Below are 141559 nucleotides of genomic sequence, written 5' to 3' on the forward strand. Positions count from 1 at the left end.
TCTTGCGTATATTGAAGCGCCCTTGAAACCCGCGTAGGAATCGTACCAGCATCGGTCTTCATGCGATACATCGGTAAGATGCACACCGACTTGGGTCGTTGCTTGATCGGCCACACAGAATGTCCAGTCCTTGATGCTATGCTACTCGATGTATTTTGTATTGCAGCTAAATATAATTCAGTAGACTCCATCGACAGTAGCTCACTTCGTTCTTCTCAACAGCCAAATTCCATCGCGATATCGGCGTGCAATAATTCGTTGTCAAATAGTCGTGTCGTCTGGATCATCGATTATACCGTTATACTAAAGAAAGCCACAGTGTTCATAGGTGTTTCAATGAAGTCCTGTGCGGGGAAAATTAAGTTCTTCTCGAATCTTTACAAGAGTCATTTACACCAAACATCACAAGTATGTTGTTCGATCGTTTATGCAGTAAAATATCCCCAGGTGAAATAACAGACTGACTTCATGACACGACTCCATTGTCACTACAATTGTCTTGCAATTTTTCACATGACTGGTTGCCAAGGGAAACTACAATAAGTAATCAATCATGGATACCTTCTTTACCAAGGATACCGAGCTTGTTCATATCTCAGGGATTCGTCTAAACACAGAGCAATAAAGTAATTGGGAGAAGTTTTCTGATTTTCAGGGGAAAATAATTTTGCTCATCATTTTCTGATCATGAGGATTCTAGCCTTTAATAGGGTTGTAACATGTCGGTTCTTGACACTTTTCTCTGAAGCAACAGACCATGTAATTTTAATTACAAGACTGAGAGTGTAAAAAGAGTGTACTTAGCGCCTCTACAAAGAGCTCAAGTTTTAATTAGCGCCCGCTAGTAGTAAGCGCTCTCGACTGGAATCGCTAGCCCCGTCCCGTTTTCTACATAGTCGAAAGTGCGGATTCTTTTATAGCATTCACAAGCAGATTCTGACCTAAGATTGGACGAGAGACCCGAGATTTTGCGAAAAGAAAGAAATCATGTCAAAGAAAAGAAACTACAGGCTACCTAGGTAACTCATCAGTCATCAACGTCATCAAAAGAGGATGAGGGTAAGAGAGTTAATACCTCTCTAGGCCAATCCATCAGGAGGAGAGAAGTATAGGCTGGTTTTCACTAGAGCATAAGCACAAGCACAAGCATAAGCATAAGCACAAGTGAAAACAGCCGCGAAATAAACATGAGCATAAGCAGAAACATAAGAAGAACGAACCCACTTATTTGTCTTGTGCAGTTTTCACTAGTAACGAGCTCAGCATAAGCATAAGCATAAGCACAAGAAAAACGGACAGTTCCGTTTTTCTTGTGCTTATGCTTATGTTTATGTCGAGCGTGTTGCTGGTGAAAACTGCACAAGACAAATAAGTGGGTTTGTTCTTCTTATGCTTCTGCTTCTGCTTACGTTTATGTCGCGACTGTTTTCACTTGTGCTTATGCTTATGCTTGTGCTTGTGCTTATATATGCTCTAGTGAAAACCAGCCTTATAGAAATGGCAGGACAGGCCTAGCCGGTTTACACTTATCTTCGCCCCTAAGGAAAATATCTGCGCGTGCGCAACAGACGAGGTAACATATCCAAGGGCGGAGTGGATACCAGGTCTAAAAATAACTTGAAAGAACTACCTCCCCTGCCTCACGGTCTGTTAGGGGATTCAGTCTATTGCCCTTCATTCTTTCCTAGTTTTGAGACATTGAAATAGTTATGCTCGATCTTCTTCGCTTTCTCGAGTCCGGTCTTCCCTCACTGAGAATTCCAGTAGCATGTTAGTCTTTCCAGTGTTAGATTTGTCCAGTAAGGTGATCTTTTTGTTAGGCAATGTTCCAAACCCTATTTAGGCTGATGGTCGCGCAACTAGCTTTAACTGTTTCTTTTGTTTCTCTTGCTCGTTTGCTCATGTTAACATTGGGGCGGAACATTGCTACGCCGATGAAACAAATCTTTGCCGACGTCTTACAACCTTGCCAACCAAGATTTTAAACCGGCACATTGGTGCTACCTCTTAAATTTCGTTTCGTTTTATTTGGAGCTCTGTCGTGCACTGTCGTGAACACGTTAAGTTGTTTTAACAGTTGTCGTGAATCGTACCAACTGTCCTAAATTGATCTGAGTAACAGCTATCACGTTTTGTCGGGCAATAATTAATTACCCGTATACCTATCGCAAATTGTAATAATTAATAATGACACGCCTTCGCAATTTTTAATAATCCGATATGTCGAAAGTTGTATGACCCCACATGTAATGTCGTACCCTTAAAACGGCGTGTGTCAAATAAGTAGTCATCATATTTTCTCTTGTCTCTCAACTCTTAAAATCCGTCACAAATGTCGTAGTTTTAAAAAAGCTCATGTCAGAGTCAGCATCATTTCATCTTTAAAGTCTTATTAAATTCCGGTACAAATGTTCCAATAGTGGTAAGCGAAAGGAATACACACCAAAAGAATGCGCGAGCCTTCACACTTTCGATAATTACGAAAAAAAATTCTCCGCTTCTCATGATTCTGACTGCAACAACATGTTACCTAACCCTAACCCTACTGCCTAAGCATAACATAGAATTAGAGGCCATTACTGCTTAGATCACAAAATCTTAATTTACCTGTTATTTGCCAAAAAAGAAAAAAAAAAAAAAACACTTTAATAGCTGACACAATTACTGGTAACCCAGTAGTTTACATTGTGGGCTATATAAAAAAATATATATTTAGTTAAAAAATGTTGAAATATTGAAGAAGTTAAAATATAATACAGCATGCACATAAAATGTATTCGAATATATTACAAGACATTTTCAAAACGTTCTAGAGACGGTAAAATGTTTACGGTCTGAATTACTTTGTAAAAAGTTGTTCACGAAAAAACGAAATTTGTGGATAACTGCTCATTCTCATTTGAAAGACTTTCCACAAAACAGGATAATATGTTATTCATATTTGCGATAGGTGCACCCGTTATTACAAACGATGGCAACTTAGGATAGATATCAACACAAGTACACTCAGTACTCAAAGGAGCAATTTCGCCTAATTAATTTTTTTGGAATCCAATATAAATAAACAAAAGCAGTTTTCTATTGGTTTTTCTACGTTTAAGAAATGCCAGCAATTTTTTTTCTCGCTACACAATTGCTCGTTAAAAATTACCTCGAATGATAGTTAAGTCATAAATTTGTGTTTCAACTATGCCTCTGGAACAGCGTTCGAGGCAAGTTACCCTTGTGTCAAACGTACTGCCAAGGGGTTCTCCCGAGAGCGAGAAACTTGCGCTTTGCTGCAAAACGTCCCCCAGAGGGCCCAAGCGAAACACAGCAGTCTTGTCGAACCGGCTTGACAACGTGAAGTGGACAATGAATTTAAAGCATATATTTTTTACTTGCGCAGGCTCGTTTTCTGTATTTTTCCTTCCGATGCCTTCAGGCTTGCTGTATTTCAAGGAGTATCATTAGTTAGAGAGAGTTGATTTTACAAAGAAAAATTCATGTCCAGGAAGCAGAAGCAACAAGGAGGACCAAGGAGAAGAGTTTGTCGTATATATACAGAAGAACATGTTCAGCCTAGCTTAGATTTTACATTGGTCTACATTCTCTGTAGTTGCTACTTCCAAGTGCTGGACGACGCTCTTTTTGTTTGAAAACTTATAAAAGTTTTGGGATGCGCGTTCAGTATAACTTTTCCGGGTAGCAAAACTGATTGGATCTGTACAGTCTTGTTTTGGCATATTAGCAACTATTAAGCACAAGAGACCATGATTTCTTGTCAAGCACTAGTACCGTTGCATTCCTCTCGTGAATTTTCACCCAGTATTACATGTAATTATAAAAAGCGTCAAAACAACGATTCGGAAGCTCTTTCAAACAATGATCTAATACTTTCTTTATCTTCTCTCTCTGCTCTTTCACCAACCAGTGGTCGCGAATTTGAATTATCAGATCTTCAAAGCTCTGAACTGTAGCAATGATGCGAGTGTTCAAGGAAAAACAAAATATTTGAAATATTTGTTTTGAGAACTTCTCCTTGCCCTAGGCGATATAGATTAGGGAAAACGCGCAAGTCGTAAACATGCCGCTTACATGATTCAGTTTGGCGGTTTAGAGTCAGCATGCATGGCGTTAAACTGAATTTCATTTGATCATGACAGCTATAAATTGGTGAGGTATTTTGAACCATTTCTTTTATAATCTTGAAGCTTATGGTGTCTTTCTGTGTGGTAGGCCACGATCAGCGTGCAACGATTGCGTAAACTAACAATGATCAAACTTAAGATAATTTAAAATTGGCTTTTAATGCCACCGTGTGATAGTAAAAAAAAGAAACAGAAACATAACCTGCTTTTATAAATAAAATTCTCTTGTTTTCCCAGTGTGCTTGCATAAGGTTATCGTTTCCCAGTTGGTGCCAGGAAATTACATGATAGAATTTTCAGATTGCTTGATTTGTTGTTGATTTTTAATAGTGAAGACAACTTGACTGAAAATCCATGCCTCCATTTTGTGCATTTTCTTACATCAAGGGGTTAAAAATAGGTTTTCATGGAGGCACCTGCCACCAAAATCTTTTGCGTTAAAAGCAAATCAGTTTTTTTTTCTTATGACGCAAATTTTTACCATGGTTACCGATCAGAGCGGACCACTAAAATCATGCACTTTATTATCGTTGTCAAATAAACACCCCTTTCTGCTTGTCGATTTCATTGTTAGAGGGCCAAACACATCCACAGAATACTGACAACATACGCATTAAAATTTAAAGAAAAGAATCTGCCCCCACAGCCCATGTAAATCCCGGTCTTCTTACGTGGTCCAGATTTTCACTTCGACCAGAAATTTTCAGTCGTTCTGCTTGTAATTCAATTATCTATTTCGTGATCTTTTGCCTTCAGACCGAAACATTTCCTTGTCTTACGTTTCGTTTTAATTAATTTTTACTAAATACTTTTCTAGGGAAGTGGAGAGATTTCTCGAAACGAGTTTTCTTGAAGAAGATTTTCTTGGGTATGTTTTTTTTTTGTCTTAGAGAAAATGAATTATTGAAAATCGAACGAATGCGCAAATTGAAGATCAATTATTCCTAGCTAAACCAACTGTTCCCCTACGCGCGATCTGATTGGTTGGCGCGAATCACTGACAGAAGGATTCTCCCTCGCATTTTCCATCGCCATGTTGTGGAGTTGACGGGTTTCCGAAAATGTCATTGCTTCTTCTTCTAAAAACCTGTTCAAATCTTCGAGGAAGATCTGACCGAATAGCCAGGGTCACTTTCAGAGGTATGTAGTTTAGAAATATTCTAGAATTAGCGGTTGTCAAAGGCTTGAATGATCTGAACAAGTTTTCTTGTCGAACGCGGTGAAGTTTGTTGGCGGGCTTCGACTGCCGCTTTTTGTCTTATCTACCTTTCTCGCTATTTTAAGTGATTTTATACAGTTGTAGTTTCGAAATTGCTATTTCTATCGATTTGAAATTATTCCGAAGAATTTGCTGCTTTTTCCTGGACTGGTTTATCTGTTTTGGCTGGTGAATTTTCCTTAATTATTCAAGTTTTGTAGTTCTGCTTAATTCTGCGTTTGGCTTTTATACGCGGATGCGCTCGTTGGAGGTACCCTCCTTTCTGTCGATTTTTTATTCATCACAGTGAAGAACTCCGCTAAAACTCGATTCAGTCGCTTTATATTTATTAAAAAAGTTTGGTTTGACGGTGAAAACACATATGTATACGTCTGTTTATATTCTGGCATTGATATTTATCGAGTTGACATCAATTTTATATTCGGCGGATTTTTTTTTCAAATTAACTTAGACAAGTACTATTCAATTTGGTGGAAAATCTGGCAGTCATTTTTTGATACGAAACTTTCGTATTATAAATATACGAAGGATCTTCGGAGTTTTCCTCGCTAGTTTCTCAAGTATTCTTTCCTTCCGTAAACTGATCGCATTCGACGATCGTTCAAGCGTGCAGTTCAACATAGTTTGGATTTCTTTGACGTTTCGCGGAAATTTTCATATTTCAGAAAAAAAAAATGTTTCACCGGTTTGACATAAGTGAAAATTTTCGTCATTCATCAAGGCCTCATAAGCTCATTTCGTAATTGTTTTTGTGACAAAGATTGTGATTGTTGGTCAGTCGAGAAAATGTCCTCGAACGCTTCCGGAATAAATATGGCGGTTGTCTTCACTTGCGATTATATCTGATGTTTCAGCGTTGAACCTATTTTGTACAAGGCGACGTGGTCTGATTCTGTTGTAATAAAAAATAGTTTTCCTGTTTATAAAAAGGTGTCTTACTTGATTCTGTCGGCAGGAAGTATAGATCGTGAGAATTTCTTAGAGTGTATCATAATTCCTATCGTGTAAACAGATTGCAAATTTAATTTTCTCTTTGTGTCAAACTTTTTAGCAAGCCTGAGAAAGCGCACGATCTAGCGAAAAACGAATAATTATTTCAGTTACTTTTTGTTATAGGGGTATCATAAGCTAGTTTTAAGGTGTAGAGTATATTATTTGAGGCTGTAATAATTCTAGATTTTATAAAATTTGGAAATATACGAAAATTACATCCTTATCCTCTCTTAAGTTATTTCTCATGGTGATAAATTTATAGACTGCAGTGCTATACAAGAAAGACAATACACAATGTCTCAGATTACATTATTTGTTGTTCATCATCTTGTGAACATAAAGGGGCTTATCTTTGTTGATACTGATTGCGCTATGTGTACTTTGAATTTAAAACAGTGAATCTTTAGCAAGTGATGTCTTTTCAAAGGCTTTCCAAGAAATCAAAATGACATATATTACTTAACAAAAAAAAAATTGTGGTAGTTTTGAATGATTGATGAGATTGAAATTCCAAGTGCTGATTACAGATCAGTAATGCTCAGTAGTTTTGTGTGCTGTGCTAATCATAATGCCGCAGATTAATTTATTCAAGGCATTTAATTGCGAGAAGTGGTGAGTAATCAGCTAAAACTCTCTAGTTGTTTAATGGATACTTATCAATTCCAGTCTACATAGATCACTTCCTCTGAAATTTTTTAATGCTACTAATATACAAACAAAGACTTGCCAATTGAAATCTTTTAATGAAGTGTGACATTCTTGTCTATTTCTAAGCAACTACAGTGACTCTTCTGGGGTAAATTGTAAAATTTAAGTGGAATGGAAGTAACAATGTATATATAGGTTATTGACCAGGCATGAGGTCAAAATGGCTGGATGTTGGCCAAGATCTTTTTTTTTGCGTGTTTATGACCGAAACATAGTTGAGGTCAATAAACTCGCAAAAACAGAACAAGGCTGATATCAAGCCATCTTGACTGAACAAGCTTGGTCAATAATGGATTTATTATATGGCTTTCGGGGAATTTTTTCTTGCTGGACACAGTGGGTGGTCCCAAGAAGGTAAGATAGTTCTAGCTTTCCCACTCGGATAGCCAATCACAGGGCAGGATTTGGTTCATCCTGCCCACTTAGAGAGCTGGCCATGTAATAAATATGACTTATTGACCAAGCTTGAGGTCAAGATAACTGGATAATGGCCAAGTTCCTTTTGCATAGATCCAAGTCCATAAACACGCAACAAAATGAAGCCAGCATCAGTGATCTTCACCAAGCAAACTTGGTCCACGAAGTGTTTATTATATGCACATTAGAACATGATTGGTCTATTGAGTGGGCAAGATAACCCTAACTTGCCTGCTTGGGTTGTCAATCACAGTGCAGGATTCAGTTCACTTTGCTGAACTAACCATATAATAACGTACAAGGTTCAAGCTATATCATGTTTAAGACGAAGTCTTGAATTTTGACCTAACACAGACAGCAGATTGTTCCTTGGAAGCATTTACAGTTTTCAAAGAGAATATAAGTCAGTTAACATACTAGGCCATATTAGCAGGATATTATATTCATAGTATCTGCACTACTCTAAAGCCAGTTTATATTTTGCTTGTTTCCTTACAGGAGTGACTTACCAGACAAGTGTCATTGAAAACTGCTCTGAAGCTGATTGGGATGAGGTTGGTTGATTCACTATCTTAATCTGATGCTCAATAGACTAATTCTCTGTACTGATTACATGTCAAACATTTTTTGATTGTTAGTTCGGAGAATTTCCCAGTATATCAAGACAATACATGTTTATTACCTAGTTGATAAGTTTCTTTGATCTGCTTAGCAGTGTACATAATTATTAACATCTGAAAAATCGATTTACATGAATTTTTCTTTTAATTATGACATGTGACAGCATGCTTGTGACTTGTATTGTTTTTGTCTAAAAGGCTGACAACTTACTTGCAATACTTATTGGTGCAACAAGCTTGTGACCCAGCTTGTTGTAAACTGTTGTTTGTGACAATCATGAGAAAATTGAAAAAAAAAACCAAACAACAACTTACAACAACTTACAACAACAGCAACAACAAAAGCATTGCAACATTTAGTTTAGTCCTAAAAAGGAATTTGATGCAGGTGAAACCTCTAAGATTATCCCTGTATAGTAGTGTTTATGAGGCTAGACCTGAGCAAACTTTGTTCTCATATAATTTGTCAAACAGGACTTTGAGTGGCCCTTGGAAAGTCCGCTGGACCCCAGCGAGTTCATCGAAATTGAAGTTTATAACTTCAACAAAATCTTCAACAACAGGTGGGTTGATTATTTAAGGTCTTCTGGATCATGTGATGTTGAATGCATGTGTTAACAATAACAATTTTTATTGCATTTCCTGACATATGAATACCACGCTTCTAAATTATCTATACTTCTGATGACACATACCGTTGAAAGTTACCATGTCATGATATTTTAATTTTCAGACTGGTTGGAGTATTCCGCATGGTACTCCAAAAACTCATACAGGATGGCCACCTAGAGGTTAGGGAAAGTCTCATAGACATGAATAACACAGTGCTAAAGGTGAGACTGGAGTCTAGAAAAAAAAAAAAGAAAATGGGAAAAATAACTTAAAACGAAAAAAAAGTGGAATAATATCAATTACAGGTTTTACATGTAGGAATACAATGTGCACAGAAAGTCAAAGGTTTGACTCCTGCCCCCAGAGGATCTCAGAATAGCTTGACTAGTTAATATCTTTCTTATATGAAACTTATAATAAGCAAATACCATGATATTTCTTTCCTAGCTTATATTATTACCTATTGACATATTCAATTCCAGCATTGCACAGGATGTGTGTCAAATTTGAAACTACGTTGTACTTATATGGCCTAGATCCCATAGGTCTTCAGCCAGTAGCTCAGTAGTAGAGTACTGCACCAATGTATGAATGGTCATACAGACATAGTTTTGTCTCTTCCTGGAAGAACTCGCAAATTTTTTCCTGAGTAGTTCGTGTCACTGACAAATTATAGACCACATTCATGAAATTCCATCTACATAACATTTACTTTATCTGACAAATAGCTCTTGCCACAAATATCATTTTTGCCAAAATTCAAGATTTAGTTAAGGTCAGATTCTTCCCCATCACAGGGTTAGCCCCCCTTTTTCCATGGCTTTCTGCCCTTGCAAGGAAATAACAATTTGCATTATGCTAGGCAAATGCTTACCTTGCTTATAATTAATTTATACAAATTCCAATCTCAGGCAACTGTTGATCTGGAGTTACAGTACAATCCCCCAGAAGGAAATGTGTCCCAGTGGGTGAACAATATAAACGACACCCTTGATGCCCCGCCCCAAGTGGGTTACATGCCGGACAATCAGTATCAAATGGATCCGTACAGTCACCAGTACAGCGTTAACAGGGACACAGAAAGAAGGGGTTCATTCATGGGTAGCACATTCGGCAGTAAGGCATCTAAGAGCCAATCAATGACAAGCCTTACTTCCAGTAGTCATCGACAGCCACGCAAGGAGTCAATGCCTGCTTCCATTGGAGGGGGTGGACGGTTTATTTCCCCTGGAGATTCACCATTTGACGCAATGTTGAAGGGAAGCGAAGGGCTTGGAAGTCGCAGAGGATCACAGATCAGTATGCACAGTGACAGGAGCATGAGTATGAAGTGGTAAGTTCCTTATCCTAGTTACTGAGCACGAGGGCTGTACTAGGGAGTATTGGCTCAAGGTCATGGCAGTATGGACCCCTTAGCACAGTGAGGTCTATACAAAAATGACCAAGGGCCACTATTCCCCAATGCGGCTTAGGCAAGCTAGGTTAGTAAGAAGTTTATTACATGGCACAAAATAAAAAATACATGGTTTATGACGGCTTCCATGGAAGCAGTCGGTATCGAAAAATCCTGACCAAGAAACAACCAATCAGAATGCTCAGATTTACCTCAAGGCTACCTTGTTGTACAACAAAAGGGCTTATTACTAAACGGGGGAGGAGAGCCACCAGTGGGGTGGTTTTCCTTAGATTGTTACATGCTTTACATATTTTATGGGATGATGACACCCTAAGGAGTGTGAAGATCTGGTTGAAATGTCACTTTGAGAGGGAGTCAGGTAGGTATACCACATGTCCTCCAATCCCTGACTGAGGTAATGATACACTGTACCAAAATTGTTTTGGAAAGAAAACCATTTGCTGTTATGCTAAAAAAATTGATGTATACACTGTACACTAGGCATTGAGTACATGGGCTGATTTTCTGGCTTTCTTACACTAAATAAAATGTCCTCTGTCTTTTTTCCTTACAGCAGCCACGCCCATCCTAGAGTGCGAGCTGAAAAGAAAATGTCTGTGAGAGAACAAGACTATCAGGTTAGACTTACATTGAGGGGTTTTATTATTACTGTACTCTATACCTACTGTTGAAAAGAACTAATAGTATGTATATTTTGTGACTTAAAAAAATAATTAAAATAATAAAAACAATCTTTAAAGAGGAAGCGCCCGTCACGTAAATATGTGGTTTTCAGGGAGGTCCTCTATAAAATGGTGTACATCTAACTATGCACACAACAAGGTCTTATGTATTTAATGACATCTTTTTACAGTTTTCAGTGGCTCCTTGTGAATTGGCAAGTTTTCAATTTCTAGACAGCAGCTTGTTTTCGTGCCAGCATTCTTTTTCCTGACTTGAACATTCAAAGGTTAAATTCACTCTTAGTTTTGTGCCAGATTTGTTGGTAATTTCTCATGTTCCATTATGCACTAGATACAAATTCGTATCCTGGAGGGACGTCAACTTGCAGGTACCCAGATTGATCCTGTGTGCACTGTAAATGTTGGAAATCAAAAGAAGAGTACAACAATAAAGGAACAGACCAATTGTCCCTTCTGGGATGAGGTAAGACACATTCTCTGAACATTTGGTATAACAGTGCATGTTTGTGTTCATTTTAATTCCTTAATTTAATTTTTATTTTGTACCTATTTTCTTTTCAGTTTTTTGTCTTTGACTTCAAGATGCCTCCTATGGTGCTTTTTGATAAGATCATCAACTTCCAGGTAACTCATCTACTGCTTATTTTGTATAAGATGCTATGAAAACAGAGTGAGAGCATAAGGGGTGGGGTCTCTGCCAATGTTGCAGCAGAGTTTGCACAAGAACTGTGTTATCCACACCAAAAAGGCCAGAAAATCAGACCTACATGTAGGTTGCAAACTGAGGGAATGTCAGTACAATAGTACCTGTCTTTTATTTCCTCTCAAAAACAAACTCTCAGTTTACATAGTGCTTAAGTTCAAAAGGCACGTCAACTGCACGGCCTCTGCTGACACACAATATCACAACAACATGAATGTAACTCTTCGCTTCCATCGCTAGTGTGTGGTTTTCTGAAAATTGCAAAAAACGCATAGAGATCCACATGTTCTTCTTGAACAGCAAAACGCAAGATCTTAACTTAGAGATTGTTTACTTTGAGCCAAGAGAATGGTGTAATTCACAAATTTCCAACTGAGTCAACAGACTCATGCAATGAACACTAGCTTACGGTAGTTTGAGCACATGGTGACTAAAGCTCATGGTCACATCACATTATCCCAAGGGTATTCGGGAGTGACAGGGCGGAGAACTCAAAATCTGGAGATCATACAAAGACACCCCTGAAGTTGAAACTCTGTGACAAATACATGTAACTAGGAGATTGCAAAAAAACTAACTTAAAACCAATATATACATTCACAGTGCTGGAAATAATTTTTCTTCTTTAACAGGACATGTGTCCTTTCAAATCTTCATTTTGGTCGGACATCTTATCAATTTGGCCGGACATTAATTTGCATAATTGATTAGCATAATTAATTAGCATAATAAAATTTATAGGCATACTGTAAAGATTTTCAATACAAATCGTTCAAAACTGCATTTCAATTTGATTTATTTATCATTTATGATTGGCTAGATGAATTTATCAACTAGATGACTGCACCGGTCTCTCCTGGTTATCTCCTGGTTATATGTTCTTCAAGCAAACCTAGCTAGTTTTCTATTGAATGCTACCATTAAAGGGACACAGTCACCTTTAGGACTGCGCTGACTTCGACACTAGTTTTTTTTTTCAACCTGAAATCAAAATACATCTAGAAATCCACTTTGATCTTCGCAGTGTTTTTCTTGATTTTCAATTGTTCACTGAAAAACCTGTTTTTGAGTTTGCTTTTGCTCATCCTATGATATTATTTTTATCATATTTGGTTAAAAACAGTATGGATCGCGTCTCTGTGATATGCAAATAAGCAGTGAAATGGTATGTAATGCGCATATGCAGTGGCTGACTGTGTCCCTTTAAAGCAGGAGCCCATCACTAAGAGTGTGCAACTACCCCAATTATTCCTGTCCCGGCGTTTTCACAGTCTGATCTATTTTAAGTTTGAATTTACCGCAAATTCAGACCCCCCAGGAACCTCCGTGACCAATCACAAGTGCAGACTTCATAATTTCACCACAAGATTAGGTTGACATGTCCACCTGAGACTGCCATTTTTCTCCTTACTGATTCGTGCTCATATAAACTGGAACTGACCTTTTCAGTGGAAAAAGAAGCCTAAAAATAGACCGGTTTTTTAAAAATACCATGACACAGGCTTAGTATGGGAGTTGCAGGCTCCTAGTGATGGGCTCATGACCAAAGGTGACTCTAGGTTACAAACATAAAGTGCTAACAGCATATCGCAATGCACGTAGTACATAATAGGGTGATTTCTGAATAGTATTTTATTTGGCAAGTACAGGAAAGATGAACACTTCTGCTTTATGATATGGCAGAAGTCCATGATGGGCTCCTGGATATGGCTCAAACTGTCAGTTTCAAGGGCCCAAAATTAAAAAAAAATGTTTAGTTGCCATTTGGTGACTAAGTGATAACAATCAAGTAGGAACTTTACTCAGAAAAGAACTCAATGCATAAAATCTGTGAAGAAAAAATTTCCAAGACTTTTTTGGCTGCTAATTTTGTGTACATAGCTAATGTAATGTCTGAAAGATTCATGCAGTTCAAGAGACACAATCGGTAGGTATACATGACATACTCAATGCTCAAGGGTTTGCAGTGCATTATAGGGCGATTTCAAACACGATCAAACAAGATTTTCATTTGTTTTCCGATGTGAGGGAATCCTTTACAGCAAAGCAAAAGGATAGATTGCTTTCTTTTCTTATGTTGAATGTTATAGAAGCAAAGTTCTTTCACTATGTAGTACTGAAAGGACATAATGTCTGGGAAAATAATCGTTATTGATCGTCAACACAGAGAAATGTAGTTGCCATTATGGTAGCCTTTGAATGCCGACGTATTTTCGGCTGTCGACCAGAATTTTTGGCTGCCAAAGATTAAAATTTTAACCACATTGGTGACCGTACCGGTCACAATTTTGAACCTTTTAACAATGTATCTAACCAAATTTTATGGATGGACAATAACTTGGTGTTGGTAAAATGTTCGGACATCATGTCCGATCATAATGTGAAATTGGCCGGACATATTCAAAATTTGTTCGGACAATGTCCAATGACGGACTGTTATTTCCAGCCCTGCATTCATGTAAATGTTATCAAATCAAATCAAGTTGCCTTGAGCATGACAAATTGCCATAAGAAGTCATCACGTTTTGTTAGCGTACTTTGCTGGAGACTGACAGAGATTTCATTAAGGGCCGGGTATCGGGCAAATTGACTGGAACCCCTGGAGTGAACAATGAGTGCTTCTGGTGCAGGCATCAGATGTGCTGGGTATTAAATATAATTATTTAAAAATAACATTGTTGATAATGATTACTTCAGGCCTAGGCTTTTGAACTAGCTGACAACAATTTGTTTTAATAAATGTAAAGATTTCTGTGGTATAATGTTTTCAGGTTTTCACAGGGAGGAATCTTGTCAGTCAGGGAAATCTGATTGGGGCATTCAAGGTAAGCTTAAACTGTTCTGAACTTTTGTGGTAAAGTCGTGAAAACCAGGAAAATAAAGTTGATGGTAATAGTTCAACAGAAGCAGGATGTTGTGTGAAATTCATGTACCAGTACTAGTAGCAACCTTACCCAACCTGCCATTTCTCTTCCGTAGCAAAAGTTGGTAGAAAAGTCTATCATTAAAATGGTGCATCTTTTGTTTAATAACAGCTGGATGTAGGGACTGTGTATGCTCAACCAGATCACAGATTCTGCCGCCGATGGGCAGTAATGACAGATCCAGAGGAAACACTGGGTGCTTCTGGTGCAGGCATCAAGGTAGGTAGATTTGCTGATTTTGTTGCTTTCTACTAATGATAGGGGTTGATTCAGTCAGTCATTTTATCTTTGAGAAAGTGCATAGCCAAATTTTGATATACTTTATAACAATTTCTTTCCTCAGGGCTACCTAAAAGTTGATATTACTGTGTTAGGTAAAGGTGATCCTGCCAAGGTGAGGTGTTGTTGTTTAGTAAAACACCCAGCTTAACTTCTTTATACTGTTGTTATGGAATTGTTCTGTGGTCACACCAATAATATATTGGTACTCCTCATGTAGGTTTATTATTAGACTAAGTTTAGCTATTTTGTTGCATTTGTCCAGAAAGTACAATATTGCACCCAAGGCAATATAAATGGCATTATCTCCTCTATAAGTAGCTGTTAGTAATAAATTCTCCTCGAGTCCCCAGTTTCAAGCCCCCTTCTATTACCCACCTTTCCTCTTAGCAATACAGATAGAAAGAACTAACCTGACCCTTCCAGGACTCTCAATTGAAAATCGTAAAATGAATGTCTCTGATTCTCTGTGTATGCAGGAACCTCCAGGTATCAAGGACAGTGATGATGATATTGAAGGGTAAGGAAGTTTCTTTTGCTTTTGGCTTTTTTTCCCTTCGATTAACCTTAGGTTCAATTGGTTATTAGCCCTCCCTGGTGAAAAATCCTGTTTGATGGCTTAAGGATTTTTCTACCCAAGCCCTACTGAGTATTAAGGGACTGACTGGATGACTTTTACAGCAGACAGAAGTCCACCAACAGGCCCAAGTAAAAGCTCTTTTGAACTGAGACATTTGATGTGAGAACAAGGCAATGAGACAATTCAGAACGTATTTCACAAAGTTATGAAAATGAGTATGTTGTGGTTCTGTTTTTGTGAGAAATTGAACTGGTAACACTTTGTAACAACACGTCTTCTTGGTGGAAGGTTACTTCTTAAGGTGGCTTAAAAAGATCAATATAGTTTCCATTGTTTATTAGTTAGAAAGTTATACAGGAATGTCATATTCAAAGTAGAACACATTGCCCTCCACAGGAATCTTCTCTTACCTGAAGGAGTTCCTGCAGAAAGACCAAAAGCCAAGATTATTGTGAAAATTTACAGAGCTGAAGGCCTGCCAAAGAGTAAGTAATTTAATGACACAGGGATCATGGTAGACCATGTTCATCAGGAAATATGCTGAAGTTCTTTTCTAGAATCATTAGAGTCAGATTCTGAATGAAATCAGGAATCATGGCACATTTAAAGTACAGATGTTTACCAACACTTGGTTGGGAATATTACACTTAATGCAATGGCAACTTCATGCATGTACAGTACTGTTGTAATCTTATATGATATCATTGTTTTACTTTCTAGTGAATAGTGGTCTCATGGCCAATGTTAAGAAAGCGTTCACAGGAGAGGTATAAATTTTTATTTTCCTGTTATTTACCTTGTGACTGTGATAACTAATTAAATGCTAATTTGAATCTTTTCCTCTCAGTAACCAAATTCGTAATGATAAAACCATACCTCTATCTTATTCAGGTATGTTATATAGCCACCTTCTCTGGTTTTGAATCCCAATTTTTTTTTTACATCATTGGCTAAATGGGGAGCAGGGATGGTGTAGTGGTTGGAACTCTCACCTCCCACCAGTGTGGCCTGGGTTCAAATTCTGGATCCGGCATCATAAGTGGGTTGAGCTTGTTGTTTGAACTTCTCATGCTCACTCTGAGGGTTTTTCTCCAGGTTCTTGGGTTGTCCTCCCCCCATAAAAATCAATACTGGAAACAGTGGACGAAGAGCCTCTCTGTGGGATGTGCCACTACAAATTCCTATTTATTTAATATATATTTTGTTCTATTTATAAATAAATGGGTTTTGATTAATCTGCTATAGATGTACTGGTGCAGGTGACTTGTGTCTCTGGATGCTTGCTGTGCCTCTTTCTACAGACCTCTGTGCTGATCTGTTCTTATAATGTACTCAAAACTCAGCTGTCTTATTCCTAAGTTGGGTTTCATGAAGTAATTTCTGTTACTCTTTCAGGTGCGAGATCTTGTGGACCCTTACGTGGAAGTCTGTTTTGCGGGGCATAAGGTGAGTTTGTTATACATTGGCCTGATGGTTACCTTAATTTCTTACATATCGGTAACATTAAATGCATCACTTTTGCATACATACTTGCTGAATACTCTAATTTTACTGATCAATTCTTAATTTCTCTTTGAATAACAGGCTAGAACAACAGTGAAAAAGAACACATATGAACCAAAGTGGAATGAGCAGATTGTTTTCTCAGAATTGGTAATTTTAGGATGCTTGTTTGGTTGTATTCAGATCTGGTTTGACGTGCTGTTGTATTTGATATGTTAAAATTAATATGACCTAATAATAATGTAATAATTGTTATTCCTTAGTTTCCTCCACTTTGCAGACGAATGAAGGTTCAACTGAAGGACAGGTAATCAACATGCTATTCGAATACAGTGGAACCCTGTTAATACGGTCATTAATAGGTAAAGTCTATACAAGCCAAGGGGCCCATCACGCCGGAGCTTATCCCGCTTTCTCTATAATGAAGTGACTACGAGTATTTCTACTCCCCCTGGATGGGATGTTAGTCCATTACAGGGTTACCCCCAGCAGTAATATCGCCAGTACCTATTTATACACGTGGGTGGAGAGAGGCACTGTGAAAGTAAAGTATCTTGCCTGAGAACACAATGCAATGTCCCCGGCCAGGGCTCGAACCCGGACCACTTGATCCATGAGGTCACCATGCCTCTCACACTATCACCAATGGGCCGTAACAGTTTGGCCATATTAACAGGATAGGGTCTATTTTAAGTGATGTTTTGTCAAATATACATGTATATACGTATCACAATTGCAATTACTAAACAACTGAATAAGCATCCACAATGCCAATACGATTTTAAAAATTTAGAATTCCAATCAGTACATGCAATGTTAACCATGGAAAAATGTCAAATTGGCATGACATGGTACTGGCGCTTTGAATAAGAGAGTATTTCTCAATAGTGTTCCTCAATATTTGTTTTGTTTGGTCAATTGTGAATGCGTATTTGACGGTTTGAGTGGCAGTATTAATGTGGTAAAATTATACAGCTTGGGATTTCAGAATGTGACTGTTGGACGTATTAATGGGGTGGCTGCATTAACAGGGTTTTCTTATAAGAAAATTACATGTATGGGTGTTTTGCTGGGACAAAGAAGGGTGGCCATTATAACGAGGTGACTATAAGGCGGGGTTCCACTGTAAACATTTGCAATCTGTTGGTCTTTCCACTTGTTTGTGTGCATGCCTGTGTTTCCTGACTGTCTGTCTGTTTGTCTGTCTGTCTGTCTGTGTGTTTGTCTTGGTTTGCCTGTCTGTCTGCCTGCTTGCCTGCCTGTCTGCCTTTCTGTCCATGTGTTTCTGTCTGTCTGCCCCCTGTGTGTTAGTTTGTCTGTATCTGACTGTGTTTGTCTGCCTGCCAGTCTGTTTGCCTGTCTGTCTGTCTGTCTGTCTGCCTGTATCTGACTGTGTGTGTCTGTCTGTTTGTCTGTCTGCCTGTCTGGCTGCTCGTGTTGGACTGTGTGCCTGCCTGCCTGTCTGTATTTCCTTGTTTTCATAATTAATAATTAGTGTGTAGACAAAGAAACACAGACAGACATACAATGATCCATTTGGGTTTTTGTTAGTCACTACAGTTATTAAATCCATCCTTCTGTCGAACTGTAAATTTCTCCTGAATAGAGAAACTTTTCTTGCAGTGATTCTGTTTCTGACGAAGTTATTGGAACACATTTTATTGACCTGTCCAGGATATCCAATGATGGAGCTAATGGTATGCGATGTTACACATATAACTTTTAGTAGACAGCTTTTTTTTATTTGAATCTTAGGATTGTTTACACTAAATGAAATTTACTGACAAAGACATCAACAACTATTAATGATTTAAGCAACCTCTCATTAGTAATATGATTTAACACTGCAACATTTTACTTCATTTTCTTTGTTGATCCCTTCACTTTTCTGGACACCTGTCACAGCAACATAATAACAATATTTTAATTAACAATAACCCTGATCAATGGTTACCATAATAAATTGTAAAACAAAAATTGTTCTGTAAGTATGTGAATAAAAAACAACGTTCATCTGGTGAAATGTTAAAATGTTACTGAACTTTGTCAGGATTCTTGGCTGCAAATGCAGATGATTATAGCTTTAAATTTGGAAAGGGTAAATAATAATAAAAAAATAAATTAAAATAAACAGTTGAATTAGCATAAAAAGGCAAATTGTTGGTTTTAAGGAACTGGTTATTTTCCACCAGGTTTACTTTCCTGATATTGTTTTGTCAACAGCTTTCACATATTGAATTTGTTTTTCAACATTTTGCCAGAGGTTTTTATAGTCTTTTTAATCAAGCTAATTCAATTATATAGAAGCATGGTTGCATGGTTCCATTTATACCCTTTCTGTAAGTTACTTCTTTAGAATTAACACCAATAACTATCAACATGGAATTATACACTTTTTGTGTTGATGTCTTTGTCAAATGTCTACCCATTCATATACATGCTGTTGAGATGCAGTTGTGAACATCTTAACATTCGTGTTATTAAAATTTCCCAAATTTTTTTGTGGATGTCATCTCCTCCCTGTAAAGAAAATCAAAAATATAGAAAACTTGTTTCTCTTTAATTAATGATTGGTACCCAGAAATTATCAAATTACCCATGGCCAGTTGTTTCTTGGCCTTTTGCCTATTTTTGCAATCATGAAATGTCCCTTATTCAACCTAGAAATTGTTTATAATGACTGGTCTGAGGAGTTTAACCAAATAAAAGTTTTCATCTGGCATTTCCATGCCAACCATTTGAAAGAATGGGTGGAGCTTGTGATAAGTTGTTTTTGTTAACTTTAGGTACTGGTTATGTCTATTATATTTGGACCTCTGTGCATGTCTTTGTAAAACATCTAATGCTTTTTCACATGCTCATCACTAACTTAACATGCTCAGTTGTTGGATTTCATGTTTTTCTGTTCTGTTCTATTTATCCATTGCTATAACAGCAAAAATAACACTGACAATTCCTTTATTTGTGATTTAATTTCTTTTTATTATTTCTTTTGCTTCAATGACCAGTTGCCCTTTTCTCTTAGTTGTGCCTTGGTTTTTTTTGTTCTTTGCTGGTCTATATATTGTTTCTAGCTGTTTTTGTCACTCTGTTCTATAACGGATCAATTTTATGGTCCTGTTTGTTGCTCTCTCTTCTTCTGTAATGTGAAGCTGACTTCTCTAGAAGTAGAGGAAACAATATCTGACTTCAAATACTGATTTTTGTAACTTCTCTTTAAACTTTTCTGACAAGTCAGCCAGTTCTAACTCAGTCAAATACATTACTTGCCTGTCTTTTTGTTTGCTTGTGAATGCCATTCAATTCTCCTTTTTGTTGCATGTTTTTAAACTTTGCGTTGGTAGTTTGATTAAGCTTGCAGCTATGTTTATTCAATAAGCATGTTAAAGAAATTACCATTAACAAATTGAATCTGGAACTAAACCTAATTAAGAAATACTGTCATTTGAGGGTTCAAGCAGAACCCAAAATTCACATGCACAACAAATATTTGAACTGCAGACCTCCACACAAAAACAAATGCATTAAAGATGCATAAATTTTCCCAACAGAATCACAAGGTTACTTCTTCAAGCCCCCTTTTGGTGCCACATCGAGCATTTCAGCATATATGCATGACAACTAATGGAACACTGTTTGATCAGATCATTCCATTATCTTTATTGTCATATTTATTCCAAGGTAGTTCCTGATTCATAGCGTTTGGCAACATAATTTGGTAGTAAAAGTCATATTTATACATTATGTGAGGCAATTCTGTTTACAGATATTTAAGAACTTTAAAAAATGAATGAAAGAAAGAGAGGAAAACAGGTTTTTCAAGATAAGTAGGAGGTGGTCATGCAGTTCAACAATTTAGCTTCAAAAATTGAAATATGCTTTGTAAGTAGTGGAAAGCAACTGAATACACATTGCAAGAGAAAACATAACTTCTGTACTCTGCCTTTGGATCATGAACTACTACCAGTGCATGCAAAGTAAGATGAATTTTTTATTGCAGAGTAGAAACACAGCTTTGCATGACATTGTATGACAAGCCAGAAATGATATTACTAAGTGTAAATTCAAGTTGCAACCTTTTGTTAGCAAGATAAAGTTTATCTGCAGGGCAATAACACGACACTTCTTGAAGGAATAAATATGGCATTTTAAAGTATTGCAACATGGAATGCAAATTTCAATCCAAGGCAAAGGCCTGCAACACACATTTTAGAAACTTGTTTGTCTGAACAGTTCAAGTTCCAATTTGTTGAAGGAGAAAAGAAAAGCAGTTATAGCTTGTTTTACTTCCTTCTCTTGCATTTTATTTTTCTGTGGTTCTATATTTTGTTTGAACGTGAATGTGAAATAAATATGTTCCCTAACAGCATTTTAACCAGTAAACAGTGCTAATTTAGATGGAAAAAAACGTTTATCTATAATACCATGGCTTGACTGTACAAGAGAAAAATGAAAACAATGCACAAGTCCAAATTGAAACTCACTTTGTTTGTATGAGAAGATAACTCGGCAACTTATTTCAATTCCCAGCTGTTAACGATGAAATGCATGCGATAACTGTTGTTGTTAGTATTGCTTACTCACACAGTTTGCACAGTGTAGCGTTTCCAAGTATCTCCTTCACCCTGTAAGTGTGGTGGTGAATTGGGTGTGTCTATGCTTGTGCCTCTGCATGTCTAACTTAAGCTGGCTGACTATACAGGGTGGCTCTCAGAGGTCTATATTCCTGGCTCAGGCATAAAAGTCCCTGGCTCAATTCAGGCTCCTGGTGTGTATGGCTGCTGGCTGCTTCTCTAGATCTTAATCTATCCTTAGTTTACTCCTACATACGTGTGTGTACCTGCACTTTAAAGTAGTACAAGTGACATGCAATCTATTCTATATTGTTGATATAAATTTATGTAGAGTTTGTGTCACAGTAGTTCTTTCTTTGTGTAAAACATGCAGTCTGTGTCTTATTGTAATCAAGATCCCAAATGTTTACTTGGATTAAATTAAAAAAAAAAAAACCGAACTGACGTAATAATGTTATGATAGTTTCAAATGGTTTCTAAAGTTTTTACCCCAAACTATAAATTTAACACTAAAACTAGGTCATTATAATTCCTTATCAGTGACATTTTAAAAGTGAGAAATGTTGATAATAAATGTTGGAATAATCATGTTTTTCAAATACAGATAATTTTAACAAAAGTAAAATGAAACAGTTAATTCACTCAACTGGTTTTTTTTTTTCACTTGCACGGATTTCCTAAGCAAGTAATGTTCAGCATGAAAACATGTAAATCCTTTCTCACAAATTAATGTATTATTATCACAAGCACTCAATTATTATTCTGTAGTGAAAAACAACTTGTAACCTGTTAAATTTTGTGTTAAATTATGCACTATGTTTAAAGTGGTAAATTGTAAAGGTGCTTGCACACTTTCCTCCCAACTGGTCATCTATCATTCTACTTCTCCAACTTCTCCCTATCAACTTGAAGGCTTGGCTTATTTTTCCCACAATGTCTATTCTTGGGTCAGTCTGAATGATCAATCTAATATGCTTTCCTTTTTCATCTTAACTGAATTTCTTTCACTAACTGGTCAACTGAAAAAGTGATCTTGCATGTCTGAAATAACAACCAGTAATTAAGGGCCCTCTCTACACTAATCTGTATAAATTTGAAAACATATCTTTTTTTCACGGGTTTGGCCCTCCATTGTCTCTAAAATGGCCCCTGAATGCTGAAATGAATGGTAAACTATGTACACATTACTGGCACCCATATTAAATTAATATTTGTGGTGTTAGCAATTTCAGAAGGGCACTGTCTTCACCATTCATGCTACACCAACTACCTGGTGATTTCAAATTTTGTTCCCGAAAGCGTTCATAAAAAGTTCACTTTTGGTAGCGATAAAGCTGTTTAATTTGGATGGAAGGCCAAACTGGTGAAAGCAAGGTGTATTTTTAAATTTATGCACATTAGTGCCAAGGAGGCGTAAAAAGTGATTTGGTGTACATTTTTGTAAACTCCAGTCCCAGGTGAGAATGATGGGGTGACTGTGTATTTTTCACATGAAAGTGTGCCTGCAGCTTTACCACAGGGGAGCGAGCCAATGGAATGGATCCATTGTATGTTAGTTGCATGGGGATTATGTAGCATGCATCCCTCCAGCCAGGTTCCCAGGTGTTCATTGAGAGGGAGAACATATTTTAACTATTTTTGGCAAGTGGGAGTCCTGAGAGAATGTCACTTTAAGTCAAAACCTGATAAGATTCCTAGGAACTAGGCTAGTGTTCTTTCATCAATCATTGTCATGCATTGCAGTTTTGAGAAAATTTGGAAAATAAATTGAAAAAAAATTGTCCCACAGATTCAGACTTTTGTTCCTCTGTAACCTTGCATAAAATTTGTTACAAAGCAAATATTTTGTGATGTTTTGATGTTACAATCCCCATGCTTCTAGACCAGTCCTGTAAGTAACAGTTTTTCTCAAAACTATAATGAGTGAGGTACAACATTTTTTACAGTTTACATGAGTGATAATTGAAGTTTGAATTTCAAGCTTGAACTGCACCTGTTTGCAAGCCAATACTGTCTCAAGAAAGTGATATGCAGTGCAATCCCAATTTTTCGAACCTCAAAGGGAAGTGAAAATTGGTTCAAAAAATTGGATAGTTTGAGAAATCAGGGGTAAAATTAGTGTTCGACTGAGGAGAGGGAAACCACTTTTGGTTTGAGTTATAAGGAGGTTCAAGAAACTGAGGTTTCAAGAAATCGGGATTCCACTGTGTACAATAACGTAAACTTGTAGCTGTACTTGAAGAAACCCATGAAATAACACCCCTGGATGCAATTGTGTGATTTTATAGTTCAAGCTTGAATAATTGTTTCCTAAATACTTTACTTGCTAAATGTATTTTGTCCATTTTGTTTTCTTTTGCTTTTTTCGTTAATTTGCTGGTGGTCACTATGCAACATGTCGGGGTGACATCGGCCTCTGAAGTTCATAAGTATCCTGCTGATATTGGTAAATATGTTGTTAGTTTTATAACTGATGCCTAGGTGCTTGCCATTGTGTTTCCATGCCACACTTTAAAATGCTTTTTTCCGGCAAATAGGTTTTTTTTTTAAATTTGGTAAATCAGACTTTCCCTTGATATATAAAGCATTGTTACTATAATCACAAAAAGATACTTATAATAGTTATAACAATCATACCACTACTAGTACTAATACTAATAATAATACTAATACTAATGATACTAAAAATGATAATGATGATGATAATAATAATAATAATAATAATAATAATACATGTAATAAAAATAATAATGAGATGTAAGGTGTGGCATGAGTAAAACACAGTGGCAGGCAGAACGGATAACCATTCATCAGTGTTAGAACAAACCTGGCACAATTAGCTCGCACTTTCGATACTGCTTACATTTTATACAAGAAACTTTATTATTATTCTGGATTCAAACAGTGCTTAGCTTGAAAATTAGCCTGACTCCTTATTGGAAATGGTCTACACAGAATTATGTCATTGAGCTCTCAAGCTTGGAATTTGTTGCTGGGCAAGGGCTAATCTTACATTAGAACATTGTGAATTCTGAGCAATCTTCACCATCATGTTGAAGAAATCATAACGTTATGAAATCATGGGATGCCAACGTCATGCTCTTTAAACTGCAAATTTGAGACCTTGTATTGTGGAACATGCACTGAAGATTTCTCATTTTCATGAAGGAAATGCCCATGCTATTCAAACTTTTGTAAACACACATTAATAGCAATGGAGATCATTTAGAGCGGTTTTCAATTGAGTGTCGTAAAACCAAAACCAAACCAATTACTTACCAATTAGAATACTCTCCCAGTCTCAAATGGTAGTTAAATGGAAACCAAAACCAAAACCAAAGTAATAATTACCTGATAATTTTTGATGCTCAATTGAAAACTACTCTATGCACATTAAGCTATGACAATGGTATGTACAAATGCATGTTGTAGTTCTTCCAGGAGAGGAGTTCACTGCTGGAAGTCTCATAAGTTCACCACATTTTACATGGTACAAAGTTCACCAGGATTATTTACATTAAGGTTGCTTTTTAATGCATCTTTTTTGCATGAACCTAGCAGCATGAGCTTGTTAGAACTGGCTGGCTAAGAGACAGAGCAAAATGCAATCTCCTTCCCCCTTTTTTGTTATCCGGTTTTGTTATTATTCTAGCAGATGGACTTGGCTTTGGATAGAGTTCAGCATGCATAAATGAATTGGGTACAGGGCTATTTACAACTTGAGCGCTTCATTCCCATTATTACTTGGCTTCTGAATGGAGAACGTAAAATGTTTGGAAACTGTCAATTTCAATACTGTACATGATTTGATTATCACCTGGGTGCTCTCTGGAGATAGGGTACCTTAATTTTGAAAACAAACATCTCGTAGCTTTTAACAAACTTGTCAGGCGTTTGTCAGGGAAGTTCTATCTCTTCGTTTACTCACTGCTAAACACTTGATAAAAGAGATTTAAACACAGACTTGAATGCCCGTAAAGCTTTAGAGTGAAGAGTGAGTGAGTCAGCCCACTCAAAATCACATGAGATGTTGGGTGAGGCCGTTAGAAGATGTCTAGTGAATCAAACAGACCTGTCCATTAAATGCACGGTTAATGTCAGCAGATTTCTTGTTGCCAAAAATTTAGTTGGAACTTTTGATGATTAGAGGTTTTCACTAAAGTAGGAAGAAGGGTGTTAAATCAAGTCATTACAGTATTGGGAAAAAAGAAAAGTCTAAATCGTGGCTATGAAGTTTTCTTGGCCAAGGAAAATGTGAATGAAACAGTGTTCAATTTCTGTGGGGCTATGGAGAGTGTTGTCTTTTGTACCACAATTTCAATACTTTGTACTATTGGAATTTCAAATGTATCTGATAATTCAGTTCCATAACCATGTCTTTCTGAGGAGTGCCCTATAATTGATGTTTACAGGTTTTATGCCAACATTTGGCCCATGCTGGGTGAACCTTTATGGATCAACAAGGGACTACTCATTGTTTGATGAACACAATGATCTTAATAACGGACTGGTAGGTGTCTTTGTTATAGGAAAAGCAATAGTTAATGGGCAAAAGCATAACATGTCAAGTGTGCATAACATCAATGTATTTTTTATGGTGATTAGAGATGAAAGGGTTGGGGTTTAATATAACAGTACTTAGTTGTATTATTTTCACAATGCTAGTCTAACCTTGCATGAATCTTGCATGATTTTGCTGTACAGAAAACATACAAAGTAATAATCAAAACAAATGATTGTTTCCAGTTGATTAGGCCAAGGTTGTCTGCTGCAACTCTAGTTATTTTCCAGGAGAGATTTAGACAAAAGCCTGTTCTAGCTTTCATCCACCATGTTGCGAGCTATCAGTGGTGCTATTTTGAACATGGTTGTGAATTTTAATTAACAGCTTGAGTTTTTCCACTCTTGTGCGTTTTTCCCTTCTGTTTCTAGGGAGAAGGTGTGGCATACAGAGGTCGGCTGCTGATGGCAGTACAAGCAGAGTTTGGTGAATCTGCATCTGAGGCAGGTATCCGTCAGGTGGAGGTGGAGCCAACAGCACCCATCTCTGATGTAAGTATAAATGTGTCTGGCAAACATGACTTTTTCAATTCACTTGAAAATTTTTTGTCAATTCTCATGCTTTTGGGGTAATACGATGAAATGTTTTGCCTTAGAATCGAAGCGTGAGGGTTGGGACAAGTCTTGGCTTGTTATGTATGCACATATTTCATCATAAGTACCAAATGCAACACAAAAGCAAACATTACAATTTTATAGTTCTTATAATTATTAAGGCATGGTATGTCACTGATTCTCGTAGCCAGTGCATGGTCATAATTTAAATTCTTGTCTTCTCAGACTGCAGCAGGCAAAGAGGACCAGTTCCAGTTATTTGCTTGTTTCTATGAAGCAAGCATGATAGAGAGGAAAGTTGGAGACAAGATGATACAATTTGAAATGAGTATCGGTAGGTGTAAAATTTATTGTCCTCAACACAAATTTTACTACTTTCAAATACACTGCACCCTTAACGTAACACTGCATTTTCCAAAAAAATCTTCTTTTTAGGTAACTATGGTAACACAATTGATGGACAAGCTCTGCCAGGTGAGGTAGTGGATGAGGTTCGTAAGAATGGCGAGAACCCATTCATCCACCCGTTGACCCCGCCTGTCAGACCAGTGACGAATGACAGACAGTATTACCACATACCATGGGAGGATTCCAAACCCTGCACACACATCAAGTTGACATGGCAGGATCATCGCAGACGATTGTACAACTCCAATGTTCTGCTGAAGATTTGCGAGAGACTGGTGAGTTGTTATTCTGTGAGCAGGGTCTGATCTCGGCTGTAAGGGCTGGCTGACAGTGAAGAGGCTGAGGAGGGAATGGGTAGGGTGGGAGTGGTTGGGGCGTCTCTCTCCTCTCTCGTCTCTCGTCTCTCTTCTTTCTTCCTCCTTTCTCTTCGCCCCATCTTCAGGCTAAAAAGTTATAAACTCATATTAGTTAATGCCACAAGAAGAACTTCGGCACATGTTTTTTCACCCTTTTAGTCGTTTTTCTTGCAATGTCAAGCATACAGATGTCAGTAAAGGATGTGATCTACCAGTGTCCCTAAACTAGGAATATAGAGGAAGTATTGAAACCGGTTGGGGTAGTTTATTATCGTATTATCAGGACTAGAAAGGAAACTTGATAGTCACCTGACCTATCTCTTTTTTGTCTCAATAGGAGGATGGATTAACGGATTGTCTTGAGAGAGTGAAGATGGACTTGCCAAACACTTACAGATGGCTAAGTCGAGTCCTTGCAGAACTTATCAATGGATGCAAGTAAGAGATCTAGCACTTCATTTTAGTCAGTGTTTCAAGGTGACGCAGTGAACTCGATTGAGTAAAATCCCCCTCAGTATTCCTGAAGTTTTCTGTTCCCTATCTCAAAGTTTAAGTCCTTTGTTTCGCTACTGTCATCTACAGAAAGTCGATGCCGTTTTAAACAGAGTGTTAAGATGGACAAATCAACTGAGAGAATTTGCCCTTCTTAAGACTGATTTTGTCAAGACTTCGGGTTGTTCGAAAGTCGGTTAACGCTAATTCCTGATTAAAAGTTAATTGAAGTATCACTTTTTCTGGTATAAAAATGTTTTTCACTCCGTATGTTTTGTGTTGTTTGAGATTACTCAAGCTCAGAACTAAACGACAAACAATATAAACAGAAAACGTCACCGAAAAGTCAGTTATAAATAAACTGTAATCAAAATTCTCGCTAATCCTGGGTTAGCTTAATCGCGCTTTGAGCAACCCGGCCCTGCACTGCAACATCGACAAAGCTCCTCAGCTGAACACATAACTACTTTAAATTTCTTTTGTGCAACAGCCAGTACCTCAACCTGGTCAAGTCAATGCCAACTGCTTCTCATGTGGGACGCACCAAGCTGGACAAGGAACGGCTGAAGCTGTGTCAGTATGAAGTAGAATCGGTGTGTCAATCAGCTCAGGAGCTGAAGGGTAGCACTAAGGATGATGGCCACATCAAGGACAATCTCAAGGCTGCCAATGCCTTGCTTCAGAGGCTGCTTAACATTGCAATTGAGGTGTGCTTTCTTCTATTGCGTATAGAAAGGTTTTGTGGCTTTCTGTTTTCCGCTCTTCATCTTCTCTTTCTGCTAACTTAGCGGACTAAGGACTAACGAAGATTTACCTAGAGCCAGTCTTGTACAAGTACTTTAGTGAAGTAACCAACGTTGGAATTTTTTTTTGGTAATCGTGTCTCGACAAGGTTATAAACAAATATCAAACAGTCACCTTTTGTGTGTAATGACATTGGCTTTCAGATTCTTTAATATTATCGCATTGTTTGTTGCACTTATGCTATGGCGTTTTCATCAATAATAACGTGTGATTACTGCAGTAAAATTGCGCAGCTATTGGCATAGGCTGAGTATCAGGTTTTCTAAGGGGAGGGAAGGGGAGAGGCGACAAGTCAACAAGTCACAACATAAGCGACATAACTGAAAACAGTGCAGCTCACTGTGAACAGAATTACAAAACCCAGTTTATGACGAGAATATGGCCCTGTTGGTTAACCTGCTCTTTTCTGTTTAGCCACAAGAAACAATCCCTGATGTTTTCATCTGGATGCTGTGTGGGGGCAAGAGAGTTGCTTACACTCGTCTTCCTAGCCAGCACGTTATTTACTCACTGGTGGAAGAGGAAAGAGGAAAGGATGCTGGCAGAATGCAGACCGTGTTTCTCAGGGTAAACTTATGTAACTTTAAATAAAGCATATAGTGCAGGAAATGTTGCTAATTGGAGAATTGACACCTTCTCTCAGCGTCCAATCGAACTCAATTCGAGCCAAACTATTTGTGTGAAATTGCATAATTAATCGAACTATTTGTGACAGTTTATTTTACTCATTCCGAACTTGATAATAGTGACATGACGACTCCGAAACGTTGGTCCATTTTATCGCTTAATTTTACGTTCTTTAATGTGGCATTAGTGATTATATGTCTTGATAACTATATAAGGGTGTAGAACCTTGGGGAAGTGCCTTGATTGAGTGCCTTAGTGCCCTAAATGCAGTACAGTAAACAAATCTGAAATATCGTGACAGGGCTAAATCATGATACATAGGAAGTCAATAAGCATAACAAATTGTTCTTCACATCCAAACATAAAGAAAGGTGATTTTATTAGCCGGAATGGGGGTTTCTCAGAAGGAATAGAAAAACAATTTCCTAAAACTCTCTAATTAAGATTTCGAGCAGAAAGTGGTCAAGTTTCAGCGTTAGGTGATTGCTCAAACAAAAAGACTTACATACATGGACAATGGCGACCAAACGCTACACATTTCAGCTACTGACAATTGCCCTTGAAGAAGATAAGAGTAGGAAATTCTAAACATAATGCCTGTGCATGGCAATCAGTGAGCACAATTCATATTGTTGTTATGTATTTCAGCTTCCAGGAAAGCGTGGTGATGGTCCCAAAGGCTGGGCGATTCAAGCCAAGCTGAACGTCATGATCTGGCTTGGTCTCCACAAACATAAGAAAGACTATCTCAAAGACGCTCCCAAAGGATATCAAACGGTACAGTAGTCTTGATTTCGATTAAAACCTTAGAAAACTAAGCAGAATTGGTAAAAAACATCGCAATGGCAGATTTCTGAGGTCAGTCGTTTTAATTTAATTTCGTTGGAAGGGCAATTTCGCTTCAGTGAAGATTTCGTGCAAATCACCTTGCCATGTCAAGATCCTTTGGCTTCAAGAGTACCCAAGTTTCGGCGAGAAATAATAGCAAAACGATTTCTGAACAAAACGAAGGGTTTGTACCTGTAAGTTGTCCATGTGAGATCGAGAATCAACTTATGGTAAGATTATCCTATCTTTTACAGCCAAAGAATGCTCACAAGTTGATGGCACCTCCTCCAAACCATCTTATCTACACAGGTAAGGAAGGTTACAAACCGTTATGTCAACAAGTCGTTATTCATTTTTTTTTTTCATCAAATGACATTCCAGATAATCTAGAAAAGCCCTAGAGATGTTAGCAGACCTTGTACAAGTTTTCGTTTCTGATAAACTGAAAATTAACAGCATTTTCTTCCAACCCATTTTAGAAAAACAAAAGTTCATTCTCCGTGCCCACACATACCAGGCAAGAAGTTTGATAGGCAGTGACGCCTCAGGGCTTTCAGGTGAGAAATAAGTTTGATATCAAAAATTTGTGATCAGCAAAGGATGTTGGGAATTTGCGTGTGCAAATGTTTCTTCGGCTTGTAGTGACTTGCCTTACTATGTCATTGTGCGGTTCTCATGGCATGAAAGAGGCGCGGTGGCCTCATGGTTAGTGCGCTTAACTCTGGCTCGAGCGGTCCGGGTTCGAGCCCTGGCAGGGGATATTGTGTTGTGTTCTTGGGCAAGACACTTTACTCTCACAGTGCCTCTCTCCACCCAGGTGTACAAATGAATACCGGCGAACTTAACGCCGTGGGGTAACCGTGCCATGGACAAGCATCCCATCCGGGGTTGGGGGGGGGGGGGGGGGAGGGAAGAGTAGAAATACTCCTAGTCGCTTCATGCTACAGAAACTGGGATAAGCTCCAGCCTGATGGGTCACATGGCTCATGTGCAGACTTTACCTTTACCTTTACTACAGTTCTCATGGCATGACCTTGTTTTGATCACAGATGCCTTTGGTCGTGTCATCTTCACACACCTAGTTGCTGACACTCGTGTGATCTGGGAGACCAGGAGTCCTACCTGGGATCAGATGTTGGTCTTCAAAGACTTGATTCTGTGGGGAGACGTCAATGAAATCGCTGTCAATCCTCCCACCATCGTCATTGAAGTGTTCGACAAGGATATCGGGGTAAATAAACGCTTTTTTCCCTTCTCCCGCATGTGTAAGCAAGTGGTATTGAAAAGAGCTGCTACATGTAATAAATTGCAAACAAACATTTAGATATTCAGGCAATTTTACTCACCCCAGAAGGTTTTCTCGCGTTCCTTCTTTTAACCAAAGTATACTACTATGCACGAAATATGAAAAGCAATTTCTTGGAGAAAATGCTATAGAAAATATTTAGATTTAGTGATTTGTACTGGTGGTTTTAGTTGAGCTGCAAGTGATCATTTTGGTCAGTATTTTTGGTAGTCTGGTCCTTAGCAGAGTACATACATGAAGATCTTTTATCGTTTGACGCTTTCTTCAGTTGTAGCTAACTCATCTAATGCGCATTGTTTCTTCTGTTTAGGGTGACTCGGAGTTCATCGGCCGTGCTCTGGCCAGACCCATTGTCAAGATGGCCTGTGAACCTTATGAAAAACCGTTCTTTCCGCCAGCACTAGAGTGGTTCCAGATTTTCAGAGGGGAAGAGAAAGCAGGTGAACTGCTTGCCGCCTTTGAGCTTCTTCAGGTGAGTAGGGTTAACGAGTTCAGTCTCTGTAAACCATTACAACAACCTTTTCTCTCTCAGTTTTCTTTTTCGGTCAGAGTGCTGCCTCTAGGGTGGTTTTCTGTAGGAGCTTTGCTGAGAAACACCTGGACCAAACGTGACTAGAAGTTGCCAAGAGACGCGCTCGAATTTTCTCCATGTCACAACAAGCGTGGAGCAAACGTGAAAAATTAACGACTGAAGAAAATTCGGGAAGGTTCAAACTTATTTTGACCACACAAGAATCGCTGACAGTAGATTATGTAAACATTTAAGGTCAAAGAGCGAGAGTTTGAATTCTTGTTTAGCTTCGTGTCTCTGCTTAGCATGACTTTAAACTTGGACTAAGCCGGGAAAAAATACCCCCGTCTCCTAAAATAGTGTTGACACAGCAGCATGTTCTTGGAACTGATATCGAAGAGATGAGGAGGAGGGGGGAATTTAAGTCCAGTGTTTTATGATGTCTGATGTTTTGTTTCTGTAGTTGTCTGAAGGCACGTGCTTCCTTCCCACTGAAAATGAGCCTGTTAACACACCTGATGGACCAATAACACCTGTACCGGACGGCATCAGACCCGTGATGAGGAAACACAGAATTGAGGTATTGATACTATAACAGTACAGTCGAACCCCTATTAAACGGCCACCCTCGGGGAAATGGACTGGGGCAGCTTAAAAGGGGTTGGCCGCTTAATAGACGTAGAAACAGTAGGAAAGCCGTCATTGGGACTTTGATTGCTGGCCGCCTAATAAGGGTGGCCGCTTAATAGGTGGCCGCTTAATAGGGGTTCGACTGTATTTACAAAACAACACGATACAACAAAACAAAACAAAACAAAACACAAGAAAACGCAACAAAACACAGCAAACATAACAAAACACTGCGCAACAGTACAACACAAGAAAACGCTACAAAACACAACTAAACGCAACAATAAAACAAAGCGCAACAAAACAGCAAAACACTCCGTCTCGGTCCATAAACGGGCAAAAAAAGAATTCAACCAATATCCAGCCATCTTGACCTCGCGCTTGGTCAATAACTCATATTTCATAACTTTAATTGTATACTTGTATTATTTGCCAGGTGTTGTTCTGGGGTGTCAGAGAGATGAAGAGGATAAACCTCACTACAGTGGACCGACCTCAAGTGGATATAGACCTTGCTGGACATGTTATACAATCAACTGTCATCACAAATGCTAAGAAAAACCCGAATTTCCAGAATCCAGTCATCTTCTTTGATGTGGTAAGATAGTGTTACTGTTAACTGTTGTATTCTTTACAACGGATACGTTTTGATATCCAGTAGACGATAGTGAATAAAACCTGCCACGCTTTCTGCTGGATGGTCATTTATTTGATGAATACTGAGCTTTATCCACCCTTAAAACAGGACCAAGGGCCCGTTTCTCGAAAGCCCCGGAAACGTTTCAGGCCCGTAAAGCCATAGCAAAATCTCGAACCTTACGATTACAGAGCTGTTTTATTCACATATTCTTAATATGAAGAGAAGTTCCTGCTTACAAGAAGTTTCAGGCATATACACTTCTCCGTTTTTAGATACAGATGGACTAAAAATGGCTTTACGGGCCCGGAAGGTTTCCGGTACTTTCGAGAAACGGGCCCCAGGAGTCGAACTTAGAACGGAGAATGATCTCCAACTTAACTTGGAAAGATTAGCGGTGTTTTTAAGCATGTCCATTTTGTGGGGTCCTGGCATTGTTTCCGTTGCGTTCTACAACGCCAAACGGTGATAGCTGAGTTTCCTGTGGTCATTGTAGTAATATATCAAACACTCAAGACCACGTTTGACCACATTTCCAAACACCGAGATGAGATCTGAAAACACGACGTGCAGCGGAGTATTTTTGACGAACTTCGAGGTGTTTGGAATTGTGGTCAAACACTGTCTTGAGTGTTTGATATACCTTGTTAATCGAAACTAAAACCAAGGAGAAAATGGAGACTTAAAATTGTAAACATCTATGATAATTAAGATCAGGTTTCCAAACACCGTCACGGTCTTAAAGAATTGACTGATTACACTTTACAAAACACACACAGGAACTTCCCGAGAATGAGCGTTACTGCCCTCCGCTGACCATCCGTGTCAGGGACTGCCGTACATTTGGTCGGTTCACACTGGTTGGCACTCATGTGTTGAACTCGCTTCACCGCTATCTGCAGACGGGAGAGAAAGAAAAGGAAAAACTGGAGAAAGCAGGTCAGACAAACACACATAATCTTACAACAAAGCTATTGTAATGGTCCTTCACAAGAAAGACGAACAATGCAATTTTTCAGTGATCACACGAAGGAAGTACACAGCCATGCGCGCGAAAATGCAGTTGACCAACTGAGTTGACCAACTGCTTTTGGCTTTGTTTCCCATCTGATTGGTGGATGAGTGGCATCTGAACTGACCAATCACTGAGCGTAGCAATGCAAAACCGAAACAGTTTCGGATTACTTCTGACACTCAATTTAAAACCACTCTAGTAACTGTTACTGCAGTTGAATCTGCTCTCAAATATTCTTTTGTCTAAAAAGGCATGCGAACAGGGCGAAAGGTTTAATACAAAGCCGCAGAATTGACCCTTTCGTCTCGTTTGTATGTCATTCTGTTGATAAGTGCTATAACAGCTATTAGACAAATTAGAGACGTACGGCAAAACTTGTTTTTGTTTTTCACCCCATCACAGAAGCTGTAGCAGGAGGAGCCGTGGGAGCAGCATCACGTCCTACATCACCTGTTCCTAACACGCCCGCTGATGTGGCTATCGAGATTGATGAAGATCCTCCTGACGCAGCGGATTCTGAACCTCTGGTATGCCAACGTACAATCTTAATTTTCTTCACTGCATTAATCTTGCATTTTAATCGCAGTATTTTTCTAGCTGCTTGGCAATGTTTTGATACGTGATCTCACAATTCTTCATATTAGTCTTTTCCCTGACCAAGCTTTCTTTTGAAGTGCCAACCTTATTTTCCTTGTGGTGCACTCTTTCTCAGTCTTGAAACATTCTGTTAATTTGCTCAGATTAGATGTTCTGCGTAATAGTAACACCCCTTACCCTCTTCCTCTCTGACTGGGTTCAATACTTGTTCTGTCTTCTCTGACTGTTCATCCTGGTTGTTCTACCTTAAAGGCCCAAAGAAACCTTTACGACACAACGTTACCTTTTTGCCTTTCTCAATTTAGCAGGAAGGTGTTAACGGTTTGTGAGCAGTTATTCAAACAGCTTAGAGTAAAACCTCAGTGGAGAAGTGTCATTTAGCATTTACAATTCTCTGTTTGTGGCCGTGCTCATGACTAAAGCATAAATGTCATGCTGCTAAATGTTATTCTACAGCTTTCATGTTTATCGTTTTTTATTGTTTCTGACTTCTCGAAAATGGAGGAATTGCACACCTTTCATATTTTCTTTCAAAGGCAGCCATCTTCCCCATTTTATCTATCTTTCTTTGACTACAATATGTTTTGTGGATATTGTGGTGGCGATCTCATATTCACTTCTGCTAAATTGGACAATGATTCATGTTCAGAGTGAACTTAAAGTCTTAAAGCGTAGCTGTCATCACATTGTGAGAACCCTAATTCTTCTATCTGTTCCTCTCCTGGGGAGATTCCGCCAACTCTTGCGATAGAAAAATTCCCATATCACCTCTCAGAGTCCTGTAAACCATTACTAGCAGAGGAGTGCGTTAAGCTTGTTGCTGTTACTTTGTATTTATACTCGTTTGTGATCTTTTCTCATCTTTCATTCATGTTGTTCATGTCGTATCTCTTCTTTCTTACAATGCTTTCGTCGCCATCACCACAGCTCTATGCCTACACACTAAAGGTGAGCTCATTGTACAGTAGATCACTCTTTATACACATCGTGCGTGACTCACTGTACTTCATTTGGGGTGCGTCAAGGTGATGTAACATTTTTAAAGGAAGCAGCTTGATTGCTCATGCTGATGTGGCGCCACTCTCTGCATATTGTTGTATTGTTTCACCTGTTCTTTTCTGTTGGGATGAAAAAAGCGCCTTGCATTTTTGCACTTCTGTGTCTAATTCTGTTCCAAAGGCGAGATTTGTGAGTCAGGCACTTATAGTTTTCTTCTTCTGTGGTTTTAAATGTGTTCTTAACACTAGTTCATACTCATTTGCATTTGGAATTCGGGTTCAGATCTGTCAAACAGATGCTTAAAAGTACATTGCTATGCGTATTCTCACTACTGTGGCAGTATCTAGAGCTTTTCCTCTAAGATAAAAGAACCTGTAGACATCTTCGTTATGCTACCAAAAACTTAGAATTGTGCGTTTTGTTATCTGAGTTGCAGGAGAAAAAGAAGAAGGGAGAGGGAAGTGGAGGCGAAGGAAAAGGCGAGAAGGGGAAAGGTAAGGAAGAGGAAGACGGTGAAGATGCGCTAGACTGGTGGTCACGCTATTACGAGACACTGAAGGACAAAGAACGAAATGAGAGAAAGGAAGAGCAACAGCAGTTAGCACGAGCTTCAAAGAAGAAAGAAAAGAGAACTGAGGAGGAGACCGAAGAGGAGAAGATGAAAAAGAAAATTCCCAGACTGACGGTGAGAGCGTAATTGAAAATGAAGCTGGTTAGGTTGATGTGCCATTGATAGACCATTTCCAAAGTACCTTTAGCCTCTTTCTCAAAGCGAGTATTGGTGCCCATCCTTTCATATGAAAATGAGATTTCATTCACATGCAAATCAAACTCATTTTCATATGAATGGTTGTGACTAGGCCTCGCTCTGATAGAGAGGCTTAAGACTGACGGGGTGTGTCACGAAATAACTCACACAGTGTGTGAGTCACACGTAATGACCTACCAAATGTGTGAGTCACGCAGTGAGTGATGCACTCGCTTAATTTTGTTTTTCACTGGAGTTACTGGATTGGGTTGGTATCGTAATACTTTCTTGTGGGCTTTTTTTATGTTGACAGATTTTTGATTCAGAGCTGGAATTCTTACTGGAGTACAATGGTTTCAATGATTGGCTTCATTCGTTCCCACTCTACCGCGGCAAGAAAACCAGTGAAGATGATGATGACGATCACAGGATTGTGGGAAAATTTAAGGTATTTTTACAACCCAGGAATTGCTGAAGTTTTAGCATGTCTTTGAAAAGAACTTGACCTACAAGCTAACTTTTTTGTGGTCCATTTTAGGGCTCTTTGAAAGTGTGGAAGTACCCTCTGCCTGAACACGTGGAAATGGACCCAATCGTTGGTACATTCCTCAAGTTACCCAGCAATGAGCCTGTCAATGTACTCGCACGAGTTTACGTCATCAAGGTACGTCATGATGACGAATAACCTGATGGCTTAATTCATCCGTGGCCTTAAAAGTTATTCAGTTGACAATATTTTTGATCCATCTTAGTCTTTCCCAATCTTAACCATCGGCGGGCCGGGTTGTTCAAAGTCCGATTAAGCTAACCCAGGGTTAGCAAGAATTTCTACTTCAGTATTGTAGCTTTTTGGAGAGGTTTTCTGTTTATATTGCTTGTCCTTCAGTTTTGAGTTTGAATAATCTCAACTGTACAAAATATGAAGAGTGAAAAACACTTTTATACAAGAAAAATTAATACTTTGGTTGACTTTAAATTCTGAGTTAGCGTTATCAGGCTTTTGAACAACCCGGCCCTGATTTGTGATTTAGCTTAGTGTTCTCTCGTTGGGATTTTTATGTTAGAAATTTTTCATTTCGGGTCGCTCAAAATGGGTTCTGGTTTGATTGTCGTCATGTGCTTACTCTCTTACTGCTCTCGTTGTGTTTTTAGGCCATCAATTTGCATCCTTCGGATGTCAACGGAAAGGTAAATTGTAATTTCTCTTACTATAAATAAACGAATAATCTTTTAGGAAAGCCATACTGAGAAAGAACCCTTTATCGGCCAGACTTTGTTTTAACTTGGTGTCGTTTATCGTTGTAATCTTTAGGCTGACCCATATCTTGTGGTAACACTTGGTAAACACAAAGTGAGGGACCGAGACAACTACGTGTCAAAACAGCTCAACCCCGTGTTTGGAAGGTAAGGGTGGCTATCTGAATGACTTTTTAAGTGATTGCTATGTTGGGTGTCATCAAGTCTTTTTTAGGACCACCGTGTACCTGTCCGAATAAAGCCTGCTCTAACTGGTTCTCTAAATAGTTTTTTCGTGTCTGAAACTGACTCTATCCATAAGAACAATTGTAGCTAGGGAGAATGGAGGTCTAGCATAGCTTCGGGGCTACTGATTTTGTTTTAGAGTCTTCCATATTTCTGCGCAGATTTTTATTCCAATTGATTTTAGTTTCTTTCAGCCTGCCTACCACACAATGCTGCAGATATTAGAGTTTTTAACTACACCGAGTCCTCCAAATTTTTTTACGTTTATTTGTGCATATTTTTTGCTTATGACCTACAAGCCACTGACCTTGTATATGACTTGAAATGTTTGCAGGTGCTTTGAATTCGAGGCAATCATCCCCATGGACTCCGTATTAACTGTTGGTGTGTATGATTGGGATTTGGTGGGAAGTGATGATCTTATCGGCGAAACTAAAGTTGATCTTGAGAACAGGTTCTACAGCAAACATCGGCCCACCTGTGGTCTGCAGGAGAGCTATGCCACGTGAGTGTCAAACGTTCTTTCTGATTCGCTAAGCCACGGCTACAAGCTTCTTTAATCACATTATCTTTTCATTATAGACGTTTGCATCTGTAGGATACGATATATTTCCTTGCTTGAAAGGAAAAAAGTTATTGAGTCCGTTCCAATACCCTAGGAATCAGAGAAGTCTTATCGATATACCTCTTTGTTGCCGGCACGTACACTGTACTAGGAGGATTGCTCCCCACCCGGGATGGGATGCTAGTTTATTACTTATGTACGGGTTATCACCAAGTGAATTTATCAGGCTGTTTCTCAGAGCGAAATTCACGTTTTACTCGAAAATGAAATATTTCTACGAAATAAGATGATCGGTGTCAGTGTTACCTAGAACATGTGAGAGATCACCTATTCAGAAGTAGTAGTTTTAAATTAAGAATTTTAATTACTTGACATGTAAGTCAGAGGAATATGTATTATTCAGTACTCAAGCTGTTTTGAGGTAAGATCTTTCCTATCCAAGCCTAGGGATTTTTCAGGGACTTGTACCTCCGATTAGCCGTCGCTAGGTGGATGGAATAAAATCTACTTTAGTAGTTTGTGATTAGCTAATTTTAATGTGCTCCTCCTTACAGATTTGGATTCAACAAGTGGCGCGACCCAATGCGCCCGACCCAGATCCTCGCCAAGATCTGTAAAGAGGAGGGCCTGGACGGACCGCATTATTCCACGGGAAGAGTTCGAATTGACAACAAAGTGTTTGGTGCTACGTCACAAGTTCTAGAGGAGAGTGGTGAGTCTGATATATTTTATCCTCATTCAGTCTTCATTATAGTGGAGTTTAGGATGGAAGAGAGTCATCGATTGAATTGTTGGTGGAATATTGAAACCTTGCGCCAATTACAGTTTTCTTCGCGGTGTTATGTAGCTAGGTTGCCACGCGGCACTAGGAGAAGAGGCGCGTGACAGCCTACTTGACGAAGGACCATTCCGTGATCGCCCAATTCACGTCATTGGAGGGAACTTTATAAGTCAGCTTCGTGCGGCGTGGTTTAATAAGTACTGATTTCGCTTTGCAGGTCATTTCAGGCAGTCAGATGAACCCGTCGCTCTTAAAGCTCTTCGGGGTTTTCACACACTGAAGAGAGGATTCTCACTGGTGCCTGAACATGTGGAGACCAGATCACTGTACAACCCGGAAAAACCTGGAGTGGAGCAGGTTTGTATAGTCATTTAATGTTATGCGGTAATACAGTCAAACCTGAAAGTGGACATCTTTGGACCCTGCAAAAACTGTCCGCAAGGAAAACGTGTCTGCTTTTGGATGGTTTAAATTGTAGTCTTTAGTATGTTTACCACTGGCATATAAATAAGCCTTCTGGAGCCTTTCATTTCAAATGGTATTGACAGAACAAGGTTATGTATGCTAGTGACAAGTCATGAAGTAACGAAGAAGTCTCTTTTTGGCTACACTTGATCGTTGATTTTACAGTGAACTGATGTCTGTGTCTGTGTCTACAGGGTAAAATTGAGATGTGGGTCGACATGTTTCCTATGGATATGCCTTCTCCTGGTGCTCCTGTAGACATCACTCCCAGGAAACCCACAAGGTAAGGATTATCCACAAACAAGCTGAAACCTTTTATTTGTTAACGCCATTTAGAAAAACGCGAAAGTATGGCGTGAAATACCCAACAATTACCAAGACGTTTATTTAGCATTGAGCTTCTATAGTATAGTTCGTTCGCACTTCGTCTCCTATGGTATACTTAGTTCGTACTTTGTCTTCTGTTCCGATACCTTAACCTATAACTTAAGAGTTAGTGACTGTTCGCTTGCCATTCCACAGCCCCTCACTAATTATTGTAAAAGAAGTCTGTCCTACAGCGGAGCTGTACTGTGGAATAATTTACACGTATATATTCGTCAGTCACCCTCTCTTGATGAATTTAAATCTAAGTTGAAGAATTATGATTTTGATGGTAGTCTTATGTAAGTTTTATTTTGCTTTTATACACGGCTTCCTTGTAAAGCAGTTTTTTGTTTTTTTTTTATCATTATCATTTAAGATTTTACCTTTACCTATACCTTTAAACCCTTATACCCCTTATACCCTTATACCCTTATACCCCTTATACCCTTACACCCCTTATACCCCTCATACCCCTTATACCCCTTATACCCCTTATACCCCTTATACCCCTCATACCCCTCATACCCCTTATACCCCTTATACCCCTTATACCCCTTATACCCCTTATACCCCTTATACCCTTATACCTCTTATACCCCTTATACCCCTCATACCCCTCATACCCCTTATACCCCTTATACCCCTTATACCCCTTATACCCCTTATACCCCTTATACCCCTTATACCCCTTATACCCCTTATACCCCTTATACCCCTCATACCCCTTATACCATTATACCCCTTATACCCCTCATACCCCTCATACCCCTCATACCCCTCATACCCCTCATACCCCTCATACCCCTCATACCCCTCATACCCCTCATACCCCTCATACCCCTCATACCCCTCATACCCCTCATACCCCTCATACCCCTCATACCCCTCATACCCCTCATACCCCTTATACCCCTTATACCCTTATACCCTTATACCCTTGGTATTTGGGGTCACTCACATTTTTCTCCATAATTTACGTGGTCTTGCTCGTTGGACTCCGTGAAGACATTTTCAAGTTACTTATTTGATGCTGGCGGAATCAGTCATCTGGATTGTAAATGGCTACTGATCAACTCCCTTAGCATAACTTGACAAAATCCTAAGGACTGTAATCTGTAATGGACAAGTATCCTATCGTGGATGGGGAGGGGGAAGTGTAGCAATACTCTCTTAGCTTTATGCTAGGTTGTGTGGGTCATACAAACTTTACCCTAATACTGAGTAATTATAAATAACCGGTGATGTTTCTTTTAGCTATGAGCTGCGAGTGGTTATCTGGAACACTGAAGACGTTCTCCTCGAGGAATCAAATATCCTGACCGGAGAGAAGTGCAGTGATATTTTTGTCAAAGGGTGAGTATTTTGTATATCCTTTTTCGTACATTTTAGGTCTCGAAGACGTGTTTGTTGATGGCATTACTGTTTGCTATTTATATGAGCTACAGTTGTGGGCAAAAGTCCTTGGGACATTTATGTAATGTAACGAATTATCTGTGTTTTAGTACTGAAGTTTGAAAAAAACGCTGCTATATCCTTTAAAAACGCGTTGCTGTCCCCCTTCCCCACCCAACACAATGTTCAAAATCAGGTGAAATTGCAGGTAGTAGTTTTCAACATTGTATGGGGGGTGGGGGGCGAAGTTAGGCAGGTGAAGTTTATTCGCTTCTGGCGTTAGCGCAAAAGTGCAAATTTGTCCCAAGACTTTTGTCTATGATTGTAGACAGGGAGTTACGTAAAGTTTAACAGTAACGTTTGATATTGTGGTAACTTCTGTTTTCTCTGTTTTAGCTGGCTGGAGGGAATGAAAGAGGACAGGCAACAGACCGATGTGCATTACAGGTACACTTCCAAAGTTTAACATGTGAATTCTCTTTACTAACTACCACCCATTTCATGTAATGTTGGTTCTACGAATTGGGTCCTTCATAAAGACAAACTCTCCTTACTAATGTTGTATTTTATCCCTAACCTGTCAGGTCGCTTACTGGAGAGGGAAACTTCAACTGGAGATTCATCTTCCCATTCCAATACCAGAAGGCCGAAGAAAGAATTGTCATCACTCGGAAGGTGCGCTCATTGGTGTAACATCGATGTTGCCTGGCTCTTTTTCTTGAATGAACGTTTTCCTTTATCCTAAGTATTTTAAAACGGTTCTGAAGATTGTAATCCCATCCAGCTCTCAGACTTCGCAGACTGATACTGTAGCCTTTGTTGTTTGGTACTAATTCGCCTTCAATTCACGTAAGAAATCTTGCAATGAAATACTAAACATGTGGAAAAACACGAAAGAAAGAAAGGGTTGGAAACAAAGAAAAAAGAAGATGAATTTTCAAAACTAGATGCGATTGAAACGGATTCCGTTGGGTTAAACTTCATTTCTGAGAATATGTCAGATTGATCACTCTTGATAGTACAAAAAAAATGCGTTTCGATCATTAGATGTTATTGGCGGTCAGTTGCTTTTGTGGTGCTGTTTTACGTATATTTCCACTGTGCCACGCGTTGATAATCGAGTCCCTACACGTGTTGTTCAACGTTGCTTGTAAGCGTAACATTTAGCACTTATGTTTTGTCGTGTTACAGGCAAGTTTCTTCTCATGGGACGAGTCTGAAGAGAAAGTTCCTGCCAGACTGCACCTGCAGGTCTGGGATGCTGACGCATTCTCCGCTGACGACTTCATTGGTGAGATAACGTTTTAGAAATAAATTTTGTATGTGACACTTTTACTACAACAACAACGGAAATTTGGATAATGAAAAGAGACTCATTTAAAAGAATAATATACTGTCTTAGCAGTGGTTTAGAATTATTGTCCGCTCTTGTTTCAATTAAATTCGATTGTTAAGACCACGACAGTGCTAGAGTTTGGGCAAAGTGTTTCTAGTCACCCACTCTGCAGGTCCCAGTTGTCTGTTTTTGAGAATTCCAAGTGATTTCAAGCATGTCCGTCATCATGACAACTCATCTAACTGTTACCTTATGTTTATCAGGTGATCTGACGCTTGATCTAACGCGCATGCCCCGTGGTGCGAAGTCCGCTAAGACTTGTACTCTGGACTTGATGAAGCAGGACGGCAGTGTGCCCCAGATCTCTTTCTTCAAGATCAAACACATCAAGGGATTCTGGCCGTTTGTGGTCAACACTGACGAAGAAGTTCCTGAACTGGCTGTAAGTTGGTCATTTTTGTCGAGTACATATCAATACCTGGTTATTAAAAGAGTTTCTTTCATAACCTTGCTTTGCCTCTCCTGCTGTGTTGCAATTCTGAAACCGTCGCTTTTCTAGAACGCTTAAAGAAATTTGGAAAGCAGAAAGGGGGTGTTTTTTATAACAACTGCGTGAAACAAAATGTTAGTTGAGGGGCAATGATTTGTAAAGCGAGAGAGAAATAGCTGGTAACATCTCGGACATGTTAAACGAGTATGGCTTTAGATTGTATCGATTTGAAACTGATGTGAAGTCGTAATACCCTGAAATTTCATGTGGAATAAAGTAATTCCTTGAAATCACCCCGTAATAGCTAATCTTATTGGTAACTGATTTACGTGTTATTTTTCTCTTCATTATGACCCTGTTACTCGTCGTGGAGATTGCAATATCGTGAAACATTCCCTTTTTTGTTGCGATCCTAACACAGGGCAAAGTGGAAGCTGAACTTGAATTACTGACCCAAGAAGAGGCCGAGAAGAAGCCCGCTGGACGGGCGCGAGAGGATCCGCAGGCTCTGGAGAAACCTAAGTAAGATACTGTGTTCAATCTGGACAACACCTCATTCTTGATCTCTCATGTAACATTTAACATGGAAGTCAAAAACTGCCTGTTCTGTTTCTTACTTGTTCGAATTAACTTGTTCTTGTAGCCGTCCTGATTCAACGTTCACGTGGTTCATGAACCCGTTCAAGTCCCTGAAGTACCTGCTGTGGAATAACTACAAAATGTGCCTGATCAAGTTCCTGGTCATTGGACTCCTGGTGGCTCTTATGGGCCTGTTCTTCTACTCCATGCCTGTAAGAGCCCTTCTTAAATATGAGCATTGCAAAATAAGATCCCTTTGTTCCAGAGTGCACCAACATTGGTTGGTGATAATTGTCTCGGTTTTGCATCGTTATATCTGAGCGAATTCATTGAAAATGTCCTGAGAAGGAAAATGAAGAATGAAATTATTACAATCTGCGCACATACTAGCCTCCTGTCAAACCGATGTTATTGGAAAATGTAAATAACTTTCCGACAGTTGAGGACAAGTCACCAAAAGCCGAGGTGAAGATAAAAGCGCGCGAAAAGTAGAGTGTACCAGCCAGTGTCTGGTTTTAGTTTCTTCTGATTGGCCTAGGGAAGTCAAGTGACTCTGTCCTGGTTAGCCAGCAAGGGACGCAACTTGGTCACCGTAAAACCCCACCAATGGAAAACTGCCTAATGCGTCACGCGGGCCCCGTTTGCCACGTTCCAAGAAGAAATGTTTGTGACCGACCTTTTTTCTCCTCTCCACCTCCCCCTAAAACCAACTACTATACACCTTTCCCACCCGTTAAGTCTTTCCAATTTTTAACCACAAGGTTTTCTCTCTCTTGTCTCCAGGGTTACACAGTGAAAAAGATCTTTGGAGCATAAACTGCAGCCCCTGTCAAAGAAATCAATCAGGACCCTCTGTGGGTCACTATTTATTAATTTATTCATAAAGCTTCTTGCTTAACTTATTAAGAGTTATTTAATAGGCCATTATAGTCGCTGTTAGATGATAGCCTGTCGTCATCATAGACGTGTTTATTTTGTTACAAAGTAAAATGTACATTTACAAGATTCAATCATTGGAAGTTATTTTTCTTAAATGAAATTCAGTTTTTTAAGTTTTATATTGTATTTGCTTTATTTCAAACTTACTGTTACGCGCTTTAGATGCTTTCGAAAAAGACATATTTATTGTTGTTGTGATCATTTGTGATTTGATGGCAGTTGTTTTTTAAGTCGAAAACCTTGAAACGGGTTGTATGTGATAAAGTAATAGATAAACCCGGAACAAACATTTGAGGTTTGAACTGTTTTTTTCAACTATTTAACAGGATCTTGATTTATCATTTTCTCTAATCTTTTTTTTTTTTTTGGAATTAAGGAGAAAAGTCGTAAATTCTAAGTTTGTTAAAAAACTCACTCTCTCAAGTGTGTCGAATGCTCAACTTAAACGTCATGTAAAATGCATAATCAGTCAGTTGAGCATTCTTGTCTTCTATCAGCTTTGATTATAGGTTAACTGGATGCTAGCTTAGGACAAGTTAAGGACTTTTAGGGGCGTGCTGGCCAAATAGGCACAGGCCTTTCTTAAGAATAGCTCGCAAAGTTAAGTTTCTTTGTCCGCTCTGAGTTTGAACGCAGGTCGTTGTGTTAAATTTAATTAGTTGTAGTTTGTTTCTTTTAGGAATGTAGGAATTTAGAATCAAGCGGAAAATATCGATCCGAGATTAGAATAGAAGAGCTGTAACTATTTATATCTTTGCTTTTTATGTCTGTTATTTAGCCTGCGGAATTGATTTCTAGCTGCTAAATGCTTCTAATTTTCGTTGCAAACTGTTTTTTGGAACGTCACGCAGTTTAATCCTTCGTTCTGAGAAAGATTGCGTGACGAGCCAAGAGGACATCTGCATCGGTACCCAGGAAGTCAATGAGCTCCTTATGGGAGAGAATTTTATTTAAGTGGCTCGCAGCCATTGGAGAGTGGAATTTGTACAGAATGACTTGGTGAGCCGTAAAACTGTGTTGTAAATATTATGAAGGTGACAAGAACCAGGTGATGCCAGAACGTACATAATATCGTAACGTAATAATAAGTAGGATATTTAACCGTGGTACAAATGTCGGGATACAGTTACTCTGGGTCAAGATATTTATCAGTAGTTCAGTGTGTAGTTATCGTACGTCAGGGTAACGGAATATCCAAAGTAATAAAGATGAACATCGAGAAGTGTCCTTGACTTTTGTGTATGAATGAGTTTGAAAATCGGCTTTTCTGTATTCTGTCCACTAACGTTTGTGTTTTTTTTGTTATGAGTTCATCAGTTCAAGTTCTTTGCGCGCGCGCGAGCGGCCACGAAGCGCGAGCCAAAAAAATATTTTTGTCTTTCCCCAGCCTTTGCTCGTTCATATCCCACGTGCCGGGTTAATATTTTGCTGAACTCAAGAGAAAATAGAGGGTCTTTGGACAGACTAGCTTTCCTGCAGTATTCGTTGGTCAGTGGTGTTGCTAAGCAACATGACTTTCTGCAAAGATTCTGCGGCGCTTAGGGGATGCTCGTCATACCTCTAAAGGGGTTAAAAATGGGTGTTTTTATAACAGGTCTAGATATCCACAGGTGTAGTCCCTTCACTGAACGTATTTCATTAAGTGAACTGGAAACACATCATTATTCATGGCAGTGCTTGTGAAAACACTTGAGTAAGAGAATGTTCAATTTTACCAGCCGTTTTTTGGTGTGAAAAAATTCAGTATTGACTGATTTAGGGGTTCAATGAATTTGATTCACACCCACCAAACGTTTGCCAGCCCCCGTCCCTACTCCTGGGGTGGAGGGAGACAGGATGGTTTGAAGGGGAGGATTGACTATTAAACGTCTAGGTCCTCAGGTTGCGGCAGACAGTAAAATGTTCTGATTTGTCTTCATGATGAAGAATGCTTGTGTGACCAGAGGATTTATGAGATTATTTGCCAAAGGCTGACAATCTTGCCTACAGACCTTTAGATAAATGCCTTTCATTTGCTGACTAGCAATAAATAGATCATAGTGCAAAATTGGTATATGGTCTTAAAACATTCAAAATATATATAAACTCTGACTGTTGCCAGCATGGCAATTTTTTAATTTTAGTAGTGGGAATATCTGTAAAACTAGCCGTACGGCGAAGCATATTGCCACTTAAAAAGTATCCTATCCTATCCTATCCTATCCTATATTATGGCTGGCATGGGTTCACACTCAACTGATTTAGATCTCAGGTTGGTGATCTCCATTTGTGATAATGGCTTTGTCATTTTGACTCTGTTGTCAAAACAAAGGGCTTTGCAAGAAATGCCACCAGCTACATAGGCTCACTAATTAGCTCACATCAATGCAAGTGACTCAGTACGAGGTCCTTCTATTCCAATATGTAAGGACAAGTTACGATGTATCAACACTAGACTTTCATTTATTGGCTATTACACTGGAATTGAGAGGAGCCTGGAACTAATATCATACCCAGGTCTCCCATGGTTAGACAGGGTTCGTTGGCTTATGCATGGAGACAAATAGCAGCCTTCTACTTAGAACGAATGATGGCTTGGGCCTACAGTACCTGTGAAACCACCCCTGAGATTATTTAAAGAGATAATATAAGATAACATGGTGGGACGGAATGCTGAGAGGAATGCCAAATATCATGGTTATTTCACTGTTGACTAATTACAATTCAAGAGAAAGCTGATATGGCTCCCTAACTGCTCCATTACCATTGCCTAGTGCTTCTTTTAGCATTTCACCTCAGTTATTTACTGTTAGTAGTTTCCCTTCAAATAACCCTGTAAATCCTCCATCTGATCATAGTTAATAGTAGTCTCCTCTTCTAACTATGATCTGATACTCTTGATGCTGGGACCTTTCTTGAAAGTCTTAGTAACTTTACAGACCCAAAGCCATATTTTAAAATCTAAATTTAGGGAATAATAGAGCATGTTTTAGCTCAAAAACTAGTCCATTCTTAAAAAGAAAAGCTTTTAAGGACTGGTAACTCCCAGGACTTCTGAGAAAGGGCCCCACATCATCATCCTTTCTGAACTAAGGGCATTTGATATTGCCAGTCACTAGGTTCCCAACTGTCTTGTAAACAAGTCAATCACTAAGCTGCAAATACTGTAAGCCAATAAACAGAAATACTGTAAACATCAGGGCTTTTATTTCACAAACAGGAACATATCACAACATAGAAAAAAAAAGTTAAAGTTCAATGGATCTAAATCACTTTGTTCTATTCTGTCGGACCTAATAGGCCATTTCTGAGTTCCCTACAGCCGCTGTTTAGTACAAAAGTTTAGAAAACAGCACTAAGAATATACGTGCACTGATTGGTTAAAAATCGTGTTTCTAGAACTCGATAGAAACACAGATCTAGCACGAGCTGTTGATGTAACGATGCCTCAAGCAAAGAAAACTTACATTTTGATAATCAAAGTTAACAAGTGTTTTCCTTTTTTTGGCACGGTATTTTCTAAAAGAAATAGAAAACATGTTCTCTGTGTTTCTATCTAGTTTTAGTAGAATTCCACCTGAACAGTAATGCAAATGCTGCAATCTGATTGGCTGAGCCATTGCACGCTATCATCCATTAGTGTGCAGTGGCTGGAGGTTGTCTTCAAAAGAGTGACATGTTTTTCGTTTTCCCAAAGTTTTGGAGGAATATTTTGATGCAAATGGCTAACTAAAATTCCTGAGATGACTAAAAGAAGGACATTTATGGTTTCCAGACTTTAAAAACTTGGAATTACTGAAAAAATGATGCACGTGCACACAACTGTGAGTTCAAATGACAATTCAATCCAAGCGATCTTTCTAAGGCACAAAGTTTAATAATATGTCAAGAAAAAACTGGAAACTGTTATTTGAAATAAAGTTCAGCTAGAATTCCACTAAAACAATTTGATTATTCGCTCTCGATTTCTATGACGTGATAATTGATTCGGCCTTCGGCCTCATGATCTATCACCTCATGGAAATCTTGAGCTCATATCCTTATTGTTAAATAGAAACACTCATGAAAGTTTGGGAGAACTTAAAAAAGCTGTGGAAACACTTGCCTTCGGCTTGTGTTCCCACAGCATTTCTCATTCTCCCAAACTTCCACTCGTGTTTCTATAACTTGATAAAAACATGGTATGACAAAAGACCACTCAGAAAGGTCATAGCATTCCTCATAAAATATTAAAAAATTATGAAACAAGCACAATTAAAAAAAAACAACACTAAATTTTAAAAAACCCATTAAATTTAAATTTATAAATCATAATAACAGTATTTTCATTGATTTTAATAAATTAAAAATAGGGAAAGAAAAATGAATAGGTAAACAAAGTTGAAAAAAACAGGAAAAAACCCTGCCAGTAGGAGAATCTCTCTTTACAGGGAAAGTGGAGCAGGAAGAAGGAGGGAGTGCTAACACAGTTCAATGCTGTTTGTTTGAGTAGTACCATGCACATAAAATAAGTTTTGAACATTCTATCATTCATTTTTTTTTTTTTTAAGAAAATACCCCCCCCCCCCCCCCTCCAAAAATCCCAGTTCAGCTTTACTTATCGTAGCATTTAAGAACTCCATTCCCCTTGCAAATTTAAATGATCTTCAGTTAGGTTCACAGGTATTCTGGAACCACTGTACTAAAAACTAATTATGATGCTTTTTTTCCCACTGAACTAAACAATGTCTTCTCTCTCGTTTCCCAGTTTCCAGACTTTGGCCGCATTTCTAAGACGTCACATCTCATTGATTGAAGCTGCCATCTTGTTGTAATTTTCAGTTATTTCATCTATATTTCTGTGAGGTAATGAGTGTTACAATTTATTTTAAAAGCTTAGCTAGTGTCACTGTAAGCCTTTCACATTTAACTACTACTACACTGTGTTTCTGCATACACCTCAAAATTAATATCTGTCTTACGTAGGCTTAGGCTCGTAGGCGAGGTTACAATTAATCCGTTTGCACATACTTCCAAGCAATAAGTTGTGTGTGGCAAAAACAATAATATTGTAACCTCCAAAATGAATACTCACCCAGTCTGAATTGGGTGGCAACAAGGATATAAACTACCTAGCTAGCTACCTAGCTACCCTATTACTGTCAACCTCCCTCCTAGGGTCTCTCTCTACTCTCCAACCCTTCCCCTGAATTAAGACAGATGAGGATATGAGGTTCGCATTCACCACAATTCACATTGCTGGTTTACAGAAACTGCAGTGCATTCTAACTTCTGTAAAGAATTTAACTACGGCTATTATCAATTATTTTACATCAGTTTGTTTCGTAGTTAGGGTCTGGCACCCACAACCACCAAACAGGGTCAAAAATCAGTGTGATCACTCTAAAGAGTCCAAATGCAGATGCTAAAGTGACCGTGGCAATGTTGACAGCATTCCACTCCGACATACTATGAACAAAAGCTGCTTGGATGGCGATGAGCAAAATGTCCCCAGTTAACAGTCCCCAGTAGATGATCTTTCTGGTTATGGTATTGCCCCAACCAATACCGGCAATCAGCAGGACAATCTGGAACAAAGTTCAAGAACCAACAGTTACTTAAAATTTCTATCATTCAGTAACTCAGAACAGAACACTTGGGAGGGTGGGAGAATTCTTGAAAGTTAAGCAACACCTCAACAGTTTGCATAACTGTCTCGAATTTTTCCAACCCCCCTCGTGTTTAGATGAGGCTATGTAAAGTAGAAAAAGTCCCCTATTGCTTAAATGTTACAGGCTGGTTTTATTTTAATCCCAGCTGTGAGGTTACCCATCAGTTTTACCTCTTGAAACACTTCTACAATGGTGTGGGTGGGGGTAATTTCTCTCTCCAGGCAAGTCATAGATCAAGGGGTACCACCCTTTATCATATCTATAACAAAAGTCTTGATAGTGATTGCTTCTCCACATGCCTATTTGTCATATAATCAATGTAAGATCATGTGGGTGTCCAATTACAACTTTTTGTAATTGGATACCTATGCCATTCTCATGTCAATTGTGCCCATTTTAATGGCTTCTTTCTTAATGATTCCTACTGTGTTAGCAACTTGAGGAAAACACTTTTTACAATGGGCAATTCCAGAAAATATCTATACCCTACCATGGGCAGCATCTTGGAATTCTGAGGGAGAGGGGGGGTTTCATGTATTGGAAGTCTGAAGGCATGGGGGGTACCTCAGTTTGGAATTCCAAACGTATGGGGGGGGGGGGGGGGGAAGATGAGTTTCAGCTCTGAGTTTCCAGAGAGGGAAGATGGCAAACGCTTTGCTTGAAACTGCTGAGCTGATAACTTTTTCAGTTTCTTTATCAAGGACAAAGCGACTGCAGAAGCAGGATGAAGATCGATCTGGCAGGTGTTGGCCATCGCGTGGATGAGTGAGTGGATGGGTTGTACAGCGACCTCCACATCAAAGAGCCCTTAAAGTTGATGAATTAGTCTCCCGTTTCCAAAGGGAATGCCTGACAGATTTTTAGGCTGCATTAATAGCAGTTACTCAATAAACAAAATTTTCAATATGGCAGGTAACAGTGACAGCACATCATTAACTTTACTTTTGTCTCCCACTGGTATCAATATGATCTACTCTCCTGAAAACATGAAGCTAATGAACTGAAAACAAAAAGTTATATTTGGTGGTAAGCAACTTGATGATAACACTTCGAAGGGAAAGCTATGGTGTACTTTACTGAATGTTGACAAACTTGAGTCGCCTGTTTGCTTGACCAAAAATTGTGAGCAGAATTTTCTTGGAGGAGGGGAAAAGCGCAAGTTTCCCATTCGATAGAAATTTTAGGCAGAAAACAGGAATTTCAAAGGGTCTGAAAAAGCAAATCGGAAATTCTGGAGGGAAGGAGGGTTTAACAACTTTGGAATTCAGAGGGCATAGGGGGTAGAGCATTTTGGAATTTATGAAGGCAAGGGGGGAGGGGTTAAAATGTTCATGCTGCCTGTGGTAGGGTATGGATATTTTCTGGAATCACCCAATAATTGCAGAAATCCTCGTGTGCTCATTGGCTAATTTTCATTATCAATAAGAGGACAGACGCATGAATTTATCATTTATGCAATGTTGATGTGACTAGCGAGAGTGGACAATTTGACAATTTGTTATTGTAAAAAACAAATTGATGTCAGTTTTCATGAGTCTCTCCTGACAATGCTATGATGAAATTCATGATCAATAACAGGACAGATGCATGAAACTGGCATCAATTTGTTAAATTAATGTTTTCACTCAAAAGAAGTTCTCAAAAGACTTATTAATCTCAAAATTTGTTAATGATACAATTAATTAGTAATTGGACCTTGTGCTGTACAATTCTTATTATACATTGTAGTCACCATCTGTCTTCTTATTGGCTAAAAGACTACAGTTAATTCTGGGAATTAACTGTAACCTACAGTTAATTCTCATTGGCTAAAAGCCTACAGTTAATTCTGGGAAATTTTGGCAACCTACAGATTATTCACTAATCTGCTAGCAGATTAGTGAATAATCCATAGGTTGCACACGCAATGCATGATTTCCAAGAGCAATGTCAAGTTCACGTAAGAACATAGCTTGTTGAAAATAAACTGTGTTCAGTGTAATAATGCTTTTGCTGTTATTTTCTTTAAAACAATGTATAATAAAACAATTATGAGATTCGGTTTTTGTGATATTCGGCTGATAACACCTACCTTGACCTTGACTATTCCAGATATCACAAAAACCTCATCCAATAATTGTTAGGAAGTAATACTGTGCTCGTAATTTCAAATCAACCTCACGCTATGTACCAGTCCGATATTTTTGAAATTACTCGCTCAATTACTCCATGAATTGTACTCCACTCAGTCCAATCACTGTTACTAATTGTGAAAATTATAGACCACCCAAAATGCAGTATGTTAGAAGAATATGTCAAAAATTCATCATCACTAGACAAAACTATGGATATCATTATACCGTTACAACAGCCAACGGCTATTGACTTGTCGGACAAGCCATTATTTTCATGTTTTTATCCCGTGAAATAGACAAGGTCGCAGGAAGTTCAATTTTCTTGAATTCCAAGAATTCCCTTCTCCGAAACACGGCAATTGAATTTTATCAATGCAGAATAGGCTTTTAAATCATTATTTGCATTTTGGGAGTTCTGGATGTAAGTCTAGATTAAAATAATCATTTATCACCAATTAAGTGCGATGCGTGATGCAGTTCGAAACAGAAAATCAGAGACTGTTTCCTATTCAATTACGAAAGAAAACCTTCGAGATCTCGAGATTCGAGAGTGAAAACGTCGTGATAAAATCTTCGGGAACCCGTCACCCCTTGGAGTTTAAACGTGTCGTAAACTGCTAAGCTTAAATATTAACAACTTAAAATATTCAAATCATGAAGGTACAATGATAGCTGCTGAGCCCCTTAGCACCTTTTTGCTGTTTGCTCATTTAAAGTATTGTAACCTTGGAACACACTTTATGTAAGGTTAATAAATGTTCATGCTGACCTGTACACATATCATGCTCCCCACCATTCGCAACATCCACTCCGATAACGGTGTCACTTGTTCGTCCTTCACCGTGCCAGCTGGTAGCATGCGTTTCAGAATGGTTTTGGTGAAGAAGAAGTAGAGCACAACAGTCAAAAGTTCCAGTGCGATCTCCACAACGCTCACAGCAGACCATGATAAACGCCAGCGACAGCAGAAACAACGCGAGCCACGGCTTTCACGAGTAGATGGCAAAGTCGGCCATGTATCATATGACGCAGTCGGATCTACAGCATCAACAGATCTTGGGGTGCCATATCCGGGATCCATACTGAAGACAGTCCTCTGTTTTACAGTCACTCGCAGTTGTCAGTTCTGCAAGGTGAAAAAAAAAAGACAGCTCCAAGAACTACACCAATATGTACGAGCACAGTCTACACCCACTTCGAGAAACAGCATTTACCACGTGACTTTGATCACTTGATGAGGAGGTATATTCTCTTATGCCTCGACAAAGCCTAAGGAGAAATGATATTTTAATTAGAAGTGTTGTCTGACCAAGATGGCGGCGACTGAAGAAGGGCCGATCTTCATTTTTGCAGCTCTGAGCGCTTCTTTTTCTCGTAATTCTTTATTAGCATAAGCTAGAAGTGGCATATATGTATACAGAATGTTACGAGAAGTTTAAAATAGGTAAACGCTAGAAAACAAAAGTATTGAAATGTCCTAGACACTGTGACAGAAGTCTGTAAAGATAAGATTATATTTTTTGGACTGCGAAAACCACTGAGATGTCTGGCCATTATGTTCAACTTTGCCCTAATCCTCTTCGGTTTGAACCCGTCACCAAAGAAAACAGCGTCTTTTTTGACGAGGCAAACCGACAGGTGAGAGATAACTGAGAAAATTCAACTTTAGTACACACTTTGCGTTAAGATGACAAGCTTAATATTGTTTATGCTTAGTTAAGTTTAAGTTTTTGAACGGTCATGGATATTGTTTCAGGTCTTTTCTGTGACTTCTGTTGAGGGAAAAACTCGTGTTGTTGTCAGAGGGCCTGATGTCAAATCTTTCATCAGTTTCAAGTAGGTGATAAAACACAATAAGCTCTTCCTTTGAACACCTTTGATGAGAGGACTGAGTCCCATTCACATACACTCAAACCTTGTTAACAGAATAATGTTTGCGACCACAGGCAGAACCCCTCCTCTTCCCCCATCCCCCTCCCCCCAAAGTAGACACCTTGTATTGGTCACAGTTGCAATGATGAGTGCTACATTCTGCCCTTCCAAAGGTGGATACAATTTAAATACCTTAATTATTCTTAATTTTTTATTGTATGGACTATTTTCCTGGCCCAAAGAGTTTTCCTCTTACAGGTGGTTTGACTATACAAATGCTATATAGGGCACATTGAACTAAAACAGCACGATTTACAATGTAGTACCACAGTAAGTATGGCTTGAGCTAGGCTTCATTGTCGTTGTGGAAGGAACAGGTTACCTTTTGTAAGATGGCACCTCCTATTAGTGGAGACAGGATTGCCTCATGGTTAGTGCGCTTAACTCCAGACCAAGCGATCCGTGTTCAAGCCCTGGCAGGGTTGTGTTGTTGGGCAAGACACTTAACTCTTATAGTGCCCCCTCTCTTCTCCCGGGTGTACAAATGGGTACCAGCAAATTTAATGCAGGGAGTAGCCTTGCAATGGACTAACATCCCATCCAGGGGTGGGAGGGGAGGGTTCAGAAATATTCCTAGTCACTTCATGCTACAGAAACTGGGATAAGCTTCAGCCTAATGGCCACTTAGCTCGTATGCAGACTTTGCCTTACCTTACATCCTATAAGTGCACAATAAGTCATATGACATTTCAGCCACATACACTTCATTTTGAAAGCTGGAGAAAGCAATTCCTTGGAATGTTATTTGAAAGTTATGACTCATTGTTTCATCCACACTAGCTCAAGTAAATATCTGTACTGTCCCATAACGGGGGGAGGGGGGGATACCTCTCATGAGTAGTCATACATGGTATTTACTGTACATTTTTTAACTTACACTTCTTTGTTGTCAGCATACCAGCAGTGGGCCATGTGCAGTCTATAAAATTCTCCTATGACCGGAAGATACTAGCAGTTCAAAGATCCTTAAAAATTGTGGTAAGGGGGACCTGTCCTCAGGACAGTTTTGAAATGTTAATAAGATTGCCTTTGTATTTGTGTATCCCAGAGCAACAGTAAGTTGTCTTGTCATAGTTCATCTTAGCCTACCTGCTACTGTCCCCACCTTTCTCCAAGGAAAAATGGGAGGTGGGTATATACAGGGGGTGGATACAGCAACACTAAGTTCATTGTATCCTTGGTGATGTCATCAAACATGCCATAGGCTGTTTGCTTAAATTAAATATTACTTTTTACAGGTTTATCTCCCATATCTGTCTCTTGGATAGATCTAGTATGTATTTTCAAGAATAGTAATAATAATTATAGAGACAGGTCAACAAAAGACTTCTGGATGCCAATGATAATAACTAGGTAGCAATGTGCAGTGAATGACTTTGGTTGGACTTGTGTGGGTCAGAGTAATGTAAAGTGACATGAGTTGCTTTAAAACCACTTAATATTGATTTTGGCAACTACCTTATAGGACTGAGCTTGGAACATAGCAGATTTACAAAGCACACATTTAAGTCCTTCTGGCACCCATTAACTTGGGCTGGCTAAGAAATGTTGCACCATGTTATGTCAACTGATTTTCTTTGCTTGTGTAATATCAAAGTATGTGCAACTGCATTTTTACCACATTTATGCACAACTTTTTGGGATGAACATCAAGGTGTAACATGCTAACATGGTAAATATATAGTAACATAGTTATGTATTCTTTTCAAAGTTAAACTTAACATCAAATATTGATCACAAAATTATTCAATTGTTAAGATAATTTACCACACCTTTCAATAACATGTGAATTCTGAAGTTCAAAAACAGACTAACCATTTCTTTTTAGTTTTTGGCTAAAAAAAAATTATTGTGATTGTAACAAAAACAACCAACATTAGTCTTGAAATAAAGAGACAGAAAAAATGGATAGAAATCTACCAATCACAACCCCACCTACATGAACTTTTGAACTCTTTCAAGTAACCTGTTTCTTAAGAGGTCCACTAATATGCCTGATATAGTAGATGTAGCAGCTAAACATGAAACTGTTGAACTGTTCATGTTATTGAAAAGTACTGACAGTTAAATGTCCAGTACATATTCATCTGTAGTAAAATAGTTTTCTTGATAGGTGAACCTAAATTAAAACTTCTTTTTGATTCAATCTTGTAATTCAGTGTTGTTTATCACTGTGTGCTTTCCTTTGCTTAGGAGTTTATAAATTTTGCTGATGGAATTGACAGCCAACAGTATAGCCAGACGTGCAAGGTGAGCTGATATTTTATTACAAGCTGTCTAAACACTGCTCATAAATATTATGGGTGGCGAGTGGTCCTTCAAATTAACCATCATGATGGGTCTTGCAGTCTTGGGTTTTTGGTAGTTATGTATGTCTCTCAGTCTTGATTTTTTTCACAAACTGTCTTGCAGTCTTGATTTTTTGCAAGGATAAGAAAGTCTCAAAGTATGGATTTGCTTTTTTTACAAATGACATCTGAATGTCTTAGAATCTGAATGTCTGGAGCTTGAATTTACATAGCTCACAAACTTATTTTGATATAAAAAATATTGTTTTCCTGTTCTGGAATCATGATTTTAAAAAATATAAAAAGACTAATTTCTGTACTCAGAGCACAATATTAAAAATCTCAAAAGTGGGATATTTCGTTCGGATCTACTGAACTTTGTCAGCCACAATACAAATTTAAATGTGTTGTGTATTGAATGTATTTGTATTGTTGCTGATGATGTTCAGTGGATCTGAACAAAATATCTCACTTTTAAGATTTTTAATTGTGCTCAGAGTACAGAAATTATTCCATTTAATTTTTAAGACCAACCGACAGCTGTTTATTAGTTAGTTTCCCAGCCACATATATTGTGGAATATGCATATCCTCCGAATGCTACTCTAAATGAACCTTTTTACAGACACCACATTTTTCTGAATTTTTCATTAAAAAATAAAGGAAAAAAAAAGCCTCACCACTCAATTTGTCATGCCAAACTTAACAAAAAAAGTTTATTAAAAATCTGTTCCAAATTCATAAAAATATGGAACCAAAAACTTGCCAATTTTTACAAAGAAATGTTTACCAGGGGGAATTGTTGCCCCCCTGGTGGTATACATTTCTTTGTAAAAACTGGCAATTTTGCAGTGTCTGATCTAGGATTTCACTTTAGAGCGACATTCTGTCCCAGTCAACAATTTTCTAGGGGACATTCCAGTTTTTTGGGGGACACACTGTTTTTTGCTTGTGAGAAATTAGAAAAAAAGTCAAGTCAGCATAATAACTTTCTGCGTGGCAAGTCAGTGTTGAAGTTCTAAAATTAATGCAGCCAGAAGTGAAGGGATTTGCTTTGCTAGACCCAATGCAAATTGAACGCAACAAACTCTTTGTGTTGTCGTATCGTAACCACTTGAATTTTTCCAACCACGTAGATTGAAAGTTTCTCCTTGCTGCTTTGGCTTTCTGTTCGACAAAAGGTTCACGTTCATAAGTATCACTCAATTTATCTTCGTCAACGTTGTCGGTTCTGCTGGTTTCTGTTTGCGGACTGTGTTCTTCTCTTTTGTTCTCTCGACCAAAGAATGATAATACTCTTCTGCTTTGACGTGACAATAATATAGCAGAATGACAAAGAAAACAACCGAAATAACACGTCGTGTTTCATCAATCAAGCGTTAAAAGTAAGAGGTTCGCAAAGAGCATGTGCATTTTTATAAATTGACCCCTCTATAAGAATTATTCTACTTGTTCCCAGGAATCTCATCTCAGCCTCTGCCAGCCATTTTTATTTGGCCATGTCGTAAACATTCGTAAAATGCATGCTGTTTTATATTGTCAATTCTATGAAACTTTAAATCACACAATGTTTTCGCAAAACTTAGGAAAGGAAGGAAAATTACAAGTCAGTAGCTGCTGCGCCAAAATGACCCAGAAGACGAACATTTGGGGGACATCTTCTATCGAACTGCACCAATCCTGCAATGGCGCACTCTAGATCAGACACTGTTTTGGGGCGCCATTATGATAGTTTCATGAGTTTGCAACAGATTCTTGTTTAACTTGGCATATTTACAAAATACAGTGTGGTTATTTGAAAAATATGAAAAACTGTAACCGTTGGTGTTGCATATGACACTGGTAAAAAGGTCCATAATTTGGTGGGTAAACTACTCTGACATAGATGTTATTACAGGTCATGGTCAGTAATTTTGTGGCTTAAATTGTTTTCTGTCTTGTACACAGAGCAAATCTGCCCATGTTATTGGATTTAACTGGACCAATTTAAATGAAATTGTTTTCATCACAAACCAAGGGCTGGAATTTTATCAGGTATGAAATAAGGGCTCAAACGTAGACTCAAAGGCAATTCTTTAAATGTGAATGATTGCCCTCACAACTCATAGTGGACATATAATGTGGTATTTCATGTTTTTTGCTGAAAATAGTTGTTCTTGTTTTGTTTAAATTCTGTTTTAAGGTTCTGCCAGAAAAACACAGTCTGAAAATGATCAAGAACTACAGTGTTCAAGTGAACTGGTTTGTTTTTTTGGTAAGATTTTCATGTCACTGTTTTGTAATCAAAATACCACATGTGATTTTACATTGTTGGTCAATAACTGCAATAAATAATGAGTATTAAGTAACTCCTTGATGGCAACTAAATAAGTGTGTTTTTGTTCCAGGAATATGAATTTTTTTATGTATATATACGCTCCTCACCAAAGGGTTTTTCATTTAAGTCCTTCACCCATTCCAGTTCAGCTTAAGTTCCCTTGAAAAGTTTTGGTTTTTGAAATCCCCAACCTGTTAGAATTTCTGATGATTTTCCATGGGGTGGGTATGGATACTTTCTGTTAAATGTTGCACAATTAAAATAATATTGATTTATTGTTGTTTCAAAATTGTTAGTTAAATTATGTTGTGGTCTGAAGTGATAAATTGATAATTCCATTGTTACAGATGATTTACAATGTAAAAAGAAAATGAAAAGGTGTTTTGTTTGAAACATTTGCCAACTACATATTAATGCTGCGACATGTACTATATAACATCTCAATAATCTGTAGGCATTTGGAATTACATTTATTTATATTTTTGTAATTTTCTTTCTCCAAAGCCTGAAAGTGCTGTGCTTCTGTTGTCATCATCAGGATTAGGAAATGTTATTCATCCATACCACTTTAGAGTAAGTTGCACTTTTTATTTCGATATAAATCACATGAGAAGATTAGTAAATTAAACTGACAGCTTGTTGCCAACATTCCAGAAATTTCTTAAAGCCTTCAAATGTAAGGTTGTTGTGTACTGTAGTGTCAAATGTTCTATTTGTGTTGATATTCAGCTGTTGTAAGTTCTGTTTTGCATTATGATTGCAGGCAGGTTCTGTGATGCGGCTACCAAAGTTTGAGGTTGATCTTCCTGCAGCTTCAAAAGCTCAGAAAACTGGTCTGTTAGAGAGGGATGTCACCCTTGCAAACATGTGAGTCTGATAGGATGGGTAGTGAATGTTAAATTCGAGATGCCGTAAGATGGCGAGACTAAAAAAATATTGTCTGCCCTCCTGAGAGTTTGTTAAACAGTTTACAAAATAAATTGATGCTATGAAACTTTAAATGTTGATACCCATGGAATTCCACCAAAAATTCTTTGAGACAGCATCATGGTTAACAGAACTACATGAACATATTTCTCATGAGCTTTAATTTATAGGGTGTCATATGCAGGCTTAAGTCAATGTTAAATGTTGGGACCATGTTGTGTGTACAGCAAACGGAGCGGTACTACAAGGGCTGCTAAATGGTAGTCTTTTTTCACATTCACATTAGATTTCAAACAGTAACTAAGCACACAACATTATCTTTCATTTTGTTTTTCTGTTTGAACTCTCTGCAGTGATGGTCAACTTTATGTGGTAATCCTCAGAAATCAACAGAGAAGTTCTACCACTGGACCAATTGGTGCAGAGATAGTTCTGTATCAGCTGCAGCGGTTAGTCTCTTATTATATGCTTTGTATTTCTCGAATCATGCTATCTTTGTAAAACTCGAGCTTTAAGAGATTAAGTGGAACATCCAGCTTACATTTAGCCTGTCCATTGAAGCAACTTGAAATAAACTAGCAGTTTGGTTAAAAAAAGGTAATTCAAGGGTCCAGGGGAGCCAGGTGACTGGTTTATTGCTGCTGGTACACTGTACCTTCACAATGTAGATCAGATTTCTTTAGTATCAAATACGAAAAATTACTCCTCCCACTATAGTAAAACTTGCAGTGATTGTAGATATGCCATCAGAAGGTAAGCGTCATGGTGTATTCTCCAAGCTCAGGTACACTTTTCCCACATGTGTCACATAGCATCAGCTAACTCTTGCTAAATGAGAGGAATTATTTTCTTAACCATAACCTTTGATTGGTTCAATTTCATGATTTCAGTGTATTGATGAGGCTACAATGTAAAACAATGAATGTGTACAACTTACAGTTTTCTCAGGTCACATCAGATTGAATATTGAATTTCAGGGATATTCCAGCCAAGAAACTAGCAGTCCTTCAGTTGAACATGATTGGAAGATTTGCAGTGAATGTTGTGGTAAGTAAAAGGCCAAATGACAAATGCTATGGAAGTTTATTTCAGTGCTTTGCATCTCACGGTTTCGCTGCTCTGCTATTTATTTGTACAATCATGTGGAGGTAGGAATCTTTCTTATAATAAATACTTTTTTTGTTCACAGGACAACCTTGTGATTGTCCACCACCAAGCTTCCAAGGTAATTTCTTCCTGTTTCTTAACATTTCTGTTTCCAATTTCAGCTGTATTCACAGTATTATTACCCTGACTCATTCTTCCATGCATACATCTGTTTGGTGTTTGCAGACATCTATGCTGTTTGATGTCAGGTTTGGAGGAGATTTTGATGGACAGATCACATACTTTCAACCAGTGTTAGCACCTTTGCCACTTGAGCAAGCTGTTTTTGAGTTGGGTTAGCTATACATTTGCAGATCTACTGTAGTTCTACTGTCTGACTGTTTACATGTATTAAGTTGCCAAACAGGCATAATCACGTGAATTATTTTGGATAGGGAAGGGAAGGGGTAGGTGGAAAGTGACTTCCTGTAGTTTTTCTAAATGAAATTATAGCCATGATCTCACAACTTGGAGAGCAAATTGAATCATCTTCAAGTTGGCTTAGTCTTACATCAGTGCTTTCAACTTTCGAAGGAGCAATTCCAGCTCAACAGCTGGCTTTTAGCCATTGTGAGTTTTCTCAAATCATGGACAATTTTGACTTATTACGTTCTCACACAACACTTATTTCCTGCCAGGGGTATAAATGGTTATAGGCAAGCTTTATGGGTAAATAATACATGTATGAAAAATGCTATGCGCTAACCTGTGATAGACTAGCATCTGATGCAAAGGGGGGAGGGGCAGAGGGTGGGATGGGTAGCAATACTTCTAATCACATCATGGTTAAGCTTGAGCGGTGCACGCCACTTTTACCCAAATGCAGAAAAATGTATTCAACTTAATTTTCTTAATTTGATGTCTTATTTTCTCTGGTTTAGGGGTAGGTGCATGACTTAGGAGTAGTGGCTGTTACTCTTGTGTGTCCTGTCCTGCCACCTTGGGAAATCAACAATGTTGTCATGTGGTAACCTGTGATAAACCTGTAGGGAGCTGCATCATCCTATGGAGCTTATAAGTTTTTCCCAGGTTGACCCTCTTGTCTTGCTTGTTCTGTGAAAGAATTCTTTGTTCACATTCTTTGTTTGTTTGTTTCAGATGAGAAAGATTCTACTGGTGCTGTGAGAAGGAAAAGGATAGTCTGTGACATGTGTATCCTATGATAGATGCTTAAATGTGGCAATGAAAATACTTTTGGTTCACAACAGCTTATCATATTTGCCAGCATTTTATTTTATTATGGAATGTGATCTTCCCAGGGGTTTATCAATCACAGAGCATTCAAAAATACCCTGTGATTTCACTTAAAAGCTAGAGCTAGAGCTGTGATATGTATGACTTACACTGTAGTCATAATCTTTATTATTTGAGCCTCTGACTTAGTTTTGGGTCATTTAACTCAGACAATCAACTACTTGAAAATGAAATATACTTTAACCACTATTAAATTCTCTTGGTATTTTATCAAGCATGCAGCAAAAACTCACAGTTAATAAATCCATCAAAAATAGTGCCAACTACTCGTTCAAGTTTAGAGTTGTTTTAAAAGATGATTGAAGACATAAACATTGCAAATTCATGTTAGTATCTTTTTCTTGATCACAACCTTGCTATGTTTCTTAACATGTTATTTCCAGACTCTCAAAACTGGATAGTGTTTCAGCCAAACATCATTATAGATGCTAAACTTGGTAAGTATAAAATATTATTTCTGCACAATTGGCAAATGTGGCAAGCGCAGAAATGTTACTGTGTGCGGTGGCAAGGTTAGCAGCCTCCTCCACCACCTCCCCCTCCAAATCCACTATTCAACAATAAGATTAAAATGTCAAACAGTACCATTGAATAGACAGTTTATTAGTCAGATTCAAGATCTTGTAAGAGTTTCAGGTTTTATCCTGGCCACAGTCCTTGAGCTGTGTTCTCAAATAAGATATAGATTACCTCTTCCCACTCAGGAGTAGAAATCAAATGCTCAGGACTGGCTAGACTAAATCTTCAATTCAATAAATGACAAGCAGTCATTTGGAGGTTAAGATGGTACTTGAATTTGTTATGTTAATCATTATTACATTTTACATGTACGTGTACCTTTATTTAGTATTCTTTCTGTGACATGATACATCTTTGTAATATGATGTAGTATACTCTATTCCTCTAGCCTGCAGAACCGGCAGATTAGCAGGGCAGACCACAAAGTGTGATACACGGGTGCAGAGCGCGAGCATGGGTGTGGAGCGTGAAGTGAGAAAATCACAATTCATGCTTATACTCACACTCTAGGCTTGTGTAATGCCATTGGCACTCTGCCCTCCTAATCCACCTTCTGCAGGCTAGTCAGACTTCTTAAGCTTAGTCGAGTGTTCATACTGAAATAAGTGCCAGGAATTGTCAGGGGCTACTTTTTGTTGTATTAAAATGAGATATGGGTTTTCTTCAGGCTGTTTATGGCAGGTTATGATAAAGTTGGAGCCTTTGGTGGTGATGATAAGTGACAAGGTAAGTATTCAACATTTAGGTTTGATGATAATCCTTTGTATCCTATATGAAGTATGCTGACCAGGAGTAACTTTATGTTAGGGATTGTTGATTGACTTCCTACTGCTAAGAAAGGAAAGCAAAATGGTGATTTTGACAGTTTTCAAACAAGGTAAGTTCATATGAATATAACAAACATAGAATTGCACTTTGTAGAAGTCTGTATGTTAGTAACTTATTTTAATGCCCTCATCATAGGACTTCTGGCTTGAGAACTAACTGAAACGTTGTGTCAGAAACCAGAGGTGTCAGCACTGATATGAAAACAGGACTCGGGCTGCTGATTGTGATGACTTAGCAGTGTTGTTTGTCATCTGTGGGCTGATGTCTCCTTTTTCTGATGCCCCTTATGTCACATTTTATTTTTGTTTAATTTACTATTTTGACAGCTTTAACACCAGGGAGACAGAGCAGCCTGCCAGTCATAGCTCGCATGTTTGACAAGGTGAACTTGGCTTATAGAAATTACTCACTGGAAGTGGAGCAAGGTGCACAACAGGTGAGATCAGTTCATAAGGTACAATGTAAATAAACTGGGATTTTTGATTAGCTGTTGGTAGCGTTATTATTATGAGGGGGAGAATAAATTGAGAGAGGACAGAGGTCTGGGTAGATGGAGCATTGAGGGGGAAGAATTTGTTTGGATGAACGGAGGGGCAGAGACAGCAATAGGAATGATAATGGAGCAATGGATTAATGGAGGGAGGGGAATGTAGAAGAGAAAGAGGACTAGAGAGAGGGAGAAATGGAGAGATACATTGGGGGAAAGAGAGATAAACTGAGAAATGGAGGGAGGAATGAAAAGAGGGAATAGTAAAAGAAACAGAGCTTGAAAGAAGGTAAAGATCCATAGAGGGGGGAGGGAGTCCTGAATAGGTGGAGGAAGGGATGAATGGAGGAACAGAGGAAGATAATGGAAAGAGGATTAGAGAATTGAAGGCATGAAGAGATTAATATATTTATTGTACCAAGGAAGGGAAAGAGAAGCAATGTTGGAGAATTCAAACTTTTGTTTTTTCATTAACAAGATGTTGTTTTTGTTTAGTCAAGTGATGCTTCCAAGGGTCAATCTCCTCAAAAACAGCTAACCAGGTTAGTCACCTTTGAATAAATCTGCTTCATTGTTAGCACAGAAAGAAAGTAGAAAGTACTTAAGTTAAGAAATAGAAAACATGTACTGTGTTTCTATTGAGTTTTAGAAACACAAGTGGAAGTTTGGGAGAACAAGAAATGCTGTGGGAACACGAGCCACAGGCGAGTGTTTCCACAGCTTTTTTGAGTTCTCCCAAACTTTCACGACTGTCTCTATAACTCGATAGAAACACGGAGAACATGTTTTCTATTTCTTTTAGAAAACAATGTGACGAAGAAAAGGAAAACAAATTGTTTATTTTGATCATCAAAATGTAAATTCTCTTTGCACACGCCATCATTACATCAGCAGCTTGTGCTAGTTCTGTGTTTCCATCGAGTTATAGAAACACAATTTTTAACCAATCAGCACGTGTATTTTCTTAGGTTTTTTTTTCTAATACTAGTTAAGGCGCAGGGTCATAAGTAGCTCTAACTCATTGTTCTTTATATTAAATTTGTAAATTGCCTTTGATGTGGTTTAATAATTAAGACGTAAATCTGGGACTTTTCGGTTTGTGCGTTAATTGTATCAATTTAGTGAATTATACATTTGCAGGTGTCAGACTGTTGTCACTCAAGAAGACATGTATTCTCATGTACTATCTGTGTTTGTTGAGAGCAAGGTAAACAGTTTGCTGTTGATAAGTTAATGTCAAAATGTAAAATTGGTATTTTAAAACTGTTTTCAGTAGAACTCAGTATACAGTCATGATATTGCTCTGGACTTATGCTTAAAACTTACAGTGTTTATAGTGCAGTTTTAACAGCACTCATTTTATCAAGCTGAAAAATTCATACATTGATTATGTTTTACTTAACACGAATTCAATGTCTTTTTCCCTCCTTTTGTAGGATATCAAGTATAAATTTATGGTTGCTGTGTTGGTGGAGTACATTCGCTCTCTGAATCAATTTGAGACTGAAGTGGAGGTAAGAAGTAATAATTGTTATTGTTACATGTCGCTCTTCTGAATAGTGAGCTATGTATGTAATAATGTTGGATTTCTTACATCACAGTTTTGATTCAACAATGGTTACTGATTATTGTACTTTAGTTCAACTTTGGTGCAGTTAAAGCAAGAGCTTTGCAATTTTGTTTTTGCTATACTCCAGTGTCAGACTCTTGATCCTGGGTCTGGATAATGAACCAACAGTGAAGATTCTAGCCTGTTCTGGCAGGCTCTCGGTCACAAGGAACAACAGAAAAAAGTAGGCGACCAAAAGAATAGCAACTAAGCAGGGTCTGAAAGAGAGGAAGGGCAGAGTCCACTCATCTATCTTTCCCCACATGCCATTTCTGATTGTCCCCAATGACTGAGATCCTGGAACAGACTGTTGCGCATGCATTCAGGCTCACTGTTTGGATGAACAGTGTTTTACTCCTGGCATGAAATAAACCAGTTACTGACTCCTGTTGAAGTTTCCTCTTACATTTAAAACAAACACTGTAAAGTTATCATTATTTCTTGCTGCCATATGTCATGTATCAGATCATTGTCATGCAAACTCGTGATCTTTTTCTTTCTCCTTGACAGCACTATCTTTATGAGTTGATTATCAATCTTCTTGTACACAACAAGTGTTTCTACCAGTTGCATCAGGTTTGATGAGCCTTCGTAAATTTAATTTTAGTCTTTTTATATAATTATTTGAGGGATTAATAGTTAGATTTGTTGTTTTTCAAATTTATTTTTTCTGCGATGCCCATGGAATAACATTTGAAGTTCTTATCTTGTTTTAGTTCGTTCAGTATCATGTTATAAGTGACTCCAAACCATTGGTAAGAGAATCAACACTGTTTGAATATGACCTTATATTATGTCATTGACCCATTGTTCACAAATTGTTATTCTCTCACCAAGCATTTCTGACGTGACTTGTTCATATTTTAAAACAAACGACCTTCATTTTGATGTCCTTATTTTTCAGGCATGCCTTATGTTGTCACTTGAAAGTACTTACCCTCCAACTTATCAGCTAGCCTTGGATATGCTGAAGGTGCAGTTGATGTTAATATTGCATAGACGTATGTGAAGTATGTTAGTATTTTTGACTCAACCAGAGCAAATCCATTATTACTGGGTTGAAAACTAAGGCATCAGACACCTTTCCTTCCCTTTTGGGACACTTGTAATTGTTTTATTTCTTTATTTTAGAGACTTAACACTGCCAATGAGGAAATAATAGAGGTTCTCCTTTCTAAACAACAGGTAGGTCACCACCATGCGCAAATAGATAAACACTTAGAAAAGTTTGTTTAGTGTAATGCACTTCTAAAATATTGAATGCACTCCATTTTTCATTTAAATATTCCATCTCATTCATGTTTTTCCTTTCTGCAGGTGTTACCTGCATTACGTTACATCCGTGCGATAGGTGCAGAAGACTCTGCATCACCTCGAAAGTTTTTAGAAGCTGCCACAAACCCTGAAGATTCCATGCTTTTCTACACTGGTATGCCAAGAGATTACAACCAATCATAAATTGATACACTGAGTTCTTCTTGTTGCCTTTTCACCTGCAACCAAAAGTCTGTGATGAATGTTTGTGCATTCAGTTGGTCTGCCAGCTGGCTGGCCGGCTGGTCAGTCAGTCAGTCAACAACAACAGTTTATTTCTACTACTGTAAACAACTAAAAGAATTTACAAGATTATAATTATAAATATATAAATAAACAGTAGAGTACATACAGTAGTGGGACACCCAAAATAACTAAAAAGCTAAACTAGTTGGGTGACCGTAATTATAATAATTAAAAATGTAAGAGTCAGGAAAGAGGCACAACAAATACATTGGTACACATAAGTATCACAAACTTGGTACAAGATTAAATATACAAAACAAAACAAAATAAGTAGATATAAACTATCAAAATATCAGTAAAGATTAATAGAGACTAGTGAAATGCAAAGTTAGTTCTTTTTTAAATTGATTAGAAGTACAACACTTGAATCTTTCATCGAGTTCATTCCATAATTTAGGTCCATTAAATCATAAGTAAGTCATTCATTCATTCAGTCAGTCTGTCTGTCCACCCACCTGTCAGTCAGTGTCAGTCAGTCATTTAGTCAGTCAGTCTCATAATTATGCATCTCATGTGATTCCTTTTTCCTTACTTTGTATGCGTCTTTCTTTTACGTACAAATACATGTATTTTCATTGATGCCTTTTTCTTTGTTGCAGTGTACAAGTTTTTTGAACAACGTAATGTACGGCTACGTGGCAACCCAGACTTTGCTCCAGGTGCAAAATTTGTTTTCATTATTATTACTTAGTCAATATTTTGTCTTTTCATTGGTTGTGAGTATGGTAAAGTTAATGCCAGTACTTTAAAGGTATATCAAGAGGTTATAACTTAAAAGTTATTCCTCCCTCATCCTATTGTATTTTGATCCACAAGAATGTTATCAAGTTATCTCTGCCATTAGTGGAAATCCTGTTGTAGAATGAAGGGTTTAGTTTTTCAATATTATTATATTATCTGTGGTGAAGTATCTCTTATCTTGTCCATGTGTTTTCAAAGGCGAGCACTGTAACGTATATGTGAAGAAGTTCGAGTGTCTGTTTGGATCAAATCGCAGTGGACAAGTTCCAGTTAATGGAGGAATCAACTGAACAGTGGACAAACTCTGGAGACACCTATTACATGTTGTACAGTTATCATTGGTAAATGAATTAATGATATTGACAGATTGTCACAGATATCTGGTTTGGCAAATTAATTGATTGTAGGTAGCAATTAAGATGGTAGGAAATAAGCTCTATTTGTTATTTTTTCCTGGACCAAAGGTAGATAGCTGAACTACAGGACTCCAGTAGTTCAGACAACTGTTAAGTTTCATGTCCTGTTTTATGTCAAGAAAGCTTACTAGATTACAGGTTAATGTGGCAAATTCTGCTACCACTTCCTCAATTTAACCTGGAGTGTTCAGGAACCTGGCAGTTATTCTACACATTTTAGTTTTGGGTTGTGAGGATGAACAGAGTGTGAAAATTCCATAGGAGTAAAAATAAAGTTAGATAAAATTAATTAGCTTGACAAGGGATGATAAGGAAGGTATACCATATGACACAATAAACATAGGAGACAACAGAAATTCTCACTTCAAAATGTTTATTAAACTCCAACTATGTTGTAATGGCCGAGTTGCTTACAAAGCAAACATGTACACTAGTTTCTGCATTGTCAGTTTGTGTGGAAGAGAAGAGCCTGTTCTTAGTTGAATGTACTCAAAAGTTTGAAAACTTTAATGAATTTATTAGTAGATAATTTTTCTCCAAATAATAAAATTATAGGAAAAATAGATTTTCTAGTTAGCTTCATACATTATATGGAGAAATTGATTTTGTCATTTAGAAGGCATTAACTGTATCACAAATTTTTGTTGGATGAATTTACTATAAGGTTGCCGCTGTATACAGTATATAATGTGCAATTTACACTCTCCCAAAAAGAAACTGAGCACTCGTGAAATAATAGTATTGTATTTTTTTTTTCATCCAGTGACTGACTAAAGGTTTTCAATTGCCATGTCTTATTCAAGACTTCTATGTTGACTTTAATACAAGTTATATAGTGTCCCTCTTGGCAATAAATATGATAATACCATAATACCATACTTACATCATTTACATGTATGTACAAAGTAATGACTGTTATTTCATTACTGACATTTTAATACTGAATGAAAGTTTAGGTCAAACCATAATAATTTCACAGCAATATATACATGAAATTTAGAACCTCTGACTTTAATATGTTACATCAACTGTATATTATATGTCTTGAAATTGAAATAAAGCTGTTGAAGATTTCATCTTCTTAATTTCTTGCAAGGGAAATATAATTTAATAATTTTCTTTGAGAAAACATATTAATGTATCATTCATTGTACAAAATTTATTTTAATTCTAATCTAAACTTTCAAAATCTCTAAAAGTAATTATATTTTGCTATGTTTGTAATGGGAGAGGTGGTCCACTGTGGATGTCACTGTCACTTTCCCAATTTCCTTCAGATATGATGGGACGTGGAGGTGCAAAGATGTTGGGAAATCTGAAAAACAAATGACAGAAGATATACTTCAGCACACTGAATTATCAAAATCGCGTAGAATAGAGTGGTGAAATCATGAACATCGGGTAATAATTCAAGTTTTTCACTGGTCACGCAAAACCTTCAGGTCATGGATCACAAAGAATAATTTCTTAAATTTACATTTCACAGAAAATAAAATCAGTTAATCACACATCATGAGAATACCCCTGTATGACCCTCATCTAAAAGGGGCCAGGGATGGCTGCACAGAAATGTTGCCTGGTCAATTAGCAAACTTCCACTACATTACATGTACTCTATATAAATTCTTACGGAAGGTTTGATGTTCATACCTTGATTGTGACATGTCATCTGCTGGTTTCCTGTTTAACAGAGTAGAGTTGGGAGCCCTTGCTTGCATTATTGCAGCCAATGGTTTTGTGCCCCTAGGAAGTGCAACTGAGTGGGGTCCTCCAGGTACACCTCTGTCATAAATTAAAGGATTCATTCCAGGATTAATCATGTAACCCCCATCAGTGATTGGTGGTCCGTGGATTGGTGGAAGTGAGGGTATACTGGAGAGGGTGTTAGATGAGCTTGATATGAAGTCTGAAGATGTGCCTCCTTCAAGGAAGTGCAGTTGTTTTCTTTGCCGTCTTCTGGCATCTCTGCTAGCTTTCCAGTTCATTAGAAATCGCTTGGCAGTCTCATTAATTTCCTTGGCATCAAGCATCACTATAACAAATATAGAATACAATGATTATTACAACTTTTATCATCTAATTCACTAATAATGTATTCTTACAGAAATTCATCTATCTTTTGTTATTTCGGATCATCTGACTTCTGCTAGATCCCAGAGTCAAAGGATATTACAAAAATGGTCTCGACTCTAGTGCAGATAAGGTGGCAAATTATGCAATTTCGGTTTTAGATATCTTAGCAAGTGTAAAGGTCAGCAACATTTACTGTAAGAACAACACATGTATAAATGTAGATTTCATAACAGGAAATTTCATTGTAAGTACTTTACATACCTAATGATCTTGACATGACTATAACTCTGTCTCGGTACTTTTTCTTGAGACACAAAGGATTTCCAGACAGCTCTAACCTCCACAATGACGGCCATGATGCCAGGACTCTTGAAAGTTCCTACAGGAAAAGATTTTATTAGTGTTAATGTAACTTACAGGAACTTGTACTGTTTGGAAAATCATATAAAGGGTTTTATTAGTGTTCACAAGTCTGAGAACAATGTACAGTCACATAGAGCAACATACACTGTACCTTCATATCTGAAAGGCAGTTGTTTTCTACAAAGAACTGTGTTATGTTCTTGAGGCATTTCAGCTCTTCAATAGAGTCTATGTTGTTTTCAGAAATGTTCAATACACACAAACATTTCTGCAAATAAAACAAAAATATGATAAGTAACTGACATACTAAGAATCATCCAAGAAGTCATTTGACTCATTTATTATCACCATGATAAATTTACAATTTCTCCTAACAAGTACTATAAGTGGAGCCCAGTAGGGAGAATTTGTATTCAAACCTAAGGATGCATACTTACAGAAAGGGCTTGAAGTGACCTTGGCTCAAAGAGTAGTTTTTCACCAGGGGGTAGACTCTGTTTCTCAATGTGAAGCTCCCTCAAACTTTCTAAGTTTTCTAATCCTTCCACAACTGTGATGGAATTTGAACCAAGATATCTGAAAATTGTAACAGAGTGTTTCATTAATTAATGTATAACACACTCTGATTAGAAAGCAGTGTGTCTACCTTGCTTGAGGCTACATAAACACAGCACACATATCTCAGTAAAGTAAAGTTTTGCTTACAACTTTGTTAATCTCCTAAGGTTGTCTAGTCCTTCTATCTTTGTTATTTCATTTTTCTGGAGGTACAAGTGTGTCAGGTTGGTTGCAAATCCAAGATTCTTGATCCTTGCAATATTATTGTCGTAGAGGTAGAGAACTGATAGGTTGCGACAGTGATAGAGATTGTCCTGCAACGAGATCAATGGTACACTATCTTAGCACACACCCTTAGTTTAGCTTAGCTTACATAAGCCTTATTCACATTTCCAGAATGCTCAGTATAAAAAGAAATCCCTAAGAATTGCAAACATTTTGCCTATGAAGTCTTACATTATCTTTTCCTCTGTACGTGAAACCATACATTAACACTCAAATTCAGGAAAAGGGTTTGTTTTAAGGATCTCTTTACAATATTGAAAGCTTTTGTCTTCAAAAACGGCTTACAACTTTTCCAACAAGATTAAGTCCAAGTAAAATATAAAGTTCAGGTGCATGTTGCTGTGTTGTAAGCTCATTGAGCAATTTATAAGCTAGTTCAGCCATTGAGAAGCATAGTAATAACTTCAAACATGAATAACTAGAAGCATAATGACCAAAATGAATTGAAATCTATATGGTATCCAACAACGAGATTACCGATCGAGCCAGGCGAATCGAACAGTCTATGAAACTTTTCAGATCTACTTACAATTTCATCGATGTTCTTCTCGGAAAAATAAAGATGAGTCAACCTTCGCACGTACTGTTGCACAGTTTCGTCTCTTCTTTTCTTTGTATGGCTAGGAGATTTCGCCAACATTTCCAATGTAATCTTTCCCATTTTGAAATAATCACACGAACTGTCTAGCGACAAATTGTTTGAGCATAATATGAATACAGATATCACGTGACCAGAAAACATTATCCGTCTCCCTGGAAACAACTATGGGACCCAGTTCTCCCGTATGTACGCAGTCGAGAGGTACTGTGTCGGAGAGCGACGAGAAACAAGATGGCGGCGGAAGTGGTAGGTTAGTGTTTTTTTCATGAGGACAACCAAGTTCCTAAACAACTTCAGGTACATTCATATTGTGTGCTCTGTGCATTATTAATGTACAGTTAGCTTATTTGGGAACGGCTTACATTGCTGCTTAATTATTAGTGGTCAAGTTGAAAAACAAAAGAATATTTCGTGTTCGGAAGGTTAATTGGCAGTGTAAAAGATCACAATTTTGGAGAGTGCTGTTCATCTTTTATGCCAAAAGGAACTGAAAAGCGTGTTTTAACTATTGGCTTTTTGACATTTTGTCTTTTTACGTTTACTTTTGAGGCATTTTTCGAATTTTTTAGCTTTAGCTTCCATGCTTTTGCAAATATCAAAATCGATTTGTGACTGACGCATTTCCGACCCCCTCTTTATTAGTGACGAATTGGAAATTGCAAGGCCACTTAGAACTGCGAGTTATTGAATACGAGAACCAATGTTGATCTAAAAACTCGGAATAAAATCGTAGTAGTTTACCTTCTTGAATATCTTGGGACGCCGTCTCGAGAAAGGGCGCGTTTTAAAACTCAACAAAATTTATCGGTTGCATATGGCTTAGGTAAATGTTTCTCGTATACTCGCATGATGGACAAATTTATTTCAGCAGTTTCAAGGCGATAATGTTTGCCAGGATATAACGAAATCAGATGAGATGTAGGACGTTGGTTGGATAAAGAAATTACCGTTCATAATTCCCATCCAGTTTGGAGAGCAGCGAAATATGTCTGGAGACCTACAAGCGACGATAGAGTTTGCAGTGGAATTTTCGACGTTCCACAATGTCGATCTCTTTCAGCGCGGGTATGTATCATTTTAAAATGTTTAATTGTCATTTTCAGCTACTTTTACCGCTACTTTTGTTTATCTTAATTTTCTTGGTTCAGCTGAACGCTCAGTGGTATGTTGTCTTCCGAAAAATCTAACATCTAAGCTTAAATTTGTGCTCCAATTTACAGCAATATATTTCTTGTTCACTTATTTTTCACATATTTTTGAAGCAATCTAGTGTTGCTCTATAAACCAACTGATCACAATATTATTTGTTGTTGAATTCACATTCATGAAGTATTTGGTATTTTAGAATATTTAGTACTGCTGAGTTTTTGTAAATATTTATTGTGCATTGTTTGTACAGTCCTTCTTACAGAGACTTTGCATATTTTGTGTTACAGCTATATAAGCTTATCAATCATATGTAACTTAAATGTATAATAATAAAAATATGTGCTTTTAAGACTTTGAAAAGAGGCTGTTTCTTTGGTTATTTTCATGAGTAAAAGTGGGTACTTTGAAGACAGCTTGTTTTTGCATAATAATGTAAAATAGTCATACAGAAAAGTCTTGAGGCATATGTTTCTTTGCTAGATATTTTCAAGCCATCAATCAGAAACCTGTGGTCCTGCATGTTTACATTTGGTTAGGAATAGAGTTGTTAGGTGTAATTCTAGGAATTTCTTGGTCTGCTGAAATAAATAATTTTTTCATTAGGTCAAGTAGTACTAACACTTTAATTGGACTCAACTGTTGTAATTTTCAGGTATTATCAGATCCACTGTATGCTCAAGCCTCCTGTAAAAGCTGCAGCAAGCACAGAGGTAGAGAAACGACTTGACATTGGCTCAGGTAAGATTTTTTGGTCAAAGATGACATTTTCTAGCAGTTCATGATGTGGATGATCCTAGACTTAAAGCATGTGCAAATGCAAGTACAATCACAAAAGCAAGGATATAATTATGTAAATAAAAAATGTTTTGATTATTTTCTTGCTCTTCCATGTCAACATTTCGAACCTAAATGCAAGCATTAGCAAGCAAGGTGTTAGCTGTGTGCCATCTTGGAAGATGTATTAACTATTGTTGTTAATGATTAAACAATTACAACTTATGATTTTTAATTTGCTATTTTTGTTTCGTGTTTATATTATTATTTTTTGGACACTTATTACATTTATTATTTCACTCTTACTAGACATTCAAGGACAAGAATATCAATTTGGAGCAACTATTACCCCATCTGGAGGGACAGCCATCTCTAAGACGTTTCAAATTCTTTACAGGAATGAGTCCATTATGTTGAATGATTCCTTTGTGTTCCGCCTCCACATGTTGGTTAACAGTGACAAGGTAAGTCAACTCCCGCGCTGTAGCTATATTAACCCGTAGCTAATAAAAACTGTGGTCCAAATTTGCTGAATTTGAAACTTCAGTTTAAAATATTGGACGCAAAAGTGATGTTCATTTAGATCATTTATTTAACAAATAGAGAAGCCTGAGCTGTGTAGTACACTGTGAAAAAGCACAACGGGCATTTGAGAACACAAGGGAAATGTAGAAAACACGCTCCGCAGGCAAGTGTTTTCTACATTTCTCGAGTGTTCTCAAATGTCCAGAGTGTTTTATCACAGTGTAATACACGGGTTAGGCTTCTTTATTTGCTTTATGATTTAGATTTTACACACACAAAACAATAAAACACACATTTTCTATGTTTTATACTCGGATAAAACATGGGTTTTTGACCAATCAGAGTGCACGCAGGGTCCTGTCTATACTATAATAGGTAGTAAAATTATAGTGCTCAACTGCTTTGGAGATTGTGATTGCCAATCAGTAAATGAAGCAAAATGATGAAAGCATTGTTAAACAAAATGTTTCACTCTCCTTTCACCAAACAGTAAGACTAAATTTATTTTTTTCTTTATATAATCTTTTCATCAGGTTGTCCAGGAAATTGACCAGGCTGATTATCAAATGACAGTGGAGCTGTTCTTCTCTGACTCAGAATATGGGTGAGAAATTTTTCTGATCAATGCATGCCGATCAAAATTGTGTCATGCTGTTACTGTATGCCTTCCATGGCTCTTTGCACATACAGTGGAACCCTGCATTACTGCCAACCGGTTAATACTGTCCCCTCATTACTTTGGCCACTTTATTCTGGTCTGAACAAAAGGCCACCCATTAATACGGCCAGTTATTTGTGGCCCGTTGGTGACCAGATTAACAGGATTTTATTGTACCTGAAGAGTTGTGACAGAAATTATTATTGATGTTTCCTCTGCCAATCAATATTTTAGGAATTGAGTACTTTTGCAACAGCTTACCGATAGTATTTTTGGCCAGAAGTTAGAAATCAACAGTTTTTTTCATGGTAACTTTTGGAGGTGCAGTGACCAACATAGGTTATTGAATTGGATTTTGAGTTGAGGGGTCTGGGTTTGTGGAATCCCTTATGAAAATGCTTTCAAGAGTTATCCATGGGGATCTTTAAGGAGCTGCATATTAAGGATTTATGTGTTGTCACTCATCTTGACAATCCTATAGAATCTTAATTTATAATCTGCTACACTCTTTGAGGATCTTTCAAATCTTGCAAGGATTTGTCTTATCCCTGTACCTATCCCTGTAAAGATCCTTCAAGCATCTTTTAAGATCCTAAAGATTGTACAAAGGATCCTTTGATGACTCCGGTAAATTCCTAAGCAAATCTTTGAAGATCTCAAAGGATTTTTGTATCTATCTTGGCCAGTGTCAAATCTAGTCAAAATCATTTGCGGGAACTAAAACTTTGTTAAAAAGAGGTTATGATGGTAACTTAACATTAAACTACATATAATTTGGCATATTGTTTGTCACTGTGACTTTAATTATAATGCTCTGCCATTTCTTTTCTATTTTATTGTACAGACTTGAATCTGTTGAGTCACTGACAAGTGTAAGCACACAGACATTAAAACTGCACATGTCTTGTGTGAAGGGTCTGCACCACCATGTGCCCATCTTGTTTGATTATTATCACTTTGCTGTCATCGACACCACAATTCATGCCACAGTAACAGCACTTGGCCTTCCTGATCACAGGTAAGCCATTTCTCAGAGTGAGTGTACTTTCAACCTTAGGAATTGCGCATCTAATAAAAGGAAAGGAGAATATTTTTCTTTCTATAACCATGGGGGAGCTTTAAGCAATTCCTCCTCTAGAACTAGCACTGAATTAAGCATTCCTACAAACTTAAATGGCAAATTGAACTGCTAATGAAAATAAATTGCTTGTACTCATGTGTGGTGCTTTTTTTCTATTTATACTCTTCAGCATTGTTAGGCCTGTAAAGAACAGCTGGCTTGGTAAACAACCATCCAATCAACGGGTGTCAACACCAACGTTTTATGTTGTGTTGTTCAGTAACAAAGCCTTAGCCCCCCAGGTATGGATGAGTTTGTTCTGTGTGTAGGTATGTGTTTGTGAGACAAATGGCTTCCATATATTTTCATGTATTTGGTACTCACTAATTAGTTCCAGTAGACTCGAGCAGAAGTAAACTTTACTGATATACTAATGTAGCCAAGGGTCACATTGGTCACAATTTAAACACAACTGATTAATAAATGATCGGATAAGCTTTAAGTGATATGTAACAAACAATTATGGATATCCTTGCGATGTTAGGTAATGTTCAATAATGTTCTTTTGCAGAGTTCCAAGACTTCACTTGTTGAAAAGCAGTTACAGTTTGCGTATGACACACACAGGTACAGCCATATTGTCATTTCTGGAAATAGCTTTTTAGCCCAATTAGAAATATTGTCTTCAAAAGTTACTGAATATTGACAAATTAATAGTTACAGGTAAGTGAAAATTCAGATTTCAGTGATTCAGATTGGACATAAAAGGTTAGTTAACCATCCCTTATCCAGGGCTCTGCTCTAGAAGCACCCAGGTGCCACAGGCTACTAACTTTTGCCTTTGGGGGACTGGAAAAACTTTTTTCATATAAGCTTTTAATAGTTCTGGGCTCCTTGTAATTTTTCTTAGACCACAGCCTTGAGTTATCTACCATCATGTGCAGTATAATTTTCAATATCATACTCAGTTGCGTGCTTTTGATCAATAAGTTTCTTTTTCTTTTGTCAATTCAGGGCATTATGCAGTACTCTTTTGTCTGCCCAAGTAAATCTGCTGGCTTATTTCCAATGTTTAACTGAGCTTCTTCCTGAAAATCAGAGGATGGATCTTGGTACGATTTATCAAGTATTTCTGTAGTAACTACCAAGGAGTTATAAAGCAAAATCTGACATGTGTGGACCCTCTTTTAGGACATTTTCTTTGCTGTCCAATTCAATATCCTATTTAAATCGGTGCCTCTACACTGGTACCATAGCGGTATTCAGAAATAATGGCTGTTGTATGGGGAAAAAATTGTATCATACTGTGTTGTTGTCATACTAAGTGCTTCAACTAAGTAAATAATCGTCTTATCAGGTATGATAGACTTTGGTGAGAAGCTGGATGTGTTGTGCAGTACAGTAGAGGTACACAAGTTGTTTCTGGAATATCTTTTTTCTTTATCCAGTATCATTGTCTATTTTTGTTGGCTCAGATCACAAATTCAATGATATTAAATATTTTGTCTTACTGTTTGTAGGCTACAGTTGGTTGTGAGGAAACATTTTCTCAAGTATGCAGTGACCTAAACAACCTTAGTTCAGAGGTGAGGGGCATGCTGTCTTTCAATAATTTTCCCATGTTATGGTTAGTGCTCCATGCAGCTGTTAGTAGTTCTGTGCATGCATAGCGGGCCTCAGCCACTACTTCTAAATTATGTCAACATGGTTTTGAGAAGGTCGTTACCTAGATCGTGAGAAACTAAGGAAAAGTAGTTTTGAAGGACAATACACTCAGGACAACTTATCACTCATATAATCCAAAGGGTACAGATCACTCGTCAAAAGAAACAGGTGGACATGGATTACAATAGCAAGACTTGGATATGTGACACTGTTGCTTTTGAAATACTTTAGGAACCAGATTCCTTTCAAAGGTCCTGTTATAATACAAATATCAGTTCCCTGATAATATGGAGAAAATGTATTAAGTTACAGTTTATTTGATGTGTTGTTCCAGAAAATATCCATACTCCCCACAGAAGGGTAGTTCGTTTGAATCCCAACCCCCTTAAAATTCCAGTTTAGCTTTAAAAAATTTGGTGTGTGATATATCTGCCCCCCTCCAAATGTCTAAGCTTGCATGGACTTGTAGACTAACAAACTGGTTTTTACTGTTGCTGTGTAGCTTTCCTTAGCATGGTCACAGTTCCTAGAGTTCTTTAGTCTGAACAAAGCTATTTTACCATTTATGAGAAAAGAACACCACAACCAAAGGGTAAGTATGAAATACTGTAACATTTCCAAAGTTACATCCCCAGAAATTAACATCACAAAATTATGACTGCTAATAAATCCCGAAAGTAGCCACCCCCACCTCCACCCCCCTGAAAGTAGCAAGTCCATCCTCATCTCTCCCTCCCCCTGGAAAATAGCAAGAGCAGCAGCCCTTAAAACTCATTCTGCACATGTTAGTTTTGCTTTATTCCTTCCTCCATTCTATTGGACATGGTAATTGTTTGTTTGTTTTTTTTTTTTTTACTCTTCTCAGCTTTCTCATTTCTCGGAGGCATTTTTCATTCAGGAGTACCCATGGAATGAACTTCAAAGCACACCGGATCAGTTGTAAGCAGATAGGAAGTGATACTATTTTTTGATGTATTGAAAATTCTGAGAACTTTCTTAGGAATTTCGTACAGCGTTTGTTGGGAAGAGCTGCAGATTTCCTTCATACAAAGCTGATCCACACCATATCAGAAAACTTGTCAGGGTTATGGTTCTTCTTAAGCCCTGGCCAAAAGGACGCGCAAATAGACGCATGATTGGCCAGGCCTTGCGTGCACTTGCGTTGACCTGCGCTCACTTTGGTCGAGATAAAATCTGCGCGCTAGTCGACGCAAGTTTTTCACCGTTTGGCCACCCAACCTAAGTCAACGCAAGTTGAGTGACGTTCATTCGTTGCTACAGCAACCTATTACCCAATGAAATACGGGATGTTTCTGCCATGAAAAGTTTTTTTTTTTACGGCGACTTGCGTGTACTTGCGAGGAAACTTGCGAGTCCGTTTGGCTACCCCGGCAAAGCAAGTCTCTGTGCAAGTTCAACTTGCGGCTACTTGCGACTTCTTGCGAGTTCGTTTGGACGGGGCTTTAGAGTTGCTCTGATCCATTTTGTGGTTTTCCCTCAGGTTTCAGCAGCATCAGAGTCTGGCTCAGAGTGTGAAAGGATCCCGTTATTATCAGACCATTCCTCCAGTTCAGGTGGAGTGTCCTCTGTTAGATGGAGATCCCACTTCGATTCCAATCATATTCGAAGACAAGTATAGTTTCTCTGAACCCAGAGAACCAGGTACTTACAAACCCCTTTGTTCTGGAGATTTTGTACCCAAACTTGGTAAAATTAGATAAACATTCTAACATTAGTGTCGAGATGGAGTTCAACTGATCATGATAGCTGTGCATTGGTCACATTAAGCTGAGAAATGAAACGTTTTTAACTTATAGCTGTGATCTTAAAGCTGCAAAATGTAGTGGTTGCTGATAAATGCCGAAAACGTTAACTATTTTTGCTGGCGAGGGAGACTCCAGCACCCCGTCTCGACCTTCTAATGTTGATTGGGTTCATAATCTTCCTAATTTAGCAATCTGGGTGTTTGTTTATTTAGCATCAGTTGTTTTGACTTTATTGTCAGATCTTCCCAGAAACTCCGAGTTGGAAGACATATTTTTCACGGTGGATTCGGACGAGGTTGATAGCGCCGGCATGGATGACAGATTCCTCCTTATTAACGGTAAAGGTAAATAAATGTATTTTCAGTACTTCCAGAGAAGCTGCCCCACGGAATCGTTTCAGTTGGGCGCACTCCATGAAGTTCTCAGGACTTTGCACGCTTCATAGCAATGCTCGAGCAGTTTCCTGTAGGCGAGTGAGACTTTTTGAAAATAACAGTCTTGATCTTTCTGTGTGTAAAGTAACAGAATTGTTTAATCCATTTAGATTCTGATGAAGCCGAGAAGAACGGTTCAGCGTCACAAGCAGTGTCAGAAGAGAGTGTCCACGAAGCTGAGACACAAGCCAGCCATGATAGCGAGGCACAAGCCAGTCACGATAGCGAGGCAACAGGGAAGAACCTTGACAAAGGATTGGAGCAAACGGACGAGACAGATGAGACAACCGAAAACAGCGAGACAGCTCTAGACGACATAAATATTGCGATAAATGGCGGGACAGACGATGCTCCAAGTGAAGATTCTTCACATTTACTGGAAGATTTGCAGTCGGCGTTAAGTAAATGGGAAAGCACCCAGCCGCTTATTCAACAAGAAGACGCTAAGGCGCCTGATAATGAGTCTGATGTTAAAGAGGATGTTGAAAACGAAAGGACTAGCGAAGTTAAACCTTCTGAGGGCGGCAAGGGCCAGAAAGAAGATAGTTCAGACGACACTGAGGAGTCGGACTTTGTTGATGCTCAAGCGATAAATGGCATTGAAATGCTACCAAGTAGTGACATCAACGCCGATGATTCGGATGCTTCTGGTGAAATTGATAGTTCTGCGGAAAAGGTGTCGAAAGAAACTGTTGATCAGGATGCCGATGAAACAACACTCATCTGCAACGATGCTGCAAAAAGTTACTCTGCGGACAGCACTGAAAGTTCAAACGAAGAAAACTCCGAGGAGCCCGAACTTCAGTTCACCACTGATCGTGATGGCTCGCAAGACGACCTGCTTTCGTCTCCCCCTGACGCGGGAGCGGACTCGAGTAGCTACGAGACGCCGAGGTCTTCCGAAGCATCCCCGAGTGCAACTTCGGAAAATCAGTCCAAAGTTGTGACTATACAACCAACTGTCAACGGAGAATCGTGTCGTAACTCAGTGACCGATGGTGCACCAATCCCTCCATCAAGGAAAAACAAAAAGAAGGGTCTTTCTACGGCTTCATTAGGAGGATGTCTTCCCATGGCCTGCGCCGGAAACGCATCGCCAGCCTTTACTTTATCCCGAAATGATTCTGTTTACGGAGGAAGCGTGCGATCCAGGTTAGTTGCGTATGTAGGAAATTAGAAAAAATTACTTAATGTGTTGATCATTGTAAAAGTGAAGTTGCGGAGGCCTCCTGGCTAGTGCGCTCGTCTCTGGATCGAGTGGTCCGGGTTCCAGTCCTGGCCGGGGACACAAGGGGCGTTACTCTCACAGTGGCTTTATCCACCCAGGTGTATAAATGGGTACCGGCGAATTTAATGCCAGGGGTAACCCTGCGATGGACTAGCATCCCATCCAGGGGGGACCAGAAATACTCTTAGCCGCTTCATGCTAAAGAAACCGAGATAAGCTCCGGCCTGATGGGCTACTTGGCTCGTATGCAGACTTAACCTTTTACCATTTGAAAGGATTAATCGATTTTCGTGTTTTTAAATCCGTCCTTTAGGTTTGAGATAGCGAAAAGATCAGTGAAGCGCAGTTTGAATTATGCCTGCCAACTTTACAGGTGAGACCAGAGGGTTCATGATTGATGAACGGCAAAACAAGAACTGTTTCATTTTCTAAATTCGTCGTCTTTTACGTACAGTCAAAAACGTGAACGGTGATTTTTGTTGCCTTCATATCCGTCATCTGACCATACCGTCAATCAAATCTGTCGGAGAAGCCTCGCCCCCAGTGTCCCTCTTCTTCCTAACCCCGCGTCGAGAAAAGATCCTGGGAATAAGTGTATGCATGGCGGGCACTTTCTGACAATGTGTTATATCAAGAAAAATGCACGTTTGTGATTCTTCGTGAATATTGAAATACTGAAGAAATTTTTTTCACGCTCTCTTCCGTTGCTTACTGTTCATCCCCTTGCTGGCTTTATGACAGAAACAGTAGAGTGTTCATGTGAGGAACAGTTTTCTTTGGTTTATCTTTGTAGTGATCGCCGCTTCCAAGGAATTCGCGAGCCGTACTTTAGTGCCCAGGCTCCTGAAAGCATCCAGACGCACTTGATCGTATGTGTTCATGGCTTGGATGGTAAGTATCCCCTATCAAAATAAGGCTGTCGATATTCTAACTGTTTGACGGCAAGAACAGTATGTTAAGTAATATATCAAACACGAGAGACAGCGTTTCATCGGGATATCCAAACACCGAGAAAGAAGTTGAAAATACGACGCGCAGCGAAGTATTTTAGACAAAATTCGAGTTGTTTGGATAACCAATGAAACACTGTCTCGTATGTTTGATATATCTTCTCAATCGAAGCAAAAACTAATGAGTAAACGGAGAAGTGAAATCGTCAAAATCTATGCTTATTAAGACCGGGTATCCAAACCTCTTTCTCACGGCTGTGATTTTCTTTGTTTTCACTTGTTGAATTATTAATAAGTTTGTGAAGTTAAGAAGGTTAACCGTTTTTGGATGGAATCATTTTCGACCATACGCCGTAAACTTTCCCTTCTCATCATCCTAATTCCTAAATCTTTGAAGTCGATTCGTATCTATCACAATGAATTCATTTTGAGGTGTGGCGGTTGTTTTTCTGTTTGGCAGGCAACAGCGGTGATCTTCGTCTTGTTCGGTGTTATTTAGAGATGGGCCTCCCTTCCACGAAGATGGACTTTCTTATGTCCGAAATCAACCAGGTGAACAAAATGTCTGAAGACTAATACAGCCATGTTATGCACTGCGTGACGATGCCGCACTTATGAGGGTGTTCAAGTTAGTCAAGTCAAACACTGCCTTGACTTTAAGGAGTAATGCTAACCCCACATTTATCTTAGCTCGTCTGTAGACGACTTCTTCAAGTTTACATCTTGTTCTCTGTGAAAAAGTGAGTGCTGTTTCAACATTTACTATGAGGATCGGACTAAGCGGTTTCTCGAGCAGCTCTCAGTCACGGTATTTTGACCGTGTACAAAATTACCTTTTTGATTGGAAGAAAACCTGAAAATAGTAATTACTAAGATAGAAAAACATCAAAGAGATAGTAATAAACCATAGAGGGACAAGGATGGTTGAGGATGGAGAAGATTAACACGGATTGCAAAGTGCAAATTTGATTTTTGATTTTTTTTTTTTCAAGATGCGCAAACCGTGACGTAGCTCCTGTACTCCTTTACTTTCCTCGCAACCCTTTTGTTCATCTTTTGTAATGTTTGATGTTGTCTTAACAGCCTGACACGTTCGTGACATTCGAAGAGATGACTGAGAAGCTTGTTCAGGAAATAACGCATCACATTGAAGCGTACAATCTCTTTCCCACCAAAATCAGGTTAGTTGCTTATGTCTTCATATCCTCGGTCGCGGGTGATGTCACGCCATGCCCATCTGAGGCGTTGCGTGACAATCCAATCAACAGCTGGGATGGAGACTTCTTGTAACATACTACCCTTAGTGGGTTACCTTAAAAGGATATCCTGAACGTGACACTTGGGACATGTTTTCTCTTGATTTTCAAATTGAAATGATTCACTCAGAGAGGAAGGCTTATGAAAGATATTTCTTGAAACTGGCTTTGACAGGAAGTAGAAGCTGTACTCTTTCATCATCTTGGAATTGACTTACTTTTTGGTTAGTTTGCTTGTAATTTGAGTTGTTTCTCAGTTTATTAGGTAAAGATATAAATATCACACCCTTTACCGTGAAAACTGAGGGCAATGTGCTATTGGTGACAAAATGTGCCATATTTATTCTCTTCTACACTTTTAACGCCAGTTTGTGTTCATCTCCGCAGTTTTGTCGGTCATTCTCTGGGTAACATTATCATCCGGTCCGCTCTCGGCCACCCTGAGATGAGGCCCTTTTTGGACAAGATCCACACATTCTTGTCCTTGTCGGGTCCTCATTTAGGAATGCTTTATCCAACGAGCTCTCTTGTCAGCACAGGTAAGAACTGTCTTGCACAGAATCTTTTAAAAGGGTAATTTAGACAGCTTTTTAGTTACTGTAAGTCGTAGGTCGTTACAACAAACTTGACGATGTCGGGGTGAACTGTTACTCATCTAAGCTCGATTACCAGGCGCTGTGCGAGAAAGGAGCCCGATCTTATAATAGTTTCACCCTGGCCTTGTTGTTGTTTACATCGTTTAAATCGCAATTTGTTGTGCACAGTTACTTGTTTTATCGTAGTTAGAGCGGTGTTTGCTTGAAGGTCGAAAGTAAATCACATAATGCTTTAGTTTTTTAAAACTACACTATCCGATCGGCTGAAATTCTCGCGCCGCTTTCAACGTTCATCCAATGAGAAGTAAAACCAAAGCTCTTCGCATCGGCTATATGTATCTGCTTCGAGTTAATTTAGTTCAGTGGATGGCCTGTGTCCTTTGTGATTCTCCGTCTCCGTCTCAGTCCATCAAGGCGCAAAAAAAAAAAAACTTTGTCAGTATCCAGCCATCTTGACCGAACAAGCTTTTTCAATAACCCATATTTATTGAATACCGTTCTAAAGCCCATATATATACAGTAATAATTTTAGACCATTAGCAACTTTTTCTTAAGTACGAATAAAAGTTTCTTATAGCCTACACGTCGTTGCCCTTCATTTCTAGGTCTGTGGTTTATGCAGAAATGGAAGAAGTCGGATTCGTTGTTACAGTTATCGCTGCATGATCATCCTGACCCGCGGCAGACTTTCATTTATCGTCTCAGTCAGTCAGAAGGTAAATGAAATGACCAGTTTGTTAGTGATCTAGAGGTCCATTTGCCAAAGTTGTACAGTGCTTCGTTTTACCGTAAGAGGCGTTACCTTTTTATGATTGAAGTTTGTTTTTCTTCTTTCAGGTTTGCAACATTTCAAGAACATTCTTCTTGTCAGTTCAGTACAGGACCATTACGTGCCATACCACTCGGCCAGGATAGAGACTTGTCGAGCAGCGCTGAGAGAAAACTCCGAGCTCGGTGAGTGGTTAAGAGTTGTTTCCGCAAGAAAACTGTTTTGCAGTCTGCAGGGAAAGTTGTTAGCATCTGTAGTGTGTAGTTTGCCCTACCTCACCCCACTGTCTACTTCCTTCACCGTGCATGGGATAGGTTGTAATAACATTACTACAATACGCGAGCGATACTAATATAACTTATCATTTATTCTCTTTACCAGCTGTGGCTTACAGGGAAATGATCGACAACTTACTCAGACCACTGGAGGATAGAAAAGACATGAACCTTATCCGATACAGTGTCTATCATAATCTTCCGAGCTCGGCGAACTCGTTCATTGGTAGAGCTGCGCATATAGCCATGTTAGATTCTGAACTATTTATCGAGAAACTGCTTTTAGTGTCTGCGTTAGATTACTTTAGATAGGGATGTGTTTCCGACAGTCGTGGGATGGGTGCGGTTTTGGGCCAATTTCTCCTTCCATTCGCCGAATCTAATCACCCCACGTTTACTCCCTTGTCCTGAACTTCATTCAGGGACTTTTCTGATGTCAGTCGTGTTCTTTGTCACTACCAGAAATTGCGATGTAACAAAAAATTATCCACACGTCCTGATCGAGTATATGTGCTTCCGGGCAGCACTCGGAACGCATCCGAAGAGCTTTTGATTGTTAATGGTCCGACAAGATGAGAGCACGAGCGCTTTCCGATAGGCTTGCCTAAGAGTCGGCGCTTACCGATTCTCGTTTGATAGTATTTTAGCCCAGAACTGGAAACTTTTTTAAACGGAGGAAACGAGGTCGCTTTGTTCCCCTTTGTTAGCAAAATAAGCATAGAAGTAATCCTAAGGGTAATGTGATTTTTCCGGAGGGATTATTATTCTGGGAGCCTTTGGGGATTCGTATTGTGCGAAGTGCTCGCATTTCAAAAGAAACCGTGATAAGGTAAAATTAATATCCATTTTGTATGTTTGTTTGTTTGTTTAGGGAGTATAATTTGTACAATATAGAATGTCATCAATCACGTTTATGATAATAGAGGTTAATGGGTTCCAGTATTATAATGGCTCTAGTTTCAGGTTAATGTAGCCTGTGCCGAAAAGCACTCCACAGACAAAGAAAAGCTGAGGGAAATACTAACAATACAACCAAATTGAGTGACTGAGTTTTGGTTACCACAGAGGTTTAAGAAGGAATCCACCAGCAGTTCGAGTAACAAGGGGACAAAAACTTTGTACCGAGATTACTTACTTCGTATTGCAGACTTTAGTGCGTCTCTTTTAAATATATTCCCAAAAGAAATCATTTCTAACAACACCAAATGCAGAAAACAAATTTTGAAACACTTGAAAGTACTGATGAAATGAAACGCTGATGATAAAATTTTACTTGTGTTTGCACAATTTCTCTGAACTTTGAAATTTATTTTCTCGAGTTCTCATGGGAAAATTTTTTGTATTTATATCTTTAGCTTTAAGAAAATATAAAAAGGACTAAAATGCCTAAAATTATTCTGGTACCAGGTTTTTGTGCACTGAAAACGGAAATTGCTCGATCTCCTATCGGATTTAGTTAGTCTCTCTGTGAGTAAGGTAAATGTAGGAGAAACATGGGTTTGAATACCTTAGTGAATGAATGGGTGGACAGGAAATCTGGGCTTCATGAATTGTTTGGATAAAAACGGACTATATTTATGAACATATATACAGCAACTACGTGTTACTAAATGATTAACGGCTGTCGACGGGAAGCGGTAATTATATATAAGATGCGATCCTTATATCATAGGTAATTTAACTTATTTGAAGTGGTGGGTTTATTCTGATGTGAATAGTAATTTTTTCATTTTATAATAAAGACAAAGATCTGGATTGCAATTACTGTGTGGCATTACAAACTCTCTTAAGTGGTTGTGGAACAGATACATGGCTTTAGACCGCGTCCCCACTACTCTTTACGAAACCACGACGGCGACGCCGAGGACAACGTCGATTAAAAAATTGATTTATATTTTACCTACAAATCTCGCGATACTCTTAAGTCATTTAGTTTGTTTATCACTGCCAAAACTATTACAAATCTAAATCCGGAACACAGCGATAAATTTGAAATAAAAATTTGAAATATTAGCCGTCGTGGTTCACGTTCTCCAGACAACGCAAAATTTGGTCATTTCACGTTGTTGTCTTGCAAAGGACGGCAAGAAATGTACCAAGAATTATAACGCACGTGCACAGCCATTGTTCTGCTCATTAATTCTTTTGTTCACTGTGACGTTCCCGTTGCCGTTGCCGTCGTGGTTTCGTAAACTCCCTAGTCTCCTCCGCAGCCGTTATTAGGGTCGTCACGCAACGCTTCTTGGGGGAGAAGCGTTGCGTGACGACCCTAATAACGGCTGCGGAGGAGACTACCACTACTCCGGAAAAATTTTAAAACGTAGCTTTATTTCTACGGTTAGGCCTACTGTCCACACTAATCTGTCACGAAAACGGAGCTTTACGAAAACACTCTTCTAACCGGAGGAATTTGAAAACGCCGGCTTTGCGTTTTAGTGTGGACAAAAAACATGTTGAAAACGAAGACGTCACAGTAATCATGGGATTTCCCTGAGTTTTCCAAAAATAAACACAAATCCAAAATGACCGGTCACTGCTGCGTTTTCAAATTTCTCCGGCGTAGTGTGGACAGAAAACATTCGATGCGTTTTCAGAGTGGAGACGCCTTTTTAAATTTCTCCGGCGTAGCGTGGATATGGCCTTAGATCACTTCCATCGTTTTCATCTAAGTGTGGACACGCCAAGAAAAAAAAAAAATAACATGTTTGTAAATTCGCGCCGTAGTTTCAAGGCACCCGAAATTTATATGCTTTTGATCAATAAATACGGGCGCAACTTTAAACCAGGCGTTTCCCTGTTCAAGGATTTGAGAGTTAAGGTGACAGAAATGGAAGACTACGAACAGTCCCTCTTTCGCTTAGTCCGTCGTGCGTGACGGGAAAGAAAACCGCGAGAAAAAAATGGCCGCGCGAACTCCTAGGGGCGAGAAGCACGCTCGACGGACTAAGCCAAAGAGGTATTACTCGTAGTCTACAGAGAAGGCGGTTATGCTTCCAATACGTGAAATACGTTGAAGGTTTCTTATTCAACATTCAACTATATACAAGTACGCCCTTCAAACTTCAAATGTTTGGCATCGAAACATGTCATGTTGTCAATGGTAATGTTCGTGTCGTCTGCGCAGAAATGTTCGCAGACAAAACCAACATTACTCTTTCTGGTTCCACTCTAGCTGACCTTGAACAAGTGACAAATTCAGAGCTAATGAGTCTTCATTGCCGGCTACAACAAGCAAATAAACTTAGGCTAATATAGTGAAAACTTCGTTCATGGTCATTGGCTCTTCCTGCCTATGACGAAATTAGCATCAAATTAGAAAAACAACCAATCAGCAGAGTTGATCACGCTATATCATAAGGTTTGATTATCGATAATCGACTTTCCTGGTCTTATTTTGTGTTTAATATTTTGAGAGTGGCAGTTTGCGCATTTATTTTTTTCAGCCAGAATATGTTTTTTTTTCCGTCATGCTTGAAATGCTTTTACAAATTGCAAGATAGATGTTCTTCCCCTGTCCGGATTTTTTAACTTAAGGGGGAGGGGGAGGGGGAGGGAGGGAGGGAGGGACATCGCGCCTTATGGAATAAGATCTGACGTATTTAGACAATGGAGAAGGACCACACCCATTACACCCGTGTAATAAGGATCAGTGGAATTAACTATGCCCAGTTTAGCATCCAATTGCACAGTCAGTCGTATTGTACGATTTTTGAAAGGCTATGATGGCAAAAAAGAACGGGAACTGAATGCCCGCTTCATTCAGCATTACTCCGTGTAACTCGGTTAGACTCAGCTGAAATGTATGACCTTCATTCAAGTACTCGCGTGTTGTTTTGCATGTTTTAACCGTTTTCAGACTGGGCGGATGGAAACACGGTCTGTTTAACTTCGGACAATTACCACTTAACAGCTAGTAGCAACCATCCTTATCGCCACGAACGATAATTTCATTGCGATTCCGTTGAAAGAAATGAATTAATTTTAATCTGACATTAGTATATCTATTAAAGCAAGCGTTTGAGAGGACCACATTTAGGTGAGTTCCTTCGTAAATTTTAACTGTTTAGGTTTTGCATTTGAAGTGCACGTACGTTTTGCAAACCAAAAATGTTAATACGATTAATAGCCCTTCTTGTAAATAGCCCTGGGGCAATGGTTTCTAAATTTAAGCCACCTTTGGCAGTTCAAGTCATTTTCGCTTGAATTAACAAAGTTGAAAGCAGAACTTTCTTGAAGATCTGTTCTTGGGGAAATTTTGCACTCTAGTTTATATAAACTAAAATCTAAAGAAGCAAAAGCACAAGAGCGAAAAAGAAGTAATTTATCCGACCTGTAGAGATGATCTGATATTACTGTAGTCAACTGACGCTTCTAACCTACTGAAATTTTCAATGGCTTGTCCCCGCCTGTCCACAACCCACTGAACCCAGACTCTATTCAACCCAAATTTTATCGCAATTCCCCCGATATTTAACCATTATGCTGCGTCATATATGCCTACTCGAAGTGAACCACCAATACGTACATATGCGGTTGTCACGGTTCTCTTTGGCCTGCGATACAAACTCTCAAACAAATAAATTTTTTATCTAATGTTTCTTTAAACCTTTCACAGTGTAAATTATCGTTTTAAATCCAGAATCAGGGATATTTTTCCACCTCAGTTTGCTGTCATCCGAGGAGTAAAACGTGTTTTCGCGGGGGTGGTAGTAGGAAATTCTGAACTACCACGTGACTTAAATGGGCCAATCAAATTAACAGAAAAGAGGCGGTCGAACTAAGTCGTGTGTCGCATGTGGTGTGGAAATCCATACTACAGTTTTATTACTTTTCTACAGAGTTTTTAGTGTATTTTGTAGATATTTCAACTATATATAAAGGAGGAGAGTATCTTAAACAATGGTGGACCAGCCTGGCGCTGGTGGCTCTCGCTCCTACAAAATCCGTGGGTATACGAGAGAGAGACAATCTGCGAAACCGTATGCCCGTCCACCTGGGCGAAAGAAGGTACGTCAGTTGAACTTCGTCCAATATTGAGTTTCCCGTTTCCTTAAACTTGTAAAACGGTGCTTTCACTATGAAAGAAGTAGCAGTCTTTAACTTTATACGTAAACTGAGCCGGTACTACTTTGTTGGGAAATAACCCCATGCTCTTCGTGTGTTGCATTGCAGGGAGTTATTGAAACGGTTAAAGATTTCTTCTCACCGGCATGGCTGGTAGATCTTTTTAAAGGAACTCAGAGGTCACAAGCTGTCGAAATCGAGGACGCCGAAGATGAAAATGACCACGACGAAGTGTCACAGAGAGTTGAACAAAGCTCCAGTGTAGATTCTAATGAGCGAGCATTTAGTCGACTCGACCAAAGGGTTTCCGCACCGACCAAGGTCGGAAACGGGCAGTTGGGATCTTCGTTCGGGCCGAGATATTTTTCGTCAATTCTACGAGAACGGGAACTTTCTAGCGAAACACCTTCGACTTCAAGACCTTCACGAACGTTTGGCTTATCTAGCGGAGATGATCGCCTCGCAGAAGCTTCTACGAGTTTGGGTAGATCTGAGGAATGCGAGAGCGAAGTTCCAAAATCGAGGAACGAGGAAGATTTCGCGCAACTGGAAACCGTCGTGGTAAGTTGAATCACTTACGACGTGATAAAATATAATTAATTAGTGACAATGCTCGCACTGGTCTTTGTGAAATTCCTTTGATTGGAAAAAGGGGCTACAATTTTAGCTTGTGCTCAGAATGCAGCCCCCAAATGGATGCGAGTTGCATTGATCAAAGGCCAAGGCTAAATACTTTGGTGGGTGAAAGTGTTATCAAATTATTTAATCACTCATAATAACATTCACTCATCTGGGTAGTTTAGACTTCAAAGAAGTACGCAGACTACTCCAGGTTACCATGTTTATTTGCTCATGAACAACAGAAAATCCTATATCTGGTAGTTATGCACTATATTAATTATTTCCACTTTGATTCACCATGTACATCTTGTGTAGGTATTTACTTTCTTACTGTGTAAGCTTCCTTTGTATGGCACATTCTGTTAATTAAAATGTACATGTACCTTACGGAAATGAATGATGAGTGATGGTATGCGTGTGATCTGACGGTATAAATAATACCATCCTCCGTTGCAGATTGCCGTGTAAAACTGGTATTCTAAAAATATTTCCACTTTGTTACATTATTCAACTATAGTATAGTAGGCGTCTTCCATTTTTCCTGAAATCTGGTGCCAGTGAACTGATATTTCACCACATTAATGCTCAGTCTACCATAGCAAACTTCACAGAATTATAAGGTATATAGAAAGTTTACATCAATCTTTTTTCATGGAAATTGCAATCTGAAATAAGGAAGTAGATTTATGAACAGTAATGAGCAATCAATAGTTACCATCACTCATCATAAGTTTTGTTGGCGTCAAGGCCTGTAATTAAAGAGGTCAACACAGTGTTTTAAAATACTATGTAGCATAAAGTGTTTAATCTGGTCTTCACTTGCGATGAATGGAAGGATAAGTGCAAGGAAAGGAGTCCACATTTAAACATAGAGATGTGGAAACACTAAAACCTTGCATGCGTGCTTTCATTTCGCAGTGTTTCGTGTTATTATGCCTTTAGTGAATACCAAGCTAAAGACAAACCAAAAATAATTTTCTGATCCTATGAAGAAAAATCTTTTTCAGAATTTTACACAGGAGACCTAGTATATCCTGAAATGCTTTTACCTTCAACCTTTACAGGAAGAAGACCTCTCTATAGTCCAAACCAACAGGCAAGACATGAGTAAATCAGATTCAATCAAGACTTCCACTCCTGCCTTGTTTTCGACTTCTGGGGTCAAAAGAAGACCCAATACCTCAATATTTGGAGAACCATTATCCACGTGCGAAGCTTCATCATCAGGTGGAGCAAGTACATCCAGGCCACAGCTGTTCAAGCCATTGTCTGAATCTCGTCCTCAGGCTTACTCCTTACCTAAAAACAGGCCCTCTTTCTCTGTGGCTGCTTTTGGCTCTCCCCTACCAGTAAGTGATTGAGTTTTAAGGGGGCACTGTCATTGGTGTGAGAAGAAAGTTGTGCTATATCCCAGGGCTAATGAATTTCATGGTTTGGCTAGTAGATTCTATCCTTTGCTTGTCCTGAGGACGAGTAAATTTTCTTGGAAATTTTTGAAATTTGAATGTTAGGAAATTCAAATTATTGAAGTAGCTAAGGAGATGAAACTATCATGTTAATTTAATTTTAACTTAATTAAACAGGGTAATGAGATGTTTTTTTGGAAAGGGGGAGGGCAGGGTTTGTACGGGTCCTGGAAAACCTGGAAAGTCCCGGAAGTTTACTGTGGCATTTTCCAGGACTGGAAAGTCCTGGAAAAGGGCTACTGGTCCTGGAAAGTGCTGGAAATCTGTTAAACTCAAGTAAAAAATATGAAATGTATGGCAGACAGCAAGGAGAATTAAAATTGAGATCTTGGGAGTGAAAGGGTTGACGTGAATTTTAGAGTCCTGGAAAAATCAATCTGAGTCCTGGAAAAGTCCTGGAAATTTGTTTCTGGAAAAGGGTACGAACCCTGGGAGGGGGGGCATCATAGTTATGGTTTGCCTGAAGTTGTACCTTGTATCATGAGTAAAACTTCCAGAATTCAAAGTTTCATTGATGGAAATCTAAAAATGTGAGTCTAATTTGGTTGGAATTACAGTGAAACCCCAGTAACTTGAACTCAGATAACTCGAACTGAGTCTCAATTCCCTTGGATTTGACCCAACTTTTCAGTCATTTTTACTCGGTTAACTCAAACTCGGATAAGTCAAAAATCCTGCTAACTCAAACTAAATTTTGTTTCCCTTGATCAAAATTTACCCCGATAACTGAAATTTCTGGTTCTTATAAGTCGCCATGGATGCCCATTGGGATATCCCATTCGCTTTTCTTATCATGTGATCGAATTCTAACACTAGAACAAAGACTGGAGCAATTTGATTTTAATTAGTGCAACAAACAGATCACTGCAAGCAAAGTCAGATTTGCAATTGATGCTGGTGAACGAGGGTGCAAAGGAAATCAGAAGCCATGTACAACAAATAGAGGCATTAGCAGAAAGAATCTTCAGGAGCTCCCTATGACAACAGACGCTGCATTCATTTTTTGTGCCTAAGTAATGAGAACTTTACGGATATGATAGAACGACGCCGACGCAAAAGGGAACATAAATTGAGTGCATTAAATAGACTTAAGTTACATTCACAGTATTGCATTGTTGTAAGAATGCATAAGCGTTACAGTTGTTACAAAATGTATTAGTTTCTCGTGAAATAACTTTTATTTGCACTGCATTGTATACCGAAGTGCTGAAAATCAATAAACTATTAATTGTTAACCTGGAAAATTGGATATTTTAATCGACTCTAATAACTCGAAACCCCGCTAACTCAAACAGTTTTTCATTTCCCTTCAGAGTTCAAGCTACTGGGGTTCTACTGTACTTTAATTGTGCATGTGCACTGATCATATTAAAGAAATCAAGGTACTTGACCAAAAATGAAACAGTCACGACAGTGCTCCTTTAAGGATGAAGTTCTGCTGAATGATTTTTGTCAATGATTTGACATTATTAAAAAGTTAGGTAGTCATGGGCAATTTTTTAATTCAGTAATTGTTTGAGAGATATGTTGCTAGGTCTAAAATGACACTCTTGAAGCTGCATGTATCTTGTGTCATTTCTAGAAGTTAATGAATCATTTTTTTACCACTGCACTTGGATCATGAGAACTAGGTTACAGACCCATGAAAGTTTTCTCATGTACAAAAGGCTCATTCTCATAAATTTTAGGAAACAACATTCTATATTATTGACATTTATCTCTAAAGTTCTAGAGAAACATTTAATCTGCTTTGCTCGATGAATTTACGGTTGTTAAATGGCACTATATTTATATTTATGTACCATTTTGCCCAAAAGTGAATCTAGAGTTATATGGAAATTTCACTAAAAACTGTTCTTTATTTTCTAAAAAGGCTTAAGCTTAACTCTTGATGCAGGAGATAGAAGTTTTGACAAAATATTAAATGTTAGCTATTTTCCCTTTCCAGCCTATGCCTCCTCAACCAGGTGGCTTTTCCTCTCCATTTTACCGTGGAAGGACATCTTTTGGTGGAGCATCCTCTATACATTCTTCAGGATACAAAAGACTGAGAACACATTCTCCAACCCCTGGAGAGGTATAATAACATGTGGAGATCATTGATAACGTTGAACCCTTTGTTGCAGACTCATTCAATTTTTTTTTTTCTTTTTATCATAAACTTTATTTGTTTTCTGCACTACTAGTTTCATTCATTGTATGATTTGTTCTATGTACGATTTGTTTTTTTTTTTTTTGGTATCTACTGAAGGGACAATATGCCAACTGATTTTGTGTAGTATGTCCAGGAGCTTGCTAAAAACTGGCCTTGTCATCTTGCAGTAGAAGTAGTGTTAGTGTAGTGTGAACGAATATTGAACAAGGTGTTACAGACTTCATTAGCTGTTCTCTGGTTTTAACGAGTCTTTGGAAGGGTGCAAAGTCATCCTCTTAAATCTCTTGACACTTGAAATGTCAATTCATGTACTTAAAGCATGTATTTAAAATAAAATTTAAGATGGTTTCTTTAATTTGATTTAATTCTTTTGTAGGTTCCAAAACCAGTAAGAAAAGTGATAACACCGAAGCCTGTTTCAAGTAAGTTTTTATTCTTTCGCATCTTGACTGAACAAGTTTGGTCAATAAAGGAATAACTTATTATATATCACTGAATAGGTGGGCATGAGCCTTTTCAGGAATTGCTGTCTGGCATCTCGCATGTTCAGTGCCTTTATTTCCAGTTTATGCATAGATTTGAAGCATTTAATACTTACTAACCCAATCAAAGTAAAATAAGGTGTATTTGTTGATTTAGATAAGTGAGACCAGATGGATCGTTTTTGGTTTTTTGCACAGATCTTGCTCTGCTTGGTGCATGTAGAATGAACTTGAGCCAGATATTCCCGCCTCTGTCATTCCTACTCAGTCAAAAAGAACATGAATTCATATATTAAGTAAAAATTGAATTTAAATTAAAAATGCTATCTTTTCCATTTGTTTAGCTGCTGGAAGTAGTGGTGTAACAAGAACAAGAACAAAAAGAACATCTATGTATTAAGTAAAAATTGAATTTAAATGAAATAATTATAACATCTTCTTCATTTGTTTAGCTGCTGGAAGTAGTGGTGTAACAAGTCAAACTGCAAAAAGAATACTTGAAGCATTAGAAAGCATGTCCTCACCTTTAATTGTAAGTACTTGTGGTGAGCAATCTTTCCTTTCAGTAGTAATCTTTTTTTTTATTGAGAGCATGACAATCCAAACCTAATTGTTTTATTACAAATGATTTTGACAGGATGCCAGAAAGATACCAACGCCACCCATCTCCCCTTCAGCCTCTCCACTATCCTTTTCTGTGAGTATAGTCAAGTCTTTTCACTTGGTATCTTACTAGGCAACAAAACAAAATATTAAAATTTCATATTTCCCTGCTCTTTTGTAGCCTGCTAAACGGCGAAGAGCTCCCCTTCCCTCTCGATCGATAGGTTCTCCACGTTCCTTGAAGGTGAGAAATGATTTTTTTTTTTGCTGGTCATTGCTGAACATACATGTAACTGTCGTATACCCAATGGTGTATTCCTTCTTAATTTTGTGATTCCATTTTGTTTTGTAGGCTCATTTTCCTGGTCCTCCAGTACAAGATCTCTCTGCACCCCAACAAGCAGCAATCTCACAGTTGAGGGCAAAAGAAGCTGTCATACCTGAGAGTGCAGCCACTTCATCTGCTTCACTGTAAGGACATGTTTATATATTTATTTATGTTCAAGTTCAAGGACCTGAAAGAGCTGGAACTTGAAATTAAAATTCAAGACCTTGAAAGTCCTTGCGAAGTGAATTTAATAGTCTCCTAAAAGTCTCTGATTCCTAATAAATTTCATTTCTGGATTGTAAATAATTCAGAAAAACCTATCTAACTGGCATTTTTGTCTGTGCCATGTTATGTTAACCTGCCCCAATGTTAGTGGTGTTGATGTTACAGTTATGGCTGTTGCAAACTACATGTAACTAGATGTCTTTCTTTCCCTTAGATTTTCTACAACGACAACAACCATCCCAACATTCTCAAAGGTATTGGAAACTTAATCTGACGTGCTGTACTTACCCCTACAATGTACTTTTTTCCAACATATTTTCTGTTCAACTTTTCATTTCATTGATAAATTTTTGATTGTGATTTGACTAGTTTTTATCTCTGTGCCTTTCAGCCTTCAGTGTCATCATTCACCCCAACACCTTTACCAGTTTCTCTTTCACTGTCATCGTCTAAAGCTGGAGGAAAAGTAAAAAGTTCAAGAAGCACGGGCCATTACACACAGAGAGAAAGAGGCACTGACAAGAGTGAAGCAGAGGTATGTAGCATCTGTTAGCATTTAGATAACTACTGAGGTTTGTACACTTGAGCAATTTTTGTCAGCTCAAAATGGGCGTATTAAACTACTACAGTGTAAAATGGAGGTGTTTAATAAGTGTGATTTTATAGAGAGATTTTATAGAAGACAAAAAAGGAGATATTTAATATTGAATCTTGTCATTTTTGCTTTACTGATGGCTATTCAAACTACTGCTTTGTTCCTTCACCAACGATGTTGTATTTCTGTACTTTCATTATTCTACAGGTTGTGAATCCAATACCAGAGGTTGTGGCACCTGTTCCACTTACATTACCCAATGGAAAATCCCTGCCCTCCTTTGCTTTTAAGCCTACGTCCCAGGCTGAAACTAAAAGAAGTTCTGCAAAGAATGAAATGGTAGTTACTCTGTTGTGCGCTAATGTCCTGACTTATACATTACATTGCAATTCAAAGACACCTGATCACTAGACTGCAACAGTCTAAATACTAATTAAATTCATCAACAATCGATGAGCTTGGAGAATGGTGCCTGAAAGGATGGTGAAGCCCAAGAGCAAACTAAACCGAGCGCATGGGGTATCCATGACAACCCTGTGAACAGCAACCACACGGCACTATCACACTGAAAAAAAAAATAACAGTGGAAACGCAGGATACCTACCACATGCTAACCATGAAGCTAAAAGGGGATGGGTGGGCTGGGAAAAATTCTGAACAAGATCTGTCCAACAGTGAAAAACGCATAAAATCACTTGAAATCCAAAGCTGAGCTGTAAAATCTAGGCGTCCCTGCACAAATCCCCCAGCCACCCCTATCTCACTCTTAGGGAGGCTGCTGGCCAGCAGTCTTGTTTGCATTTAACTAAGCCTAAATTGCATTTAGCCACATTTCAAGATACAGTTCGAAATAACTAAATATTTTGTCTTGTTTCTAGCCAATCTTTACTGCAACTGCTACAACTGTGGACTTCACAAAAAATAACTTCAAGTTCTCATCACCAGAAGCAAAAGTACCAGCATTCTCTCAGGCATCAGCTTCAGTTACTCAGAGTAGCTCTAATAAGGTGAGTCAGCAGGAATTGGAAATCATTGATTGAACCATGTTGTTATTGAACTGAAACTAATCTTCAAAGTCATGACAGTGACTTATTTAGTTTTAAAGGAAGCCTAGAAACAATAGCCAGGGTTTCAATAAGGGCTGGGCATTGGGCAAACTGACTGGCTTTGAGGTTGATTTTGCCTGCCTGGTTTGACCATTTAAAATGAAAGTTTTTCTTATATAGAATCTTAATTCAAAAAGATTTGCGTGCCTGTGAAAACGTAAATGAAATCCCCCACCGGAGATAACAGTTGAAATGGGAGAATGTGTTCTGAGCTGCCCTTGCAACTGCTATGGCTGCTTTGCAACCAACTCCTTATCACCTTTCATGACTGTACTTTTGTTCAGAATAATTTTGATTTGTACAACTTTCCATTAATTTACAAGCTAGAGTGATCAACTTATGTTTTTTCTTGGTAATATTTATGCATTAACCAGGAGGCAGGTGAACAATGAAATAGTATTTCCTGATATACCACTAAATTCTCGGAACTAAGATTGAAAGAAAAATTCAGGCACTTTTGAAGGAAAAAACATTTCACCCGAAAAAGTCACTTACATCAGTCTTGCACCAACCCATTCAATTATGTTCTTTAATTTGCTTTCTCGTAGATTACATTTTCCTTTAGTCAACCGGTGCCTGTTAGTAAAAGGTAAGCTGTGAAGATCCAGTGATAAAGGCAGTGTTTTTGCTGTCTTTATGTGGTCAGAAAATGTTAACAGCAACTGAACTTGTACTAGTTGTTAAAATGATAAAAAATATGTTGGGATGACAAAATGGATCATGCAATGTTACATCGGGTGTTCAGTGCTTACCATTGCTGAGCCAAATGCATTTAGCAGTTTTAATATTTCTGGTTTTCCAATTATTGCTTTGCAGTGTTGATGATACTGGAAACCTGTCTGTCTCAAACAAGCAGGAGAAAATACTTGTTTCAGAGGTACATGGACATTACAGTTATTGCTAATATTTTTACATAATTTCCTTAACATTTTTGACACTTAGGTGTTCATAATAGTTAGTTGTACAAGTGAAATTGAAAATGACATTTTCCATTTGAAGATAAGTCAAACATCCTGTTGTCAATTCTTTGACTGGCCTTGAGATTGACATAATCCTAGACTGCATTGGTGACGTTGGGAAGCTCACATTTACATGTACCACAATGATGTGACCTGTGTACCAATCATCTGATTTGACTTTGCCAAGTTTGAGTGCATTTAAAAGGAGTAAATAGACAAGTTAAACCATTTAAAACCAAAATAGTGGATAAAATGTTAATTATCTTGGTTTGTTTTTCATTCTCATCTCAGACAAAACAGACAGAAAAACAAGTGGAGCCTAATAACAATCTTCTCAAAAAATTTGCACCATTGCCAGGTTCCTGGACATGTGACACTTGCTTAGTGTCGAACAAGGCCACAGATGTAAAGTGCATAGCATGTCAATCATCTAAACCATCCACTGGAAAACCTGCTCCTAAGAAACCACCTCCCTCAAGCAATGACTTGATGAAAAAGTTTGCCCCGCCAGCAGACATGTGTATGCTTAACAATGAAGCTAGCAAAACAAAGTGTGTTGCTTGCGAGACACCAAAACCTGGTGTCAAACCGCAGGTGTTATCATCAAAACCAGTTGTTAACTCTGACCAGGACTTGATGAAGAAGTTTGCACCGCCAGAAGATTCATGGACATCGGGCACATGCATGGTTCAAAACAAATCAACAGACAGCGCTTGTGTTGCTTGCCAGTCACCACAGCCAGGTGCTTCAAAGACTACAGCAGCAACTACAATGCCGTCATTTGGCATTTCATCAAATGCTGCACCTGACAGTAGTTTAGCAGCAAAATTTGCTCCACCAGCTGGCTCTTGGACTTGTGACACTTGCATGATCAGTAATAAAAGTGATGACTCAACTTGCGTAGCTTGTCAAACACCAAAACCTGGAGCTAAGCCGGGGACAGTCTCAGCAGCTGGCTCAACCTTGGGTGGTAGTCAGACCTTTTCTTCTTTGCCTTTTAAATTTCCGGTCAATAACTCTTTGAATTCAAATTTCAGTCCTATGCCACCAATTAAATTTGGTGTTGGTAGCTCAGATGTTAAAACCAAGGGTGAATCTACTTCCTCTCCATATTTTTTTGGTTCAAGTACTTCCGATCAGAGCAGCAATAATGACTCAAAACAGGAAGAAAGTACTGCGAAACTTTCCGCCACATTCAAATTTGGCTCTTCATCTTCTCAGCTCAGTGATTCAGGAGTAGGTGATCCAAAGACAAACGCTGTGCCGTTACGGTTTGGCTCTTTTCCTGATAATCAGACTGGCAAAGATGGATCCAACAAGGTAACCTTTAATGGTTCAGTCAACAAGGACAATCCAAGCTCAGAGGGATTCACATTTGGAGCTAACCAAGCTACTCCAGAGTCTACCAGCAAAGGTAACACAGTTCATGCCTAGTGTATGTTAGTTTGTTAGTCTACAATGATTATTTAAGTTTAATGTTGTATCTCATTTTTCATGTTCACCCCATTCTCCTTGTGACTCAGCTGTGGCATTACAAGCTGCCAATACTAACATGTTCAGCCTGTAAACTAGGAAAAAGGCGAAGGGATGTGCAAGCAAAACAAGCCAACAGGAAGTTACATGTAGACTTGCCTCACTGATTTATAACTCTTCGTGAGACATCATACATGTATAGTTTGTTTTCCTTCATAAGTCAATTTTAAACAAAATAATTGTAGAAGGTACAGTGTGTTTGTATGTATATACTGAGTGGCTCTCAATGCTAATTTATGTCGTTTCTTGAAGGAAAACTAAATTCAATAGCTGAAGCAGCAGCCAGTGGATTTCTTAAGGTGCCTGAGATCAAAGAACCTGTCAATGTGGAACAAACATCCAAACAAACAGGGCCTGGAATGAGTATTGCAGATGCAGCTAAGACAGGCCTGCTTAAAGTTCCCACTGCTGGCGAAAAGAAAGGTCAGAGGCCAATAAGTTATTGATTGACAAGTTATGTAATTAATGTTAATAAATACAGTTGAACCTTATCCCATAGAGCGGTTTTAACTGATTGTTGAAAAGTAATTGGTTTTTATATTGTTGCACTACATAATTGACTTTAAAAACTCGCACCACTTTTTATCCAATCAAAATTAAAAACCAAAACCAATTATGTACAACTTGCATTTCTCGTCAGCTACTTGTATTTACTTTGAGTTTTGATTGGTTCACTGGATTGTCTGTTTTGTCTGTGATTGGCCAGAGTGATTACGTTGGTTTTGGTGTTAGGGCACACTCTATAGAAAATTGCTCTGAAGAAACGTACTATGTTAAGCTTTACAGGTTAATACAATATTGATACATGACATCAGTTTCAGGTTACCTTATTTTCTTTTTTTTTTGGTCTGTTTGCAGTTGATTTTGCTGCTCCTCCGAATGTCAATCTATTTACTGTAGCTCAGACTACTACGGATACTTCTAGCAGCAAACCAGATACATCATCAAATTCATCTCTAGGAGGTTTGTGTTGTTTGTATGGTTATAGTCGTCCAATCTATTTTCTGCTTCCCTTTCATGCAAGCATCACATCATTTGTCCAGCAGATTAGAAATGGAAGATATTTAAATTTAAATGTTGTGGGAGACGAGTTGCAGGATGTTCTTTCTCAAGTTGTCGAATGCAGCTTTTGACATTTTAAATTAGACTAGAATTTTGTCAAGACGCAGAATTGGAAATTTTCAACATATTTATTTACTGTCATTGAAGTGTTATCAATGTGTTTTGTTTACACAGCTGGCTCCTCAGGATTTTCCTTTACTGCACCCTCAGGAGCACCATCACCCTTCACTTTGGGGGCTGCCACACCGTCATCAGCTAGCACCTCTGCCGGAGATTCTGCGTCATCAGTTACTGGTAGTAAGCCATTCACAAATCCACTAGCTCCTGCAGAATCCAGCTTGACAACGTTTCAGTTTGGTGCAGCCTCGACCTCCGCTACAACTACTTCGTCACAAGCTGTTAGTTCCACAAGCTTGGTTCCTTCACCATTTAGTTTCCAGGCTGTAAATTCTTCCGCACCGACCAAGACCACTGCTGCTTCACCATTCACTTTCATGGCAAATGCCGCAGGTCCTTCCACAACTCCAGCAGCGCCATTTAGTTTTGGCTCAAATGCTGCAGGGACGGCGGCATCGGCCGTCACAGGAACATTTCAGTTTGCAGCACCAAACACTGAAACGGCAAGGTCTTTGAATCCCCAGCCTCAAGCTCCAGCTGGAGCTGCTGGGTTATTCCAGTTTGCTGCCACTAATGCTGTTGCTGCGGTGACAACTGCCACAACTCAACTACCATCACAAACATTCGGTCTGACATCCACTCCAGTGAGTTCAAGTTCAGAAGCAGTTAAGACGTTTGCCTTCAATGCTGGCCCCACAGCACAAGGATTTTCGTTTGCCCCCTCGCAACCTTCCGGAACAGTGGGAGGTTTGCAATTTGGTGCACCAGCACCTAAGCCTGAAGCAGCATTTGCTGGATTTGCACCTGTGCAACCATCTTCAAGTCAACCAACGGTTAGTCTTCTTCCCTTGAAGAATTTCTTGATGGCAGCAAGATTGATTCTTACCTTACTTTGTTTTCATTGTCGTAAGAGATTAAGTTGTGTTCACACACAATGAAAAATGTTAACACAAAACACGGAAAGGAACCTCCTGAAACTCTTGAAATAGTAACGTAACTTAGTGAACAGCTGGGTTCGCTCGGATTCTAGGTACACCTAGAGGTACATTTAAACGTTTTTGTTCGTTTGCTTGTTTGTTTGTTTTGAACAAATAAGATCCTGTATCCAATTCGGCGCCACGCTCGATTTACCAAAACGTAATTAACAGGATTGATGATATTGTGATGGTGGAATAGGTGATGATTTAGTGAAAGAAGAATTGGTTACAGTGTGACTTGCAGATCGAGTTACAAGTGAGCTGATTTATCTGTTCCTTGATTGTTGTTGTTTACAGCCATTTATGTTTGGCGCGCCACCCTCCAACCCCACACCTACTCCAGAAGAAACCATGGAGGCCGATGGTAATAACAGTTCTGGCAATCCATTTGCTGCGCCAGGTAAGTTACCGCTTTGTCTTCGGACACTTCTTCTATTAAGCAACACTTCTTAATCATAAAACCACTAAAAACGGTATCTGGTCGTTAAACCCCCAAGTCGATTAGCCCCTAACCGAAACCACTGTCTATTTCTCGTTCTTTAAGCGTGAATGGGGGCTACTGCTAATCGACTTCTGGTTGGGGACCAAACGGTTAGGGGCTAACCGGTTGGGGTCGTTTCACCCAAGCACACGCAAAAAATTGCCAGTTTTAGACTGGCTGAAAGACCCCTTGTACCTTCCTACTTTATAGCACAATTGAGTTAATCATTTTTGTGTCCTGAATTGTTAGCTAATCCTACAGGAAACGGGTTTGGTTCCACAGGACCCAGCTCAGGGGGTTTTGCCTTTGGAGCGCCTAGTGCTCCTTCAGCGGCAGGGTTCAATTTTGCCGGGGCCGCTCAGGCAAATACAGAACCAAGCACCTTCGCGTTTGGAGCTGGTGTAGGAGGAGCCCCTACATTTGGAGCAAGTACTGCACCAACGGGCGGCGGTGAGTGTCTTGAAATATTTCTTTCTAAGAGTGACTGAATAAATCAACTTTTTAAGGTTTACACTTGATGTATCGCGCGAGTGACAAACCTGTCAATACCTGCTTTGTATTTTTGCTGGCCGGTTGTTTTCTTTTCGCCCCTTTTACCACGTGCGATCAAGTATCAACTCACGAGGCAGAAATTCGAAAATAACAAAACAAAAGCAGTGAGTATACTTAGCTTGCGAATATTCTTAACAGTTTTCTAGTGACCGTTGTAGAAATTTGTTTTAAAAAAAAACTCAGAATTGAGCGGAGAAACTGTTCTTGCTGTCTAAATCCTTTAGCCCAGTCAGTTAGTAGTCTGTCCACAGACACATTATTTTGTCTTGAGTTTGTCGAGACCGTAAGCTTAGCGAAATATCAACCGGGCGCGTGGGATATGAACGAGCCAAAACACGAGGGGGTGGGATAAGCCTCTCTCGCTGACCGTTCTCCCGTTCGGTAGCGCTCGCATTGCTCGCGCGCTCAAAGAAAAATAACTCGCTACAAAAGAATTAAATGTCTGTGAACAGACTACATCATTACTGATAAGCAATGTTTGTTTGTTATTGGAAGCTGACGTTCCTTCTGTTTATTATTTCGGTGCATAGCAGCTCCAGTCCCCGGTGGATTTAACTTCAGTGCAGCGGCGGCTAATAACAACAGTGCGGGTCCAGCAATGTTCAACTTTGCCGGGGGTGCTGGCACTCCCTCGGGCGGCTCCCTGTTTACCGCGGGTGCTTCAGGAGATCCCAGTAACCCGGCTATAGCCCAGAGAAAGATCAGGAAGGCTGTTAGACGCACCAAGCGGTAGCACAACTGTGCCTGCCCTCCCTACAGTGGGTTTACGTGACATTACTGTTGTACACTAACCGAGTACAAACCTTACGAGACTTGTGTCTCTGCCCGATCAAACGCAACGGGTTAACGAACGTACGACGTTATTCCGAACTGTCCCGAGGACGGTTTTCGTGTAACGTGCCGACTGTTCACACGAACGCTCTGAACCGGCGGCGTATTGTCGCAAGACGTTTGACTAGAACGTAGAATGCGTACGACGGCTGATGCACTCGACGCTTTGTCTGACGGACTGAATGAGGCCTGCCTACTTGGACGATGGTTGTTTTGGGAATGGACACGTCCCAGCAACGAGCTCCGCAGAGATTGAGTTTTAGCATTGCTTTAGCACTGCGACCACTTCATGAACAAATTTTACGATGTGACTCCACAACACAGACCAAAGACATTGATTATTTCACGTTTGTTATCGTCATTGTATATTTTTAGTATCAATCGTTAATATAGCCTCCAGCGCAGACCGGTTCGGGGGCTCGTCTCGCTAGAGGGCGTGACGATCCCAAAAAAAGTCTCTGAGGCTGTCAGTGCGGATCAAATTTCTTTGTTCAAACTACGATGTAAGTGTGATGGATTGTGCGACATGGAATTGTTTCTCTCGGACTTCAACGTCGCGAAGCGATAGTCTACAAACCACCTTTTCCTTCGACAGCCCACGTGAACGTAAAATGAACTAAGCAACCCACGCGAGTGTGTCGCGCGCAACACATTTTCGTGGGGGGGGGGGGGGGGGCGACTCTCCGGAAAGAATAAGGGTTTATAGACTAAGAATTCCTTGTGTACTTTTAAGATATTCCGCATTGCCTCGTTTAGCAAGAGAGGCAGTTCCTTGTGTATTGTGAAAACTTGGGTTGGGATGCCAAACAGGGGTGGATAGATAAGAATTGCCCCAGTAGAAATGGTTTCGTTAGAGAAGAGTAATGACTCGTATTGTATCCACTGTTTAATTTAATTGCTCTCGCGTGATCATTTGTGCTGGTGGTATCTTATAATTATTATTTGTTTTCGTTTTTTTTTTTTTGTTTTTTTGTTTGAGACACACCAATTTGCTCATAGAGTTGATTTTAGTCGCTATCTTTTTTTGAAAATGTAAACATTTGAATATGAAACATTAAAGCATTTATCCCGCCTTGTGATTATTTTCGATGTCTTGAAGACCAACACCTTAAACCGGTTACTACTTGCAGCAGTAGTGTTCTGTAAAATGCACGCAGACCGAAATCTAGCGGACATTTTGCCAGTGTTCAAATTATTTTAAGAGAAGAAATGATGTCATCCGATCTGGGGGATTCTATTTCCAGGTTTAACAGTCCGTACTAAAGTGAAACCGGCTACAAGAGAAACGAAGAGATCCTGAGATTTTCATCCTTTATTGAGCCACAAACTTAGCTAAGTGGATCTAAGCACAATTACATTGTTGGATTGATTTTAGACAGGTTACACGTTAATCTTTTACGATTATGCTATCGATTTCCTTCGATCCAGCTGTGCTTGTTGGGAGAACACTCTTTCAACAGACACTTTTACAGGTCTCGCAGATCTGATTCCTTCGCTCAGACACCGCTTCATAATCCTTCAAACAGGAATACAACCAACAGTTAGACAAAAAAGACCCGTTTCTAACAAGCATCCTTGCATCAAGACTAAAGTTATCACACCGACCGGTGACAAACAATTAGCGCAATGAATCGTTAGAGCTCGAAACAAAACCACGCAGTGGTGCCAAGCGCGGGAAAAAGTAACTGGTGCTAAGCGCAGGAAAACATGTAAAAGGTGTCGGGGGCGGAAAACTTGTAACTGGTGCCAAGCGCGGGAAAGGTTTTCGTTTTAACTATTTTCTTATTCTGTTACCAGTTTCTTGAACAGTCCTGCAGGTCAACAAATGTCAAATTTGATAAACAAGGGACAAGGCCTTTCAGGAAAAGCGACTGTATTTCTACGGTGTCAATGAAGAAAAAGCTATGCTCCCTGATTCCTGTTGTGGCACTGGGGTTAACATTCTTTAATAGAGACTTTTTTTCACTACCGCAATTACCACATACGGGGTTAATGGTTAATTTATATATAAACATTCATTTACCTCCTGATTTCCTGTGTCACGCGGGAATGCACTGTCTTCCTGCGGCACCTTGTGACAAAAAGATAAAACTTAGAATCAAAATCACGGTAGGGAGATTTTCTGTTGACTGCCGTTGAACCCTGAACCAGACTTAAACCGAAAAGATCTAACGAGACTTCGAAGAAATAACGCGAAACATTTTAACTTCCGTGTTGTTCAGGTAACTGGGCGGGGAAGTCCTACTGTACTGCAAAACGTCATCTTGGCTTCAACTGACAAAAGTTCTTTGTAAAACTGAGCTTAAACTGACTTCGACAAACCGGTGACATCAAATGCATATTATTTTAGCCTTGAAAGTCGTTTAAAGATCTTTTGAGAAAATCCGAAGAACTGGTGACGAATCTATCGAGCAGTCGTGTGAAATTCTCCGGAATGGTCTCTTTAATATAGCTTATTTAATTTTAGCTTGTACTGTACTGGTGCCCCTGCTTATAGCATGCCATGAATGAATGTGATCTTATTTTCCCGTTGCAATCTTGGAACCTTGCATCTCTACCTCGATGAAAAAAAAATACTTGTAGGAGAGTTTTTTTTTTCTTTTTTGAGGAAAAGTTCCATACTGGATCAAGTTTTCATCTCTAGCTTTTGTTAGTTGTAGCAAGTTGGAAACAAAGTTTAAAACTCCGTTAGGTGTTAATTTCGTTTTGCAAATGCATACCCTACCTGTACAAGATTCGATCGTTTTTTCTTGCCGACGGAACCTCCACCGCCAAAGTAACCCTCACTTACAGCAAACATACCGGCCAGTAGCACAAGTGTAAAAATCAGTACCTGAAGTTTGCCGTTCATCATGACTAAAGCTAACTAGGAGCAGCGAAGAAATTATATAGCCGTGTTTAAGACTAAAGTGATCCGGAGGAACGATGTGAACTAAGTTTTCAACCGATCTTTTTATGCTGTACGATTGAGGACTGAAACGAGATACACTGAACGGAGGCGTGACAGAGTGCCATTAACATTGTTTACTGTTAATTTTGTACGGTTGCTGATATCTCCAGTGGTTCATTTAAACTTAAGATAACGAGGAAATGCACTCAAAGTGAGCCTCCTTTGGTGTAGATGAATTAACTATAATTAGTATTCAGTTTTATCTGACAATGAACAAGCCTCGTGAAGTTTTTCCACTGACCGCAATTTGAGAATTTTTTTTTGTTAAGTTCCATATTATGACCGTGGTGTTGGCGAAGAAAATTACCTCTATCGCTAAACATTTCCAGAGAATCCTTTGGAATAATCTTTTGCTATCATTTATCGCCTTTTTTCCGCGCAAAACAAACACACAATTATCGTTTATGAAAAGGACATAATTGCTTCCTTTTACATTAGTCAATACTCGTTCATCCGCAATAGGTAAATATCACGAAACGGGTCGAAAATATGAGAAACAGTAAAGTGAATAAGTCGTCATTGTCCTTTGGACACTTATAACGGACGCCACCAGGATTGCAGAGGGGTTTTTTAAGTCAAAATTTCTAATGAGCTGAGAGATTATCTTTTGCAATTTGAAACTACGAATATAAAGCTGGTTGAGAGCAAATAATGAATCATTTTGACTGTAGTTTCTTTTCAACCTCGTTCCAGGCTCTCTCTCTCCCCGAAACGAGGTTGATCTCTTTCCTTATACGGACAAAGATTCACTGGACTTGCATGACCTAGCCTTTAATCAAAGAACATTTTCGGGTCATGCTCGGATAATATTTCTCCAAAGTTAATAAGTTAATACTTTTTCCTTGGTCACTGTTGTAAAAGTGCCCGAAACTACAAGCAGTGCTAATTGATTACAATGTTAATTAAGTTAATTTCATGTTTTTATTTGAACAACGCGACCAATCTTCAGTCATGAAGCAAATAGCTGGTATTTATACTAACACTAAAACAAAGATCTTATTATTAACCCATTCTTTTAAAATTCCGGCCCACGAGTAAATTTTAGTCTGAAATCCCATAACAGGACTTACAGGATCTGCGATCATAACATCCTTTCTGATCATCATGTTTAGATAATCAGTTTCTGGTTATTTCGGTCACCGTTGTCAGTGTCCGAATCTACAAACAGTTCTAATTAAATTAGGGTTATTTGACAAAGCGGCATCGCAGTCATGCAGTTTGGCAAATAAATCATGTTTTTTTCTAATCTATAATTTCATAACTGCTATTTATATACTGACATTTTTATAAATATATCATTATTAAAACTTTTAATTCTAATCCACGAGTAAATTCACTGGCAAATTTATAGTCTAATGGACTTGCATGACCTACAATAACGTGATCTTCTCATATCATGTTCAGATAATATCTCTGGTTACTGCTTTTTCCTCGGTCACCGTTGTCAGTACCTGAATCTACAAACAGTACTTATTGATTACAGTGTTATTGAATTTAATTAGGCGTAACAATAAGATTTTCAGAGATAACTAATTGACTCTTATCGCTGAGGAATGGCAGTGGCATGCAACTGAGCTCACCCAACATCAGTCCCAGAGGATCATGGAAGTCAACTTCTGCTTTGAAGTAAATTAAATAATGATAGACGCTTTACTGTGGCTATCATTCGTCTATTTTCTTAACAGTTGTACCGTTCACATCATTTTCACGTTCTTTTTAAGTATATGCCACTTTCTAATATTCTACAAAATTCTTGAAATCTAACATCATCATGGGGAATCCAAAATGGCGGATATTGGTTACGTCATAATCTACAGGACCATCGTGAAAACACTCTTCACTTGCATTACATTATATATGCATTCTTGTAAAGCATGATTGTTTTGAAACTTCTCTCCATCAAGGTAACACAGAAATCTCGAAAACTTCAGAGCACAAATTTATCTCTCACCTTGGTACCTTAGCTCCCAATGGGATCAATATACGTTATTTAATTAAGGACGTTTGCGCCCAGAATGTTCCCACGTACAGATCTACTATATACGCATATGCAGCCCACAATCCCCCAGGTTCACCGGCTCTGACGAAAGCGTAACGCTCGGAACGTTGTCTTCCAAACTCTCTAAGGCGGTAATTTACCTACATGAACTACAAGTTGATAAATAGTGATCGTCTACTGTCCTTGAATAAGAAGCGAGTTCAGAGGAGGACACAGAAAATTCAGAAAGAGAGAACCGAAAAATTTACAGCAGAGCACAAGTAACCTGTCCCTTCCCCTCCTTCCCTCACCCCCTTCAAAACCGAATGAAAAATTCCGTTTTTAAGATGGTTGGTAAATTTTTTTTTTTTCGGAAGTACAAAAAAGGGCCACCTGGCCCTCTCGCCCCTGGAGTTCCAGTTACCGGTTTAACGGTATACAATCAGGCCACCTTGATTCCAGACTCCGAGAGTAGCCGGATTAATAACTCGATTTAAAATTCCTGCCTTTATTGGTCCCTCGTCTCTTGGAGTTCCGTAATAGTTCTCATAGAGAACAGCTCGCAGTGACTCAAAAATGTGTTTGCTTAATTTACAGTATCTTACAAATGTAAGCAGGCCCTGTACGTTATTTCATTAGTAGTCTTAACGCGCTAGCACTTTTCAGGGGCACCCAACGACCGTTTTCTCTTGCATACTTTTAAACGCTGTTTTAGGATATCTGGAGTACTTTTAAAGCTCTGTAGGTTAATTTTAGGTTGCGCTAAAAAAAATTGCTCTGTTCGGTTATTCTAGGGGAACTTGAGTATTCTCGAATTTGTTGGGCTTTTTTGTCTATTTCCCGAAAACCTTAGGTCCAATCGCCTTTCCGAAAATGATAGCTGACCTTTTTTCGGTACCCAAAACGACATTTTGAACAATCCGAAAACAACAGACATTAAATTTCTCATATCACGAAAGTTCGAGGTGACAATTCTCTTAAGAAAATCAGAGGGATTAGAGCCCTTCCGAACAGATAATTTACCGAAACGATCCGCTGGGTGCCCCTGACTTTTGCGAAATAGAACTGCGTAGTATGAATAAACGTCTTTCAAAATGACTTATTTGTTTGACAAACATCAAAGCAAGTGCAATTAGAAGGGGTATCACTACATAAAGTCTGTGAAGAATCTTTAGAAATAAATGTCCAGTTTTTGGATCATCTAGACAATGAACGGAAGGCCACTTATAACCTCTTAAGAAAGCCGATTGTTATAGCAGGGGTTTGCATATGGCCGGCAACTAGAACAATTGTATCAGTAAACGAATGTTTGCCTTCTAAAGTGTTTCGCTATTTTTACCTGTGTAGGGGATCGTTTGCGTCCTACGAAACTCCCTGCACTGTTGAAACTCTCACCCTGGCTAACCATACTTGATAGCAATGCAAGAGTAAGTAACAATGTTTGAAGTTTGATACACATCCTAAAAATGGCTAGCTGCAATTAAACAGATGAAAATCCAGCGTGTTTCGTCTTGACTCCAACGGATGCTCAACGCAGCGTGAACGTTTTGTGCCTGCGCTTTTTGCTGAGCCATTTATATAACCACATCTCCCAAAAGACACGTATGAACGAAGTCTGCGGTCAATGAAGTTAAGAAATACCATAATTTATTAATCAATTACCTTTTCAACCCTTGTTTTAATTTTGAACTTTTACTTTAGCGACATCCATGTGGTCGTTTATTGTCATAACAAGGTATCATTATCTACTTCATTTTAAAAAGAGATTAAGTGTAATAAAATTCATTATCGTCATAATGGTTAAAACCAAAAAACGTGCATTCTCAGGTGTACTTTCATTTCCACTGTAAAAATTTATGTCCATTAGAATACTGTTTCAGTAAATGCTCACATCTGATTGGTTTTGAAAAGGTCAACTCATTCCAAAGTTTAGAGCTCGTGGCCAGAGTCTGGCGCCAATTCTGTCTCGACGTATTTCCAGTCTCTCGGCGAAGGAAATCGGTCTTTGTCTTCGCGGAATTGATTAAACTTTAAGGAAATTGCTTTTTCCTTATTTCCACCTGTGGCTGCGGCACAAATGTCTTCTTTGTTTTACTGACATTTGTTATCAGACGAATTATTGTCGATTGTAAGACGTGTAAAACATTTAATAATACAAGTCTTCAATCAATCTTGCAACTGTACGTGTCAGCTGAAAAACTCTTGATTAGATGTAATGTAATATTACCCTTATCCACTCTTGTCCAAGCTCAACATTTTTTCCAATGGTGTTGATTGAGTACAAAGTTATTTAATTTCATTTAATGACTGTTCAGTCATAAGATTCAGCTTCGCTAAAAGATGGTGATCGAATTTCAGACGAGACACTCTTAAGCGGTTAATAAGACCATTCCCTCCTTTGCATTCAGTCTGAAATAGATTAATTAATGTTCTGATCTTATTCACGAAATTTTATCCAGCTGGTTTTAAAATTGAGATATACCACAATGAACATATTCAATGGCGAGAAATGATCGTAACTCACTCACTCACTCATCCTCTTCGCTCCTGTGAGTGGAGCACAAGGCAATACAGCAACAACTTCCATCCATTACAGTCTTTCGCTTCCTGCTCTTCCTAGAAAGTATTATAAAGGCCTGCTTTTTCGATTGCGTCCTTCATAGGTTTTTGGTGGCAGTCGTCCAATATTGAGTCAACTCTATGCGAAACATATTACAGATACTGAGATAACGATGGGTGCACCTGAAGACAGAGCTTGTCTCCCCAAGTGAGGATTTGGTCATCTCACGTCTTTACAATAAAACATAAGACTGGGAAGTCCCGTGGTCGTAGTCTTGAAGTGCGAGGAGCATTTTGCAAAGAGATTTCTTTTACTTTAAGCGAAAAAAGTGAAGTTGAGCCAAAACAAAAAGAGTAGTATCAGCTCAGGCGATCACCGCCTGACATATTACTAGACTTCCTGTTAATCATATAAACGATTAAAAGAGACCGACTGACTTTTTATTAGCCTTCATGTAAAGGATTAAGGTCATTCCAGTGAAATAGAACCCGCAATGAGATTTTTGTAAGACTTTGCCTATTGACTGTTTATATTGTAGGAACTTAAATTTGGAAATAAAAATGAGGGGTCTCCATGTTCGTTTAGGAGCAACAGCACCTTGTTTATACCATATAGATCCTTACAATAGCACCATGATTATAGTTACGATTACTTGCTAAAATCACGTTTCCGACGATTGTTTCTTGCTCAACACTGACAATTGGCCCATATTTATTTCACACAGAGAAATTTATTACTCAGTTGAACACAACAGAAAAAAATGATAGGTCACCGTACTCGTTTTCGAGAAAATGACGATTTACCTCTATGGCGAGGTCCAGCCGCAAAGAAAAAGCCGCCATTTTTTAATGCGCGCGCGCTAATCACGCGTGAAATTATGCGCAGTAGCGATGCGCAGTGCAATACTGGGGAATGACCTTAAAAGAGACCGCCTGACATGTCACTAGGCTTCGTGTCAAGGAGTAAAGGTGATCATGTGTCTAACCTGTCTCTACTCGTGTCCAGTTTCTTGGCGAAGGAAATGGGTCTTTGTGTTCGAACAGAAGCATATAAACCGTGCAACATGCTCTTTAAACCGTTTGGATACACTCTGTAATTTTAAGAAAAAAAGATTGAAAACAAAGTGAGACTTGTTTTGAATAGTTAACTTTCGACAAGTTTATCCCGGTTTCTGTAGCTTGAGCGACCTGGAGTATTTCTGTTCCCCGTGAATAGGATGCGAGTCCATCGCAGGGTTACCCCTTAATTACATTAAATTTATATGTCTGGCTGAGGAGATGCACTGTGAGAGCAAAGTGTCTTGCCTAAGACCACAACACAGTGATCACTGCCATGGTTTCATGGTTCGAACCCAGACCACTCGATCCAGAGTCCAAGTAGTATAGGGGGAGTCAAACAAATACCGTTTCGCAGAGGGAGCTTTATTTCACCTTATCGCAGCCCCCACCGTCAAGTCCGGCCCTCACATGCTCGGGCCGGTTGAACCTGGGGGCTCCGAAACGGTGAAATTCAGTTCCCTCTTTGAAACAGTATTTGTTTGACTCCCCCTATACTACTTACAACAAAGGAGGGCCCCATATTAGAAACAAGCGAGCCCGCTGTTATACCGCCCGAGCCGGGATGTCTCGAGCGCCAAACAAGTGCGCGTGGCTGATGCGGGGCCGGAAAGAAAGCTGCGGGAAGCGTTGTTACGGGACCTTTTGCAAGCAGCACAACTACCAGCAAAAGAAAGGGATGAGAATGTCAGCCCCATGTCGGGTCTGCGGGGTCGGGGTGCTATGTTACTACCGGTTCTGCAGGGGATGCGGAGGAAAAAACGCAAGTCAGCGGCTAACGCGGAAGCGTGAAAAAGCGAAGAAAGCTTTCTAGCTCGCTCTTCTCGAGCTAAAGTCAACCCAATTGGAGAAATGAGGGTTTGTATTATACCGCAAGGAACTATGGCTTCCAACAACCGAAGGTACGAAGAAAGCTGCGAAGTTTCCGGGGCAATTCAAAACCTCCCTCCAGAGCTTCGTGAGATGATTCTCAAGGAGTACATAGCGATAAAAATAAAGGAAAAAAAGGAAATGGGGTGGGACAAGGTACACGAGAATACTTTTAAACTGCCTTTCTGTCAATACAGGGAGCAGATTGTGCCGATGGTTATTTGTTTCGAATATCCGGACTGTTATTTCGAGGAGTGTTGTTTCCCCTGTTTCGAAAAGGAGGGAACTGTTCATAAAGCAACGCTAAGCCTGCCGATAATACCTCTCGTAGAAGCCAACCCTGAGTACAAGAATTTTTTTAAAGTATGCTCCTGGGACGGTTATGACTGGCACGAGTGGTTCCTTTTTGGCAGGGCGAATTAGCGAAAAACTTCAGCATCCGCCTCAGCCATTGCGGCGATGACCTCGCGCGAAATATCGCGAACCTCTTTTAGCCTCTCACAGGCGAAATATTCATTCACAAGAAACGCAACCAAGTGGAAGCAGACAATCATGTTCGTATTACATGCAAATGAAACCGTCTGTTTCTAAAACTTAGTTCGAAGCGGGAGGGTTCGTGATTTTTTTTTATCATTTCCTCTTCAACTCTGCCGCGGATGTCTTTCTCCATTTTCTTGACATCAACCTCGGTAAGCCCTCTCTTCGACGGTTGGCGAAGCATCCTTGCTCGGACCTGATCTTTCAGAAAGTTGTACTGCTGAAACTCTGAAAGGATGGTGTCAAACTCATGAGAAGACACTTCGTTGTTATTCAAAGCGTTGGAGAGAAGTCTGTTGACGGTATCCCGCTTGGCAACGGCGAGCGTGGTGATCTCTTGATGTTTCTTTATTTTCGAATCGAGTTTTTTGCTGGCGATTATCAGCCCCGACGAAACAAGAGCGAAGCACCCACCAGCGCCGCCAAGAGGAACTGCTGCCGGCAGACCAACCACAGACAGAGCAGAGCCAAAACTTGCGCTGGAAAACGCTGCCGAGAGAACGCTGGAGCCGGCGGCACCCCAATTAACGAACTTTCTCGCGCGTTTGTATTTTTTAGCAACGAGGCGATAGTGGTGGACCTCACCGCCCAAAGTGTTGGAAATCTCGTTGACCTTCTGCAAGCGGAAATTTTGAGAAGGCTCCGCCACCACTGGATATAGAGGGTCGGCAGGCGGCGCGCTTGGAGGCAACAGATTCGCAGAAGACATTGCGTATATATAGAAATTTAATTTAACTCTAATTCAAAAAGAAGGGGCAATCCATTGAAATCAAAGAGTTCACCATTTTCATCTTTGACGCTAATGGTGATGCTATTTATGAACTGGCCTGTAGAGCAGTCTTGCAAAACCTGTTGCGGAGAACCCTGGTAGCTTACCTTTTCAAAAGGGTTCCCTTTCACATCAAACGAGGCCAAGACATCTGACCTTTTGCCATTGAACAGATTCTTTTGTTTGTCGATCAAGTCGCAATGAATGAAATGTGTTGCAGGAGAGCCAATCTTTTTTACGAAAGCGAAGCTATTAGCCGGAAACTTTCGCCCAATACCAAGCATATTTGCCAAATCGCGATCAAATTCAATGGGTTTCGCCCCAGACCCATAATTTCTGATTACAAGCTGGCCAAGAGGTTGGTTTATTGCTGTTTTCAGATCTTTATATTGATATTTTTCGAACAGACCGTCAACTTCTTTTGCCAATCTTTCTAGACTATAATGCCCCTCCTTTATTTTTCCTTCTGATTTGCCTTTATCCCCCAAGGTGGCCGAACCTTCTCTTGTCAAGTTGTACCAGCTGTTGTACAAACTGCAAGAAATGAGTTTCATGAAATCGACTCTCGGTAGCGGGTTTTCAAAATGGCTAGTCCCTCCGTTCTCTTGCGTGACAATAGTGAGAACAACCATTTTATATTCAACAAATAAAATTGTGTTCAAATAAGATGGCTAATTTGTGGAATGGTCCTGCGTTAAAAAAAGCGGAGGCGGCGAAGAAAAAGGCGTGGACAAACTTTTTAAACCACTTCCCCAAAGCGGACAAAAGCCGGTTCGTTTCGCAAGGAAGCGTCGACGAGAAAAATAACGTGACCGCGGAGGTGTTTTTCAAAGAAAGCGAAGACTCGTTTCAAAGCGTCTTCGGTTCAGACAGAAAATATTGGAGCGCGGAAATGAAAGAGGCGCTAGGTTTGGGAGACAGCGGTGGTTTTCCTTATCAATTGTCGCCGCTCGGTTCAAAAGTTTCTTTGCCCATCCCTGCGGTACCTTTCGACGGCAAAGCGCCAAGCTTGAAAAAAATATTCAACGACGAAATCCAACTCTACGTCACGCCTGACCAACATTTCACGACAAAATTCCGAGAAATATTTCAAGAAACCAAACTCAGGCACACTTCTGCAGCCGAATCAAAACACTGGTTAAGAGGGCCTGACATGAAATATTGGCCGCAACAGCTCAACTTCGCGGTTTTCTGCGCGACACAGGGGTGCGGAGTTTCTCGCGAAATCTTTGACAACGGGATGAATCTCCCCCCGCAGATAAGAGCTTTTTATATCTTCCACGTGTATTTCACGGTCAGGCGCATTTTGTTCCAGCTAGGAGGAATTCAGAGCGTCAGCGCTTTGCCCGGAGACCCGCCTTTCAACCAATACAATAATCATTATGACGTTGCTTCGTACAAAAGGTTATGCAACGAGTTCGGTATAGATCCGTCGAGTGATTTCCGCTACACGCACGGGGAAAACCACGGTCTTGGAAGCGTTTACGTCTATGCGAGCGGCGCGTCGAAAACTGACTACCTATACCCGGGATGGAACAAATTAAGCGATAAAGGCGGGAAAGCGATTCAAGGAAACCTGATTTATTACATCGAGCCGGGGGCCGCTTCTGAGACCCAATCGGACTGGTTCGCGCCAAACACAGCATCAGGTTTGACGCAGGCGGGCTTGGCGCGAATCAACCAGTCAATTGAGGCTTTCGTTTACTGCATTCTGGGAGCGCAAGTCAACGTCCGCAGCAGCATTCTTGGTTCAGGTGGCCGGGCGAGAGAAGCCCAGAGCGAGTTCCTTGTGCTGGTGGAAAGCGCGATCACACAGCCAGACCTGGCCGCGAGCGTGCAAAGGTACCAGCTCGCGGTGGATCAAGCGAAGGTCAGGCTCAATCTCGCTGTAGCCCCCATGGCCTGGCTCATGCCCGCACAAATGATAATCAACACCGCAAGCACGATTGGTTACAACAACAAGCTGAAGCAGGCGGTCTCCGGAATGAAACTTGGGGTGAACAATGAGGTAAATCCAGACACAAAAAATGCTGGGCTCAAACTCATGGCAGGCGGCCCGTCAAAAATTAACCCTCCCAACAGCCACCCGCCCAACCCGATACACAAAGCCGCAACAGCCGAATTAAGGAAACCAGCTCCACCCGAAACTCAACAAGCGCAAAAAATTGAGCCCGAGGCTCCAGATAAAACATCGCAACATGAAATAAACAAAACAGCTGTCATTGTCGGTGTAGTTGGATTATCGGCGTTACTGTTCATGGCTTGGCGGTAAGTTAACGCTGCTTCTTAAGAAATTGTTCTAACAAAAAGGCCACCACGGCAAGAATAAGCAGCCAGGTGTGCTCGGCCAGAAACCCTACGACTTGGCCGGCAGCTTTGAACAGGAAGCTCACAATCGAGCCAATCAGCCCGGGCAGCAGAGAACCAAGTTTCGCGGCAACATCTTTGAGGCCATTTCCCAAAGCTTTGCCGGTGGCCTTCAAACCTCTGGTGAGGGCCCCGATGACAGCTCCGATTGTGACCCCGGCGGCGAGAAGAATAGCGGTCAATGTCACGCCAGAACGTCACGCGGGCGCTCGTTGACAGGCTGGTCGTGAAGTTTGCAGGCACTATCCTGCAAGACACGGTTGGGTATGACATCTACAAAACTTTCGAAGACCTTTTTCTTTCGCAGGAAGAGCGAGACAACAGGATTCTCGAAGGGATTCAGAGCGAGGATCTATGCAAGATCCGCTCAGACGCGGGAGACAAGAAAAAGTCGGACGTCGACGTTGAAAACAAGCTGGAAGAGGTATACGGAAAAAAGTACCGGATCAGGCTTGACCATCAGATCTTAACCGACCACGGCGTTTTCTACCCCCAGGTCCTTTACAACGACCTCACGTTCAACGTAAAACTTGCCGAAGCTATACACGTGGTCAAAGGCTCCGACACAACCCAGCTGAAATACAAGCTGAAAAACATCCAGCTCGAGTACAAAATGATCCGCAGCAAGACTCTGGCAGACGAGGCGCTGAGCGTTTACTCCAGCGGCAAAGAGTTCAGTTACGACAACGTGCTGCATGACAAAGAGGTGGCCTTAAAAAAAGACACTGACACGAGGATCAACATCAAAGTCAACACCCCGAGAAGGTCGCTAAAAGCCCTCCTCCTCCTGTTTGTAGAGCCGTATACCGCGGGCGCCAGAGATTCAGAAAAATTCGTCTTCCCCGATCTGACGAAAGTCAGCGTCAAGGTCAACGGCGTGCCCAACAAGCTTTACAGCGACGGCATCGAAGGCAAGGACATGTGGGAAGAGGCCCGCAACCTGTTTGTGAAAGAAAAAATAAAACGGAGCACATGGATTTGACGAAGTTGTACACCGGTGATAAGTTCGGGCTTGTGATTGATATGCGCTCCATGACTGACCAAGACATGCACGGCAGCGGCACGCGGATTGTGAACACTACGGACGGGGTCCAGCTGGAGATTGAGCGGAAAGCCGAAGGCTCAGGCGACGTGAAATCCCACGTATTCGTCATCTCCGACTCCCAGCTCAACCTTATGGACTGACAGCTGGAATCTGTACAGGATTGAATATGAACATGGACCCGAGCAAGATACCCTTCAACGCTCTCATAGTGGGGCCGACTAATTCTGGCAAATCGAAGTTCGTGGTGGACCAGATCTACGGCCCTTTCCGCTTCAAGTTCGACTACATCGTGCTCATCTGCCCGACGTTCACGCACAACAAGACCTACCACCGGCTTGGAGAAAACGATCCAAGAATGGATGTGATAGTCTGCGAGCAGCACGCCGTGGAAACGTGGTTGAAGCTCGTGAGATGGCTTTCCGAGGGCACCAACACGCTCATAATCCTCGACGACATCGCGGCCTCCAAAGATGTGAAAGGGCGTAAAGGCGAGCTGGTGAATCTCGCCTTTTCTGCCCGACATATGGGCATCAGCGTTTGGGCGCTGACCCAGAAGTTGACCGGCATAACATCTTCCTTCCGGGAGAACGTTGCGGCGATCGTCCTCTTTTACACCCGCTCGGCCGGGACAACGAAAGCCATCTTCGATGATTACGCCGGCGAACTATCCCCGGATGAGTACAAAGGTCTGGTTTCAAAGCTGAAAGAGCGAAAGTTCTCTTATCTTGTGTTCTCGCTTCGCCACCCCTACGGGGTAAAGTTATGTTGAATAAAAAAATGAAGTTGTATATAGCAACTGCTGGAGAAGAGGTCGCGTTAGCAGAAGTTATGAACCTTCTTCAAACCGAGCCCGAGCCGTCGAGTGGTCCCACAGGTGGCCTTGTTCCAACCGCCCCCGGACCTGAAATTCCTGCTCTTCGTGAGCAGCTGGCCGTGCTGGTGTCCACAGGCAAAGCCAAAGAGGCCATCGGAGTGCAGTTAACACACGAGCAGGTGAAGCGCCTGAGCGACAAAGAGGTCGAGAAATTCACCAAACGCTACGAGACGTACGTGGGCTCAAAGACAACGGAAAGCCTGATCGACAGCTTTATTTTTCTTGCAACCAAAGTGGTCGGAATGACCGTCAAAATCAAAGACATCGACGCTTATCAGAAAAAGCTCAGAAATGACTACATCTTGAACAAAGAGCTCTCCAATCTGGCCGGCAACCTTGCTTTGAAGTGCGGACGGTTTCTTGCTGCGGCCAACGCGGTGTTCATCACCACTAAACATGTTGATTTTAGTCCACAGTTGCCGGAGCAGAGCCATCCTTCTCGTGATGAACACGGCTATCCGCTTGAGGGTGTTGATGAAGTACCTAGCTCAGCAACTGCAGAATAACCGGTCACCATTCATTAACAACTGCTGAGGGCTTGCTGACAAATTGTTAACAATTAAACTTTTTTCATTTGCTTAGAATACGGTTCGCTTCAGAATGTCAACCGAACAATCCGAGAGCGCGCCTCAGGTCGAGACCCAGGCAGCGCCTGCTGTAGATATCACACAGCAAGCGACAACTCCAACACCAACCACGCAGCGAGTGAAAAATCCAAAGCGTGTGGCTGCTGGCAAAGCGACATCTGAAAGAACGCGGCAGGCACGGGAACAACAGAAGAAAGATGCCGAGGCTTATAGGGCTCTCCTGGAAAATAAGGCAAAAGCCGCCACAGAGCCCCCTGAGCCCGTCCCGACTACAGAAGGCGAAAGCCCAAAGAGCAGCGGCCTCAGCGCCAACCAATGGATTGCTATTGGCGGCATAGGCGTTTCACTGCTCGGGATTTATTACAAACGGGAAGAGCTCAAGGCAATGGCCAAGCCGCATTCGACAAAAAAACGCCGGAGCCCGCGCCTGAGCCCGCGCGTGTTGAGCCAGAACCTTCTCGTGCGACACGGACGAAAGGATTAAAAAAAATGATTTGAACTTTTGCGTGTGATGTATATCCACGATGTCAGAACTTAACACTTCACAGAAGATTATCACTTTCGCCACCACTTTTGGTGTCACGTATTTGCTGCTCGACTTGAGCATAAAGGTTTTTCGCGAAACATTCAAAATTTTGGATGAGGCCTTTGGCATTAATGCCGGAGAGGAAGAGGAAACAAGAAAAAGAGAAATTGCAACAAGAATTCTAGAAGCAATGGAACAAGAATTAATAAGAATGGGAGTAGGAGAAGAAGAAATAAGAAGAATGAGAGTAAAAGCCTTGGGGGGAAAGACGGATTAATTTTGTTTTAAACTTTTGTTCTTTACTTATATCAAACGCACCATGTCCGACAACAAGCTTGTCAAGACCGTCATTGACGCCGCAACTCTTAAGGGATTAGCCGCGGGCATCGGCTGGGCCGCAAAAAAGGTTGTGAAAGACAATTTCACTTCTGATCCCAGCAGCAGCTTTATGAATTACGTGAAGTTCACCGCCGTCATGGCAGGAAGCATTGCGCTCAAAAAGTACCTCGAGGACCAGAAAATCCTTCCCATCAGCGTCTGAAATCAATGATTTGAAAAAAGCTTCCGATAATATATAACCATGGCGAGTATCGCAATTGTGGTTGGCGGGGCCGTGTTGAACGCCACGGCTTTTATCGGTGGCAATTATCTGGCGAGGGCGCTTGGCGGGGGCGACAAAGCTGCGCTTGAAGAAAAAAAGCGCCACGACAAAGCTCTCGAAGATTATCAAGCGGCTTACGCCAAATACACGCGCGACCGAACACAACTTCTCGACTGGATCGCGACTAACGCGCAAACGAAGGCGGAGGCCAAGCAGAACTTCACCAACATCGACTACGCCTTCAAACTCTACAACCAGGCGCATCCTGACGAACAGATGGTACCCCCCAAGGAGCCCAAGTTCTCAGATTTCTATCAGCCAAGCGAGCAGCAGAAAAAGGGTGAACTCATGTTCGTAGGCGCCGGCGCTCTCGCTCTGGGCTACGCAGCCTTCCGGTTCCTTTAAACTTTTTTACGCCTTACTTATATGGACGCCAAACTCACAAAGATATACTACGGCCCCGGGGGCCACTGGAAAGGAATCGCCGCGATAAAAAAATTAGCGGAGGCCGCCAAGGTACCTGAAGAAACCGCAAAAAAGTGGCTGATCAGGCAAGCGCTCTGGCAGATATTCCTCCCCGCGCCGAGGCGAATTCCTCGGCCGAAATTCGACGTTCCCACACCCAACAAGGTCCACCAGGCGGACCTTCTTTTTCTGCCGCACGACAAGCTCCCTCGCGGCCGCAAAGTTTTCAAATACGCGCTGACCGTTGTCGACGTGGCCAGCCGCTACAAAGAGGCCGAACCCCTGACTTCGAAAAATTCTGATGAGGTCGCCCAGGCCTTTCAGAAGATTTACAAGCGCGGGCCTCTCAAATGGCCTGAAATGCTGTAGGTTGACCCCGGGCGCGAATTCATGGGCGCTGTCACAAAAGAGATGGACAAGCACAAAACATATATCCGGCGCGGGCGCGTTGACATTCACCGCGACCAGGCCATTGTCGAACGTTTCAACCGCACCCTGGCTGAGCGCTTGTTCGGCCACCAGTACGCCGTGGAAATGCTACTCCCTGAGGGCAAGCAGTCCACTGCCTGGGTGAAAAGACTTCCAGAAGTTGTTTCGGCTTTGAACAGCGAGGTCACAAGCCTTATCGGCAAGAAACCCGCCGTTGCCATCAAAGAAAAATCTGTTTATGCAAGGCCGTCGACACCTTACTCGAGGCCTGTTGGAAAAAGCGAAAAAATACTTCCCTCTCTTGTACAAGTTCGTTATCTCTACCAGCCCGGCGAGCTTGAAGGGGGTGTGAAAAGAGCCACAGACCCAATCTGGTCTTTGAAAGTTTACAGCATTGAAAGATCTTTCACCAAACCGGATCAGCCCGTTCTCTACTATCTGCGCGACGGTCCCAAGCGCGGCTTCGTGCGTGAAGAGCTGCTGGTTGTCCCTCCAAACACGCAGTTGCCCCCTGAGCAACTTTGAAACTTCGGCTTCCAACTCTCTTCCGTGAATGCGCACAGGATTTTTTCGTTTTGAAGAAAAAGAAATCTTTTATATCTCGCCATGTCATCGGTTGTGGACATCGAGGATTTTCTTTACTGGGCCATTGAGTTTTCCGCGAAAGAAAAGGGGAAGAGCGTCCACGAAGAAAGCAAGTATTTCGCAGAGCGTTTCAATGAATTTGTTCTCGGCCACGGAAAAGAACTTTTCTTGGTTGGCGAGGCGGGCACGGAGTATGAAAACGCTCGAGAACAATACAAGAACGCGCCCATAAAACTTATCGACTGGATTGTGGACAGCTCGCGAAATGACAAGATCGCTCTCGTAAAGTTTATGAACTGGCTAACACCCGCGAAAGAAAAGGGGAGCATCCTCGAAGATTTCAAGTATTTAGCAGATCATTTTCAAGAATTTGTTCTCGACCACGGAAAAGAACTTTTATCGGTTTGCGAGACGGCCATTCTCGAGAACAATACAAGAACGCCCCCCTCCTCTCCAAACACGCCTTCGGCTGAAGCGAATAAATGTGAAATTCGATTGGTTCGGTGTGAATCCCGTCGGGCAGCACCCACCGCTTGTCGTAATACGCGCTCAGCCCCAGCTTCTGCTGCTCGTAAGTGACCATGTGCCCGTCCCGCATCCTGAAACCTCTGTTGGTTGCCATATCTTTGCTGCCTTCCAGCGCTTCCTCGAACAGCTCCCATGTAAGCTCGTTCTGCGTTTTCGACTTCCCCTTCGTGCGAAACTTCTTTTTTTCGCCCCCCTCTCCAGCATCGGCGAAATAGCACTTCGAGCTGAGCGCGATCATCCGGCTGCCCTCGAACTCAAGCTTGAAGAGACCCGGGGTGCGCCCGCTCCACTTGTCCCAAGCCAGCCACTGATTTTTTTCCGCCTCAAATTCCGCTTTCAACTCTGGCCGGACAACGTCTTCGATCCGCTCGCCCGAGATTGCCATGTAGTTGCTGTCCGTGTCCATCTGGATGAGCTCGAAGTCTCTTCTGTCAATGTACTTGTCGAGAAAGTCGTAGTAGAATTCCAGCATCCGCAGCTTCGCCAGCTGATAGATAGCGATTCCGATCTGGAACGGCCGTCTGATCGTAATCCGGGGCTTACGGCTTTCCAGCTCGTAGGCCTGCCCGATCTCGTCGAGGTCTTCGAAATACGCGCTCCGCAGTGCTCTGTCGACAACCTTCTCGTCTTTCGTGTATATCACGTTCGTTTGCCGCTCCAGCGCTTCAACCGTTTTCCCGTAGGCACTGTTTCCGAGAAGTTTGAACACTTCAGCTAGCAGCGCCTTGCTGCTGTCTACGTCTCCTGTCCGACGCGCCTCCGTCACCTGATCCACGAACCAGGTAAAGATCTTACCCGGTTCGTAGTCGATTGTTCTGGAAACCCTCGTGACAACCGCCCCATGGTTCACGTACCACAGCAACAGAGGTGCGTAAAGCAGGATCCTTTGTGTAGACAGAGCCCCCACAAGCTTTCTCCCGTCTCCGCGCTGTCTGCCCGTTCTCGCCAAGTACTCTTCCATATGTTTCGGCACAGCTTCGGCGGGAACCCGTTTGTTGTAAAAGAAAGGGCACATCTCCTCGAACATTGACCGCAAACGCTCTGGGATCTCTATGCGGACTTCGGCGAAGCCGAACCACTCCCCGGCTTTCATCCGGCGAATCAGAACTTCGGCCGCTTCCGCTTGGCGGTCATCGTCGTAGTGCACGACCCTTTCCTTCCCGCAAGGCATTTCTCTGAGCATAGTCGAGAGATAGAGAGCGCTGGCGTCGAAACCGAGAATCTTTTTGCAAAGACGCGGTTCTTCGAACTGATGCGACCTTATCCGTGTCACACCGGCCTCGTGCCGTCTTGTGAAAACCAGGCTCGGTCCACCAACAACCGCCCCTTTGAGCATTTCGTAAGCCTCTTTGCTTGGGCTGTAAAGGTCTGCGCCGCGCTCGATTGCCCCTAGGAGCAAATAATGCAAACTCACCCCTGGCAGGCTCACCGCGTCTTTCAGAATGTCGATTCCTCTCTCGGTGTAGAAGCTTTTCATCTTTTCCAGCGCCTCGAGGCCGGGAGCGACATCAAGATTGTTGTAATAGCGCAGCCAGTATGCGAAGATCCGCATCCCCTTTTCTTTGAACAGCCACTTGCACCCCTCCCACTCCTTCCGCGTGAGAACGTATCCGCCCTTCATCTTCGAATACCAGGCCTCGTATTCTGGGAGCCCAGGGAAATCGAGCTTTTTGGGCGCGTCGAACCATTCGTAAGGGAACCAGGATTTCTCGGACTCACTTCCGTAGGCTTTCACCCATTTCGCGTAGCTCGTGCCCGGGCCCAGATAGTTGATGATGTCGAGGAAACGGGCCCCCCAGGTGAGCAGGAACATGGTTTTGTTCCCCTTCTTGGCCACTTTGACATTTTTTGATACTTCGGCGAGAGTGCTGGCGAAGTGGTTTTTGATCAGATTCAGGTCGTACGAGCCTGAGTTGAAGCCCCCGACAGGGACCTGGTTGCACCATTCATTAATTTTTTGCTGCTGGTCTTTTGTCAGCAGGTGCATGTCTTCTGGCACAAACTCCGCTCTCACCTGGTCCTGGGTGTTTTTCTCGCGTCTCTCCAGCTCTTTCAGGAACTTGCGGACCAGCTCCGCGGGGTTTCTTTCGCAGATGTGGGTGGGCTCTCTTTCAAGAGTGTCCCCGACGCTCACGGAGATCGGCACGTGCGCGTTTTCTATCGTTAACGTTCCTGTTGGCTCTTTCCGATAGTTTTTGTCGCCATACGCCTCGAAATCACACAAAATACCGTGTGGGTAAGTTTTTGTTTGCTTCTTCGGGAGTTCCCCATTAAGATACCCAACTTCGCAAGACCAAGCCTCGATTACTTTGTAGCCGCTCTTTCGCAGAAATGCGGTACGGTTCACGGTGGCTTGGTACAGTTGTTCGGCTGTTTTACCGTTTGTTATAACCTCCCGTCGGCGGGGATAACATTTTGGGCATCCATGGAAGGGGCAGCCGTCATCGAACAGATCAAGAATCTCCTTCTGGTAGTCTGCCACTGTTCGGGTTTTCCGCGCAGGGAAGGGGTCGTACTCCCTCAGAAGCGCTTGCGCTTTTCTCGACTTTCTTTGGCGTGGAGGGGCTCTTGGCTGGTAAGGACTCGGAAGTAGTGGCTTTTGCAGACGCGCCTGCGTTTCTTGAGAAATTGGTTCATCCAGCACGTTCTGGACAACCTTTCTTACCGCTGGCGCGTTTTCTGCAAGAAGTTGATCCAAATACTGCAATGTCGCTGGATCTATTTTCGCGAGTTCTTCTTCCAGTCTTTCTTCGTACCTTCGGTTGTTGGAAGCCATAGTTCCTTGCGGTATAATACAAACCCTCATTTCTCCAATTGGGTTGACTTTAGCTCGAGAAGAGCGAGCTAGAAAGCTTTCTTCGCTTTTTCACGCTTCCGCGTTAGCCGCTGACTTGCGTTTTTTCCTCCGCATCCCCTGCAGAACCGGTAGTAACATAGCACCCCGACCCCGCAGACCCGACATGGGGCTGACATTCTCATCCCTTTCTTTTGCTGGTAGTTGTGCTGCTTGCAAAAGGTCCCGTAACAACGCTTCCCGCAGCTTTCTTTCCGGCCCCGCATCAGCCACGCGCACTTGTTTGGCGCTCGAGACATCCCGGCTCGGGCGGTATAACAGCGGGCTCGCTTGTTTCTAATATGGGGCCCTCCTTTGTTGTAAGTAGTATAGGGGGAGTCAAACAAATACTGTTTCAAAGAGGGAGCTGAATTTCACCGTTTCGCAGCCCCCAGGTTCAACCGGCCCGAGCATGTGAGGGCCGGACTTGACGGTGGGGGCTGCGATAAGGTGAAATAAAGCTCCCTCTGCGAAACGGTATTTGTTTGACTCCCCCTATACTACTGTCCAAAGCGCTAACTATTGGGCCACCGCGCCTGCCACAACGACTTGCAATGTGACAAGCCAGCATTCGTACAAGCGACATTTTCAGATAATTTATTTTTTATATGTCAGCAACAACAACAACAACAGCCCTTTATTTAAACACGATTTTGTTGAAAGCAAAAGGTTTGCTTGTGGGGTCGTGTATCTAGCTAAGTGTTTAAGGCGCAGTAATGATATTAATAATATACGTATTTATTCACATCAATAAAACTTTACATCCGTTACTTTCTCGCTTTGCGTTTGAATCGAGGTCGCATTGAAGTACAGTTGTGTAATAAAAACGTCTTTTCTAGCTTTGTAGAGAATTGCTTGAAATTATTAGTATAGTACCTTGATGCAGTGTTCCAAAGTAGCTGTCGATTGTTTTTTTATACAAACAAAATCGCGGAGTCTCGATGATTATCTTTATAATTGTCTGTCAGATGTCTTCCATCTGACAGACGTTGTGTTTTCACTTAATCTTAGTTTAATAGTTCTTAATTTGAAAACGAGTGCAAATTAACAAATAATTTGGACAGTTTAACACGAGAGAGGGCTTCACGCTTCTCCATTGTGTAAAATTAAAAAATTTTCAGAGAATACCTAATTGTCTAGGGCTTCACGCTTCTCCATTGTGTAAAATTAAAAAATTTTCAGAGAATACCTAATTGGACATGCCTCGCAACACCACACAATTTTGGTGGCGTCAAAATGTTCACTATCCAATTTTCCCAGTTCGAAAGCTCTGCAGTCTGATTACAAATAATATAAGGACGCCAATTGTTGATATACATATTTACATATTTAAAAGGAGAAAGGTGATGAGCAGAAATAAACTCATTTGTAAAAGGGTTTTGTGATTATATATGGTGAAATTCTCAGGACTGAAACTGAAAGAAATGTAGAGCGACTACAGTGTACTGACGAGAAATAATAGTTCGCACATAACATTGTGGCTCCACATGCAGTGTATAAAGCAGGTTTAAACCCTTAAGGCTAAATCGATTCTAGAAACTTTACGAATAATTCATTTTCATTGCATGGAGAGCGCTTTTTGATCGGACATTTAAAGAGAATTATTTGTTTCGCCATGGTTCTTTCTTTTATTTAGTTAGAAATTCATCAATTTATTTAGCAGTACTACATCTTTTATTTGAGAATACGTTTTTTCAAGAACAAGTTCATTTCAGCCTTTGTCCTTCTTTTGTTAAATTGATCGTCAACAGGTCCTCTTGGCAAGCTCACAGAGGTGATTCCTTCGAACACGTACTACGTCAGAGTCCTTTGAACACAAAAGAAATCAACAGGATAAAGATGTATAGAACGATTTCACATGACGTCATGGCGGCCATGTTTGTGTTACATCCAAAAATGAAATTCCCTTGTTTACTCTTGATGTAAGTTCCTTTCTTATGTGAAACTTCCCTCAGTTCGGTAACAACATTATACCCCCGTGAAAACGCTCTACTGATACTTGATCAGAAAATACAAGGCATAAAAGAAAAAGATAAAACTTGCTCAAGTGGAGTTGACTTGTAATGTATGAAACGCGAAAGACTGTGTTTGACCACATTTAATTTCAAACAAGGAGGAGAGAGTTGAAAATAAGACGTGCGGCGAAGTATTTTTGACGAACTTCGAGATGTTTGTCTTGAGTGTTTGATATATCTTCTCAATCGACACTAAATCTAAGGAGAAAACGGAAGAATAAAATCGTAAAAATGTATGCCAATTAAGATCAGATATCCAAGTACTGTCACGGTCATGATTTTCTTTGTTTAAACTTACAATTGATGAATTATTAATGAGCTTGAGAATGTCAGTTGAGAAATGAGATCCGAGATCTGAAAATCTACTGTTAGCTGAGAATTCACCAAAAACAGTTAACTGATAGTTGATATCCCAGTATCCCCATCCAGACCCTCGTATACGATCAGGAGCCAAAGGGATTTGATGCTATGGAACGAAGAATAGTGTTAATTTACCTCTTGGGCCAGTCGAAAATTCCTTGTTCCAAGAGGTAGCACATTGCTCTCTTCCGAAAGCTTGAAATTAAAGAAGACAGAATATATTTCGATCATTATTGACTATAATGTGTGCGTTAAATTCATTCTGTACACAGTGGAAGTCTTCTGCCTTCAGTGACAGACAGCGACAGATAGTCAGCCAGCCAGCCAGCCAGCCAGCCAGCCAGCCAGTCAGTCAGTCAGTTAGTCATTCAGTCAGTCAGCCAGTTAGTCCGTTAGTCAGTCAAGTAAGAACGTAGATCGGGAGTCACTCGCTCACTCACCAACTCACACATTCAACACTTCTCTTGTTGTAACTTGCTTTGTTCGTTTTCTAATGTATTTAGCTATTTTTACCTGTTTAGTGGATCGCTTGCCCTTTGGAGCAGATGCGCTGTTGAAGCTTTGACCTTCGGTAATCATACTTGCCAGTAATACAAGGGTAAATAAGAACACTTTAAGTTTGGCATTCATCCTTATAATAGCTGGCTGCAATACAACAGAAATAGATGATGATCACCTGAATGCTGAAAACGCTGTGAACGAGTTTTCCTTCAATCGGTTCAATATAAGGTTTGCGAGGAATGTAACCAGATACACTTCGTCGGGGCTAATAGGAGATAAGCTCCTACCTGTTGAATTTCGCATGTCATAAGGAAACGCCAAGGGTAATCATTGTGCAACAGTCTTGCGGCAGATAATGAGGAAATTGAATGCGCGCAATTAAAGGGAAAACTCTGAGAGAATTGTTTGCGAAGGTGGTCATGTTTATCCAAACCTCAGCAAACACTCCATCCGGCCCGGAATCTTTGTTTACATATTGTGGTGCTTAGAGTAGACTCAACTTTCGAAATTTGCACAGATTATGAAACCATTGTAGGACTTGGCCTGAGTTTCTTATTAGGCAGGAAGGCTGCGTAACTGCAACCTTTTAACGATGTGTGCGGGGGAGATTTCTTACCTCCACTAGTCTTGAAACTTGAAGAACACGTGCAGGGTGATTTTAATGAATTGCATCACGCATCCTTGCTGCGTGTAATTTTTCACGACATTCATTAGCGCGTACGCACGTACACAACGTATTGTGAGACTCTCTTCAAGCTAATCTCGACAGGAAAAAAAAAAATTGTCCTTTATCTCCTAAACGAGCACAGTAAACCTCCCACTCACTTTTTTCAAAGCATACTTAACATTACAAACGGTTGACTGCATTATGTCGCAATTTAAAAATCACCTTTTTCAAAAATTTAAACGTGGTGCAACACATTATTGACTCAAAACTGAATAGAGTAGAAATCCAGCTAGTTCAGTTTAAATTAGATCACTGAGGCTGGTTAGATCGAGTAAGAATTTGAACTTATTAATCTTTTTCATCGTCGAGAATTTTTTGAAAAAAAGCTTTTCACTTATCTCTCTCTCTCAATTGATTTAATTTCCTTTCTCCACTTTAAAACTGAAGAGTTTTTTTCGCAGCAGGTTCATCAATACGCAATCTTAGAATACACCAAGTGACAAGTGATTTAGTAAGTCTTATTTTTAACCCCTTTTCAACGAATACATCGGGAGGTCAAATTTGTTAGCTTGATAATATTAAAGCTTGAACACCGACATACTAATATTAAATCAATTAATGGTTTCATGGCCCCTTTGAGTAACTATTTTAATCGATGAAGAAGTTAATTATGCGGAATAATTATATTATGATGAGAAATGGTAATGTAATAGTCATGCTAATGGCTAATGAGAAACGTCCGACTCCCACGTCCTCTATCGATAACGCCCCCAGAGATATCCGTTTAGGAAGGAAGGAAAGGTGAATTGCAGCGTTTTAAACTGTCCTTGTTTACACACGCCTTACGTGGAAGACTAGCAATGTACTCAATCAGTGTGCTCAATCTTTACCATTTAAAATCGTAAATGAAAGATAAAGAATCAAACGTGTCTTATTTGCCATTTCACAAAAATAAAACAATGAAACCTTCAGTGAGTTTAAAATCTGCTGAGAAACGTGCGCGCCTTCAAGTCACTTTCTTCGCGACAATCATAAGCGCTTTTTTTTCTTCAGAAACGACCTTTTTCGAGCTAAACATGTTTCTCTTATAAAATGCCAAAATCATATGCCAAAATCGTGTTCAATAAATAATCTCTCTGATAATATCTTGTAATTGTTCTCTAATATCAGTGGGTTTGGCTTTGTGAACTGTTTTATCAGATGATCGCGCCAGTTCATCAGTTGACGGGACAAAGAAACAGAATTTAAATTTCATGGGGAGTTATTAAAATACCCTCAACCTTCAAAACTGGACTTAATACAATCGTAAAGTCATGAATCGAAAATTTCAGATAATACCTTCTTTGAAAGTCATTTACTTTTCGTGAGTGGAGGGTTATCCTTATGGAAATCTCCCTAACAAAACTTTTAGAATTCATATGTGCAGTGATGAGATCATAAGCGAGAAACACGTGTTGTCTAGTGTTAATGGAATTAATTTATACAGTCATGAATAAATGCTATCTTAGGCTTCCACTGTGGGTTCCGTTCAAAAAGAAAAATGTGAAGAGTTTTCCGCCATTCAGAGATCACTCCATTAGTGTAATTGTAAACCTTGGTGAATACCAATAATCACCTGATAATACGAAAGGAAGGAAAGCCGCACACAAAGGTTTTAATTGATTTCATCTTTATTTTTAATAATGAGGTTTGGCTTCAGTGCTATTGTTTTACAAAGGGAGAACCTCTCAGGTTCTTACAGGCTTTTACTGAGGAAGAACGTTTAAACATTGCTAGTCATTTATGAAAAAAGCGCCCACGCGTAAATAAATAAGCTCCACTAAAGAATGATATATGTTGTCACTCAGTTGTAACATCTTTAACGCAAACGTGTCTGTAATAAGAAGTCGTTTCTGTCCTGGGGATTATTTCTACAAATGCAAATGCAAATACAAATGTCTTTATATCTTTCTCCCCAGTTCAAATATATGATCTTTCAAATATTCACTTGCACAGATTTCTCCGGCGGTCACAAAGATGTCACTCTGCATGATGTAAGCGCTAGGGTTTGCACGTACCAACAACGAGTATATTAATTTTTAAGGTTCCCAAATTCTCAATGAACCAATCAAAATTCGTGTCTACTGTCCTGATATCCTGCGATATCAAGTCACTGACCTGATATGGTGGGATCTTTGGCCCAATTTGGGAACGGCGGTAAAGGATACTGACCTAATCGTAGCATTTGTGGTACGCTTCGGCGGTATATATATCACGCTCGTTTGGTCTTTTCAAAGAATATGCCTCGATCTTCCATAAGTACGAACCATGGCTCTGACATGTACCACCGAAGCGTACCACAATAGTACGATTAGGTATAAGACGTAACCATTTGACGGCTGGCTCACTCTAAGTTTGTTTCATTGTCGACTTCCCCGGCAGTATTCCAATTTTCATCTTTAAATGTGTTCAACCAATCCCCTCTTGCGATCGGGATCATGAACCGATCCATGTTTGGCGGGTATTTTTCGACTTTTAGGACACGAGGGAAGTTGAGACAAGCACCGGAAAAGCGTAATAGTTTCTCGGGGCGCGCATAGAAGTTGGCCAGTTGTGCCCCTAAAAAGACTTCTTTCAATTGTGTCGAATTTTGCCAAAGATTATTATATGCCAAAGTTCACAAATTATGCTTGTAGATTCCACTTAAACTTATGTTCCCAAAATGACATCGTTCCTGTGTATATAACAGCAAAAAGATAATTCCGAAGGAAATAATTACCATGTTTAGCTCAGATGTTTTTCGAATATGGCATTTTCATAAATTTTATTGGTTAGCTTTTATTGGTAACCAGGTCTAACCAGGCAAGTTAAAATTCCCAGATCTGCTGGATAAGTAAATAAACAGAATTTACAATTGCAGTTTTCTAATGCCGTGTTATGACCGTGTAGCAAAAGCAAGAAGAAAGTTTTTAAAGGAGTTACCTTTAAATGGTAGGAAACCTGAAAATAACTGTTTAATAAGACAGAAAACCACTAAAGAGATAATGATAAACCATAAAAGAATAAGGATGGCTAAGGATGGAGAAGATTAACATGGATTACAAACGACGAATTTGAAAAATTGAGGCTAAACTTCTCAATATGCGCAAACCGTGACTGAGCTCCTTTGAGCTATAATGCTTTAAAAAGTGCGAACATTGTATTAATAATGCTATAGCTTTGTCAAAAACAGCTGCGTGATTGGGTCTATACGAGTCTTTTAATTTCTAACTGGCCTTGTTGTGTTGCTTCACACTGTATCATGACGTGAAAGATTTGGTAGAGTTACCTATGTTTGTCCACGCATAAGTCGTTTAAATTTAGTACATAGTTATGTAGTATCGATCTCTGATACTCTACTTAGCGAACATGAAGTTTCAAGTGTATAGAAAGATACAGTATTGGTTAAAAATATTGTTCAAGTCTATCGCAGAGATACCTCCCAGCATTAAGTTCGCCGGTACCCATTTATACACCTGGGTAGAGAGAGGCACTGTGAAGGCAAACTGCCTTACCCAAGACCAAATCACAGTGACCTCGTCCAGGGCTCGATCCCAGACTACTCGATCCAGAATGCAACGCGCTAACCATTAGGCCGCTGCGCCTCCCACGGCGACTTGCCACGTGACAAGTCAACACTCGCACAAGCGATATTTTCAGATAATTTCTTTTTTATATAGGTCTCCCATCTGACAGATGTTGTGTGTTCACTTAATCTCACCTTGCTTAATCGCAATTTGTTGCATTAATACTTAACTTGGATACGAGAGCACATCAATGCATAATTTGGACAGTTTAACCCACGAGATACTTCACAATATAATTAAATCATATTACAAACAATAGGTCTTCATGCTTGTCCATTTTGATGTAAATAACAGAACGAAAAAAAACATCAGAAAAATACAAATTGGACCTTGCTCACAACACAACGCAATTTTGGTGGCATCGCAGATTTTCTTGATCCAATTTATTTCCAATTCGACAGTTTTGTAGTCCGATTACAAGTAATATGTGAACGACAATTCTTGACATTAATGATTTTTAGAAAACAGTCCTAAGAAAATACGCGCGCTGATTGGTTACACCCGCTTTCAGTGTTACGTGCATAGGCGACATCTTTCGACATGCTATGTAAACGGCTGAAAGACCGTTTACCCGTGAAACTGGCAATTTTTCCGGTTATTAGCGGAACAAATGACAAGTATATGATAATTACTGAACTCAAATGAATGAAAAAGATTGTGGACTCCCGATTTACGGGATAATTCAAATGACTTTAGTGTAGTCGATCGGCTCTCAATAGTGACTTCCGGTAGAATTGGGCCGCTACTGCTCAGTTAATATTCGAAAGATGTACACATTCAAAACAGTCGATTTATCTCTCACAGAATGACTTCTTGATCTCCTAACCTTAGTTTGATGTCAAATAAATCCATCTTTCATGACTAAAAGTTGCGTTTGACCATAAAGAAGTCCGTTGTGCTTACATTTTGAAGAAGGTTGGTTACATAGCATGTCGAAAGATGGCATGTCGAAAGATAGTTGCTATGCACGTAACACTGAAAGCGGGTGTAAAAATCGTGTTTCCATAACTCGATAAAAACACAGAACTACCACGAGCTGTTGACCTAATGATGGCGCGAACAAAGAGAATTTACATTTTGATAATCAAAGTTAACATGTTGTTTTCCTTTTTTTCGTCGCGGTGTTTTCTAAAAGAAATAGAAAACATGTTCTCCGTGTTTCTATCGAGTTATACAAACACTCGTGAAAGCTTGGGAGAACTTGTAAAAGCTGTGGAAACACTTGCTTGCGGCTCGTGGTCCGGCAGCATTTCTCGTTCTCCCAAACTTCCCCTCGTGCTTCTATAACTCGACAGAAACACGGTACATGTTTACTATTTCTTAAATATTTCTCCTTTAAACTCTGGAAGTAATGTAGTGTAAGGTAGTGCAATGTAGTTTAAATATAGTTTAACGTAGTATGATATAATATGCTGAATTATTGTAACATAGCCCTGTGCCATTTAAGATAGTGTATCAAAACAACAACAAAAATTCTCCTATAAACATGTTCAGGAATTGAACCGTGTGGGTAAGATCATATCACATTTCGTTATTATGGGAAGTTTGACGGTAATCATCGTACGGTTTTATTTTTCTTTTGAATGTATTTGAAAGCAGAAAGGTGACAAGCTGAAATGAACTCATTTCCAAAAGGGTATTGTGATAATGGTGAAATTCTCAGAATTGACATTGAAAGAAATGTAGAGCGACTACAGTGTAGTGAGGAGAAATAAATAGTTCGCACATAAGATTGATGCTCTACCATGCAGTGTTTAAAGCAAGTTTAAAGGCCGAGACACACTATGCTACAAATCGCGGTGACAAGTCGCTCCGTGGCTGCGACAAGTCGCCTCGTCTGCACTGCTGCTGCGACAAGTCGCTGTGACAAGTCGCTGCGACAAGCTAGACACTTGTTCGGTGCACGGAAGCGAATTTAGAAGAGGGAAAATGTGAACTAGTTTCCAAATCTAACATGGCGGACCAGCGAATACAGCGAAGGTCAAACAAAAAGAAACTTTTAGTTCTGTTAATGATGCTGTTACATGACGAAGAATATAAACATGTCGAAAGAAGATGCTGGACACGACAATGGATGTCAAGAAGAGAAGAAAGAGGGGCTTATTACACTATTTTTAAGGAACTGGCCATCGTGGTTGTTTATCTTGTTCCACATGTGCGGTCGCCATTTTGAATGGTTTTCTAAGGGATCATGGGAAAATAATTGACGCTCCCTCATTGGTTGATTTAAATTTTGTCTCAGCGACTTGTCGCAGAAGCGTACACACGCTGCGACAAGGCTGTTTGCGCTTGTCGCTGCGACAGATCGCAGCGACAAAATTCTGTCGCAGCGACAATGATTTTCACATGTCACACGAGGCGATTTGTTGCAGCAACCTGTCACGGCGACGTGTCGCAGCGATTTGTCGCATAGTGTGTCTCGGCCTTAAACCCTTAGGGTTAAACCGATCCCAGAAACTTAACGAAATAATTCATTTCATCGGTGACCAGTGAGGAGAATTAAGGAATCCAACAGAAGTTCGAGTAACACGTGGACAAAAACTCTGTACCGAGATTATTTACATTGTATTTCAATCTTCTATGCGACTATATGTTAGATATCTTCTCCAAAAAAAAAAAATCATTTCTAACAACACTAAATGTCGAAAACAAATTTTGAACTTTGTATGAAACACTTGGAAGTACTGGTGAAATGAAACTGATGATGAAGTTTTCCTGTGTACAGTTTCTCTGAACTTTGAAATTTATTTCCTCGAGTTCCCATGGGAAATTGTTGTCGATGTTATTTGAGGCAACTATATTTATATATGTGAAAAGGACTGTAAAATACCTAAGTTATTCTGGTACCAGATCTTTGTCCACTTAGAACTGAAATTGCTCGATCTCCCATCGGATTTCCTCTTAATATGTTGCACTTAACATTGTTGCTCCACTAAGCAATGTTTGTGGTAGGTTTAACCCTTTGAGTACGTATAACCGATCCTAGAAACTTAGAAATAATTCATTTCTTTTGAATGGAGATCGCTTTCCTACTGGACATTTGAAGACAAATAGTATGTTTGGCCATGGGTTATTCTTTTATTTCAATTCAACAATCTATTTAGTCGAGAATTGGTTATTTTGAGAATAGGCAAGAATAAGTTCTTTTACGCCTTTTGTTAAATTGATCGTCAACAGGTCCTCTTGGCAAGCTCACAGAGGTGATTCCTTCGAACACGTACTACGTCAGAGTCCTTTGAACACACAAAAAAATCAGCAGTTAAACAAATAGATTCCATGTTGCCGTGCGTCTGTTCAGTAATAGATCACAGATGACGTGTAAATGTGGTAGGAACAAAAAAGTGGCACACGAGGCGATAGGGTAATACAGGTTTATGCCTGTCCTAATCAAGGCTTTGGAATAAACTATTTGTGTTAATTTACCTCTTGATCCAGTCGAAAATGTCTTTCTCTAAGAGGCAGCACTTTGTTCACTTCCGAAAGCTTAAAATTAAAGAAGACAGACCATATTTCGATCATTATTGATTATATTGTGGGCGTGCAATGCATTCTGTGGGCAATTGAAGCTTTCGGTTCAGTTTCAGTCAGTCAGTCAGTCAGTCAGTCGGTCGGTCGATCAGTCGGTCAGTCATTGGTCAGTCAGTCAGTCAGTCGGTCAGTCGGTCAGTCGGTCAGTCGGTCAGTCGGTCAGTCAGTCAGTCAGGTCAGTCAGTCAGTCAGTCGGTCAGTCAGGTCAGTCAGTCAGTCAGGTCAGTCAGTCAGTCAGGTCAGTCAGTCAGTCAGGTCAGTCAGTCAGTCAGTCAGTCAGTCGGTCCGTCGGTCGGTCGGTCCGTCAGTCAGTCAGTGAGTCAGTCAGTCAGTCGGTCGGTCAGTCAGTCAGTCAGTCAGTCAGTCGGTCAGTCGGTCAGTCGGTCAGTCAGTCAATCAGTCAGTCAGTCGGTCAGTTGGCCAGTCGGTTAGTTGGTCAGTCTAGTTTTACCTGTTTAGTGGATCGCTTGCGTCCTACTCCGCCATGTGCGCTGGTGAAACTTTCACCCTCGGTAACTATACTTGCCAGTAATACAACGGTAAATAACAACACCTTCAGTTTGTTATTCATCCTAATAATGGCTGGCTGCAATACAACAGAAAACTATCAGTGATAATGACCTGAATACTGAAAACGCCGTGAAGGAGTTTCATTAAATCTGTTCATTATAGCGGAGCTCCTGCGAGCCGAAGACGTATGAATGGAGCCCCATACCTTAGAAAGTTTGGTAACCCATCGATCTAAAAAACTTTGATTGTCCCGTGACTGTTCGTACGTACGAAAGTCCGTCTGTCCCTACGCTAGGAGATAAGCTCATACCTGTTGAATTTCACGTGTCATATAGGTCTTATAGTGAAGTTCGCGAAAGTGAAAGTGTAATCATAGACATTGAATTCGCGCAATTAAAGAGAAACTCCGAGAGAATTGTTTGTGAAGGTGATCATGTTAATCCAAAACCTCAACAAAAACTCCATCCGGCCCGGAATCTTTGTTTAGATATTCTGGTGCTAGAGTAGGAATACCTCAACTTTCAGCATTTGCACAGATTATGAAACCGTTGTAGGACTTGGTCAGAGTTTCTTATTAATCAGGAAAGTTAATCGCATGTCATTATCGTGCGCGCACGTTCGCAACATCGTGAGACTTCGTTCAAGTTAATTTCGTCAGGGAAATAAATGCTCGTTTTTCTTCCAAACGACCTAGGTGACCCCTCTCATAGTTTTTAATTACAAATAATTAAAAGTACTCAAAGGTGTACGTGAATAGCGATCAACAGGTTAGACATCATCACCCCTTGGTAACTGCCTTACTAACCAAGGCAACAAATGTTTCTCAGAAACATTTGTTGCCTTAAAGTTTAAGGTTACACCGGGAATAAAAGCGAATAGACAAATTATATACAAAGCAATTCTCCTTACTTTTACTGTCCACTTAACTTGTTGTAAGAGCAATCTTCGCTAATTTACAGAGAATCTGTTGCAAACCTAAAACCAGGAGGGCTTTTCATTTGCGTGGAAAAACCGGTGAGAATTCTCCGCTAAACGGAGCAGTACAAATTTTCTGTAAACAAAGTAAGACAGGATGAGTCTGTACCTTTAATTTGACAGCATTTGAAAATCTTACAATGGAAAGGACTGCTTCTTTTCATGTCCCACCGAATCGACTGCGTATTTTATCAAGGAGTATGAGAATAGTGTAAAAAAGCAAATGTTATAAGGATTTTCCGATTATTCCGGTAAAAGGTATCAGGTCCAAATTTTCCGAAACATTTTCAGTGGAAAGGCTAGTTCCACTTGGTTTGCCACCAGAAAAACTGCTTTATCCATACAAATGGAAAGCGCGCCAGAAACCTCGCGTTACAAAGTTTGTCCTTATCGTAATCCATTTCCATCGTCGCCACGGCTATTCTCATTCACTATTGGCTCCTCTCATTTGTCAAGTACTATTTTACAATATCAAACCACTATTCTTTGGTTTCGCATGATTTAAGCGTGCTATCGTATCGACCCCTCTTTAGCCGCGTTTTACCGTGAGCATGCGTGTTTTCAGACCTTCTATACTGACCAAAAGTTAAAAAAGCTTAGCCCACACGTACCTTAACAAATCTCTGTCTTGTGGTTACGTTCTTGTCCGACATAGCAAACTACTATCCGAAGTCAAAACGCACTCTTAGGTACCAGAAAAGAGAATAGGGAATATCTTTTGCCTGATACTTTATCTTATGCGTCAGTCTCTTCTAACGTGGCTGACAGCTTTGAGTGTCGAGTAAATTCTCTAACTGACGTTCGCTACCGGTCTAGGACCTGTCTGAAAGTGTAAACGACACGATATGGTAGGCCGCCATGACTTCAGTGTAGAAAGCTTTGAATCTGCACAAAGAAAAGTGGCCTTTTCATTAAATATTTGACAAGGAGGGCCATTGTGGCAATTTAATTTCCGATCTCTGATGCTTTTCCTCAAATTTCCAAACATTTCAAATGTTTGAGTCATTCGTACAAATTTCCGGCGGCTCTAGGTCCCTATTTGATGTGTCATGCGAAACATACAATGGGTGTTTCAAGACACAACGCAATAGACAAGTTTACTTAATCGCGGCTGTTATCTATTTGCTTTGTCAAAAACAGCTGCTTGATTAGGTTCTATACAAGTCTTTTAATTTCCAACTGGCCTTTTTGTGCTGTTTCACAACATCAGGCGTGAAACGTTTGGTAGAATTACCGATATGCTTGTCCAAGGTTCAAGTAATTCAAATCGTTCATGTAGATAGTAGCTGTGTAGTATCGATCTCTGACACTTAACTCAGTGAACACAAAGTTTCAAGTGATACTTGAGAAAAATATACACTAAGATGAGCAGCGAAAGATAATGTTGGCTTAAAATCTTGTTCAAGAATTAAACTAAGAAGTATAAATGTCTGCAGTTTGAGTTTCTCAACATGCGCTATCGTTACTAGACATCTTTCCAAGAAAAGGTGATTTCCTATTTTATTTTTGAGGCAAGTTCAACTTTGGCACGAGAATCTGTCGACAAGATTTACCACTAATTTTCGTCTCCACGCCACTAATGAAGCTTGAATGTGTACACTAGATATCCAAACACTTGTTACAATCTTTCCAGCGCTTCCTGATATTATTGTTTCAAGTTGACTGTCTGTTAGCATGTTTGCAAGTGGCTGATTTGCGCTCTGTGATCGTGGGCGGAACAATGTCTTTCTTCCAGAACACTTGAGTATAAATAAATTTCATTACGAAAGATCTGGTTTCGTTAATTTGCCTAAATAGTTATGACAGTTGAGGTCGCGAAAATGTTTTTCTTGGAGAAAGGTAAATATTACCTGCTAAACATAAAACAAATGAAGGATCATTCATTGATCACGTCTCAAAAAATTTCCCACACAAAGGCTTCACCGTCGCGTCGCAGTTTACAAGCTTTTTGCGCAGTCTAGCCGGGAAAAAAAAGAAAATGCAATGGGGTGAGTTTTTTTGAAAGAAACGTCGTGGTCTTGTGAAGGAATCCGTTTTTTACTCAATCACACACTGGGCCGTAATTATAACTTGATTCGAAAGGACGGTTGTTATTGTGTGAAGTCATATAGAACACGTGCACTATCATTTGGTCAGTTCGGAAAGTAGAGTAATATTTTAGAGTAAGGCCGACTGAAATGATCTGGGAAAGAGGATGAAGTGTTAAACGTAGTACCTTCAGTTACAGAATGAACGCTATTGTTTTTGATCAGTTGCCTCAGCCAGCACTTAGTATTACGAAGCTTAAAGAAACGCGATCTCCTCCTAATATAAACTGGAAATAACTCAGCCGAGCAAGTTGATTCTGTAACGAAAAAAACGCAACACTGTGGTCGAACCTTTAGTAAGCCTATTTCAAGGTAACAATTTGCGTCAAAAGTGCATTGCTTGATTTCTTTGTCAATAGATCGAGGACGAAATTAAGTTTTACTGTATATACCATATTTTTTCATTAACGAGGTAACCGTGTTCTATCAAATGTTAGAAACAGAATTGACTTGCTGATAAGTTTGATTGAAAGTGTTACAGGAAACAAATGTATTCTACTTGGAGTCTCCAAACTCATTCACACCAAGGGTTAATTAATTTACCTCACTGTGTTTTACAAAATTAATTTGTCTCATTCACTATAGAAGTGCTTGTAGTAATCAGTGACAGCTGTATTTGTTCCGTGTGGTAAAGTCGCGCTAAACTGCCTCCTTCGATTATGCTAGCAGGAAAAAAAATACTGTCAAGATTAGTTTTAAGCCATCAAATGGTCCATTATCTACTCAAAGATTTGATCGGAAATTTTCATCTTTCCTCTTTCATGTGTCGTAAAGGAAACGTGTGTGTGTGTGAACTTGTGTAATGAGAAAACGTGCGCAGGAATCAGTCCAAATGATACTCTGTTAGACTGCGAAACAATCCTTTTTCTCCTTTGTTTAGCTCAGCGCTATTAATCCTCGTGGGCGAAGCGCGCGAGGATCAATAACACTCTGATCAATCAACGATGGTTATTAACAGCTAGCTCTCCATAACGGTGATAGTAACAGGATATAAGTACTTGAGGGAATCACTG

At 39.8% G+C, this 141559-nt stretch overlaps 9 protein-coding genes and 3 long non-coding RNA genes across 27 annotated transcripts; 6 read left to right on the top strand and 6 right to left on the bottom strand.

The window, feature by feature from the left end:
* Window positions 1–5003: 5003 nt before the first annotated feature.
* LOC110066837 (otoferlin-like) lies at window positions 5004–46062 on the top strand. Of its 7 annotated transcripts, XM_089279074.1 has the most exons (54): window positions 5004–5270; window positions 7966–8021; window positions 8562–8650; window positions 8821–8920; window positions 9611–10032; window positions 10670–10733; window positions 11131–11262; window positions 11361–11423; window positions 14274–14327; window positions 14538–14645; window positions 14770–14820; window positions 15185–15225; window positions 15682–15770; window positions 16006–16052; window positions 16681–16731; window positions 16870–16938; window positions 17052–17095; window positions 18412–18485; window positions 21491–21556; window positions 23785–23808; window positions 25775–25872; window positions 26295–26414; window positions 26703–26811; window positions 26913–27160; window positions 27579–27679; window positions 28224–28440; window positions 28952–29104; window positions 29813–29941; window positions 30247–30301; window positions 30472–30549; window positions 31042–31223; window positions 31609–31770; window positions 32273–32389; window positions 32876–33037; window positions 33856–34015; window positions 34494–34618; window positions 35616–35636; window positions 36124–36372; window positions 36749–36883; window positions 36974–37099; window positions 37588–37623; window positions 37748–37839; window positions 38252–38422; window positions 39037–39194; window positions 39481–39620; window positions 39923–40011; window positions 41349–41447; window positions 41883–41933; window positions 42071–42161; window positions 42678–42777; window positions 43086–43264; window positions 43734–43834; window positions 43956–44103; window positions 44675–46062. In XM_089279074.1, exons 1-54 carry the CDS (start codon window positions 5192–5194, stop codon window positions 44705–44707), a joined length of 5958 nt encoding a protein of 1985 aa, XP_089135200.1. In that variant the 5' UTR covers window positions 5004–5191; the 3' UTR covers window positions 44708–46062. The 7 variants fall into 7 exon arrangements, with proteins under 7 accessions (XP_089135200.1, XP_089135203.1, XP_089135204.1 ...); XM_089279077.1 differs by lacking the exon at window positions 23785–23808 and having other exon boundaries at window positions 5005–5270; XM_089279078.1 differs by lacking the exon at window positions 21491–21556 and having other exon boundaries at window positions 5005–5270.
* A 1932-nt stretch (window positions 46063–47994) lies between these two features.
* On the bottom strand, window positions 47995–53804 carry LOC110065491 (uncharacterized). The gene is made up of 2 exons (XM_089279008.1): window positions 53344–53804; window positions 47995–50376 (listed from the first exon to the last, which is right to left on the bottom strand). The coding sequence occupies exons 1-2, from the start codon at window positions 53653–53655 to the stop codon at window positions 50122–50124; spliced, it is 567 nt and encodes a 188-aa protein (XP_089135134.1). The 5' UTR covers window positions 53656–53804; the 3' UTR covers window positions 47995–50121.
* A 19-nt stretch (window positions 53805–53823) lies between these two features.
* Window positions 53824–69673, top strand: LOC110065774 (regulator of MON1-CCZ1 complex-like). 2 transcript variants are annotated; one of them, XM_020772945.2, is made up of 27 exons: window positions 53825–54212; window positions 54331–54410; window positions 55400–55484; window positions 56700–56756; window positions 58741–58827; window positions 58976–59047; window positions 59615–59683; window positions 59874–59977; window positions 60391–60486; window positions 61015–61084; window positions 61227–61262; window positions 61370–61478; window positions 62282–62335; window positions 62821–62874; window positions 63624–63682; window positions 63764–63833; window positions 64111–64220; window positions 64767–64813; window positions 65412–65478; window positions 65708–65785; window positions 66391–66456; window positions 66597–66635; window positions 66785–66853; window positions 67012–67065; window positions 67198–67309; window positions 68040–68099; window positions 68380–69673. In XM_020772945.2, exons 1-27 carry the CDS (start codon window positions 54117–54119, stop codon window positions 68469–68471), a joined length of 1992 nt encoding a protein of 663 aa, XP_020628604.2. In that variant the 5' UTR covers window positions 53825–54116; the 3' UTR covers window positions 68472–69673. The 2 variants fall into 2 exon arrangements, with proteins under 2 accessions (XP_089135133.1, XP_020628604.2); XM_089279007.1 differs by lacking the exon at window positions 67012–67065 and having other exon boundaries at window positions 53824–54212.
* Window positions 68954–72618, bottom strand: LOC110065784 (protein phosphatase 1 regulatory subunit 42-like). The gene is made up of 7 exons (XM_020772956.2): window positions 72406–72618; window positions 71739–71905; window positions 71471–71609; window positions 71185–71301; window positions 70932–71049; window positions 70248–70629; window positions 68954–69912 (listed from the first exon to the last, which is right to left on the bottom strand). The coding sequence occupies exons 1-7, from the start codon at window positions 72616–72618 to the stop codon at window positions 69810–69812; spliced, it is 1239 nt and encodes a 412-aa protein (XP_020628615.2). The 3' UTR covers window positions 68954–69809.
* Window positions 72619–72660: 42 nt separating this feature from the next.
* LOC110065747 (protein FAM135A-like) lies at window positions 72661–87343 on the top strand. 5 transcript variants are annotated; one of them, XM_020772923.2, is made up of 24 exons: window positions 72661–72774; window positions 73346–73542; window positions 74279–74364; window positions 74710–74864; window positions 75459–75529; window positions 76428–76601; window positions 76834–76945; window positions 77215–77270; window positions 77658–77755; window positions 78001–78050; window positions 78164–78229; window positions 78811–78900; window positions 79174–79247; window positions 79810–79970; window positions 80314–80418; window positions 80619–81660; window positions 82050–82109; window positions 82530–82627; window positions 83147–83238; window positions 83770–83867; window positions 84330–84481; window positions 85144–85254; window positions 85376–85492; window positions 85689–87343. In XM_020772923.2, exons 2-24 carry the CDS (start codon window positions 73463–73465, stop codon window positions 85892–85894), a joined length of 3354 nt encoding a protein of 1117 aa, XP_020628582.2. In that variant the 5' UTR covers window positions 72661–72774; window positions 73346–73462; the 3' UTR covers window positions 85895–87343. The 5 variants fall into 5 exon arrangements, with proteins under 5 accessions (XP_020628582.2, XP_020628574.2, XP_089135132.1 ...); XM_020772915.2 differs by having other exon boundaries at window positions 73349–73542; XM_089279006.1 differs by having other exon boundaries at window positions 73349–73542; window positions 80314–80412.
* A 2989-nt stretch (window positions 87344–90332) lies between these two features.
* LOC110065896 (uncharacterized) lies at window positions 90333–105818 on the top strand. Of its 3 annotated transcripts, none has more exons than XM_020773072.2 (22): window positions 90333–90589; window positions 90755–91207; window positions 92332–92616; window positions 94682–94810; window positions 95265–95310; window positions 95823–95902; window positions 96008–96067; window positions 96155–96217; window positions 96326–96444; window positions 96741–96780; window positions 96918–97061; window positions 97329–97460; window positions 98000–98128; window positions 98776–98816; window positions 99044–99104; window positions 99478–100600; window positions 100972–101142; window positions 101578–101682; window positions 101956–102731; window positions 103173–103275; window positions 103606–103806; window positions 104439–105818. In XM_020773072.2, exons 1-22 carry the CDS (start codon window positions 90482–90484, stop codon window positions 104639–104641), a joined length of 4572 nt encoding a protein of 1523 aa, XP_020628731.2. In that variant the 5' UTR covers window positions 90333–90481; the 3' UTR covers window positions 104642–105818. The 3 variants fall into 3 exon arrangements, with proteins under 3 accessions (XP_020628731.2, XP_020628762.2, XP_020628754.2); XM_020773103.2 differs by having other exon boundaries at window positions 103639–103806; XM_020773095.2 differs by having other exon boundaries at window positions 90334–90589; window positions 104442–105818.
* Window positions 105819–106036: 218 nt separating this feature from the next.
* On the bottom strand, window positions 106037–111213 carry LOC149096819 (uncharacterized). Of its 2 annotated transcripts, none has more exons than XR_016204172.1 (3): window positions 111007–111213; window positions 106763–106810; window positions 106037–106255 (listed from the first exon to the last, which is right to left on the bottom strand). It is a non-coding gene; the product is annotated as an uncharacterized LOC149096819 (long non-coding RNA). The 2 variants fall into 2 exon arrangements; XR_016204171.1 differs by lacking the exon at window positions 111007–111213 and adding an exon at window positions 107465–107677.
* Window positions 111214–116098: 4885 nt separating this feature from the next.
* LOC149096820 (uncharacterized) lies at window positions 116099–118811 on the top strand. Its single transcript, XM_089280491.1, has one exon. It carries the CDS (start codon window positions 116126–116128, stop codon window positions 117728–117730), a length of 1605 nt encoding a protein of 534 aa, XP_089136617.1. The 5' UTR covers window positions 116099–116125; the 3' UTR covers window positions 117731–118811.
* An 87-nt stretch (window positions 118812–118898) lies between these two features.
* LOC149096821 (uncharacterized) lies at window positions 118899–120256 on the top strand. Its single transcript, XM_089280492.1, has one exon. It carries the CDS (start codon window positions 119633–119635, stop codon window positions 120248–120250), a length of 618 nt encoding a protein of 205 aa, XP_089136618.1. The 5' UTR covers window positions 118899–119632; the 3' UTR covers window positions 120251–120256.
* A 2199-nt stretch (window positions 120257–122455) lies between these two features.
* Window positions 122456–125860, bottom strand: LOC149096822 (uncharacterized). Its single transcript, XM_089280507.1, has 2 exons — window positions 124524–125860; window positions 122456–124136 (listed from the first exon to the last, which is right to left on the bottom strand). Exons 1-2 carry the CDS (start codon window positions 125450–125452, stop codon window positions 123278–123280), a joined length of 1788 nt encoding a protein of 595 aa, XP_089136633.1. The 5' UTR covers window positions 125453–125860; the 3' UTR covers window positions 122456–123277.
* A 2039-nt stretch (window positions 125861–127899) lies between these two features.
* LOC110066795 (uncharacterized) lies at window positions 127900–129405 on the bottom strand. The gene is made up of 3 exons (XR_002298619.2): window positions 129187–129405; window positions 128809–128868; window positions 127900–128105 (listed from the first exon to the last, which is right to left on the bottom strand). It is a non-coding gene; the product is annotated as an uncharacterized LOC110066795 (long non-coding RNA).
* Window positions 129406–136504: 7099 nt separating this feature from the next.
* On the bottom strand, window positions 136505–139314 carry LOC149096823 (uncharacterized). 2 transcript variants are annotated; one of them, XR_016204380.1, is made up of 5 exons: window positions 139071–139313; window positions 138394–138535; window positions 137426–137560; window positions 136870–136929; window positions 136505–136679 (listed from the first exon to the last, which is right to left on the bottom strand). It is a non-coding gene; the product is annotated as an uncharacterized LOC149096823 (long non-coding RNA). The 2 variants fall into 2 exon arrangements; XR_016204379.1 differs by lacking the exon at window positions 138394–138535 and having other exon boundaries at window positions 139071–139314.
* Window positions 139315–141559: the final 2245 nt, after the last annotated feature.

Source organism: Orbicella faveolata, unplaced genomic scaffold (genome assembly GCF_042242905.1).
Source record: "Orbicella faveolata isolate gen_17 unplaced genomic scaffold, um_ofav_v1 contig_47, whole genome shotgun sequence".
Taxonomy (NCBI): domain Eukaryota; kingdom Metazoa; phylum Cnidaria; class Anthozoa; order Scleractinia; family Merulinidae; genus Orbicella; species Orbicella faveolata.

Coding starts and splice junctions, on each gene's coding strand:
- LOC110065896 (XM_020773072.2), top strand. CDS start 90,482: ATGGTGGACCAGCCTGGCGCTGGTGGCTCTCGCTCCTACAAAATCCGT. Junction 101,143..101,577: donor CACTGCTGGCGAAAAGAAAG/GTCAGAGGCCAA, acceptor GTCTGTTTGCAG/TTGATTTTGCTGCTCCTCCG. Junction 102,732..103,172: donor CATCTTCAAGTCAACCAACG/GTTAGTCTTCTT, acceptor TGTTGTTTACAG/CCATTTATGTTTGGCGCGCC.
- LOC149096820 (XM_089280491.1), top strand. CDS start 116,126: ATGGCTAATTTGTGGAATGGTCCTGCGTTAAAAAAAGCGGAGGCGGCG.
- LOC110065784 (XM_020772956.2), bottom strand. CDS start 72,618: ATGTTTTCTGGTCACGTGATATCTGTATTCATATTATGCTCAAACAAT. Junction 71,906..72,405: donor AGAAGAACATCGATGAAATT/GTAAGTAGATCT, acceptor ATCTCGTTGCAG/GACAATCTCTATCACTGTCG. Junction 71,050..71,184: donor ACTGCCTTTCAGATATGAAG/GTACAGTGTATG, acceptor CTTTTCCTGTAG/GAACTTTCAAGAGTCCTGGC.
- LOC110066837 (XM_089279074.1), top strand. CDS start 5,192: ATGTCATTGCTTCTTCTTCTAAAAACCTGTTCAAATCTTCGAGGAAGA. Junction 34,016..34,493: donor GGAAAAACTGGAGAAAGCAG/GTCAGACAAACA, acceptor ACCCCATCACAG/AAGCTGTAGCAGGAGGAGCC. Junction 40,012..41,348: donor ACTCCCAGGAAACCCACAAG/GTAAGGATTATC, acceptor TGTTTCTTTTAG/CTATGAGCTGCGAGTGGTTA.
- LOC110065491 (XM_089279008.1), bottom strand. CDS start 53,655: ATGGATCCCGGATATGGCACCCCAAGATCTGTTGATGCTGTAGATCCG. Junction 50,377..53,343: donor GGAGCATGATATGTGTACAG/GTCAGCATGAAC, acceptor ACTTTGTTCCAG/ATTGTCCTGCTGATTGCCGG.
- LOC110065774 (XM_020772945.2), top strand. CDS start 54,117: ATGTCTGGCCATTATGTTCAACTTTGCCCTAATCCTCTTCGGTTTGAA. Junction 54,213..54,330: donor TTGACGAGGCAAACCGACAG/GTGAGAGATAAC, acceptor ATATTGTTTCAG/GTCTTTTCTGTGACTTCTGT. Junction 66,854..67,011: donor TAGCCTTGGATATGCTGAAG/GTGCAGTTGATG, acceptor TCTTTATTTTAG/AGACTTAACACTGCCAATGA.
- LOC149096821 (XM_089280492.1), top strand. CDS start 119,633: ATGTTGAATAAAAAAATGAAGTTGTATATAGCAACTGCTGGAGAAGAG.
- LOC149096822 (XM_089280507.1), bottom strand. CDS start 125,452: ATGCACCTGCTGACAAAAGACCAGCAGCAAAAAATTAATGAATGGTGC. Junction 124,137..124,523: donor TGGTTCGGCTTCGCCGAAGT/CCGCATAGAGAT, acceptor CTACGGGAAAAC/GGTTGAAGCGCTGGAGCGGC.
- LOC110065747 (XM_020772923.2), top strand. CDS start 73,463: ATGTCTGGAGACCTACAAGCGACGATAGAGTTTGCAGTGGAATTTTCG. Junction 78,230..78,810: donor TAAACAACCTTAGTTCAGAG/GTGAGGGGCATG, acceptor GTTGCTGTGTAG/CTTTCCTTAGCATGGTCACA. Junction 85,255..85,375: donor TCGTCTCAGTCAGTCAGAAG/GTAAATGAAATG, acceptor TTCTTCTTTCAG/GTTTGCAACATTTCAAGAAC.